The following is a 144,179-nucleotide window of genomic DNA, read 5'->3' as shown; positions in this document are numbered from 1 at the left end:
GGAACGGCCTTGTTTTACAGGAGAAAAAAAAATTAGGAATATGCTGGTACGAGTTAGGAACATATTAGTACAACACTAATTATAAACTGGAATGTGTCAGAATTAAGTGAGTTATGATCTGGCGAGGACCTGCAAACTATAGTCAGATACTTAATAAAGTTTAGACATGCAGCTGTGAATACTTCTGGATCCTTGCCACCTTTTATTAGAGTGGCGCCCAGCAACGCTGCTGTAGTTAAGGGTCTGTCAGCATTTCCATTATAAAACCCCATTTTTTTAGGGCTTTGTAACTTGCCCATTTTAAATCACATCAAGCTGAAACTTGTCATTAAAATTGTCAGGAATAATTTCTTTTAATACACAAATGTTACTTAGAGTTTCAATCTATCTTTGTTTGGGATTCCTATAGGTAAAGAAAATAAAGCAAGTATGTCCTCCTTTATCAGAATTTTTTTTGTCATTCTTCCAAAAAGACATCCCAAACCCTGTCAAAAAACAACAGAACAAGGGCTTGAATTTGAAAAATATAGGTTTTTAGCCCCTTAGGCTAAATTCTGCTTTTTGTTTCCTACTGAGGCATAAGCAGAGAGTACAAAAATGGCATTACATTCTAGTTTCTCAACTTCTGTCTTGAACTGACCTGAAATTCCACACGAATTGTCAAGATGGTTTGAATTAAACACCATCTGATTATAAATTTTGTGCATTGTGGGTTCTTGTGGTTTCTTCTTTTTTTGTGTTATTTATATTTTAGATTTTTCAGTAGACTTTTCATCTCATTTCCTACTTGTCTTCTATCAGGGCATCAAGCATTTCAGCGTGATGTTCATACAGCCCCAGAGCAATGCAGATTTACACTACCTGAAGATCTTCTGCTCAGCTGATTAAAAAAATTCTTTGTCACTCTAATCTTCCTCTTTCTACTTTTGTTCATATAAAGAAAGCAAGGAAAATTACTTGGACAAGTTAGTTTTTCACATCCTTACTTCTCTGTGCAATATAATGCATGCAGCTATGAAAGAGAGGCAATTCTAGCCAAGTTTCCTGCCAGCTGAGGTTGTATCTTGTTTTTGCATTGTGTTTGCTGTGCAGGTGATCAGAATTGGAACTGGCTAGTGAATTTGCTTAGGGATTCTTTACTTTCATTCTCTCCTCTTCTCCTATTCTCCTAATATACATGAAAAAAATTAAATAAGTTACTCAGACTTATCACTGATCACTCAATAGGAAAAAGCCCATGAGTTTTCAGTCTAGATGAGCCTGAAAATCTAGAGCAGAAATTGAGAGAGAAAAATCTAGCAGGGATTTAAATTTAAATTTATTATTATTATTGCTGTTGTTGTTGTTGTTGTTGTTGTATTTGATCAGAGGGACAAAAAGCAACTTTTTTACGCATTTGGAACCTTCTCAATAACTGCAGAAACTACTATTTCCAACATACCATAAGTGACATTTAGCTCTACATATTGCAAGTTATCATCTGGTCTCTCTTTCCAAGTCATGCAGGCAAACTGCAGCCAATGAGACACAATTGAAGCATTGATATATCTACATCTTAAATACTGGAAGTATTTGTGCCTACATCTTAAATATTATAAGTACATCTGTCAGCCCACCTCCAGCCCAACAGTTCTCTATTCTCTCAACATATTCTGGGCAGCCTAGGGTAAGAACAGGAAGCAAGTTCTGTTATTTGATTAACATTCCCTATGGATTTATCCTTATATCTTGCTCCTGTCCCTTTAGAGATGGCTTCTCCTCTCTTTAACTGCAGGTTTAGTTTGCAATTCTAAATTTGTTGCATCCCTTAACTCATCTGTATCACACATTTGATACCCATTCCATGCCCTCAAACTTCTTCTAAGCCTGAGCATGATTGTCAGTATCCTGTCTGACAACCAGACAGACTGATCATAAGGGATTGTATTTGAGTTCTAATGGCAGATTTAAGGCCATGCCAGTGGCCTTAGCAAAATTCAGCTGATGTGCTTAGGTTTAGTTTGTCCTAGATTAACATGAATGAAGGACTGATTACCACAGCTCATCTGATGCGCAATAACTGGTTAATCCACTTGTTACCTGGTAGTACACCGGAGACCTCCCTCTGAAAATCCAGTTGTCAGTAGCCCCACCGCCTCCTCCTCTTCCTCCTCCTCCTCCTCTTCCTCCTCCCCCTGCTCTCCCGCCCTGCCAGCCCCCCCTGCCGCCGGGCCTCCAAATTCCTGGTGTGGTGAGCATGGTCATTAGTTCCTTCAATGATTCATCAGAAACAGATCAATTGTCTGTAAAACACCATGGCTTTCTGACAAGCAAAAATAATGACTTGGACAGTATCAAACCTGAAATACTGCTACACAAGCAGGAGCAGCCGGGATCTATAATGGAGTTGTGGTTTTAATGAATCACCATTCCCAGTAACTCAAATAAATCTAAAGTCTCTCCATCTGGATTTTTAAATTCAGAGAACTCAACCTACCTGAGTGTACCAAGGAGAAGTAAATTAGCAGACTTGAGGTGGAACATGATTTCTGCACTTTGCCATCCTGAGTTTCATTAGCCAGTGTTTCTTGTTCATCTCCTTCATGAGTTACATTCTCATCTTTTAATTTGCCTCCTTTAATAGTGGGTCCATTCCCACCTTGCTCTATTGAAATGGAGCAGGTTATTGGCATTTTTGCTCTAGGTGTGAAATCAAAGTGTGGATTTTCAAGGTACTGAGTGTTGATTTGTTTTTAAAGCAGCCCAGGAATACCCCTGGGGCAGCAATTGAAAATCGGGCAGGCTGTGTAGAAGGGCCTAAACGATGGAGTCACAAAAGTGGGAGGTCTAGCATCGGGATCCTAGCCATGCCTGAGGGAGTGCTCTGACAGCCAAAGATATTGACTCAAACAGCCTTACCATGGTTGTCCCCACTCACTTGATCACCCAGTAGGGAGGGGACTCCTACTGTGCCAAAATCACAGCAAAAGGCACCCCACTTTTCAGACAATTAAAGCCTGAGGAAAGCCTCTCTTTGGCCTATATAGTGTGTACACTCTTTCTCCTTCAGCCAGAGGGGCATTTTCTTGCCAGGTTCAGAAAGGGTGATTAAAAATTTTTTTGGCCTGGAAGAAAATAAGAACTTAGGCTGGCTTAAGTTGTAACAAAAGTGTCTGCATTTTTTCTGTATTCATAATTTTAAAAGTAGCTTAAAGTATTAATATCCAAACACTTCCAGCCTCTGAAAAGCTGTTGATAGAAGAATGCTAGAGCAAACTATTGAAAACAGAGTGTTCTTAAAACTGTAATGCTGATTGACCAGGTCAGCAGGAGCAGTTGTGGTAGAAAAGTGCTGTGTTGTTGCCATGGCAGCTGATTCCTGGCATCCTTCTCTTGGAGCACATCTCCTCACACTCTGCTCAGCACTGGTGTAAAGGACAGGCCTGTGGCTGGCGCAGCCTTGGGCAGAAGCACAGCGTGTCCAAGGGCCATAGGGGCACGCAGGCCCCCAGGGAGCTCTGCCCAGCTCACAGGGGCACAACCACCTGGGAGACGTGGAGCAGAGCCTCTCGTCTCCCTCCAGCTGCTCATCTTCAAATAGCTGTATGAGGCATTCTGCTGTTTTCCTATCCAGAACTGCTGCTCAAACTGACCTCTCACTAGGGCTGTGACAATTCTAGGATTCCCGAAAGTGGGACTCCTTTGTGGCGGTGTGGTGAAATGGAACGCAGGGAAGACCTGCTACAGAGGGAACCAGACCTGGGACAGGCAGTGTCAGGGGACTTGACGGCTATAACCCACATCACTGCATGTAGCAGCAAGATGCAACTACTGGCCAAGTGCCCACTAGTACCATCAGGATCACTCTATATGTTATGCAGTAAGTCAGTAGATGGAACAAAAAAGTCAGCCTCCAGGAAAGATAATAGCACAGCAAAGGCCATATTGAGGCAGTCTAAATTCTGCCCCCTTCCCTAGATATGGCAGAAAAGAAAAAATCACTGATGTTTTGAGGAAGGTCGAAGGCACAGAGTGACAGAGATGTAGCTATTAGGAAATATGAAGTGCAAGGGACTGTTCAGACAGGAACACTGTTCCACATGGAAAATGCAATAAAACAAGAAAAAGAAGCCATGTCTCTGAAGGCGAGTTGTTGCTATCAATAACATGGGGAGCATTTAACTATCATGAATAGCTAATTCTTGTTTAAAATTATCATGATCAGTTTCATCTGCTACATAAAGTCATTGACTTAGCTTTCTAGAACCATAGGGAAGGGTACAAACAACAAGGCTTACCAGTGCTTAATTCACACAATATACAGTTGAAAAAATAACTGCCTGGATCATATCAGTGTCATATCATAGCCTGGGAAATTAATTACATTGGAAGGCTGAGTGAAACAAAGTTAGCAAAATTGAGAATCCTGACACCTTGACTGTGCAAACAGCATGAACCTGCAGAGTGACAAGACACTGAGGTAGGTTCTGGCAATATTTTCTAGCAATCTGCCCTGTATTGATGCTTCCTGGGGAAGGATGAGTGGAGGTGAGGCAGAAGTCAGGAGAACCAATCTGTTATTTATATCTGGATAACCATCAGTTATTCCTGTATTTTAGTCTATCATGGTCAGATGAAGCTTTAATAAGAGACAGCTTTGTCTCTGCTGTGCAAAAACTTCCCAGGGAAGCAAACAAACAGCTCCAGAGAAACTCCATTCATGTTTACATCAGGGTCCACTTAAACAGCCTGATTAATGCAAAGAGAGTTAAATAGAAATGAGTGTCACTAGAGCCCTGTAACTGTTCTCCCATTCTCTTCTGCTGTGTCATGCTGTGTCTGTAACAGTGGAGAACTAGGTGGGAGATGCCAAGGAGTCAGCCTGGCTTCTCCCATTTAAGGACACTGCACTCAGGACTTCGTGCTCAGCTGTGATTCCCACTTGCAGCTCTCTACACCACTCTGGTGGTTTAGAGGGACTTTGCTCTTCAAAGCTGCCTTCAGTGCTGCTAGCATGTCAAAATGCTGCGCTGCACCATTATCCCTGGCTGCCAGAGCTGTGCTGAGCAACCCCGCACTGCTGGCTTCTCCAAATGTCTGAACATCTTCATCCTCTTCTAGAAGGGCTCAGTGTCTCTAAGGAGGAGCACAGTTGAGAGACTGAGCTCCTTGAGTGCTGTTTCTGACTGTCATGTAGGTCTGCAGGAAGAGAAACAACAGTGTCACATTCTCGGATGGATCCCATTTAAGGGAAGAAATCAGACTTGTGAAAACAACCACAGCTTGGACATGTGGCTGATTGAAATGCAGCCATTTTCCATTAGGGGAGGCTGGAACTACAAAAGATGAACATGTTTGGTTTTCATTTCATAGATACTTTATTAGGGCTTTAATTTGACTACATTACATGCTTAGGGCAGGCTGTAGATTTGAAAAAAATTGTTGTTGACTTTTTTAATGTTCACAAATTCAATGAGTGGCTGATTTCTGCCCCGGTTCACTAGTAGCAGAGCAGTAGATCTGATCCTCTTTTTCCAACTCCTCTGACATATCTTGGGGATGGGGATCTGGCTACAACCAGACAAGAGCAACAAGAAAAACATCTCTGTTAGAGAGTTTTGAGAAAACTCACATTTTTAAGAACTGATGTTCAGGATACTGTGCACATCACTGTCTCCCTTTTCCAGCAGTTGCTACCTTCCTTTCCTGGAAGCACAAAAAAGTCTGACCATAGAATCACAGAATCACAAGGTTGGAAGAGACCTTGAAGATCATCAAGTCCAATCCATACCCTGACACCTCAACTAGACCATGGCACTAAGTGCCACATCCAGTCTTTTTTTAAACACATCCAGGGATGGTGACTCTACCACCTCCCTAGGCAGACGATTCCAGTACTTTATCATCCTTACTGTAAAAATATTTTTCCTAATATCCAACCTATATTTCCCTTGGTGCAGCTTAAGACTCTGTCCTCTGGTTCTGTCAGCTGCTGCCTGGAGAAAGAGACCGACCGACCTGACCACAGCCACCTTTCAGGGAGTTGTAGAGAGTGGTAAGGTCACCCTGAGTCTCCTTTTCTCCAGGCTGAACACCCCCAGCTCCTTCAGCCATTCCTCACAGGCCTTGTGTTCCCAGCCCCTCACCAGCCTCGTTGCCTCCTCTGGACACGCTCAAGTGTCTCAAGGTCCTTCCCAAACTGAGGGGCCAGGCCTGGACACAGCACTCGAGGTGTGGCCTCACCAGAGCCAGTACAGGGGCAGAATGACCTCCCTGCTCCTGCTGGCCACTCTATTCCTGACACAGGCCAGGAGCCCTTGGCCTTCTTGGCACCAGGGCACACTGCTGGCTCATGTTCAGTCAGCTGTGGACCAGCACCCCCAGGTCCCTTTCTGCCTGGGCCCTGTCCAGCCACATTGTCCCCAGCCTATAATGCTGCAGGGGGTTATTGTGGCCAAAATGCAGGACTCAGCACTTGGACTTATTAAACTTCATCTTGTTGGACTCTGCCCACCCATCCAACCACTCCAAGTCTCTCTGCAGAGCCTGCCTACCCTCCACAACAGATCAACACATACTCCCAGCTTGGTGTTGTCTGCAAATTTACCATGAAATACTCAATACTCTCATCCATGTCATCAATAAAGATATTAAACAGGACTGGCCCCAGCACAGACCCCTGAGGGACACCCCTGGTGGCTGCCCCCAGCTGGATGCAGCACCATTCCCCATTCTCTGGGCTCGGCCATGCAGCCAGTTCCTAACCCAGCAAGGAGTGCTCCTGTCCAAGCCCTGGGCTGCCAGCTGTCCCAGGAGTGTGCTCTGGGACACAGTGTCAAAGGCCTTGCTGAACACAACAGGTACAACACCCACAGCCTTTCCTGCATCCACCAGGCGAGTCACCTGGTCATAAAAGGAGACCAGGTTGGTCAAACATGACCCCTCCATATTGGCTGGGTCTGATACCCTGGCCATCCTGTAAGGGCTGTGTGATGACACTCAGTATAAGCTGCACCATTACCTTGCCAGGTACTGAGGTCAGGCTGACCAGTCTACATTTACTAGAATCCTCCTTCCCACCCTTTTCGTGAATGGGTGTCACACTGACCAGATTCAGCCATCTGGAACCTCACCAGTGGTGATAAATGATGGAGAGAGGCTTTGCAAGCTCATCTTCCAGCTCCCTCACCACCCTGGGATGGATCTCTTCTGGTCCCATAGATTTATGAACATCCAAGCAGCTCAGCAATTCTCTGACTGCCTCCTCTTGCATAGTGGAGGGGGCATTCTGCTCCCTGGCACCATCAACCAACCCAGGAGGACAGTTGTCCTGTGGACAAGCCATCTTCCCACTAAAGACAAAGGCAAAGAAGGTGTTATGCATTTCTGCCTTCTCCTCGTCTGCAATTACTAAGTTCCCTCCTTCATCCAGTAAAGAACAAAGGTTGGTCTTACCCTTCCTTTTACCATTAATATATTTGTAAAAAATGTGTTATTTTCCTTTACAGAAGTTGCCATTTTAAGTTCAAACAGAGATTTGGCCTCCCTAATTTTTTTTTCCTACATGCTCTAGCAGCCCCCTTAAATACTTCCTTATCAGAGCTATAAGTTCTCGAAAAGGCATTTGAAAGGCACAGTGGGAATAGCCGCATATCCCAACCAGCTCCGCCTGCCTTGGCCAAAGTTTCTTGAAAGTGCAACTGGAACATTTGGAGGCTTAATAAGAATTTTGTCTATTTCTCAAACCATCTAAGGGGTTTGTCTTTCCTTTCACAGCTTGTAAATTTAAGTGGAACATCTAGTAAAAGGACATTATTATCTATACAAATCTCAGAGCAGATATATGGAGAAGCAGAAGGCAGCTATGTGCTCCTCTTGTTGTCTGGTAGTCCTGGTGCACCCGAGCTGCTTCACCATCTCACTTCCTAAATTGTGAATGACTACCATGTTACTGTGATGTCTGTGGTAGTCCTACTGAAACAAACCTTGTTTAAGATTCAAGAAATAAGAAGGTGGTAATGAGAAGTGTAAAGGTCCCTAGATGTATCAGCTGCAACATATACCCCTGGCAGACTGCCTATTTAAGTGGATGGAGGCATTATTCTATAAAATTTGAGAATGTCAGCATCGTTGCCATCTGCAACTTCAGGGACAAGGAAATTGATGCCTTTCCCCCCTCATCTGAACATGGGAATAGATTTTTTTGCTTTTGCTGAATGGATGTGGGCTGTTGCCTTCACAGTTTGCACAGAAATGCATTAAAAGGTGCATTAAAAATGCCTGAAATACAATCTGCTTCTGGACAGTAACGGGCATTAAGTCAAAAAGAACATGTTTGCTTATCTATTGAACTGCTGTTTCTGGAAACAGAGCCAAATACACATTTTCAAGAAGTGACAAAACTATATATTTGCTGTCGTTCTTGAGAGGTCCTATGCCACAGAACAGCCAGCACATGTAAATCATAATATAAAACCTAACACTGCCACCCACAAAATAAAATCCACCTCTAAAATGCAGACAAACACCAGAATGGTGTACATAAGAGCTGTAAAGTACATACTTTCTTTAGTCATCTGAAATAGGTGCACAGGAAAGACTCAGAAAGGGCTGAGTAAAATGTAAAATGAGAAATTAGGGAAAACTCTATAAGAGTTTTTCTGTCAAAGAGGTCTAGAAATCTCTTCCAATTGTGTGAAGTGCAGCTTGATCCAGAAGTCAAAATATGACCTCAGACATGGGGAATAACAAAGAACATTTTCTGTATGTTTAAGTATCTCAGCATCTGTATCTGCAATACGGATAGGCTTCACCAGGAGTTTGTGAGTGCTCAGCAGGTGCTCAGTTTTCAGGCTTTTGCTTTGTGCATCTAATTATAAAAGCAGTGCAAGAGTTTTGTATATAGAAGCAGCAGGTCATTCATATTAGAATAACTTAGGCCTAAAGATGTTTTAGAATAACTGACAGCTAGGACACAATAGCTCTACGTCAAGCAACTGATGTGAATGGGCTTTGTTATTGAACAGCATCCTTATAAGAGTTGGCAGAAAAAGAAGAGAATTAGCTAGCTACAGAATGATGTAAACATTGAAATAAATACAGTGCAAATAATAGGAAATCTGGGATGTCTGCCAGTTTAATGCTGGTCAAATTGGCTAGTAAGAACAGAGTTAATTCTTGGTACACTCTTCAGTGACCAGAATTAGTCTGGACCTATGAAGTCCTGAAATATTCCTTGTTTCTGCTAAAGCTGTCTTATGGAACAATTACCTAGAGTCCCTGTAATCCACTGACACATTCACTTGTTATACGCTTTTATTACACTCCCCTGCAGATGTTGCTGTTTCCAATTAGAGATGTAACTTCTACCACTGGCTGTTAATAACTATTTTGCCTTGAGACATATCTTATTTGCTAACTGAAAAAGGCAGGTTAATGGTGTCTGCACTATAGTATATTATTAGAAGTGAGTTTGTGAAGTAAACTCCCAGTGACTCTAATCTCAGGAATGCTGACTCCTCCTGAGGTCAGTAATTGGGTATTTTGGAATTTGCCATAGCAGCAGGCCTAAGCCTGTCTTCAGCTTTCTTTGAAATTTGGACCCTGAGGTCAGCAAAATAATTGGTTCATTTGAACTGAAAACCAGAAAGTGAAGGAAACCAGAAAGTGAAGGGTCCACTTTTCCCATAGTGTCGAAATTACAATTCATCAAACTTATTTTGAGATATTCTCTCTCCTTTAAGTAGCACAACAAAGTTAGGCACTGTTCAGTAACATTTCCCCTTTACTTTCCCTGTCTGAAGTTTTTGGTTTGTCATGAATCCTAGACAGCAAGTGGAGCAAGTTATGGTTACTCTCTGTATGTATTTTAGAAACACTTTTTCCTTTCCCTACTTGAGCATTATAACAAGACATGATCTAGTTCTGTTTTGGCTTCTTTATTTTCCCCCCAGTTTTATGTATTTAGAAGTTCTTTCTATTTTTCTTAAAGTATAGTTTTGACTGCCTCAAGGGCTTGCTTTTGAGCCACCCAATGGCTTTGATCTCAAGCTCTTTATTTTGGTGGACCTTGGCCACAACTATTAGTCAGTAATCATCCTGTTTACGTAGAGTTTGAAATGAAAGTTCCTTATCCATATTCATGGCCCTATGAGTTTTAGCATGTATTAACTAGTAAATATGTTTAGGGTTTATGATATCAACAAAATAGTAGAACAAGGCCAGGATAAGTGAAGAGATCAGTATATCATAGTATCACAGAATGGTTTTGGTTGGAAGAGACTTTAAAGATCATAGACCCCTCTACCATGGGGGTCTAAGCAGAGACATCTGTCTAAGCAGAGACACCTTCCACTAGACCAGGTTGCTCAGAGTTTCATCCAGCCTTGAACACTTCCATGGCTGGGGCACGCACAAATTTGGGCAATCTGCTCCTGTGCCTCATCACCCTCACTTTTAAAAATTTCTTCCTAACATATAATCTAAGCCTATTCTCTTTTAGTTTGAAGCTATTTCCCCTTGTACTATTACTATCTGCTCTTGTAAAAAGTCTCACTCCATCTTTCTTGGAGGATCCCTTCAGATACTGGAAGGTCCCAGTTAGGTCAACCCGAAACCATCTCTTCTCTAGGCTGAACAATCCCAGTTATTTCCTACCTGATGTGCTCCATCCTTCTAATCATCTTGGTAACCTTTCTCTGGATCACTCCCACAGGTCCATGTCTTTCCTGTGCTGGGAGCCCAGAGCTGGATGCAGGTTCCAGGTGGGCTCTCCCCAGAGCAGAGCAGAGCAGAGCAGAGGGGCAGAATCCCCTCCCTCCCCTGCTGCCCACGCTGCTCTGGATGCAGCCCAGGACACGTTTGGCTCTGTGGGCTGGGAGTGCCCATGGCTGGGTCATGTCCAGTCTCTTTCCCACCAGCACCCCCAAGTCCTTCTGGGCAGGGCTGCTCTGCATCTGCACATCCCCAGCCTGTGCTGGTACTGGGGATTGCCTCAACCCAGGTGCAGCACCTGGAACTTGGTCTTGTTAAATCTCATTAAATTCCCAATGGTGCCAGTTCTTGAGCTTGTCTAGGTCTTTCTGGATGGCATCTCTTCTTTCAGGCGTGTATCCTTCCCTAATGAGAACACTAAACTCTTGAGTTTGCTTTGAACAACACCCTAGGTTGAGCCCTAATAATCCTCTGTCACAAATGGGGAAAAAAAAAAAAAAAGGGCAGGAATAACACTGCAGACTGCAAAACACACAACAGTTTGGCTACTTTTTCTGCAAAACTAAAAATACATGATCTGGCTATCAGTAATTCAGTGCACATGGCTGCAGTTTCAAACATGTAACAACTGACTAAAAAGCACCAAATATGTGTGGTTCTTTCCAAATCTCTTCTAAGGAAGAAAAGTGATACTTTGGCTGTAGGTAGTGTTATGATTCCAGAGTGTTATCTCGGGAGCAGATATGGCAGATGAGATTACCACTTACAGCAAGGCTGTGCTTGAAAAGAGTTGAAAAGCATCAGGAATGACATTTGTGTCCTGGATCCTGAATATCAGCCTTGATGTGGGTTAAATCAGAATGCTAGTTTATGCAGCTTGTTTGGACTAATGTTAGAAATGCAATGACAATAATAATAGCTTATTCTTATAGGGACAAATTTTTAAATGCTGGCATGATTTTTGCCAAGATCTGATTAAAGGAAAAAAAAAAAATATCTCCATTTGTGTTTTGTGCCTTATGTAAAAAATAACACAAGTTATTTTCACTTTTCCCCCCCATCCCCTTTTTATTTTCTTTTTTGCCTTAGGGTGATTTTCATGATTAATGTAAGCTTGGTGCACTATAAATGTTTCTCTGCTGAAAGGAATGAAAAATGGTTTTGCAAGCGGGAATGTCATGAGCAGGGAGAGACACTGGAATTTTTCCCATATTTTTCTCATTTGCCATTGTTTTTTGTTTGCTTATTTGGTTGGTTTTTTCCCTTGTGTTACTTACGATTTGAGATTTCATTTTCCAAGAAGTTCTGGAAGTTTTATTCCTGCCAGATTCTGTTCTGGTCAACAATGGAATCTGAATCAGGACTGAAGATTCTCTGCAGTCTTACCACCCACATTTTTTATGCTTTGTGATGATGACAATGTCTATTTTGAATTGTTAGACACCTCAAATTACACGAAATAAAAACCTAAAGTTATGGAGTCTCTGCATTCTCCTTTATTTTAGGAAGGATATTAAAAACCAGCCTATTCCTAAAGAAATATGTTCTTCTAAGCATAATTTCTCTCAATAAAGAGAGGTATTACAATGCATCTGTAGTACCAATTGCTTTCTCTGTCACTATGATTCCTGGCTCTATATACTCTACTGTGCATTTCTTCTTTGAAGCCTAGTAATTCAGTCGAAAAGAAGGAGCCAGATTGTGGAGCTATGAAGAAGAAAGCAACCCCACAGCAGGTGGGGTTTCACAGGAATGCCTATAAAATCCTCACTACTAAAAGCAACAACAGGATAACCAAATAGCACGGTGCTGCAGATTTGTTATGCCAGCTTTCTGTCAGTACAACAGTAAACTGGCTGTATAATATGAAAAAAAATCCAGAGGATGTTTGTTAGGCACCAAACTTCCAATTTACTGTTTCTACCATAGTAGTAACCTGTGGGTTCTGACTCTGAAGCTGAACTGCATCTGGCACAATTTAGGTGGACTGGAGATAAGGGTATTGTTACCACATACTGCCCCCATGCTGGTACAGAAAACAGGCTGGCTCACGTCACACAAATTAACTGGAGGCTTATCAATTTTATGCTGTCTGACAGTTTTCCACAGGGTTGCTTTGACAGCCTGGGGTTGCTAGGGAAGAATAGAGCCTGAAAACATCCACCACTCTAAGATAAGTTCTCACTGTGGATGACTGGGGGGAGGCTGACACATTGACAGTACTACAGAAGGACAGCATTCTGGGGCCAGAGCTAGTAGTTTTCTTCTGCTTTTTGTGCTTTGGAAGGTGCATAAATCAGCCAAAGGGGAGGCAGGATGTTGTGCCTGATGGGAAGAAAGACCGCTGAAGATGATCTCAAGAAAAGATAACTTTGACACTTCGGGCCTGCTGAAACTCTCCACATAAATAGTGAAAAGTAACAGAAATGTAACCAGACCTGCTGGATGATAGTGGTTATGATCATTCCTGACTCCTGCAGTGTTAATGACACTATTTTTTCTGTCTGGAAATCTTTGTCTTGGCTCCCTTTTGGAAATAAATCCCTCATTCTTAACTCCTCTGTTTCTGTGTTGGTTTGACTAAGACTTCTGTGGGAAAGTTTGAGATTTTCTTCTGTTTCATTGGCAATGTTTCACCTTTTCCCCTGCCCCCTCCTCATTTCTTTGGACAGATTTCATTTCCCAAACAGATGTCTCTTGTCTCTGAAAGCAACATCCACACACACAAGATTTCTTTATTTTACCATATTTTTTCACCCTTTTCTTATAATTTTCTTCTTCCTTGCTTTCTTTCCAATCTAAATCACTGTGTAGATTGCACAACTCAGTTCTGACAAACTATTTCTGAAGTATGATTTTATGGTGGCTTTTCTACCACTGTGCCTGCAGAGGCACACCAGAGGCCCTGAAGGCTGGATTTTCATGTAATAGGATAATAATAGAGCTTCTACATAATTATTTGCGTAGGTAATCAGGGCATGCATGCATACAGATGCCCAGCAACAGGTGCACAGGCCTACTCCTTGTATCCCAAGCCTGACTCTTTGGACTGTTCCGATGAGGGTCTGGCAGGATGCAGGGCCCTGCTGCTGTTTTGAAATCACCCAGTCAAGCTGAGGAACTGTCCCTACATTCCATTGCATTTGGTAGTGTTCAGCCTTCAAGCTGCCGTACATATGCTGGCCTGGCAGAAAAAATTCAGCTTTCTTGCAGGATGTGTAGGTATATCCTATACATTTGGTCTACACACTTAGGACTGAAGTTCTTCAGCCTTAAGTAGGGGCCCATATTTTTACCCCAGAACCAACTAGCACCTGTGCTCATGAGAATGACTGTCTGTAATACACAGCCATGGATGCAAGTACCTGTATTTCAAGACATCAGATTTGTTTTAGAACTATTCTAGGTGAGATTTTCAACATTGAATTTTGAGTATTGATCTCCTCAATACCTAACCCTTTTGTAAACAGGTCTTGGGTTTCTTGAGATGCCCAGGTTCCTAAGTAGCAACAAGAATCTGTGAAATATGAACATAACCAAGACCCTGCATATTTTTCATATGGTCCAGGAGAGCTGAGGCCTGGCCTTCTATGCAGGAGCATAGCTAGCAGAGCCATTTCTGTCCAGGCTTCCTCAAGGGTAAGGAAGTTGCACAAACATGTGCTTGGCTCTGAACCCATTAACCAATTAATGCAACTACCTCTGAATGCTCTTGGGCATTCCAGACTCTGTGAATTTGTCTGGGGTGACAAGGGCATGATCAGAGCTTCTTGAGTGGGAGCTCTGCACCAGGCATGACAAGAACTCCTGTCCACCTCAGAGATTGTAACCTGGACAAATATTTAAGAAAAGCCACCCACACCCTTTCTTCCAACCTGTAGGTACCATTGGCAAACCTGAGGTAGGTCAGGTTGGACCAGATCCTTGAACCTTTTCCTAGCAGGCTTATGAGTATCTGCACAGGGCCACAAAGAAAAAGATATGTTGTGTGCATATGGGATTTTTAGGAATCTGAATGTTTAATGAAAATTCTTCGATTACTTCATGGTCCATTTCTGGTGCCCAACTTAGTTTTGAACTACTGATGTTATCGTGGGTCTAAGGAGAAGAGCCACATGAAAACCTGGTCAGTCATCAATGGAAAAAAAATGGCCTATCACTAGTGAAAACCAGTTCCATATGTCCCATGTATCCCCCTTGTTACGTGCCTGGCTTCCCACAGTCAGTATTGCCTTGGGATGTCAAGCAAACAGGGAAGGAGAAACAGAAATCTGCTTTTATTTAAACCTGATTAAAAGAGGGAATAAATTTAGGTAATCTATTTTGAAGCTGTTGAAATTTGTTCCAAGAGGCTGACTGCATAGCTCATGTAAAAAGCAGCTGCCAACTTTTCTTACTTGTTTCCACCCCATGCCTCAATCAAATCTTTTCATAGTCTTTAGCTAGAGTGCAAGCATGACACCTTGAACTTCTTTCAAGGTCTTCTTGTCCTTTAGATGTTGAAAATAAGCTGCCTCCCTCTGCCTAAGCAGCAGAGTGAATTCTGCCCAGAAAATGTGAAAAGCAAGCAAAGACATCTCTATAGAGCCAAGAGTTGGAATGAGGGTCTATTTCCAGTGCAGAATCATACTCACCTCTGCTTGCTTTTTTAGTCCTGTCAGATTCTCTCTCCTGTGCAATTTAAATGCAAACAACAAAAAATAAAGATACTCTGTGCAGTGTATTATAAAACATTTTGTAAAAGCAAATACAAGAAGCAGTCTCTCCTCTTAGTCCTAATCCTATTGCCTTATCTTTCCCCAGGTAAATTGAAATATCATCACAATCTCAGCAAAATCATGTAACTGAGAGATCCTGCTATGCTGGAATGGGAGGAAAGCAATACGCTGTTTCTTCAGTTTTATGCAGTCTGATAGGCAGTGCCAAGGGGCCTTGGAGAGGGAGAAGAAAACAAACAGGCTTCAGCCCATTGCAGGAGTGGGCCACAACTCACAGTGTAATGGTATGTCGATTGTAAAATATATCACCATATTTTAACCCTTTCTGAGAAAGTTTAGTTTAACTAAGCTCATTCTTGTTGGTATTATTTTGTAAAATCATGATGCAAAACCTTCAACAGATTTTGATCAGCCTCTATAAACACAAAAGGATGAGCAAAATTGCCTTCCATTGATGCTAAAACATTGCAACAGACAGAAGCAAATTTTTCAAATACAAATAAGGCTTTCTTTATGTCATCAGTAGAATGACAACCAGGCTTTCAGAGGCATACGTGTAAGGTGGGAAAAACATGTGCAATTTACTTCAAGTCAGACATCAATACCCAGCTAATCTGTCACCATGGAACTGTGGGATTCAATTGACTCTACAGCTGAGAAGCAAAAACACCAGAGAAAGTTTGGGCTGACATTAATTAATTCTTAAACTTTGCATAACTTCACATGGATGGAATTGACTATGTATGTTGAATTGTAAAAGAGAATGTAATTGGCCAAATATCAGTCAAAATGAAATATTTCAATTCATTGGATTCCTTGGCTTATAGAAAAAATAAAATGTCACTGGAGATTCTTTTATTCTCTGTTGTTCATAACTTGGAAGTGCCTTCTGAAATACTAGGTACAGCCCAATCTGCAGAATTTTCATGGGTCTATGCATGAGTTCACATAATTTCCAAGTTTGTGAGGGACTCATAAATTTTTACATTAGCATTTTTCCAAGTCCTTTACACAAAAAGAATAAATACATGTATTTGTAAGTGCATTCCCTATCTTCTTTTTTAGCAGAAAAGAAATGGAGTTTATGTCAGCTGTGTTTAGGTGGTGCTCACTAAAACAAATTTCTGTTCTGGGAAAAAAAAAAGATGTCTTCATGTTGGATAAGAGTGCCACAACTGGGAAAAAAATCTCTCTCCTCTGAGGAAAAAAAATCAGGATGGGTCCTGAGGGCAGAAATGATGCATGCAATGATGACAACAATGTAAAGAAATTTATTTATGAAAAAAAATTGAAAACAAAAATATAAGACAGGCAGAGTGTCCAATTGGAACAGTACTGTCAGTGGGAACTCTGCTGGTCTAACATATAACAGACTTGTAGGCACGAGACTCAGCCTCTTCATTTTTATTTGGAAAAGAAAAGATGCCTGTTGCCAGGATCATCAAAGAATGTTATTCTTCATTAAATCCATGAGACCTTGGAAAATATTGCCCAGCTCATTTTTTAAAAACAAAAATAAGTAAGTCCTGCAAGTGCCTAAAGGGAGGATAAAGTTACTTATTGTTGCTTAAAAATTCATTTGGTGCCATGTCAAAGCAGCACTGGGTATATTTTAAAGTGATAGGTCTAAAAAATATTGTTCTTATTCTCACCTGCCCCTGAACTCCCTCCACACCAAAAGAAGCATTCTCCATAGTCCCCAATTAGTGAGCTGGAGTATTTAAAATTCAAACAAGGACCTTCGTCTCACTCTCATACTCATTAGCTCACGCAAGCCCTCCTTAGTCAGGGGATTTTCTAAAGAGTCCATTTAGGAGTGCTAATAATAGTAATTAGAGGTCGAGAAACCATCTTGAAATTTGACCCAAATTTTCACCCAAAACTTGAAATGAACACAAACCCTTTCTCAGTTTTGAAGGAACTGGGAACTCCTTCAAAGAAGAAGTTCGTGACTTGGAAATTTCCCTTTTAAAATGTTGTTTCAGTCCTGCATACCAAGTCCTTGAAAAACTATCTAAGCAGAAAGGCTGCTTTTTAGGAACCTTCTAGAAGCATTTGTTGTGCTGTTCTTTTGCGCCTGCTCAAAATGCATGCAGTATTACTGAGCCTATTGTAAACTGTGGGCCTCTTTTCCCCCTCATTCACATTTATTCTGTGCCAATGGAGTGATATTAAATTACCTCCTGCACCTCCCAGGAGTTCAAGCATTCTTTGCGCTACCTTTTTCATGTCACAGATTCCAGGCTGACGCAGTCCCCTGCAGACAGCAGCAGCAGCCCTGTGGCTGCTTTGATACGCAGATTATTCATGCAGCTCTGTTGGTTCCAGTCTGTAGCTCAAAGCAGCTGAAATGACTGTTCCAACTGTTCCTCTTTCTCTGATGACAGGACATCCAGCCTGTACACTGCAAATGCTCAGCTAGGGCGGCTAGTGCCGCCTCCATGCATGGGACAGATGCAAAAAGCCATATTGGGAGCTAAACTCTGTTTTACTGGCTCCAGTGGAAAATTATCTTGGATGCTGGGGCAAATAAAAATGGAGTCAGGTCCAGCACTTCCAGTGATGGCTTTGCATTGCCTCCATCCATCCATTCTTCTCATGCATCTGTCTTGAAGCAAACAGGACATCTGCAGAAAGACAGATTGAGAATCAAGCCTGAACTGGGCAACACGTTGAAAAGTTTAGGCCTTCTATAACTACATTGATATAATAGTTAATTTAAATCTGGAAATACACAGTGACTTTCTACAAATATTAGTAATATTTTTAGCTATTATATAAGCACTGGGCCTTACTATGACCCTGCACTGAATAGTTTGTCTTATAAATCTTATTTTATGGTTGTTACTTAAAGCTACTAGGAATGTACTGTATATTACTGTATATATTATGTACTATATATTTTGCATTCTGGCAGGTTACTCTGAAACAAAAAGATTCTATATTATCTTGCAAAGTACTTTTAAAGTCATTGGCAAGTTTTCCCTTGTAATTTGGATAAAATACGAACAGTTTTTTAGATTCATAACATCTTGAACAAATTTATATGTCTTTCATTATCAGAAGCAGACATGGTCTAAAACTGGAATTTCTTACTGCAGGGATGTTTTAATATTTGGATTTGTCCTGAACTGAAACAAAATGTCAAAGTGGCAAAGCAATGTATAGAATGAAAAGTGGATAAAAGATTGGCTCAGAAAAATCAAAACATTTCCTTTTGAAAATGTCAAAAAAATACTTTGGAAAGGTCTAAATGTTTCAGTTAAGAATTTTTCATCCAGATGGAACGCTTCAGCATTCTTAAACACAAATATTTCATATCTGTCTGGGCTTACCTAGACCTCTTTATCAAAGATCAATTACCAGATACAGTCACTTCTTGCTGGAAAGAAGACTATTGCTTCTAAATGGTGCATGAAGTATGTGCTGTTTTAAAAATGTCCTGATATATTAAGATTACATGAACATATTTTCTTTCAATATCTAGTCACAAAATGTTTCTATTATGTAGATTTTCAGATAAGCTGCACCTCTTAGTAAGAAGAAAGAGGAGGAAAACTGAATGATAAATCATGTCATAACTCAAAAAATGAAGCTGTAACTAGTTAGCTCAAGAAATGCTGGTATTCCAGCATGTCAGAGATTAAAGCTGATGCAAGTTTACAGCTAGAATAGAAGTATTACAGAAACAATCCAGGTTTTATAAAGATTTTGCAAAGATTTTCTAAAAAATCTTATACTTAAAAATATAAAATATATGCTGCCTACCCTCTCAGTTCTCAGTTTCCTTGCTGCTCTAAAGCATTATTTGTGATGGGGCATTATTTGAAAGCATTATTTGTGAAGACAATGCCTTTTTCAGAGAGACCATAATGGGAAATTGACTTGGAGTTCTCTTTTGGATAATGGCCATTGGATTAAAAGTGACTTTTGATTTAAAATGTTAATGGCTATAAAAATTATTTAACCAAGGCAATATTTAATTACTGAGCAAGTTTTAATTTTTCAAATATCTCTTGTCAATATAAATACTGCCTTTCTAAACATCAGAAGGTAGTGCTTTACAAATAAACAACTAAGTTGCTGCAACCCTGATGTTTTTCCTCTAGTTTTTAGAGGAGGGGAAAAAATAGATTTGGTTTGTTGATTTATCTCTCTGTCTGATATAATTGCAAAAAAAGTACTTGAAATCTTCTAACTGCATAATGAATGGCATGACTGTGAAGGGTAAGAAAACTTAGAATCAGTTTCACTTAGTGTACATTTTACCTATAGTTTCAACCTGAAATGAAAAATATCCTGCCTCAATATATTACTTTCTCTCAACCAATAGCAGTGTTGGATTTTGTGAGACCACAGTACCAAAAGTCATGAAAATATTCTGTCTAAAAAAAAAATGGAAACAACAATGACCAAAAAAAAAAAAAAAACCCTCACAAAAAAACCTCCAAAACAGTAAAAAAAAACCAAAAACCCACCAACCCTCCCCTCAGGAATTATTAGTGACATTGATAGTAAATTCATTCTTTCCCTGACATCTTGAATAGTTGTTCTACAAAGGCAGACAGGAAGCCTGGTTAATGCAATTTTTACACAACACTCAAGAAAAGTTCATGTGTTAGAAAGACACCCAAGGTCTCCTGCAGCTGATCTTCCTCTTGTTCACATTGCTGCAAATCATGAGCTGTTCCACTGGACTCAACAGCAGTATAAAATTAGGGTAAGATGGATCAGGCTGTATATAAATGGATCTTTGATGGATGCAAAGCTGGATCTTTACAGTATATAAAGTTTACAGTCTTATAGACTGTTTGTAAGATTGGTTAGACTATGGAGGGTAGGCTGGAAACAAACTAAAATTTGAGCAGAAGACAGTGTGTACATGACCTAATGTAACTGCCCTCAACAGCATCTTTGCTGGTCAGCAGTGTCTGATCAAATCATATGGCCCTAATCGTGTTGGCCAAGAGAGGATGTGGTACTTTTTTTTCTCACCATGAAAGAGTCACATACTGCTTTCTGGATAGAAACTACTCTGTTTTTTAAAGGTTTATGTAAAAGCTTTTATAGCCCCATGTGGTCAGTCCCACATCCCAAATCAAACCCATAATTAGAAGGTATTAAATCTTGAGTTCTTGTTCTTTGTTCAGATTTTTTTTTTATTTGGTTCCTTTATAGCATCTAGTTTAAAGCAGTAGGATGGGAATGAGGACTGAGGATCAGAAGGGTACCTGCCAGTGCCTGCTTCCTACTACCAGTGCTCTGGAGCCCACTGCACACATAAAGGCATAGCTTTCAGTGATGCAGCTACTGTAGTGAGCTGACTCATTAACTTCACTATAGCCAACAGCAGTCAGGACACCTCCTGATGTCACCCATTGAGTTCCCTGGCACAGTGGCTATATTGACTTTAAGCAGCAAATGGTACTTGTGGTTGCCAATAGTGGTTGCCAAATGTGATTCTCGAACCCTGAGACCTTCACACACACAACTCTCCTATGGATTCCTCGACAGAAAGAGCACATGAAGGCTGACTGTGCCTAGAAATCCAACTGTATGTCCAACCTTTGTGGGTGTGATTAACAGTGTGCCAATCGTAGCATTTGTTCCAGCAGCTGAGGCATAGATAATTTGGATCATATGGGAGTGCATTAGCAGAGTACCTCTCAGGCTTATGTTTCCACATTTTCTGAGCTACATACTCTCCTACTCTCCCTACCATGCCTGTCCCAGGCAAAATTATGTGCTTTAAAGATTCATGGCAGCCTGGGTGTAGAACTGACAGCAGAGAGAGGAAACACTAACTGCACAAACTTGAAGCCGGGCAGTTTTGAACATTTTGAATATGTTAAGGCCAGCAGCATCCTCATTAAACTCTGATTAGCAAGTGGACTTCATCCAGGCTAATTCATGTCTGAATGGGGGTTTTCTTCTTTTTTTTTTTTGGTTTTTTTTTTTTTTTGGTTTTTTTTTGGTTTTTTTTGTTTTTTTTTTTGTTTTGCACTGCCAGTTTATCAGAGGTAGGCAATTAAGAGCTCACACACCTCCAAGTCTTGTAGTTTTTTGAAGCAGGGATCTCATACCAACCTTGCAATAAAGCCTTATTGTCCTTGGGACAATATTCTTCACTAATCTCACTTCTGGCAATTTACTTTTTCTTGCTGAGCAGATTTAGAAACAAAAAACCTTGAAAGGGCATGGGAGGAGGAATAATCTAGGGCTATCTAATCCCATCCCCAAAGTGGGAGTTTTCCATTCAGCTTCTCTTTTAATGAGCACTGGAGAAATAAAGTTTTACTGCAACACTACTTTGATTCAAGAGACCTATGAGGACCCAATTATCCATCCAGTGGGAGTGGGGTGGCAATCTGGTTTTCAAAGCAAAAGCAATGTAGCAACACAGACCCCTTGTAATTATGTCTTCCCTACAAATTTATAAACCCAGAGGTGAGCTTTGCTTTGGTTGATTGTTTAAATGCAATTATTACCTTTCTTTCACTTTCAGCTTGTTAATAAAGCTTTCCCAAATGCAGTGCTTGGAGTTATTCTTCCTGAGCACTAGGATTCCAAAGGCTTAACTGGAAACCAATCCTCTACTTCACTGAAAGGAACACAGTCAGGTCCAGTCAAAGATTATCTGAAGAGCCAAAATGTTTGACAGACACACTGAGGGGGCCACATCCTATTTTCCACCTGAGAAAGCGAGAGGGGAGAGTGAGACAGAAGAAAGGAAGCTAAAGGAGACTGGGAGTGACTCAGAGAACAGAAAGGAAGAAACACTATTCAAACAGTAGCCTGATTCAAGGGAAAAATCTTGTTTATGTCATTTGTCTTCCTTTGCAGCTGCCAATATTATATTAATTGCACAAATGTGTGTCTTCTTTGGATGTTTGCAGATTTGCTTATAACCTAACCCTGTTTAAAATGAGGAAGGGAGAAAGCTGTTCTCAACAACACATTTTTCAGTCCTGGTCTCCCATGTTCAGCAGGCCACAAGGAATTCCTGACTCTTCCCACTTCTAGGCCCCACAGGTGGACGGACCAGTGAATCAAGTGTGCCTATGCCATGTAAGCAGAGGCATGGCACATATTGCATCAATTCACTTTTACTACATCTCATATGTGTGCAGCTTGAGGCAGTGACTTCAGGACACCGACTTCAGGTGCCTGTCTTTCAAAGGCATGCCTAAGTTTTTAAGGATACAGGTACACATGGGGGGCTAGGACCAATAATAGAATCAAGTTAATGTATGATATACATAGAGTCTACATGAGATGTAAGTATATCACAGTATGCTTTGCTTGTTCAGCCTGTATGAGAAGATATACTACATACAGAAATAATATGATGTAGTCCATTGCATATAATTCAAGCACATAAGTCTGACATAGGTAAAGCTAAGGTATAAAAATAATTTGCTTTTTGAAAATGCAGTTTGAGAGCATGGCAACCAATCATGAGTTAATCCTTGCGACAATTTGTGGGATTTCCTTATGTATATGCTCCTTCTTTCAATTGCTGTCCATTTGAAAGGAGTTATGGTATTTCTGTCTGTTTTAATGCCTCCCAAGTACCTTGCAGGATATATTTCATTGCTCCTGGAATAGATAGTAGATAGCCATTGGACTAAGAGAAAGGCATGATAAGGAGGAGAGGAAAAGCAATAGCCCTTCATTCTGCACAGAAGAAGTGTTTTGCAAAACGAAAGCCATAAAGCACCAGTTGAGTGAAATTTAGACTGTCTCCCACAGTCAAACAAGGTTGAGGGAAAGGGTTTGCAGTGAAAATGACAAAGCAAGCTGTACAAGACAAATTGTGGATCAGAGTGAATGGCATGAGTTGTACTGGGGACTGCAGTTTGACCCCTTGACAAATACTGGTTTAGAGCAGTAAGGAAACTGAAAAGGCATCGGGAGTTTCTACTGCATATATATATGTGAAAAGTAATGTTTTCAGAAATGCCCTATGTATATGGACTTATACAGCTGTGTGTCTAAGTTTAATTTCTGTCATCAAGTGTTTCTCAAGGGTTAAATGGTATGTAAAATATCTCAGGGGACTTTGGAAAGGGTATAACTCTCTGTCTGAGTTTGAAGATTCAGCATTAGTCTCAGGAAGACAGTAAGATGGACTTTATTCCCGGGAAATTATACTGTGTAATGAACTTCTGTGACCAAGTATATTTATAGAGACACCAGCCAAAAGCTACTCCTGGATTCCTTTCAGACTTCTCGGTTTAAAGCAAATGGTAGCTAGCAGATCTGGAAACTAAGCACAAATGAGGAGTTATCTATAAAAGAGTGACACTTCTACTGTCCTTGCAGCAGAGCAGTTTATGCTGAATTACTTTGATCCTTCAGAAAAAAAAAAAAAAAACAGACAAACAACAACAACAACAAAGAACTCACAAAAAACCAATTGGAAGTGAATATTTAAAATCTCTAAAATATTTCCATCTGGAATTTCACATGGAGACACAGATCAATGCTCTAGTCACAATGTTGTAGAAGGGAAACCCCTCACTTCCTGCCCACAGGAGGTGATCCAGATCTCTTCTTTCTGATTTGCAAACAGTACCTTATTTTCAAGATTAAACTGTAGTCTGTCCTCATACTGTACTGGGTTCCCTAGTGGCAGTAAGGCAGAAGTCCATCTCTACAGACAGGGTCTCTAGACACCAATGTATTGTGCAGTCATTCTTTTTTTCTCTTGCTTAATGGAATAAACAACAACATAAAACCATCGTGATGCTACAATCAGTTTTTTGCCCTTGTCACCTTTACATTAAATAGAGGAATACCAGCCACATATTTTTCAATGGGGTTTTTAGTGTCTATAGTGGAATGCACAGGCATTCTTTCCTGAAACTGAGGCTGGCTTCTAGATGAGTAAGACCCTCTATGTGAATTGTACTCAAGAGGCTCAGAGAGACAATTAAGTGACAGGAAATTTCCATAGAGGTGCTACTGAAAATTCAGGACAGTAAGCCAATTAAGTGTGTGTGTCTAGTTAAACTGTTCAAACATGCTGAACTGTGCCATGGGCAAACATCTCAGAAGGACTTGAGTCCTTTCTGAGGTTTTCTATGTATCATGGTTTAACCACAGGCAGCAACCAAGCCTCACGCAGATGCTCAGTCTCTCTGCCCCCACCCACAGGGAGAGAACTGGAAGGGTAAATGTGAGGAAACTCATGGGCTGAGATAAAGACAGTTTAATAGGGAAAGCAAAAGCCACACAGACAAGCAAAGCAAAACAAGGAATTATTTCACTGCTTCCCGTGGCCAGGCAGGTGTTCAGCCATCTCCAGGAGAGCAGGGCCCCATCATGTGTCATGGTGACTTGGAAGACAACACACCATTACTCCAAACATCACCCCCTTTTTCCCTCTTCCCCTGCTCATGATGCCATCTGTCTGGAATATCCCTTTGGTCAGTCTGGGTCACCTGTCCCACCTGTGTCTCCTCCCAGCCTCTCAAGCACCCCCAACTTGCCAGTGTGGCAGCACATAAAGCAGAACAGTCCTTTCCTCTCTGTAAGCCCTGCTCAGTGACAACAAATACTTCCCTATACTCTCAGCACAAATACAAAACACAGCTCCATACTAGCCACCATGAAGAAACTTAACTCTACCCCAGCCAAGACCAACACAACATGATAGGAAGCTACACAACACCATGGATTATTATAACCTGGAAAAGCCTTAGCTTGAGAGACAGGAAACTATGCATACATTTTTTGTATGACTGGCAATAGTGCCCACCCACATGATCTTGGTTAGCAGTCCACTGACCATCCAAATTTCCTTTGTGAACCCAAAGTAAGCTTTACAGCCCCTCTGCCATGTTAAAAAGAAATATAAAAATCCATCAAGTCCAAGAAGCATTCCTTTAAGATAATGACTAACAGGGATTTGCTAGGTTAGATTTTTGAGTGTAATGTGACAAACTAAGACTGACCAGATGAGAACTGTTTCTCAAATCTTCTCCTGCTATTAAGAGCTCATGAGAATCAGCCATGGGTTTGACAGAGAAGATGGTGCGTCTAGTGGCAGGGGCTGAGCATGATCCAAGTTCCTGACCTCTGGAGCATTCTGTATGTGGACTTGGTCTCTCACTGCTTCCACTTAAGTGTCTCAGTTTCTGATTTTGGTCTGTACCTTACAGCAGTGAAGTTGTCTTCCTGCCCGCTGGATACCTGCAAGTTATCAGGGCTCAGCCCATAGCTCAGCTAAGTTCACTGAGAGAATGATTGGTTTTTTTAATGGCGTCCACATAAATTGCAAATTCATTCCAAATGAATAAATTCCAAATGAATCAAATTATGTTTGCATGCACCCAGATACTAACTTGTTTAAAAAATCAGGAACACATAGGCAAAAGTACCTATAGTTCAGTTAAACACCATATCAGTTAGTATTTCCTTTTTGCACTCAGGGTTCTTCACTTTGTCCCAGACAGACTTCTTGAACCATCATGTAGAAGATCATCATTAGTCAACATCTAGTCTTACAGCGGAGACTCTTTTGACATGAAACTCCAGTGTCAGTAGCCAAGACAAAAGAATGCACAGGCATGAATGTGCAACAATACTATGCATGCTGTTTTCACTCGTTTTATGTGACAGCAGATATGATTAATTATGACCTTTTGATCAGAGAGCTGTCAGAAGGGGAGTAATTAAGCTCAAAAGCAGCTATTACCACTCTAGTCAAAAGTCATTGTCTTTTGCTCCTAGGCTAGCTTACCACTGCCACCTTTATTCCTCCTTCCCCAAGCTGCTAACAGAAGCGCCCCACAGAAACTGCTGAACCATGTCTACACTGAGACCCCAGTGCTCAGAGGTATGGTTTAACCAGCTGTTCAACCAAACTAGGTCATATTATCCAAAAACACTGCAATACTTCACCCCTTCTGTAAAGCATGAAAACCAAAAGCACAAAAGCAAGCAGTTTAAGCCTTTCATGGTACTCTGATGGCACTGCAGCGCACATATATGGGCTTGACAGCCTAGCAGCAAGTTTCCTAAACACAGCCTAATCACATAGAGAATTTCACCCAGATTTAAATAGTTTTTTAAAAGAAAATTATAAATGCAAGTAACTGTGATTTAATTCACTAACTCTTTGTCAAGTCACAGTAGATCAGGGGTATAGCAGGGAAATTTTGAAGTGTGGAAGGTTACACATGCATATTCTGCTTGTAAAATCAAAGACAAAACATACCCAAATTTAGAGTCACACAGAGGGGAAAGGTTGGCTGTTTTATAAACCAGGTTATATAGAAAGTGCATGGAAGTTACTTTTGCTTTCGAAAATACCATGTAGTAGCTAGCTATGTGAAAAAGATTTTGGCCAGGTTAGTGGAAATATCTTTAAATCACTTACTTTTGTACTATCTTTACTAAAGGAAAACTTTCCAAATGCAGTATGCATTCAAGAGTTAGAAGACCTAAAATAACAAATCCTTCAAGAATGACAAATGTGCTCCTTTAGGAAAAAAACCCCAGTAAATGTAACTCTTTCAGATTCCAATAATAGTGGCCGTATGCTGACTTAAATCTTCAGTTTTTGTCCATCAGCCTTTACTCCTGAAATACAAAGATGATGTGCGCCACAATACCAAAGAATAGTTAGACACTTAGTCTGATTTTCAGAAAGAGTGAGGTCTAGTAGTTCCAGTAAAGTCAGAAAGACTGGATAGGTGTTTGGATTTCAGTGACACAGTCAGCCATTCAAAGAGGTATTCACAGTTAGAATTTCACTTAGCTCTAAAAAGAGTGTGGAAAGTACATTTCCTCAAAAAATAACACAAATGTCTTAAATAAATTCAAATGACCCAGCTATTTAGAATCAATGTGTGTATAATGTTTGCCTTTCAGCTGGGACCCAGCCATTTTATAAACCAATTTTAGTTTTGAGTTCAGTAATAAAATGATCAGAAGTAGTGTGCACAACATAGGAAAACCTGGACCCCAGCCTTTTTTATATTTTTTAAAAAATATTTGTTTTAAACAAATTACCTGTTTTTAAGAACCTGTCAATAGTAGTGTTCCCCAGGATCCTATACTAGGTCCAGTGTGCTCAACTTGTTCAGCAGTGACTCAGACAAGACTCAGACAAGGGATAGAGCACAGACTCAGACAGTGACCTCAGCAGGTCACTGCCAGCACAAAGCTGGGAGCAATAGCCAATGCCCCAGAGTGCAACCTTTCAAGGGGACCTCAACAGGTTGGAGAGACAGGCAGAGATAAATCATCTGAAATGCAACAAGGGCAAAAGCAGGGTCCTGCACTGGGGAGGAATAACCCCAGGCACCAGCACAGACTGGGAGCTGATCTGCTGGGAAGCAGCTCTGAGGAGAAGGACCTGAAGGTCCAGGTAGACAGCAAGCTGTCCGTGAGCCAGCAGTGTGTCCTGGTGGCCAGGAAGGGCAATGGTGTCCTGGGGTGCATTGGGAAGAGCAGTGCCAGCAGGGTGAGGGGGGTGATCCTGCCCCTCTACTCAGCCCTGGTGAGGCACATCTGGAGCTGTGTCCAGTTCTGGGCTCCTCAGGACAAGAGAGACATGGAGACCCTGAAGTGGGTCCAGCAAAGGATAATAAAGTTGCTCAGGGGTCTGGAGAATCCCTCTTAGGAGGAAGGGCTGAGGGAGCCAAACTTGTTCAGCCTCAAGATGAGATGACTGAGAGGGGAACTCATTAATATGTATAAACATCTAAAGGGTGGGAGTCAAAAGCACAGATCCAGCCTCTGCTTGGTGGTGCCAAGCAATCGCACAAGGGTCAACAGTGACAACTGATGCTCAGGAAGTTCCACCTGAGTATGAGGAAAAAACTTTTTACTGTGCATGTGACCAGACACTGGAACAGATTGCCCAGAGAGTTTTCAGAGTCTCCCTCATGGGAGATATTCAAAAACCCAGGGATGTGTTCTAGAATGACTGCCTGAGCAGGGTAGTTGAACCAGAACCACCATGGTCTCTTCCAGCCTGATTGATTCTGTAATTCTGTATTTGGAAGGGGAAATGACCAAATTCTGTTACTCTTATATTGTGTTATGTTTTTCCTGAAGCTTTATTTTGGGAAGAGATTTTTCTTCTCTTTGAAATTTCAGTGCAATCTGCTAGATCAAGATCACAGCACCCTTCTCCTGTCTATACTATCTCCCAGCTCTTTTTATGGCCTAGGACATGACATCAACAACAACGAAAAAATAGGTGTGAGAAAAAAAAGAAGCAGTGAGCAAGAGTAACCAGCAAATACTACATCCCAAAGGGCAGCTTGAGGCAAACCAGAACAAATGAAAAAAAAACTGAGTTCCTTTCTGCCATTTGTAGGATGCCTGGTTTTTAACTTGTGTAATCATCCATTAGCTTCACCCTGCATAAAGAGACAGCTGAACAAGCTAGAATCAAAAGAAAAATATGACAAAGAGTTTTGATAACCACAATAAAACAGTTTAAAACCAGCAGAATTTACACAGAGAATTCTTTAAGCTATGTTCATAGAGAGAGTCATGTTCCTTTAACATGGCATTTCTTAGCATGTTCTCCAATATTGCAATTTTCCATCAAGTGAATGCTTCTCACCCTGGATGTAGAGACAGTGCAGTTACTACTCTGAGAGGACATAAATCACAGGGTACAGTGAAAATAACACAACATCGAAAAACGGGAGAAGGCAAGGGATGCCTCTCTAAAATGGAGCCTGGTATGCAGGCAAGAAGAATAAGGTCTTAATCTATATCGTCTATCTGAAATTCAGCAAACTTCACTAGCACATTCTATTTGCATCCCATGACATAGCTTCAATTTGAAATTACCTTTCCAGCGCCAGAAGCTGAAAGGATACTGCCTTGTTTCTAAATCTTCTGGTCCAAATTGTAGCTGGTGTAATAGGCATCCATGGGCTTGAGTGTGCTCAGTGTCCTGTCAACAGTTTTCTTCCTAGAGCTCCCAAGTGGGAGGCAAGGGCAAGCTAAGTGCTAGGGCTACAAGCTACAAACATTAGTGACTAAGTAGAGTGGGAAGGGCAGAAGTCCTTGCACTGGGGCTGCCAGAATGTATTGTGCGTCAATAGTAGGCTGAGACAAAGTTGCAGAGTTCCTGTCTCAAAACAAGATTACTCTAGGAGCCCCACAGATATTTACAGTGGGGCCTCCAAATACAGCCTTTCAAAATGTCAGTAGCACAGCTGAATCCAGCACTGCTGCCTTGTACTGTGAGGTTTGTCTCATCATTGATGGTGTGGGTCAGTTTTTGAGATTTCCATCCGCACTGCAGGCTGACTGGAGGCCAGCTGGCTCCACCTGGGGCCAAATGCCGTGTCTGACAGAGCACCTGGAGCAATGCTTCTCTCTTACTCTAGCAAAAACCATTCAAAGATGACCTGAGATGAGCAGATGCTTGCTCTTTTCTTTCCTCCTCGTGTGGATGCTGTTGTTGAATGTTGTTGGACTCTGCATTCAAAGGTATGTAACCTACCAGTAAGAATGTATTAATTTTTAGGCAGCCTTAATTTAGTTATTATTGGGCAGACTTTAAAATGACATTATATGAAGTCATTGAGACAGAGAGGGGAGGAGAGAGAGAGGGAGGGAGAGAGATTATACATGAATATATCAATAGATTATGTGTATCTATAAAAGTATATCTATCCATATGCATACATACAAACCAGAATCCTAGATGTAACAGTTACTAGAATCTGACAACAGGGCAAGACCAGAATAGCTATCTCCCTGCAATAAACCAGCTCTCAATTTCCTGCTGCTTACAAAATTACTAAACTGGAGGGTGTACATGTGGTTTTATATTTTATTAAAACTGGTGACTTTTTTTTCACCCAAGGAGCTGTCTGATCCTTCTTTTAATCCATTAATACTTTTGGCCCCTGTGACAGTTTTATTTGTTCATTTAAATTCTGCCTGATAATTTAATCAGAAGCCCTTTTTCTCAGCTCAGTCACAAACATGCAGCTTGATTGTGGGCATCACTTATAATCTATGCCTCAATTCCTTGTCTGCAGAGCATGAAAAAAAGCATTCTTTTCAGGATGCTGAAAAGAGTTTCAGTCTTTTGGTACTCAGGCAGTCTCCCACTGAAATCAAATGACTGTAAACACCACTTGTAGCCAGATATATTTAGCATCCCATCTTACCTCATGTTTGCTAAAAGGGACTATAACATCTGTGGGTGTATGTCAGGTAAGAAAGAATGAAGGCAATGAATGGCCTTCAGAAGTGGAGATAAGGAATGCAGCACAAAATTGCAGTTTGAAAGAAAAGGAGGTGGCCATGTTTTACACCAGAGAATGAAGAACTCTTTGCCTATTGTAGGGGCTAGCAGGCAGAGATGGCACAGATGAACCTTTTCATTACTGGGGAGAGTCAAACACATCTGCGTGAGCTCTTCATTTGATATCTCAGTGAGAGGTACACACCAAACCCCAGATGAAGCTTCTGGAAGTCACATTTTAGAGATAGTTGAAGAAAAGGAAGGCTATCCTTAACAACAAAGGGTTCCAAGAAAGCTAGACTCACCTCAAGAAGAAAATCTTACAGGAGCAGGAGCAGGCTGTTCCTAAGTGCCAAAAGGTGAGTCACTGGTGAAGACAACTGCCCTGGCTGGGCAGGGAGCTTTCACACGATCTAAGGATAAAAAAAGGCTCTATGGCCTTTGGAAGAGGGGGCAGACAACTCAGGAAGAGCACAAGGATGCTGTTATGTTATGTATAAAGAAAATTTGGAAGGCAAAACTCAACTAGAACTCAGTCTGGCTACTGTGTAAAAGATAATAAAAAGTGTTTTTTAAATACAAGAACAACAAAAGGAGGGCTAAGGAAAATCTCCACCCTTTATTGGACATTAGGGGGAACAGAGTGATGAAGGATGAGGAAAAAGTTGATGTATTTAATGCCTTTGCCTCAGTCTTTATCCTCAGGGCAGAAAGCCCCCTGAGCAGGTAGACAGGGATGGCGAGCAGAACAGAACCCCTGCAGGAAGTTGTGAGTGACCTGCTGTGGAACTTAGACAATCACAGGTCTGCGGAGTGAGATGGGATCCACCCAAGGGCACTGTAGGAACTGGCAGCAGTGCTCACTAAACTATTCTCCACCGTTTATCATTAGTCTTGGTTAACAGCTTACTGGAGGTTGGTCAATGGGATGCCCCTTGTATTTAAGTTTGTATGGCCAGGTTTTGGTAGCAGGGGTGCCTTCTGTGAGAAGCTGCTGGAAGCTTCCTCCATGCCCTGCAGAACCAATCCCTGGCAGCTCCAAAGATGGATGTGCCACTGGCCAAGGCTGGGCCAGTCAGAAATGGTGGTAACACTGCTGTGATAACAGATTTAAGAAAATTAAAAAAAAAGGCTATTGCACTGATGTCATTGTGGCCAGAGAACAACAGGGTGAGAACATTGAGATGAACAACTCTTTAGACACCAAGGTCAGTGGAGAAAGAGGTGGAAGAGGTGCTCCGGGCACCAGATTCCCCTGCAGTCTGTGGTGCAGCCCATGGTGAAGCAGCAGTGTCCTTAGAGCCCATGGAGGTCCATGGGGATGCAGAGATCCACCTGCAGCCCAAGGAGGAGACCCACACTGGAGCAGGTGGATGCCTGAAGGAGGCTGTGAACACAGAAGAAGCCCTTGCTGGAGCAGGTTCCTGGCAGGAGCCTGCAGAGGAGAGGAGCCCATGCCTGAGCAGGTTTTCTGGTAGCACCTGTGACCCTGAGGGGGAACCACACTGGATCAGCCTGTCCTTGGAGGACAGCACCCTGTGGAAGAGTGACCCATATTGGAGCAGTTCATGGAGAACTGCTCATGGGATGTTGGAGAAGTTCACATATCCACAAGAATGACTGGAAGGAGGATCTGGGGAACTATAAGACTGTCAGTCTGATGCTGGTGCCAGGGAAGGTTACAGAACAGATCACCTTGAGTGCCATCACACAGCACATACAGGACAACCAGGGGATCAGGACCAGACAGCAGGGGTTGAGGAAGGGCAGGTCCTGCCTGACCAGTCTGATCTCTGTCTGTGACCATGTGACCTGCCCAGTAGATGTAGAAAGGCTGTGGATGTTGTCTACCTGGACTTCTGGGAAGCCTTTGACACTGTCTCCCACAGCTTTCTCCTGGAAAAGCTGCTAGTCCGTGGATTGGATGAGTGCACTGTTTGCTGGGTTGAGAACTGGCTAGGATCAGAGAGAGGTGATTAATGGTGCTACATCTGGTTGTTGGCCTGTCACTGAACTCAGTGGGGCTCCCCAGGGATCAGTGTTAGAGCCAGTCCTGTTTAGCACCTTTATTAATTATCTAGATGAGGGAATTGACTGAATCTTCAATAAGTTTTCAGACGGCACCAGATTGGATGTAAGTGTTGATCTCCTGGAGGGTCAGAAGAATCAGCAGAGGGATCTGGACAGGCTGCATTGATGGGCTGAGGCAAGTGGTATGAAGTTTAAATAGCCAGGTGGTAGGTTACACACTTTGGCCACAACAACTCCATGAGACACTGCAGGCTTGGGGCAGAGTGGCTGGCAAGCTGCCTGGTGGGAAAGGGAGTGCTGGTTGACAATGGGCTGAGCATGATCCAGCAGTGTGCCCAGGTGGCCAAGAAGGTAATGGCATCCTGAGCAGTTCCAGCAGTTGTGTGGCCAGGGCAGTGATTGTCCCTCTGAGCTGGCCACTGGTGAGGTCACACCTCCAGTGCTGTGTCCAGTTCTTGGCCTGTCACTCTAGGAAGGACATTAAGGGGCTGAAGTGTGTCCAGAGAAGGGCAACAGAACTGAGGTAGGCCATGGAGCACAAGTCCTGTGAGGAGCAGCTGCAGGAACTGAGGGGGATGTTTACCCTGGAAGAAAGTAGACTCAGGGCTCAGCAGACTCTTTTTGCTCTCTACAAGTGCCTGAAAGGAGGGTTCAGCAAAGTGGGGTTCAGCCACTTCTCCCAGGCAGCAAGTGATAGGACAAGAGGAGAGTGTCTCAAGTTTCACCAGGGGAGGTCCAGGTTGTGCATTAGGAGGAATTTCTTCATGGATATAGTTGTCAAACATTGAAATGGACAGCCCACAGACGTGATAAAGTCACCATCCCTGGTATTCAAGAAACCACTGTACATCACACTGACTGCTATGGTCTAGTTGACACGGTTCTGATCAGTCAGTGGTTGGACTCAATGATCTCAGAAGACTTTTCAAACCCAGTTGATTCTGTGATTCGGTGTTTTGGGGTTTTGTGCAGGTTTTGCATTTGTCTCAGTCTCTCTGCCTCATTTATTCCTGAAGGTGAGACAGAGGCAGATGTGCAGCTGTGTGCTGAAAGCAGAGCAGATCCCCTTTTTCTCCACCCTCAGCTTCCCACTCATCTTTCTCCCGTGCATGCCAAGAAGAGATTTTGTTACAGAGTCCTTAGGCAGCAGAACTGATAACAGATAAGAAAAGTTCTCCAGGAAGCTCCAGCTGTCACCATCATGGTGCCATATGGGGCCAAGGACTCCCTGGCGTTGTGGGGTCCCACAGAAGTCCATCAAGGAAGGGCTTGGCAGTGAGGGTCCATCCACCACCCCAGCCAGGGGCAGGGCAGCTGGGGACCCATGGGCAGCCACAGCTCCAGCACTGGGCAGTGCCCTGGGAGCAGCCCAAAGCCAGGCCAAGCCATGGGCCCATAAGTGACCCACTGGTGGAGCTCAAGGCCAGTCAGGGCAGGGCTGTGAGGAGCTGAAGAACAGCCCAGCTGTGGCACGGCCTAGGCAGAAACTCTCTCCTGCCATCTAACATTTAATAAACTACAGGCTCTGGACACAGATTTTAATTGCTGATGTCCTCTGAATACCAATATTTTCTGTATTTCTGGGTTGTTTAGTTAGCAATCTGTGTACATATGATGTAGCTGCAAATATGTGCAGGCAAAAATATTTGGTGCGGTGGCCGAAGTGCTTCTATGCCAAAGAACAGCAGCTATGAGAAATGCTATGTATGTAACAATTTTAACCTTCATATATTACTTAAATCATTTCCATTCAAAACACGTGTCCTCTAAGGCTTATGGAGTTGACAGAAGAAAGCAAGTCTGCCTTACTGTGGTTTCAGCAGACACAGGCATACGTTAGGATCTTCAGGGAAGGAAAAATTTCCACTCACTTTGAAAGGCTTGGAATTCCAACCTGATAGGGATCCTCACTCACCTAAACTTTTAATAGTGAGCATCCACTTCTTCCTCACTAAAAACATTCTGCCCTTACTCACTGCTCCGTACCATCCACACAGAAGGAAATCTTAACTCACAGAAGGCTCAAATATGGGCCTGAGCAGCACCTGAGGCCAATGTGTCTGGACCCACTCTAAGGCAGGACCTTTTCAGCTTGTGAAAACACAGAGAATTTTAGCTTTGCTGATGGTCTTCATTTAATAAACATATACATTTTTAAAAGTCCTTTCTTTCAGACCAATTTTCAAAAGACCTGCAGCTAAGGGGGCACAGATAGAGCACTCTGACTCCCATAATACTGACTGTAAGAACATCTGTTTTTCTCTTGTTAAAAGATGTATATACAATTTTCCACAGACTTTAAAGACTTTTGACTGTAAGTGTATTGAAAGCACTGATATACGTGTCAGTAATGTAGCTGTAGACAAGGACCAGATCCACCTCCAGAGCGTTTTTTGACAGTTTCCAGGCTTTGCTATTGAAATGCAAGTAGAAGCTGAATGTGGGAAAAGTTAAAGCTATGTTGCTTGGCTCAGAGCCCAGGACTGAAAGACTTGGATTCACTTTTCCAGCTGAAAAATGTACTTCCTCACAGAGCTTCACGGGGTTTCATACTCAGCCAGGGAGAGCCAGGGTGGCTCCACTGAAGTCCATGAAAATGTAGGCATAAGCTGTAGCTCCGTATCTGACATGTATTTTCCCTTAGTAAGCATTATACCCTTTACAGATGGATCAGACACAACAATCACATGAAATTATTTTTATTTTTTAGTCTTTCTTACATTAATCTGTGCCAAGCGAGTATTTAGACTTACGAGCAGCTCCCTCTGTGGACTCTTTTGAGATAACCTTTCTCTTAGTGCACAGAAATTGTATGGAAATTTGGGGAAAGAAACCTGGAACTCTCGAATTATCAGAGTTTCTTTTGCTGTTACTTGCCTTGGGTTTTCTCATAAAATCAATGTGTCAAGTCAACATTTGTCAAAAGTATTATAGATAATTCAATATATTATTCTATTGGAAAAATTAATGGAATTATACTAATAAAGCTTAAACCCCCCCCAACCCAAACTTGTAATATGCAAAGTCACATATGCATACCTCAGTTCAAGTGTTTTATTTCACTGGTAGCTTCAGCCATGCAGAAGATGGTGGTGTTCTGATGGAAAACTTTGGTTAGCAGTTGTGTGTTGCTTTATTTTTTCCTTTCCATTTGCAAGTTTTTTGGAGAAAATTCAGGCCCCATGACCCAAATATGCAGCCCCAGGGCACTGTGTGAAAGGATCTGGTAGTTCAGGTTCTTTCACTAATCCAGGTCAGCATCTGTCCCAGACACAGACTTTATCCTGTAAGTCCCTATGACGGTGTGCAGCAGGAAATGCCGAGTTATTATCCTCCTTTACAACACTGAGTGAAATCTACAAAGGATGCAGTAAAGTTAATTACTAGGCATTGTCTTTCACTTGGAGGTAAAGCTAGGGCTTCTTGGGGCTTGCTTCTTTGCTCAAGGGCTAAAATATAGAAGCATTATCAGACACTAAGTGTAACTCTCAAATAATGTACTGGCACTCATGCAAATGGGAACCTGAATTAAATAGAATCACGGAGTCACAGAATCATTTAGGCTGAAAAGACCCTTAAGATCACTAAGTCCAACCACTAAACTGATAATGCCAATTATGTGGCCTTTTTATCTTTCTCTTCATGACTGCACAGAAGTAACTTGATGAGAAAGTAGAGTGACTTCTGGATCACAGTATCAGAGTCTTCTGAACTTTATGGTCACCTTATGCCTTCATTTATAATGAAATCATAGAATGGTTTGGGTTGAAAGGCACCTTAAATATGAGCTAGTTCTAAACCTCATGCCACCGACAGGGATGCCTTCCATTAGACCAAGCTGTCTGGGGCCCCATCCAATTTGGCCTTGAACACTTCCAGGGAAAGTGTTAGGATGTTACATATAGCACTTTACAGGATCATAAGATAATTCAGGTTGGAAGTTCAATTCTGTGCTCAAATCAGGAATTAGAATGGCTTTTAGGTCCTCTCACAGGAGCCTCTCCTTCTTTCTTTTCCTTTCACCCTCTTCTTGCATTGTCATTAGCTTTGTTGCAAGTCCTCCTGTCACAGACTCTATAGCTGTCATCTTTGACCTAGGCATGGGTCACAGCCATTAGCAGCCTTGGATCAAGAGTGCAAATTCTGTGAAGTCTACAAGGGTCTGGATATTCTCTGGAGTGAGACAGAGCAAAATTAAGAAATTAGGCAGGAGGATTTTCCTCAGTTCTGGCAAAGCTGCTGGTGCCAACCAAGCAACACTTCTGTAATAGCAGCAGCCTTGTCAGGTTGTGTTCCTCTCTTAATGTAGTGTGTTTAAACAAATAGGGAGGAAAGAAAAGACCTTCCCTCTCTCCCCTCATGCCTCAGCAGCCTCAGCAAGTCAGGTAAGTGCAAAACAACTCTCACAGATGTTGTTTTGCAGATATTGTTGATGGAAAGTCGAATTCGTCTCACACTGACCAAGGACAAGAGCCTTCTGAGTGATGCCTATTTATAGCCAGTGCCATAGTCCTGGAGTGTACTGAAGGGAAGGGGGGAGCAGCAACACTCCCATCCTGGTTGGCTCTCTGCTGCCTGCAAGACACAGCCACTCCGTGACTCTCACTTGAGGAGCACCTTGCACAAATGTCTGCACCTGCTGTCACAGAGGAAGGCTTTTTATTACATACTTCATTGGCATTAGACAAAGAATTTATCCTGGTGGACTTTCATTCTTAACAAGGTATTCCCCTTTCACTAATGTGATTTAAGTTGGTGTGAGAAGTATCACATTTAATAACAGATTTATTTACTGCTATGCAATCCATTGAGCAGCCAGACAAAAGACAGGCTGCAGACCCACAATTACCTGCCATTGCTCAAATTGCAAATCATGTGGCTCCTAATAGAAGACTATCTGTATTTTTTCATGTTTATTTTCTTATATATTTTTGCTATATTTTAAGAGACAGCACTTCACATTCCACATGTTAATAGGCCTGAATCAAGGAAGAGGGGTGTTTCCTATTTTTCTTAACAATAACAGTTCATAACATTATGAAAGAGACAAGCTTCTTTGGGGGGAAGTCGTGATGGAAAAAAAAAGAATACACGAGTCCACAAGCCTGACATGGTTGGTATGTGCAGGACACATAAAATAACTTTGATTTTCAAACATAACAACTTCTCTATAACCGTTACTTCATCATGAGGTCATTTACTTAATCAAATAGCAATTTTTGTTAAAAACTACCATAAAGAAATATCCGAAATACATTAATTTCTGTGTGATTTAATTCCTTATCTTTTGAATAGAAAACAAAAACAAGTTTCTGCCTTTATATCTGCCATGTGCACATTCATTTCTTATTCAGCATGATATATGCAAGTATACCATTATTTATTGCTTGGTTGCTACATCATACATAATTTGCAATATTTTCATAAATACAACACAAATCCAGACATTTATGAGAATAATAGCTATTAGTAAAGACATTCAAGTTAAACTTAAGTCAATCTTTCTACAAGGAAATTACTAAAATAAACTGTTTATTTGGCTACCTGAGGTGATAAAAATGTCTGGGAAATTCTAACCCACATCATCACTTCAACTGCTGCACTTGCACAGTTCTTATTGAAATCCTGAAGAGCCATGGATCAAAAAAAATAGATTCTCACAGGTAATTATTAGTTATAAATAATTTGAGATTGGTCTAACAGGTCTGTGTTTGTTCTGGACAGATGCAACACCTCATGAACTCTTCACAGATAACCTGATAATGAGTCACAAACGCTGGGCAGTACGTCAAAATAATAATTCTGATCTAACAAAAAAGACATCCTATACTGATTAGTATCACCTGTCATTTGTCCATACCTTCCCCACTGACTATTTTCCTTCCGTTTTTTTCCTTTTAAAAATCACTTGCTGATAGATGCCTCAATTTTTGAAGCCTTATGAAAAGGGAAGATTTAGCCAGGATATACATGCTTTTCTGATTATGCCTTATCTTTTAACGTGAAGATGTCATGGGCAGCATTTCTTCTGTTTGCATGGCAGATGCTGTTCGCAAGGCCAGCAACAAAAAAACAGAGTATTTCAGAAGCCTAGTCCTATCCACATAAGGTACTAAATTCTTAAAAATGCAGCACTGCAACCTATCTACAAGACAGAACGATCACGCAAGAAAAGAAAATATGCAAGAATGGCAGAGAAACAGAGTGAGCAACTTCATTCAGCTGCTACGGCAGGCGCTGAGAAACCAGATATGGTGAACTGTCCCCATCTCTCCGGCCCCCAGCATGTAATTTAATCCCTCCTCCTACTGCACAGTTGGATAGTTCATCCAGAAGGGGCCCAGGAAGTAGAATGGGTCTGTAGAGCAGCTAGCACAAATGGCCTTGATTTCGCTTTATGATTGTAAAATACGTCTAAATAATGCCTCTACATGAAGAACCATGCTGCATATGTGCATGCCCAGAGCATGATGCAGCTTTTCCTACCAATATATACCCAAAATGAATTTGAGATATCTTTTATAACTTATAAAATTAGCATCATGCTCAAATTTCTACTCAAAATCACAGTATATAACATTTTCTGACATTTGTTCTCTTCTGTTTCCAATTTTCCTCTCTGCATTTCTGCATTTATTTCCTAGAGCTTTACAAGCCCAAAAAATTAAGTCTTCATAGAAAAGTCAAAAAAGGAGTGTTGTTACTGTTTGAAGCTGTTTATTAAAAATATCTCCTCCTCTTCATAACCCTCTTGTTTTTCTGTAAAATTCAAAGCTTATTAGAAGAATGCTGAAGTGGATTTGTCTGTGATTATCATAATCTATGATTATTTTCTGCATAGCACACCAGGCAAATACTACATGAAAAGGATTTAATATGTAGCTTCAGGCTTGTGAAAAGTTGCTGCTCCTTTAAGAAATTGGAATCCAACAACCATGGGATTTGCATAAAGAGTATGAGGTTTAAAGAAAGCAATACATTTTGGTGCTCTGTCACATTTTGTTTTTCCTAGGAAGCACTCAGGTAACATTTTTAATCTTCTACCTGAAATTCTATGGACTAGAAAGCTACACTCAAAGGCATAAAATGTGACCTTCTTGCTTCTTAAAACATCTCTGGGATTTGGATTTTAAGAAACACAGCAGTACAGTACAAGACTTAAGACAAATTCATGAGAGTTTCCAGGTTGTCTGTACTCAGTCTGGTTTGTTTGGGGTTTTTTTTATTTGGGTTTTTTGTTTGGGTTTTTTTTGTGGGTTTTTGTGTGTGTGTGTGTGTGTGTGTGTGTGTGTGTGTGTGTGTGTGGTTTGGGTTTTTTTTTTTTGGTTTTCTTGTTGTTGTTGTTGTTGGGGTTTTTTGTTTTGTTGGGGTTGTTTGTTTTGTTGTTTTTTTTTTTGTAGAAGTCATCTGGCAGAGCAAACATGTCTGAAAGAGCTAAATAAAATAGTGAGAATGCTGAAGGCATAAGGATGGAAACATGGGAATGTGGGGGGTGGGGTGTTTCTGAGTTAAGAACTTGCTAGGAGAGGCTAATGGGAAGTAATGAGAAGCAAAGTGTGGGAGTGGAGCAAAAGTTGTGGAATGAGTGAACTGATTCTTGTTAAGTTTATGGCCAATTAATGTTTGCCATACTTGGTAATCAAAAGTTTAGCAAGGGTTTCTTATATTAAAGGCAGTTCTTTGAACAATAGAGCCCTTTTTCTGCAATTCACAGCTGTCAGAGATCATTTCACTCCCTGTATAATTCAAAAAAGTGATGCCTTTAATTAGCAGCATAAACACTGTTGGGCTAGTGTGTACTGAGCTTGATTTAGATGCTCAGTGTATGGCACAGTTTGCATCTGTCAGGATTTGTAAAGAAAAGCTGCATAAAAAATTTTCTAGTCACATTTGAAGACAGGAGTGGAAAAAACAATACTCCAAAATGTCACATACACAAGCTTGAGACAGGAAAGCTGGAGTTAAAGGTCTGTCTGGAAGACCCTTTCACAATGGTCACTACCCAGGTGAAGTGTCACTACACAGAGCAGTACTAACATAAGATGGAATGGCACATGAACTCTGCATTTTCTGCCCTTTTTTACATTTATCTTACCCTCAATGTTTTAACACAGTCTTAGTTTAATTTACTCCCTGGGTTGACAATTTGTCTGATTATGCTGCTTCTCATAAAACATTTAACAGATAAACAGATAAACTCTGTGTTTTTCCTCCCAAGCTGTTTTGTATCTGTATTTTTTCAGCATTTCAATTAAACCCAGGGGTGTATCTGGACCATTCACTCCATGAGGACTTCACAGCACAGACACAAAAACCAGCGAGTAAAAGCCACAGAGTGGCTGAAAACACTGCATCTGCAAATAGTCTCTACCCCACTGAGGTTTAGTTGATGTCCAGGTACAATCTGGAGATCACCAAAACAGCAAAATTGCCATGAAATCCCTGAAAGAGAAAACTAAGATATACACAAACTGGTTTTTTCATAAAACAAGCTGTATTTCAAATGGAAGGAAATGTTCAAAATTAGCAATGGCATGTAAAGAACAAATGTTTGTTGTTTATTCTTCCTTTTTTGTTGCTGTGGGATCCTACTATAAGCAACTGTTCTTCCTCTGGCACAGATAAACATGACAAAGTAAAAATCCATCTAACTGAGACAGTTTGCCTCACAGGAAAACTGATTCAGTAATCCAATACACTGCAGCTCCCTATGTAAGCTATAAGTCTAATCTATCAGAATCAAAATATGCAACCATTGAACAACTTTCAGCATCATTAAATCTCAAGTTTGATTCTGAAATTGAGTATCTCAGCTGATGGAATCACCTTAGCCTGGTTTGTCTTACTTCTACAAGGCATGATACACTGAATGATATAGGAGGAAATAATTTTTAGCAGAATATCCTCATTTTGGGGGGTGGGGAAGGATCAGAAAAAAGAGTAAAACTGATAAAAAATTAGAAGTGAGAAATCTATGTCTCCTGAAATTGAGTTTCATCCATGGAAATGTATCAGTGTTGACTTTGTTAACACAAACTTGCAGTTCAAGCTGAAACATTCTGTTGGTGTTTTTTGCCTTTTTCCTCCCCTTTCTTCTTTCTCTTTTGTGATTCAAGCTGTTATACTCTTCACTGAAGAAAATTTAGCTCCCACCTCAGGAAGACACAGTTCAGTGATAGAGAGAAATCATCAGTGAGCAGTTAAGGAATGATCTGTACAAATCAATGAAGTCTTCAACTAGCATCAAAGACCTTTAAGAGGCATCAAAATAATGAATGAATGAATGAATGAATGAATGAATGAATGAATGAATGAATGAATGAATGAATGAATGAATGAATGAATGGTGACTTTATCTGAGGAAAGACAAGAACTGGGAAGGTGTTCTGATGCAGAAGAGCCACACAAAAGAAATCATGGAAATATTTTTTTAACATGCCTATGTAACATGGGGAGAGATGGATGAGGCAAGGGAGACAAAAAGGTTTGTTACAGAGAACTGAAAAATATGATATGGTAAAGGATACTGTGAGAGGAAGACAGAAGGACTCAACTTGCATTGCTAGACAAATATGAGCTTATTGGGAACTTTGGAGAAGGAAGGGAAAAGTCAGCTAAATTACACAATTAATTTAGAAACTGGAAAGGGTATGAAGAAAATCATAGGAAAAACCCTCTGTAGAGAGGACAGCATTTCTCAAAATTCCTCATATTTCTGCCTCATAATTCTCTTGGCTCTTGTGACTTGTGTGCACTTCAGCAGGATCCTGCAAAACAGATACACTGTCCACCAAAGTGCTGCTGTATCCCAATCTGCCTTTATATGTAGGCATAGAAAATCCAATTTTCACATTGAGAAAAAGCCCAAATTATTTAAGACTAGAAGTTTCTTCTGAAAGGGCACCAAACAAAGTCAAACATTAATTTGTTTAATGAAACAAAATGTTTGGGGGAAACAATTGCTGCTTAGAAACCTCAATCAGGAAAGGTCTCCTCAATATGGGAAACTTGGAACCATGAAAATGTTTATATGAAAAAATAATTTCAGTATTTAATTTGCATGGTCAGTGTAAATAACAACATTAGTTGGGATTTGGCATTGTAATTTTAAGAACATTCCCAGCTGAAACAGTCATCCAAATACAATCTGAAATGGGGATGTGAGTTAGAAAACATTGCTCCCTTCTTTATTTTCACGCATTTCTCACTCATCTGTAGAAGCCACCACATATTTGCCATCTATATTGGCATGAAAGGCCAGTCAACAAACTGCTGAAGTAAGCCTGGAAATATCAGTTGTATGCACTTTCATGCCCTTTTAAAACAGAACCTGTATGGCAAGGGCAAGAGTAGTGAGGTATTAATTGTTTACAGGAACATTCTTGACATTAGGCCATCGGGCTTTTTTACAGGGAGGAGTTAGGAATGTGCCTGTAACAAACCCATTATGATTATGGATCTCCTCTTTCACTAAAACCAAAACAAAGCCAAATCAAAAACAAAGCAAAACAAAACACCAAACAACAACAACAAACACAAACAAAAAAAAAGCCACAAACCAACCAAACAAAACCAACAAACAAACAAAAATCAACACCCTCCCCTTACACACACACACACAGAAAAAAAACCTTTTTTGTGAAACACTGAAATTTCTGCAGGTCTTCATGCATCTTGAGCCATTTACTATCTGGAGAGGATTGTACCCTTTAAATCAATTGCTATTTCTAAACGGTCACCTAGATGAAGTGCACCAAACACTGGAACCTTTGTTCACCCAGAAGTATGGGGTGCAGTTACCAGGGGTACAGCAGCTTATTAACAGGGATAAGAGATGCACACGGGCCCAGTCTCCCCAAAATGTTAAATACTTTCTGAAAGATGTTCAATAACATTTGCACAATTCAAAAGAGGTGATCAACATCTCACTGGAGCAAGAAGCAGGAATCCAGCCTTGATCCTCAAAAAATGAAAGGGAATGTTCCCTCTGTCTTGAATAGTATCTGAAAGTGTTATAGAAAATAAGGAAGTACTGGTACTAACCCTTCCAAAGAAATCCAGTTAATTTAGCCCTACAAATATGAACTGAATCCAAGCAGAACCTGCATAGTCCTCACAAGAGGGAATTCAGAACAATGCTGCTCTTGCAGCTGATCAAACTTCCTGCATCCCTATCCTGATGTGAAATATAGAGGAAACTTATTATGCCCTACAGGCCCTGCTCTCAATTAAGCTAATGTCAGTTTGCAACAGTCCTATTGTTATCAATTACCTCAGTCTGAATTTGCAAGGGTGAGACTGTGAGCAGAGTGGGACTCACACCTGAGGAAGTCTTATGATCCTACTGGTTTGTACTTTCAAGTGTCAAGAATGACAGAAGAAGATTCCTGGAATGATAGCACGGGTGGTGTTAAATAACCATTGGCAGACTCCGCTCTAGTTTAAAGTGATCACTGGTTCAAAGGAGTGGTTTCAAAAGAAATGTCAAGGATGTAGCATACCTTGTTTGAAAAAGAGGAATGTGATAGGAAAAAATTGAAGTCTTGGTATGTATCTCATTATAGCATGCATAAAAAGAATCAGCTGTACCACTACAGCATGCTTTTGCATCTACAAGCATCCTTAATTTTGTGACCCTAGTTCTCTTTTCCTGATTACTTACCAACAATAAAAATAAAATGTTTAGCTACATTTTTTAAACTCTCTATCAAATAGATCAATTAACTCTCTGGTTCCTGTGCTAAAGGACTACAGAAGAAGTCTCACATTTGCATGGTACTGAAACTTCATCATATGGTAAGTATCACAATGCAATCCTGGACAAAAAAACCTTATGAAAATACCTGACCTCCTAACACACCACAGTCTCTCATTTAGCAGCTCATATTCTCACATCCACTGTATCAAACATGTAGAATCATTCTGAAGAGCAGTTTTACTCTGATGGGCCTAAAGAAACCTTTCTCATAACAATAAAGTTTTCCTAAACAAAAGAGGAAAGGAAATAAGGCCTGGCGCTGATGCTCATAATTTCTGCCAATGGAGAAGAAGAGAGTTGACTTACTACATAAGCTTCTTGCTGCATGTATTTTTCTTAGATATGATTAGGATCATTTAGGCTTTTTTAATTTCAACAATCTCTGAAAGCTGTGTTCACTACCTGTTTACCTAGGAGCTTTCCTCTCTCCTTTTTTCTCCACACACAGTAAAAAATGAAGTACTTGTATGGCTAAGAAGGGCAGCCACAAACATATCTTACATTTGTAAGAAATGTCAGTATAAGTTTGATTATGGAAGGCAATGTGCTGACAACTTTCAGACCAGCATCTGGTACCCTCAGAGAAGGCAAGCAACTCATTAATCCCAAGTCTCATTCTCAGTGGGATCAAAGAACAGTGATGCCATCAGAGCTAACTGAAGGCCTTTTGAATCCTAGAGTATCTCATGTTTTGCTCAGACTTTGCATATTGGAGCTTTATATACTTTTGTCACTGGATAAGATGATTCTTGTTGCAATACTTTGCTTTTACAATGCATTCCTCAATCAGCAGTTTCCTAACGTAGCTTCATTTCACCTATACCCTGTGGCTTCAGGAGGACCTGTTCTGTTGTCAGGAGCCAGACAGGATGAAAATATGAAGCTCTGAAAACCTTCCTTCTTTAGGCTTACAAGTGTTAAAGGTACATAAGCACAGGGAGTAGGTATGTAACTCTGGTAGAGGTTTCGCTGAAAAACAGTGAAATCCCATGTAAGGAAAAGAAGATAAGAGTATACCTTTCCCATAAATCTGGTTATTATTACAGGATGGTTCAGCCTTTCAGCAAGAAAGGATCAGTTCTGTGTCCTTCTTTTCTTCTGTCACCTGGGCTGGGGAATTAAATGTACTACACTTTAGCATATGAAATATTTTTTACAAAACTGTACTATGTTACTCTATGGATCAGAAATAGAATGTGCTTTGAGAGCATGATTCAACACTCATCCTTCTCAATCAACACTGAATTGATATCTCAGCATGGTATTATTTCTGGAAAGAAGAATGTTACAGCTCGGAGCATTTCTCATGCAACTATTTGGGTCTAGGCTATTCATTGCAGTCCAAATGCTACTAAAGTACAATCACAAACTGTTCCCAGTAAATGTCATGCTTGGTAAATATCCTAAAAATTATGTCTGTTCAATATTAAAAGGCATGGGGTGGTTTGGTTTGGTTTGAGATTTGGCTTGGGGTTTTTTGAGGTCTTTTGAAGTTGGTTGGTTGGTTGGGTTCTACAGCAAAAAAAAAATAAAAAAAATAAAAAACACCTGGAAACTTAATAACTATTTTGTACACATAATGACATCCATCAGAGGCATAGTCTCTGCCACTCTTTATTGAACTGAAGTATCTGACCTAAGGCAATCAGCTGGCTGAGGTGACTGGTGATAACAATAAGTTTGGTGATAAAGGTGGTTCTGTCTTATTACTACCTGGTAAGTAGGGAGAAGCTGGGCATAATCACCATCATCAGTCACATGTATGGAGTAAGGTATCAAGAAATTCAAGGACCAGGATGAGTTTGGTTCATGCTGCTTTTTAAGACACCATGGAGTGAAAGATGTGATAGGATAAAGTCCAAGTATTGTAAAGCTCCACTAGCGATGCCTGAGAGCCTGAACAGGGCAGGAGAGTGATGAAGCTCAGGTGCTTCTGCACTTCACCACCAGTGAAGTGGTGCCAGTCAAAGAAGGCAGATTTGGGTATGCTAGGACCAGTCATATTATTTCTTCCCCTGTATACCAGGCTGGGATGGTTTTCCAGTCAGGATAAAAGAGGTTTTCTATTTTCTGATGACTGATACTTGCTGAGAAATAGATGGCTATGGTGTCATTTGATGAAAGAAATCTTTTCTCATTACAGTGTTGCAGTAAGTCAGGCGGCAACTCATTTGTCATATCACAGCAGTCCACATGTAGACACTCTTCTCAGTGCACAGGGATAGGCTGGAATCTCTACATCTGATGAGGGAAAAGATGGTGTCCAATGTGTAGTGAGAAAATGACCAAATATACCACCTTAATACTGTATGTCTCATGAAAGCATGGAAAGAGGTTGTTTTCTCAACAGAAAGTTCAGCTTATATTCCTTGTTGCTGAGAAATTTGTGACCCAGATTTCCAAGAGGCTTGGCATGAGAAGTGTTTTCCTCAATTACTGTCTGTAACAGGCAGCCTCTGTGTGGCCAAGGGTTAGTGGCATAACTTAGGTAATAATTCTTTCTTCTCTGTTTTTACCATTCATGTCCAGAAATTGCTGAAAAGCCTATATCCAGCAATATCAGATGTCTCTTAAGTTTTTTTTATTATTATCATTATGGGGTATAGTCATTCTTACTGAGTATCCTTTTCGATATTCAAATTTGAAGATTTATTCAGGTTTCCTTCAGTCCTATGATCACCCTCATTGCAAGTTTTTGCATTCTGAATTTAATTTGTTTAAAAGGTTAAGTTAAAACATTTTTTTCTGTAATGAGTCATTTTATTTTCCATGCTGCCTTCTGAAATTCAGAGGTCAGTAAGGACAAGGAATCTGTAAATACAAGTAACACCAGTATGAAAGTGAGTCAGACGTTCCCTTTGTTAAAATAATCTAATGATAACAATATGTTCCTTTCTTACCACAAGGCAGAAAACTCCAATTTTATAATGGACTCCTTGGTGGCTATCTAACTTCTGGCAGTGGATGTACTCCTCAGCTAAGAATCAGATCTTTGCAGTAGGGTATGAGAATGTATTCTCAGGGACAAAAGACTTCACAGGATAAGATATGACCCTTCCACCTAGATAAGTAACACAATTTAAGCTTGCCTTTGATGTTGCAGCTTTGGCTTCATCCCTTTAACCACTTCAGAAGATGGTCCAGCTTCCCTTAGATTGCAGTGGAAAAAAGTTTTGGACCTAACATTTGGACACCAAACTTGTATTTAATCTGGAAGATATTAGGCAACACTCTTTATGCAGCACTAAAGGAAGATTGTGTCCAAGAAAACGTTCCTGTAAAGTTCTTCGTAACAGACAAACCATACAGGGAGTTCTGAGAGTGTTCAAATTAATGTACAAATTCAAGCTATTTTTCTGTAGTACCTCTCAAAGGTTTCCCTTTCCTCAGAAATACCCATCTACAGCTAGGCACACTGACTTACAATTCATCTTGTTGTTGTTGATTCACCAGCACTCTTATCTTAGAACTATTATGAATCCTGGACTTTCTTTCCCCAGCAGAGTGAGAGATGGCAATCAACACATTTAAGATGTGATATCTTCTGTCAGAAAGTTCTGGACTTGGTGGAAGCCTTATCAAGATTTGCGCTGCTTTTTGGCTCCTGTTCCAACTGAAGTTTGGATCATCAAGATCATGCGGGATCATATCCAGCTGAAATGTATTTTCAGTGGAATTTTAGTAAATTTGAGAGGAATTTCCATTACATGAAAGCTGTAAAGAAAATAATTTTTAAAAAAACCTGTCAATTCTCAGCTTTTGGACATTTCTAGTTATTTCCCTATAAAGTATTTTAAAGCTGTCCATTTGCTCAAGTAAAATCCCAATTTAGGAAGCAGTTAAAATTTGTGTATTTATGGCTGGATCAACTGATGAACTTCCAGTAATTTCTGTAATGTTATACTGATGTGCTCCACTTGAAATACCAACACAGGCTTTGAAGAGTTCACTGACAAAATTACATATTTAATAGATATAAATCCAAACCATAAAGTTTGATGTCTCCTATTGTTGCAATCTCCTTAAAATATATTGTGTTTGTACTTCGAAACTTGGCCAAAGCCATGATATAACTGTGCTCCAGCAGCCAAACTTACATCTGTACTTCTGCTGCATTCACAAGTTGTAGCTATAGAATTTGGCTCCATCTTTTAATTTTAATGTTTCTGTGTGCTCAGGTTACATGGTGAGCAGCAGTCATATAAAAAAATCTGTGAAAATCCTGATCCATTTGACTGCAACCCCCATGTATTTTAAAGCATTTTGGGAATGATTTTTCTCTCTTTCATCCTAGTTTTACATTGATGCTATTCTCTTTAATCATGTGTAATTCTTTTGGGGTCACATTAGAGTACGTGATTGGAGAAGAAGGCTTTACTTTGCTGCATACCTTCCCAAAGGACAATTTTAAGTTTAAGAACATATCCTTCTTTGTATTTTTTTCCTTTTAATCCTTACCAAAGCTCAAAACATCTGAGAAGGATGAACAGAGAAAGTTTTTGTAATGCATGATCTTTCATAAGATAACTTTTCACCAAGAGAGTGGGAGTTCTTTATTCCTTCCACCCTGTCAGTAGATATTGGCTCCAAGATACAGGAGATTAGCTGAGCTTTACTGACAAAGAAGCACAGACAAAAAATAAATTAAAAGAAAACAAGAGCAGAAAACAGGAGTCTTTAATCAGATCACACTGATGGTAATTTTCTAGTTTCTTCAATTTCGTTACAAAAAAAATCTTTTGAAAGCCCATATTAAAGAGGCTGTTAAGTGAATCTAACCTGTAGTACTGCTGTGCAATGTCTTTGCAATATTTGCTGCCTTCTCATTAGCTTCTCAGAAGCCATTTAAAAACTACCTAGTTTCTTCATAGCTAAAACAAGATGTCAGAGATATGTCGCTCTTTTCCCCTTCCATTTTTTCAAGGGCAATTCCATGAGGTAACTGAACTGCAGCTAGTTGTTTATAGGTTATTTTGTAAAGATTCTTGTGTGTTAAAATTTCCAGTTATTGCTCAATTAATCAGGGCATCACTTCATTACTGTAGTGAGGTAGTGGTTTTGACTACTGTATGATTTAAATAAGGGGAACACCATAAAACAAAGCATCTGGAAATGCATCAGAGCAGAGGCTGGTATGCCTCATTAAATGGCAATTTAACAGAAAAAGTCATAAGGATCCTAACACTCATCCTGGTAGGCAATGATGGCTCTGTATAATTATAGAACTTGAGGTCAAAACCCTTCCAGAAACATTATTTCAAATTAAGAGTAATAATTCACCCTAGATTTTCAATAAGTGCCTTTTTCTTTGATTGTTTCAAATATGCTGCTGAGTTGTTCAGAGGGAATTCTGGTGATGCAAACAATTTCTCTTAGAAATTAGGAAATGCTTGTGGACTCTGATACTTGAGCTGGTAAACACAACTGACTCCATCAATTTAAATAGCATTGTCCAACCATGGAGCAGAGACATATTGTATGACATGATCGCTTCCAAAAAAAACCCCAAAAATGCTGATGAACATATCTTAAATTTTAAGCATTGAAGAATCATTAGCAACAGCTTGTAAATCACAAGAAGACAAAGAAACATCCATAGGACTTACTGGACAAGTATTATGGGAAAATTAATAATTTTAAATACTCAAAATGCTTATGATTGGTTTAAGTGTTCATTAGTCTACTTAGTATTTGATGACTGCTCCTTACACCATACTTCCTGACAAAAAATATGTGTCATCACGCAGGTCAAAAAGGGCTTAGAGGCCAAATGCCCTATACAGCTGAGGATAGCTGTGAAATGGCCTTTCTAGACTGGATACTAGCTTTCCCACACTCCTCATGGAGGCAGGCTTTCCACAGCACGTCTAGCACCCAGGGTTTTGAGACACATTTGCACACCCCAAGGCCAGCTTGCACTCATATTTCAGTCATGATGAAAATGTCCTTTTGTTATTAGTAGAACTGATTCCCTTTTGTGTCTGACAAAACCTAGTTTTGCCTACATAATCCATTTTAGGGGTGACTAATGGGAAGAGTTAACTGCTAAACCTTGAGATGGGCAGCTTCAGTAACACGGAGCAGAAAGGGTTAGTGCCTGTCCTGCTCTCACCAGTGCACATTTGTGCCACTGCACCAATTATCCTTTGAGGTCACGTTCTCCCTGCAAGCCATCTCAAGAGATTGCAACAATACCCATTGAGAGGCAAGAGTCTGAGCAGGGTCACTGGTGAAACCCCAAGGCCAACATGGCTAAACTGCCATCCCAAGAGATGAAAAAACCAGCCCTGTGTGTTGGATAAATGGTCCCCTGAAGGTGCAGCTCAGGGTCTCTTCCAATGGCACCATCCCATTGAGGCCCTCTTGTGACATTTGAAGGACACGGACCTTTGGCCTGAGGCATGGCCAAGAGTCTGCCTTGTGACTGAGGCCACCAAATCTGGCAAGGAATGTTGCAACTAAACTTCTGAACCCAGGGAATGGGTGCTCCAGAGTTGAGATCCAAAATTTTCTTTACAGATGCAGTGACACAGAAGACTCAAAATTTACTGCTGTTTTATTTGCATCTTTTGTATTTTGTATCAAGGGATGCCAGAATCAAAACAATGTAGAAGTATCTTCTGGACCACCTTGGTATATACCTGAAACTATAAAAGCTTTGCTGCCAGAGCCAAGAACTGCCTCACTGTGATCATCAGCAGCTGATAGCAGGAAGGGGACCAGCATGAGAGCCTAGTGTCTCACAGGGACAGCCTGGGATCACTGCTTACAGGAGCCAGCTAGCCCCTCTGAGCTGAGTTCCAGGAAATCAGAAGCATGAAAACACCGCTGCAACCTTAAAGAACACAGGATTTCACTTCACAAGCTCATTTAAGATTTTTCTTCCCCCGTGCCTGCTAATGGATCTCCCAGTCACCAAGGAAGCTTACAAGTCAATTTTGAGTGTAAGAAAGTACTATAATTAGATGCAAAGATCCAAACACTCAATGGATAAAAAACACTGTTCATTCCAGGAACATTTTAGCAACTGTTGACTGGTAGAAAGTAAACAGATTTCAAAAAGTGTCAGGCTGCCATACCACTGCATGCCATTCCAAGATGAACATTGTTCCTAAATACATTTCCTGTGAGAGAAAGAGGAAAACAAATCTAATTTTGAAGAAATAAAACCAAACCAGATGTGCACAAGAATATGTTTAGACTTTTTTTTCCTTAATAAAGGTTTTTTTTCCTTACTTTAAAGGTACCAAGTCAATAAATGTAACCTGAGAGTTGGTATGGCATTGGTTACCACCCTATTTAGCACTCCTGTTATCCTTTAAAGCTGCACCCATTTGCCAGCTTCTCAGAACATGTAAATGAGCATGGGAATGCAGCAAGTACTTAAAACTGATGAAGGCATTTTAGACTTATCAAAACCACTTGTGATTTTATGTTTGTGAAAGGTGTGATGTCAAGCTTTGGCATATTATGAAAAATAGCTGACGGTACATGAAACTAATTAGACTATTGCCAAGAAACATACACTAAATGATCTTTGCAATGAAGGCCCTTTGTCAGTTCATTTCACTGCTAGTAGAGACTGCTGGAGTGTTTTTTCCTGCATTTAAAACTCCTGATTGACAGATCTTCCATTCACAATGGTCAATGTCATTTTACATAGTAATCTACCATATCCAGTACAGAGATATGAGCAACTCCAAGTCAGAAAGTAGTATTGCTGGTGGCTGACTGAAACACAAAGGCTTCTTTTAAACAGGATAAAGCTTTAGCCAAATGTGAATGTTTACTTAAATTCTTTTTTTTTCCCCACAGGTGTGAACAAGCATGTCACTTCTTGAAGGTTGTCCTCTTTCTCACTACTCAGTTCCTTGAGACTGAAACTTTGGGGGTAGGGTACAGTGATGCTGAAGGTTCTCATCCCAGAGGAGATTTTAATTGACTTTCAAATGCCAAAAGCTGATCAAATCAAGCCACATGACATGTAGAGGGAATTTCCAGATGATAGAATAGAAACAGGTATGTCAAGAAATGAAAGGACGCCAAGGGAAAAGGAAATCCAGAGTAATTCCCTTTATGACTCCCTCACAAGAATTATACAATACTTTCCCTTTTTGGATTTTGCCTTCCTTCTCACAAGACAGGTCATGGGAACTGAGACATACATCTCAGTGCATGGATACACGCAGGTACACACACAGGCATGCACGCACACAGACACACAGACAGACACACAGACATACAGACACACACACAGGTACACACACACACACACACACACACACACACACACACAGACACACACACACACACTGTTACCATGACCATTCACCCAGTCTTTGCAATTGCCCATATAAATGACTGTTGGTACTAAAAAGCCAGGTGTGAACTGTAATTTTACACGTTTTTGTAATTACCAACGGATTTTAGAAATGCGTGTTTTTGAAGTTTTTATTCTATGTACATCAATCCAGGTTAGAGATCAGACTCTTGAGAGTGGAATATGGAAATCTCTTTTTAAAATACTACTGTCTGTAGTAATAACTAACAGATAAAGAAAAAATGTTTCAGATGGTGTTATAATTGTGTTCTCATTAATGTTATACCAGAAAGAAAGACAGGGAATTTTTTTCTGTTACAGCATTGAAGCAGACTGAGATGGGAATGCCAGGAAAATGAACTCTGGTAGCACGAGTCTGTAATTTCTTTAAAGTGAGGAAAGTACTCCTTAATAAAACACACAGCAATCACAAAGCTGCTGATACCATATTGCTTTTGTCGTCAGACAAAAGGTCAAGAATCCATTAGCAGCAGGCACTGCTAAAAAAGCTGTAATACCAGTAGCTGAGTGACACAGCAGACCTAGAGAGCCCTGCAGGTGACACAGGACATCTGATAACAATCAGGCTTTGCAAATTCTAGTCCCATATCTCATTATAGGAATACAACCTTGCTATTGATTAATGTTTCCCAGGGCTTGACTCGTGTCAGGTGGCAATGGATCAATAGCTTTCTAGCTTTTAATAAGGCAGCCAAGCTCCTCACTGAGATTTGCACATACAGCCACTAGAAGTAAGTTCCTGTTCCAGTGCTCTTATATTACTCCTTTTGATGGAATCATGTCCTGACCTTCACTGTATCTTCAATTAGAAGTGTCAGGATACAATTCCTTGCTGCTAGGCAGCATACTGCAGCTTTTTTAACGATCACTTTGCCCTGCCCAAGCTGTTCTGTCTGGCACACACTAAGTACCTATACTGAGCTAGAAGCTCATTTCTGTTTTCCCCTTTCTTCTCCTCCCTATGACCAGATCGTGCAGTTCAAAATGAGGTAGCAAGCCTGGTATCTCTGCATGAACAAATACATAAATCTTAATACCACAACTACAGATGATGCGAGGTGCTGGATCCTGGCAATTTACTTCACCGGTCCAGAAAATAAGCAAGTGGAGAAATGTCAACACCTTTCTTAAAAGGAAAACTATACAAAGTGCTAATAAAGAGTTAAGCAAATTTGCATTACTGTACTCATGTGCAAGCCTAGTGTGACTGCAGGCCGCCCCCAAGTTGTGCTTGGGTGGTCCTCTACAAATTTGTATGCAGCAATTTATCAGTGGTATCTAACAGTGATTTATGCAGCTGTCAATCTGCCTTCATCAGTACAAGTGAATTGTGGGCACCATCAGCTAATGTGGACTCCTTCACAGTGTCTAAAGTAAATGAGGGCCAAATTAAAAGAAAAACAGTCCAAGGTACCACCCACTCATCTTCTCAGTTCTTTAATGACAAGTTCCCTCTACAGAAAAACATACAGCTGCTCATATGAGACCACACTTACAGAGACTCCACTGTCTAATCACAGACAGCCTGTGAAAGTCAGCTTTCAGGGCCTTGGTTAGAGCAAGGAGAACAGGAAAGGTTGGCAAGGTTCCATCAAAAATGAAAACAGTATTGATGGCAAATAAAATTGACACAGAACCAAATCACTTATGTTTTAGAATAAATAATGATGCATTATATTTTCAGAGAATAACATGAATCATCCAATGATGGCATAACACATATATGTAGCATGTGCCTGGGTCTTTGTTTTAAATAAAACCAGTGCTGTAGTGGATCTTGCTCCAGCCACAAATTATAGTCTTAGCTGGTCGCTGATCCAGCCCGACAAACTCTGGTGCGCAACCACACTGGTGCTTTGCAAAGGGGCAGAGCAGCATCCCTGAGTCATGTGTGAGTGACAGGTAAGTTATTTTTGACTAATTAATATGAAAATGAGTGAGAACTATTTCTTTATTGAAATACTATCAATCAACAAAGGGATCAGAAAAGCAGGCATACTCATACATGCACTCTCACACTTCTTTGGAAAAGATGCTTATATGTCCCTACAATATGAGAAGCTGTTTCCTGCAAGACCAGAAACCTGACCACTCTGAGGCATAATTAATCATCACTGATTTTGATGTAACAGAAAATACGTTTTTCTGCATAAAATTACATCATCATACATGAACTTTCCAAGAGTTACTTGCATTTTCTTGTGCCAATGGAAAAGAAGGAGCTTGTGAAAATAGGGTACACTTTTTCAGCTTTGTAGAGAACATATTTAATATTGCACTTTTCAAGAAGGTAGAATGAAGAAATCACTTGTGGACGTTAGCAGGGTAAAAAGCCATTGTGCCTAAGCACAATGTGTATTAACAGCCCAATTCTGCACAGAACTATCTAAGCCTAGGCAGTCTGGCTGAAGACTAATGTGCTTACCTAAAAGAGTAATAATCCCAAGTGGTTCCAGCTGGTAACACCTCCCAAACCACAGTCCCTTTAGAAGAAACCATTCACCTAGAATTCAAACAGATGCTGATCTTGCCCTCAATCTTCTTAACAATTTGCTCCCAGGTCTAGACGAGGGTTGATGTGCCATGGTGCTTTGCAGGAACCCTCCTGAAGCAGCTGCCATTCAAGGACCAGCACAGGGCCCTGAAATCAAGAAAGTGGTGCTTCAAACAAAGTCCTGTGGTAGATGGACGGACACCAGTTGACTTTACAATCATTTTGCCAGCACTAAACTACCTGTGGTGTCAAAGGCAGGAAGAGGACTGGGCTTAAGAATTCCTAAATTAAGGACTTAAGAATTCCTTAGTTGTCTTAATAGTCATGCCACGATTACAAGAATATTGTGTCAGCCACATTCAGGCTCTGAGAAGATTTGCCACCAAGGACAAATGTATTTAAAAGTCTTTGCCCCATTCTAATACCATGTTCTTCATTTTCTTTATCTCTGGTACTGAACATGGTATGAACAGCTGCAGGGGCTGTTATAGTGATTGTGGCCAGATGTCTCTTTTTTAATTTCATTTTTTCATTGTGAACACCTCTCTTTTTTTCATTACTGTTTAGTACTAAATTAGTGAGCTTTGTCCTTGCCTGAAAATTGCAAGCATTTCTCTTCTCTCCTTGACAGATCTTGGATGTAACAGCACAAAAGAAATCTTCGAGCCATCCTAATTTTAGAAGGTGGTCAGTCATTTACTGTACAATTCCCCAGTGACAGAAAGCAAAAAGGAGCACTTAGTGGTGTTTTGAAGCCTGCAGAAGCACTGAAGGGTCCTGTCTTTGTGCATTTAGTGTAATGCTAGAGAGGGTGGAGGAGTGAGGCATGTGCAAAGACTATTGATCAAAATACATCAGAATGCATTCCACAATTACCTTGTCCTCATTTCTGAGACTATGTGAAAGATAAACAATGGCAAATGGCATTTTTTGCCATCAAAATTAAGAATAAAAAAATTTCTTCCAGACTCCTTGTTTTGCTTAAGTTATCATCAAATATCTTAATTGTGACACATTAACCGAAAATAGTACTCATCCTACCACCATGAAGATGCTCTCAGGGTTGACCAGATGTTGATAGTTTCAATACCAATATAGAAGTGGGGATATTTGTGAGCTAGGTCTTGCAGAATGGTAAAAACTGCCTCTAGACCGCAATTAAATACTTTGGAGCATAATCCTTTTACTAAGTGGTGCTGACTGATAGTAGGAGAGACTATGACTTATCACTTAGGATGGGTTCTTATTCAAATTGGTGTCTCATACTTTCATCCAGAAATCCAGAAGAAGTGAGACCCTGTAAGAGTGAGTGTCTCTTATAAGCAGAATACTAGAACATATTGGTAACACAGTTATATAAAGAACAAATTAAAACAGTAACACATTCTTTCCCTTTGGCAAAAGTTGATTAACTTCATTCTTGATGCACCAGAGTAAATAGAGAATAACCAAATGTTTTTCTATCACAGCATTTTTACATTCCCCAATCATTACTGCATTTGTAAAAGCTTAGTAAATCAAACTTCAAGAAGAGGAATTTTACTAAAGACAGTCTGACTTGTGACGAACCATTGCAGAAGTCAACACAGAAGCAACAGTGCCTACAGGATCCTACTGCAGCTTGAGGGATATATTCTGGGCAGCACATTTCCACTGCCAGTATTTCCAGCCATTGTCAATAAAAAGAAGGCTCACATTAACACCAACACATGGGTCTTACTGCTGTATCCCGGGGCATCCACAAATGTTTGTTGCTGCAAAGGTGAACGAATGATAGTTATATGGCTCCCACATGTATGTAAGGTATATGGCCCCATGTATGTGATAGAATGTAAAATTTTAGGATTCATTGCTCATATGTATCAGATCTGCAATAAAGCAGATATTTAAGAATGCGCCAAACAATATGTTACACTCCACAGAAGAGGAAGTAATATATTAAATTCTTTTTGTATTAATTGGAGAGTTATATTACTTGTCATTATCATATTTATTCAGGTGTTCATTATTCTCCATTAAAAGAGAAACATTTACCTGCTGTGGATATTGCAAGTGCTATAAATTGCAATTTGGTTAATTTGATACATGTTCTTAGCTATCTTGCCAAGTCAGGATTTTGAAAAACATAGATTCAATTTTTAATGACAGTGTAAATCTCTCTGTGAATGAAGAAAAGTGTAAAACGTGCATCTGCATGTTTTTCTTGGTGTGACAAGGGCTCTGGGAGCTCAGGAGCATGTTACCATTGCACAGAAGAGATCAACACAGAGGTCCCTGTAGTTCCACCAAGGACAACACATTCCAGACCCAGGAATAGAATAGGTGTGCCAGTATGGAGCCATTCTTGTGTGTCCTAGCCTTGTTACAATGTAAGGCTATTTATGGTGGATGTCCAACTGTGCAAATATAGCAGTACTGCCTGCAAAAAAAGAAAAAAAGTACAAAACTCAAGCTCATTTGGAAGAGATTCAGAGATCTGTACTGTGAGTCTACACTGGGTGGTGTGATAGTTTGGGTCAAGCAGATGACATTCAGAGCAGCGTGAATGAGCGTGTCCTAACCAAGAGTGTCCACGTTAGAGCACGGAAAGAAAAGAATAATTAATAGAGATAGACTGAAGACCTGGAACCCCTTGAAATCTCACCTGGAGCATTAAATGGTACCAATGGTGCCAAATCAGGTGCAGTCAGGGATAATGTAGTCACAAAAAGTACATGACCTTAAGCAGGAGCTACACTGCAAAGACCTTAAAGAGATGGAGGTCTCCAAAAGAAAAATACTTCCAAGCACTTTATTGTGCTAAATAAAGGCAAATGATTTAAAGGACAGTAGGAGAAGCCTTTCTCTTGGAAAGAAGAAAATACTTTGGTGGCAAAAGCAAGATATAATGGCTGAAATCTAACTCACCATGTTGAAAAGATCAAACTCAGCAGCAGCAAAAGGAAAAGAGAAATAAAGAGAGCTGAATCCAGCATGGAGTATATTTTCAGGGGACAGAAAAATATGCCTAATGAAAAAAGTAAGGCCAGAAAAGCTTGTCAAAGTTTCCATACCAAACAATTTGTTCAGCCAGCAGAACTGTAAATCAGAGACTATTTTATTTTTGGCATAGACATAAATGAAACCTTCTAGTCAGGAAAATATTTTTCATTGTGTGCTGCGTAACCTTGTATTCACAGAGACTTGTTATAACCTAAAAATGTGTCTAGAATGTTCTCCAAATCAGTATAGCTTTACCCACAATCTCCTTGCAGCTCTATGGGTATCTCAACTTTCACAGCTTCTCTTCCTCATGTTTGTTTTCCACAACATCCTGTTCAAACCAGAGAAGAAGTTCTGGCAGCTTTCCAGCAAATTAGCTCAATAAAAACATATTTTGCACAACTTCAAAATGGTTTGCACTGTCCCACTACAAGCAGACACACAGACAGCTGATTTAATCTTTCAAAGGGGCAGAAATAAAGCTGGATATATAAACCTACATCTGAATACAGAGCACTTTTTCCTAAGAACTAACTGTACCTCAAAAGACAAAATGAGAAGAGACTCCTATGAAACTATTTTATGAGTGGATTCCAAAGCAGCAGCAGGATGAGAATACCAAAAATAGTCAGGACTCCAAGTACTTGTTGTGCAGCATTTTAAGTCTTCAATACATTTATTATTTGCACCATGCCACCCTCTCATTAAAAAAAAACCAGACAAATCCTAATTGAAAACATTTTCTTATTGGAGCAGCTACAGCAGCTCTCATCTGTGTAAATATATGGAGTTATTTTTCTCCATCAGCCCTACTGACTAGAGATGCTATCCTTTTTTGACAAATCAGATTTAGATTCATCTTCACATTTCTCCCTGTAGTCACAATCTTACCATGACTATTCATGAGGGCTTAGTCCTGGACTGTGGCCTGCTATCACACTGAACACAAGGTAGATAGACCCAGCCTCTGCTTCAGACTTCTTTTTAACCCAACACAGGCAATTGCAACACAGACCTTGACCTCACATGTGCTGCCTAGCAGGACCTCAATCCCCTAGCAAGACTCTGCATATGCAGTATCAACACCATTCTCATATGCCAAGGGTCTTATGATCAAACAAATGGGAAAGTTGAAAGGCAGATGCTTATGGGAATGTATTTTCATTTCTGTTTCAGCTCCTTATGGCTCATATCAGGACACATCTCTCACCTTTTTCCCCACAAAGGAGACACCACATCCCTCAGGGTGCTCCTGCGATGCCCTTCAGCTCTCTCACATAGCTCCAGTGGCACGGGACCATTTATTGCCAGAGATCCCAGCAACAGCCTAAAATATACCTTCAGGCAAGCTATATTGCTTTAACTTACCCTAAACAATCAACTTTGCATCAAGACTTGCCCCTCTGTTACTTTACTTTTTCAAGAGTGCAACTACTCCCTCAGCTCTGGGCAGATACCACAGTGCCTGAAAAAATACTGTCAATACTGGTCTAAAATCTCAACCCAAATGTAAAATCAATATGAACATCTTTCAATAAGATAGTTTGTCCCTGCTGGAAGTCAGTTGAAGCAATGAAGGAAAATATCTGCTACTACAATTGCAATGTCTGCCTTGACACATGTGGATGTCTTACCATGCTGGAGAAGACCTCTCAGAAGACTCAGGACATGGAGCAGAAAACTACTTAAGTCTCTTCTCTGGGTGAAAAAATGTATTTTGGTAAATCTGGAGCAACTTAGAGAAGTACTGATCCAAAAAGTCACTCATACCTTTCAATTTGAGGAGATCATTTTAGCCCTTCTGCTGGTTTAGAATACCTGCAAAAGTTATTTTGTCCAAAATACAATGAAGATGTCCAAGGTGCTAGGAGGTACTGCAGTAAAAACAACATTTTATTTTACATGGATATACTTCTCTTTCTAGAGTATATCCTCTCCATCTCCAAGCAGGAGCTACATGATCAGCCTGAACAGTTGCAGGGACAGCCACTAACAGGCCTTCCCTGGCCCCTTGTTATGATCAAAAAAAGAAATTGTTTTCAAAGTTGAACTTTCCATTTCTTCTCAGGTCTTAGACATGAAAACAGAAGTTAAAACAGCCCATATAGGAAAACAAAAAGATTAATTGTGCAACAACACCTGACTGTCACTTAGGGTATGCAAAGCAGGAGAAAGAATCATATTTACAGTTTCTGGCTGGTAGAAGGATGGTTTTAATATTGGTGGTTTACCTTATTTGTCCTTTTGAAATCAACTTCATTATCAAAATCTTGAGACAGAAGCTTTCTACGAAACTTCTAGGGTGAGTAACTATAGGATTATATAGCGAAATATAGTGAAATTTGACACCTGTTGGGAAACAATTGCTTTTCCAGCCAGTCTCCAACTCCATGCTGGGGTGGTGAGATGTTCCTCTGTCCTAGCAGAGGCTAATGTCTCAGCTGAGTGCAGACGGGCAGCTCATCACTTCCAGGTCAGTCTCCCACTCCTGTGGGTAGGAGGTAAAAAGCTCCAGAACAAAAAGGCAAACATGTGGATTGTTTTGTATGAACAAAACAATATTTACTACTAACAATATAAAACCAAGATTTTTTTTATCCCACTGTGGAACCTTCTTTTTCCCAGGCTGAACAGTCCCAACTCTCTCAGCCTCTCCTTGTATCAGACATACTCCAGTTTTTTAACCATCTCCATTGCCCTTTGCTGGACTTGGTCCAGTATCTCCATGTCTCTCTTGTGCTGAGGAGCCCAGAACTGGCCCCAGCACTCCAGGTGAGGCCTTGCCAGGGCTGAGCAGAGGAGAATGATCTCCCCCCTTGACCTGCTGCATACACTTCTCCCAGGAAGCTTTTGTTTGCCGGAAAGATACATTGCTGCCTCAATGTATCCCACCTCCACGTTTGGCATCTACACCTTAGCCCTTTTCTGCAGAACTATTTTCCAGGTAATAGGCTTCTGGTGTGTGTCTGGAGTTGTTCCTCCTCAGGGGAAGGACCTTGCATTTCCCTTTGCTGAACCTCATGAGATCCTTTTGAGATCATTTCTCTAGTCTGTCCAGGTCTCTCTGAATGGCAGCATAGCCTTCCGGTTTGTCAATCACTTCTTCCTATTGTGTTTCATTTACAAACTTGATAAGGGTTCAGTCTGTACCCATAATTTAGCAAAGATCTTAATCAGCTTGGTTCCAGTATTGATGCTTGATGTACATCACTAGGAACTGGCCTACAACTGGACTTCATGCCACCAACCAAAACCTTTTTAGCTCAGGTGTTGAGTCAGATTTCAGTCCATGTCAGCAGTCACTTATCTAAAACATATTTCAGCAACTAGTCTATTAGAATGCAGTTTGGAGAAAGCATCAAAAGCCTCTCTGACACCAAGATAAAAAACAACCACTAGTCTCCACATGTCCATTGACCCAATCATTTCATCACAGAAGGCTATCTAGTTGGTCAGGAATGACTTCCCCTTCCTAAGTCTCTGCTAACTGCTCCCAGTCATCTTTATTTCGTAAATGGTTAGTAGTTAGATATTAGCTGGAAATTAACCAGAAACTTGAAAAATCAATAGTGTCAAATAACTATGTCCTATGCTTCATAATTTTTACTACATTATATGCCAAGTCAATATTATACAGCTATTTCAATTAATTTTCTATAGCTGATCATGCATTTTATTCTTATCTCCATTCTCTGTGCTTCTCACAGCTCTTCTGGCTCAATACATCTAATTGCTTAGCTACAACTAGAAGATTGAAGAGTATTTCTGCAGTATTTCAGCCTGCAGTGGGTAAGAAAAGAAATGTGTCTTTACTAACACATTTTAAAAAACCTCAGGAAGAAAATGGTATTTGATTCAAAGCCTTTTAACTCCTGAAGAAATTATTGAGATAGGCTGTTGTTTAGAAGGTAATGACCATCATCTTTTATCTCCCAATTTAACAGTTGTACAGAACTATTTTAATATAAAATAATGTCTGCCACTCTTGTTCCAAGCTCCATTCTGGAAGGGCAGGTATTTTCTGCAAATGCCTAATTTCATATGCCTTCACATGCCTTTGGTTTAATAGTGTCTGAGTCGTCTTTGCTGTTTAGACCACAATTTTTCTATCACATCTAAAATATCCATGAACATTCACCAATACATGCTGATATGAACTATGAGCATTACAACAGCATCAAGGGCAGAAGATTTCTAGGCATCTATAAGTATGCTGTAGATGGAGGAAGTTTCAGAGTCTTGGGTTTGGAAGCACCTCGGTTGTAATCTAGGCACCAGAATCCATTTGGATATATTGCCACCAGCTTGGAGACACACTGGGATATAAATATGAACATGAATAGGCTGTGCTTCTTCCTTTCATTTACCAAAAGACTTTTTTTCTCACCTGGGGAATGCAGCATCCAAATGACCATTTTAAAAAATAAAGTCACAACACACAAAGCCTTGTTCTTGAAACAAAAGGTAATGAATGCTGCTAGAGGTCCTTCCATGTGTTTCAAACTGTGCTAAAAACAATACTGGTCATGTCTTGTACAAGAAAGTCATCCTGCTCATGCTGCTTGCTCTCTAACTGTAACCAGGACAAGTGAATGCTCTGTTTCTTATCAGAGTGCTGGTATCTGTTCCTCCTTTCGGAGAGTGCATCCAGCTGGTTTATGGCTCTCACAGCTCAGCTAAGAGGGTGGGGGAAGGGGATTAGCCCAACATTTACAGTAAATTACACACATTCATCGGCCCCTTGACTTCTACACTGAAGTTCTTGCCTTTTATGGCAGATGTAGGAAAAATGATATAATGGTATGCCATACAACATGTACATAGAGAGCTGAGGATGTATTTCATATATCTTTGTAAGTCTTGTTTTGCAAACTTTTCTTAGGGAATTTGGAATTTACAGTCTGATAAGCAATTTCACTACAAAGGATAACTGAATCTGTATCAGCAGCTACATGCTCAGTCAGAGCAAAAAAGAACAGAGAGAAAATTAAATGATAGGAAGAAGGAGGGAGGGAGGGAGGGAGGGAGGGAGGGAGGGAGGGAGGGAGGGAGGGAGGGAGGGAGGAAGGAAGGAAGGAAGGAAGGAAGGAAGGAAGGAAGGAAGGAAGGAAGGAAGGAAGGAAGGAAGGAAGGAAGGAAGGAAGGAAGGAAGGAAGGAAGGAAGGAAGGAAGGAAGGAAGGAAGGAAGGAAGGAAGGAAGGAAGGAAGGAAGGAAGGAAGGAAGGAAGGAAGGAAGGAAGGAAGGAAGGAAGGAAGGAAGGAAGGAAGGAAGGAAGGAAGGAAGGAAGGAAGGAAGGAAGGAAGGAAGGAAGGAAGGAAGGAAGGAAGGAAGGAAGGAAGGAAGGAAGGAAGGAAGGAAGGAAGGAAGGAAGGAAGGAAGGAAGGAAGGAAGGAAGGAAGGAAGGAAGGAAGGAAGGAAGGAAGGAAGGAAGGAAGGTTGCATTCATTATGCAAGAGTGCAAGCACAGTCCATTAAATTCTGCTTTTTATGTCAGTAGCAAAATTATCCTTAAAGCTGTGATTTTAGTCTGGGCCTGTGCTAGAAAATGAATTTGCATAGCAGTTATTGTTTCATAGAAGAAAAATGAAAAGTGGGTTTTGAATGAAATGATAGTAAAAAGACACCATAGTCTTTATGTGGAGTGGGCTATTGTGAAAGAAGGTTACTGAATTAAATCCTTAGCAGTGTTTCCAGATTATAATGTGAGTTTTGTGAGGGATGGGAGATTTCTCTTGATACATTCTGAGTATGCTTTTGTGCTATAAAATTCTGATAATCTGACTTTCTCGTAGGACTTCAGTGGAACATCTCCAATATTTGCTAAATATGGAGTTGGCCAAATAAAGTTGCATGGAACAGCAAAATGAGGATTATCACACCTAAGTGTGTGGGCATTTGGGATTTCATCTAAATTAATGCGAAGTTGTACAGTCCTGATTCTCACCTCACACATTTTTTATTACAAAGTTGTTCTGTTATAAAACAGAAATTATTTATTTTCCTGTTAAATATTTTGCATAGATACTAGATACTAGAAACTGAATGCAATAACCACAACCACTTAATGCATCTTCTGTTGAGGGAGCACTAACTCTCAGTACCACACCCTTAAAACAGTTTTTCAGGAAAAGTAGAAGTAATGCAAAGATTATGCATACACTTTGTTGTGCCCTTGATATGTGAGTAGGCTTTAACCCCATAGAGCAGTTTAAGTGGATGAAAAAGAAACATATTTAGGTTGCCTGACTGCTATCAATAAATGCAGAAGTGCCAAGCTATGTAACATAAGACTCTTGAGAAAGTGTTAATGAAGTACAACTGGTAAGTTACCAAAAATTTTCACCATACATGTCACACAAACATGGTATAAGCAACTTTACATTACGAAAATAATTAACAAGAATTTTTAGGTGAAATTACTGATTCTCTCAAGTCTTTCCCACCATCATCTTCATAACCCTTCTCCTTCAAATGATGCTATTCATTATTGGCTGTATCCTTATGTAAGTTGAACCAACCCATCTATACAGATTCTGAATCTTGGCTTGGATTCACAAGAGGATTTGGGTGAGGGGAAGCTACATTTGCTCAAATCCATACATATCTACACTTTAGGACCTGCAAATCCTGCAAATTTTCTGACACAAAGTCAGTGAACCTGCTCTGCATAAAAACAAGGATGTCTCACACAGCTCTGTTACACCACCTTCCTTTTTCAATGTAGTAAATAAAATTTTCTTTATTTCTTCTGCACTCTGAAAGTTGACTGAAAGCACAGATTTGTTTTAGGCTAGCTTTGATCAGAATGCTTATCCCTCAGTAAAACTGCTTAAATTTCTCCACTGATATACTCTAGCCTGAGGACTAGAGTATATCAGTGGAAGGTTGAAAGACTTCTAGAAATGCTAATTGACAAGAATGTCTGAAGGTCATTGAGTCCAGTCTCCACCTTAAAGAAGGATTATTACCAGTGCTAGACGATGTCAACCCCCTCTCTACTTTTCTGTTATTTTTAGAGAGTCAGTATCCCATGGCATCTTGCAGCTATAAGATAACACAGAAGAAGAGAGAAAAACTTACTGGAAAAAATCTAAAGACAGTTTAGATTTACTTTGATCTTGATTTTAAAGGATTTCTTATTTTCTGTCATCCAAGAGTTTCTGTGTACAGTAAAAAGCAAATAGGGAATGGGCATGTCAAGCATGCTTCAGAAGGCTGCAGAGAGAATAGTTGTAAGTGTCCACTCCAGAGTGCAAAAATGAAAAATAAAACTATTTAATGTATGTGAGTTAATGTATGTAATAAGCTACAGTTACTGGGTCAGCAGAAAAACAGGCCTTCTTAAAGATTCATATCCTGCATTAATAATTTACTGTTCTTTTGGAAGAAATTACCTAACCCAGCACAGGACAGCAAGAATGAACAAGCCATTGCCCACAAACCTTGGCAGAAATCTTGGAATGAAAAATAGTAGAAAACACCCCCTTGACCCTTTTTCCTTCAAATAATCAGTTTCATCTGATTAAGGAATGCTGAAGAATGGTGGAAAATGCTCTATTTAGAAATCTGGAATTGTGATGGGTAGGAGCTGAAGGATTGTAGCTTCCTTGTGAAAACTTTCCTTGGAGATCGTTGGCACTGCAGTGCAGGTTGGTATGTGCTGGTCAGACACATGTCACACTTCAGCAGGACCAGCAACAACCTAAAGGAGAAAAAAATACACAGCACTCTGAAGGGTCAAAAAAGCAAAGCAAACTTGCAGCTTTGGTGGCAAAAATGTCAATCTTTCCAGAGAAGGCAACAGAATGATGATCAGCAGAGCTGCACTGAACTACGTTGGACTCCAGCAGTTGTCTCCTGCGTCTTCACCCTAAGATATTCTGCTCCAGGTAGCCTTTGTGTGACCTCTGACTAGTCCAAATCATCTATCTCCCCATCATTCCAGACAGGAAGCAGGATTGACTTGAATGAAGCCAATCCTCTCCTACCAGAAAAAAAAGCAGGGTTGCGAGGGGCTGCTGGGTACAGCTATGGTGGCTGGTGAAAAGGACAAGGCATTGCCAAGGTCACCTTCAGGTGGTAACTAACTCCCTGCAGAATTAGTTTGATCTGAATCATTCACAGGTAGCTTTGTGGATGTTTTAGTGATAAAGGATTGCTGTAGATTACCAGATAAAGCAAAATGGAAGAAAAAATTATGGATTTGCAGAGAACTCCAAATTGGCAATGAAATCAGAGCTTTGAATCCACAAGTATATAACTTCTATCTTATTGTTCCATGTATTTGTGGATATTTGTGGGTCATTCTAGAGATTGTTAATCATGCTTGTGTTCAGATGGTTTTTGAATATCTGCAGTGAAGAAGCCTCCACTGCTTCTCTGGGAAATCTGTTCCAGCACTCACACTCAAAATAAAGAAGTTATTTTCATATTCAGACATGTCCCAGTTTCACAAATCCTGCACCAAACTTGGTGCAAGACATGCATCAGTAAAAGGCATTACCAGACAAGTGGAAAGGACAATTTTTTAGGGCTTGGATGAGTAAACTGCATATTTTGAGTTAGAAGGGTGTCAGAGTGGCATAATAAATTACCATGCACAGACACCCAGGGTTGTTGTGAAGGAAACACAAAGGGTAAGTGAAGGAGAGCTGGACTGAGTAGAGGAGGGATAGATTACAAGAGATGACTCTGAGCAGTTATGAGTATACTGCTCTTTATCCACAACCACTCCATTAAGAGCCAGTCTGGATGGACACTGAGATGTACAGAAACACCTAATGAATACATACATCAGTACGTAGCCTTGAAGAGTATATTCTTGTCTGTACCCTAAAGTGCTCAGAGCACTCTATATGTGCATTTAGCTTCTCAAGATTAGCAGTGAGTTATGTTGAGCTGTCTTGAATTCCAGAATGTTAGAGATGGTTGGGGGCTCCTGTGAGTCAAGGATGTTAAAGTTCATAAGCTCATGCATGAAGCATGTGAATCCTCCCCAGTTTAGTTTGAGGGCAGCAACAGGACAAAGGGCTTGTCATACATGCTGAGTCATTGGAAACACAACCACATGAGAGTAGAGTAGCCTATGTAACTGATGTTAGGGTCATATCTTGTTTCTGATGTGTTTCAGCTGGTCCTGATGTGTAAATATAGAGCAGCTGCTTTTCCAAGCTTCATAGAATGCTGTATAGCCAACACAGATGGAATTCTAGAATAACTTTACCTAGAAGGTCCTTTAAGCATAACAATTCACCAATTCAAAGATAACAATTCTTTACCTATGTTACTTCCACATTCACATGGCCAGCACAAAGAGCCAGGCATCCAAACAGAGCATTACAGTCATATAGGATTGCCTTCTACAAGCTAGGAAAACCTTGCTCAATAACTTCTACACCAAGATTATAGTTTCTGTTTGAGCTTTATGCATATCTTTTAGAATGACTCTCCAGTTATGACTCTTAACATGCAGGTATATGAAAAAATATCACTTCTCCAAATCACTCCAAAGCTTAGGCAATTTATCTTTTAAAGATTTCTGTTTCTTTTTTCATCTGCTTTCATCTGTCTCATCCAGGTTTTCAGACACTTGATCTCAATGTGATTTTTTTCTATTAAATCAGATCTGTCACACTCTGAAGCATTTTTCCATGTAAGCATTTATAGTCTGGATTCTAATTTTTTTCTTGGATAAATAAAATAGACTTATTTTCTTAAGTCCTAATGTGTCAGGTATGTTTTATAGACTCTGGTGAGCTTATAAACTTATGAACTTTTTCCTATTTTTTTTCCAGTTTCTTAGTGTCATTTTTGAAGTGAGGACACAAGGTTTCTACTTTGGTTATGCTCTAATTCATGTTGGAGACAGAGATAATAGCCCTTTCCTATTTTGATTGCTTCTTGCTTCTGCAATAAAGGATGGCATTCACAAACTTAATTGCTTTGTTGTCATAAGACCACATGCTTCATCAGCTGCCCAATATGATATTTATGTGTTTTTCAGATTGATCCACAGGGTAAATTTCCTTATTTTATAAGGAGATTGCATCCTTACTGTTTTGCTAGCATTATGAACAATGATGTATTGCTCTATGTACTAGCTGACTCCTATCAGTACATATGGAAGATATAACCAACCCAGTTATTTACAAATTCCTCTTCTAGTATTCTTCCCTACTTTCACCTAGCACTGTTCTTGTAAGTTCTTCACATACAAAAGACATGGAGCATTGTTTGGTCAAAATTAGAACTCTGAGTAGCATACTGGGAATAATCTTCTAGCATACTGGATTCACTTTTTCAATTCTTTTCAAACAGCTTTCAATAAATACCAATTATAATCTCTGTTTTTAATATAGTCCTAAGGCTGGAATGTGTTTCTTTTATCTGCACACCAAATCAGACCCACTCAATACTCTGTTGTTTCTCTTTACTATCCATGCAACCATAAAAATTAAAAGCTCATTCAGATTCTGCAGCATCCTAAGTGTGCTTATTGTCTACAGGACACAAATGTACCAGATCCAGCTTCACAGGACTTTGGCCAGTCTGCTGAGAGCTACTGTTTTCTGCACTAAAAATAGTAGATCTTAAACTGGCTGATGTGCTGCTAAACTGTTTAAATGGCTATTGCCAGTTACCACACATTTTATTTATGGATGTCATGGTAGCACAAAACAAACCCTAGGGCTGTTTTGGGCAACGCTGGTGAAAAATTATCATGATAATGATGATGATAAGCTAGCAGCACTCTTACCTCTCACAAAGATCAAGTTTCATCAGAAGAGTAAGATTAGGTTATGAGGCCTGTTATCAAAATTATCATTAATTATTTGCCATAATAACCCTTCTTCATCTTCCCTCAACACCTACACACATGTACCCATTTATACATATACTGTCATTATCCTGTTTAAATTTAAAAATATTAGCATCAAATCAAAATTTTCAGTCCTCTACTACTCTCTCAGCATTGGTTTATAAGAAAATCAGCAGTAGAAGAGCTTCTTACAGCTAGAGAGTGTTGTATTAATTTCTTCCACTTTGTAAGTCTTATGTGATCATTTCACTGTGCAAATTTTTTAGAATTCCTCTCTTTACCCAACCACATCCATCAGAAATTTTTTTAACCAATACTTTCAGCAAGGTTTGGTATGTCACCTCCTGTCTGTCACAGAGCTCCTGCATCAGAGAGAGTGGGGGCCTTGGCACAGGGCTGTGGGTGTAGCGTGTCACTCACTCGCTCACTCACTCACTCACTCACTCACTCACTCACTCACTCACTCACTCACTCACTCACTCACTCACTCACATCTCTTCCTGCAAAATCCAGTGGCATCAGCTGCTCTGATCTCTTACCTGTCATAATCTAACCTTCCGGGCATCCCTTGATTTTGGTAAACACGCTGTGATCCAGGTGCTTACCTAACCCAGTTCACATGAAACTGTACCCCTGCACTGCGCTGAAGGCATAATGGACCACAGATGCATACACTCTCTAGCTCTGTGAGAACAGCCATCAAAAAGAGATGCCAAACCTGCTGTTCCTGGGACTGGGTAGAAAATGTAAGTACATAAGTACACTTCCTATGTGGTATAAATTAATTCTGTACAAGTCATGTTGCTTATTTCTACCTGTTTATATTCTTTTAGTGTTTTGCTTAATCCCATTGAGAATTAAGTACAAGCTATGCTTTTAAACCATAGCTTCAGTTGATTCCTATGAGTCATTGTCCTGAATAACCTTTGAATGGAAACATAAGGGCCACATAACATACCTGATGTGCAGTTCTAGTGAACCATATTGGAAAAGTGAACAATTTTATGAGTCAATACGCTGATTCTTTAGCCAGAGACACTGTCAAATCCCATCTAAGATGGATGGTAGATCAAAGAGATTGAAGGCTCAGCAAAGTGAAGGTTAACCACACCTCTAAAATGCTTTGATAGTACATTAGTTGCTTTGTTTAGTTTTTCTAGCAGAGATTATCTTACATAAACTCAATTAAAAACACAAAGATAAATTATTGTGAGGATAGTATAAATATTTGAGAAGTTATAAAATAGTTTTTTGTCATTAGGCTATGCATATTACACTAATAATTCAGAGCGATGTTTAAGAATATTTTTTTCAACTAGAGGAATCAGATTAATTTTAAGATGTAAAATAACAAAGAGCTCACTGTTTCAACTGTAAGGTACACTTGGTTAAAATCACACATATGTGATCACACCTCTTCTACAAATGACATTTCTTGATGAGAATGCATTAAGTTTTGTATAGAATGTGATTTCTTAAGGCTTATGAATACATCTTTTCCATCTCAAGCTAATACCCTGGGATGGTTCAGGTACAGAGTATGAGTTCATGATAACTCTCTGTGCACAGTACCCTGGGTCATGACATAAAAATCATGTTTTCACATATGATGCACTTTGGAAGAAGAATGTGCTCTGAAGGATGAGTAACTTGCCAGATTAAAGGAAGACATTTTGTAAGAATCTAGGAGAATAAAGCAAAATAATTGGTTGCCGTTTTATTAAACAGAATAAGCTGCCTTATTTTTAAAACAACAACTTCCCCTTTTTTTTCCCAAATACCGACCTGATTACAGGATTTTGCAAACTTTGAACAGAACTAAGAATCTGAAGTTTCTGTTGGGAAAGCTTACATGAAAAATTTTAGTGTGTTGAACCAGGGAAAAAACCTTTCATTTGGAAGCAGTTCGACAGCACACTGTGGCCAAACTCTGTGGCTTTCAGAAAACTGTGTTTTAGTTATATCTGTTTTAGTTATATGACCCATCTACTCCCACACAACAACTGTATATCTGTGCTACAATACCTATCACACACACTAATCTGACTGGTCCCTCATGGCATATCACAGAGGGATTGTATCCATTATGCATCCCACCAAAAGGTCCTGGCAGATGGGAGAGGATATGTGGCAGCTGAACCACAGTTTCCATGAAGCATCATAGCAATGCAGAAAGTTTTTAATGTTGGATGGAGCAATAAGGTTATGTTTCCCATAGGGAATGTAGAAAAAATTCCTTTTGATTAAAAGTGTTTTGATACTTCCAAATTGAAAGAACTGAGCCAGACTTCATCCCAACCTCCCAGGCTCAAATTTTCACTTTTGGAACAAAATATTTGCTGAAAGTTAACTCTTGACATATTTTAAATAACTTCATCAAATACCAGCTTCTTTATTAAAAATGTTTCAAAGGTTGAAAATCCTAGTTCTAGGTTAGAACTCACCTTTCAAGATTTAACCTACATTTTTTTAAGAAATTAAGTTGAAATGTGTTAATATAGTTTACTGGTCAGTGTGGGCTAATGTTTTGGGCCCATTAATGCTGGCCAGTTCAGCCACTTCGAAACTGCTTTATTCTGAATTAGTGCTAAATCACAGTACATTTGAACAACCTCAGAATATAGGGTTTGGCCCAGTAAGGATATTGGTTAATAGTTTTGTGGTGATGTAAAAGCCCAAAGCTATGTTCAATATATATACCAGTGGATTGCTAACATTAAAAATGCACAATCTCTCCCTTTAATGTAAGAAAACTATGAAAAAGCCACCATTTTCCTAAACCTCATGAAGATGTGAGAATCACTGAAACTGTTTATAAGTACCACAGTAGCCACACTAGATTTTGTTGCAAGGCATCCACGTGGGGCTTTTTTAGAACTGCTGGGAAAGGAAAAGGAGTTCTTCTTCCAGACCAGGTCTCAATCAGGGTCTGCATCAAAGGGTACTTGTCCAAAGCCATGTCCATAGCCTGATGATATGAATCTCCCCAGGGATGGAGGAGCAGCCCTCGCCTTCAGCCTGCTAAAATGTCTCTCCTTAACCAAAGAACCTCAGTCTAGAGATGGGACACATTTAGGCCCTGAATGATCTCCACTCACAAGGCACCTTCACTGGTCAAGAGAGGGCTCCTCCAATTTTTGGCAGTATGGTTACACAGCGCATAGCTGAGATGGGGAGAGAGCAACTTGAATTCTGGGTACTTTATTTCATGTCTCACTATAGCATGCAACTGTGTAAATTCCTGCAGGGAATACATGGTAGGCTGACTTGGTCGATACAGCTGCATTTCAGTTTGCTGAGCCTGACCTGGTGCTGTTCACTGGCTTGAAATGTAACAAGAATGATTATGCACAGAGCCAGCCTGCCAGAAGCAGAACCTGAAGATGCTTTGCCAAAAAGGCAAAATATCAATTCTATGAAGAAGCTCAGAACAGTAGAGAAATACACTGCAAAATTAAGTCTATCAATAAAATGCATGAGGCAGAGAGGGAAACTATCTGCTGTAGCAATCATTGAGAACTAAATGCTTTACAGTCTAGGGTGCTGGATTGGGCTTGCTCCTTCTATCTCACAACTCCTCTCTAGGAGTTTTCTACATCAGGATCTCAGCTGATTGCATCTAGAGTCAGCAGAGAACTTCCAACTGGCTTTAACATGAGCTGAATCAGAGCAAAGAGGAACACTGCAGCACTGTCAGGAGCCACATGATCATGATCTATACAGAACTGCACCAACCATCATCGTCCTTTTTTTTCAAAGTAAAAATGAGATATTTCAGAAGTGATTATCTTGCACCATGTAAATCAGCCATCAAGAGGGCATTAATACTGCACAGGTACATCCTGTTTATATCTGTCTCAACACAGTCAAGCAGAGCTGATATCTATCCTCTCAACCTATAGATCCACTCAGATTTAGACATGAACATCCACATCATTCTGCACCAAAATTAGGATCAAGGCAGAATCATCAGCTAGGCATTCAAAAACTTCAGTCAGCTGTTTTTTCCATTCCCTTCAGTACATAAAGATTTTTTATGCTAAATTGGCTTCTCCAAATATGTAAATGAGAAATGTGAGATATTTTAGCCTACTTTAAGATTTTTAAAACAACAAGAATTTCTTATTGACAAGAAAGGAGGCTGCAGAGGCTTGTAATTTCCTTGTAAAGGGACATTATTTTTACTCATGTAAAAGCAGAAAAAAAATACAGAGCTGGACTTCTCTCTGTTAAAGTAAACAGGCCTAAGTTTATAAAAAAGGAGATCAACAAGGGCTTTGATCTTCCCCCCAAACAATGTCACTTCTTTTAGTGTGAAAAGAAGCTATAAAGCTATAAGGCAATGAAACGTCTGCTGTGGGAGCATGGACACTTTATGCAAGACCCCATTTCTCCTTCTTGCATAGGTGCACCTTCCTTCCAGAAACCTGGGGTAAATCTAGAGTGTTGCAGAGTGCATGTGTGTCTCTGAGCGTGTGTGTGCACGTCCTGCGTCAGACATGCATGTGTCTGCCCTGACGCATGGCCCATCCTGCAGGGCATGCCACACTGTGTACTGCTGATTTCCATTCGTGTCTGTCTTTGCAACAAGGAACCGACAGATAAATAAATCAATCTAACATTTCTATTTAAATGACAGTACAGTGCCAATAGGATCTATTCCAACACTCCTTCACTACTGCAAAGTGCTTTTTTGGAACAAAATATATACAAAGGATTGATGGAGAATATGAAGTGTATTGTGTTAATGAACAATACATTGTTGTGTTAATAAACAAAATGTTCCTAAAATGGCTGGTTGTTAAATTATCACTTTTAAAATAAGACACTGTGATAGAAGCTGGTCTGAGGCAAAGTTCTGCGTGACAGTCAAGACCATTTGAAACAGTGCTGCAAGTGTTTCATGCTTAGTGATGAGTACAGAGGAAAGCAGAGAGACACCTCTGTGACAGATGGACACACAAGTCATTGCTCAAGCTCTTCTACTAGACAGAGTTCACAGGAGTTTTATGCCCTGAGCCATTTTTAATGCAAGAACAGCAGATGTACTAGCAGCATTTTGGTGATTCCAAAATTTAGACTTTAAATTTTACTCCAGTTTTAATTTTATTTAATGACAACAAAATTTTTAAAAGAAGGGTTGAATGAAGCACCTCATTCCACAAACAAATCATATCTATTTTTTCACCTACCCAGCTTCATGACAATCTTCAGAGTTGGCAGAGAATATTTTTTCTGTTTTTACTGCTGCATGTTAGTCACAATCATGGAATGGGTAAGGCTGGGATGGACCACAGGATGTCACATAGTACAACCTCTCTGTGCAGTCAGGATCATTCTAGAGATTGTTAATCATGCTTGTGTTCAGATGGTTTTTGAATATCTGCAGTGAAGAAGCCTCCACTGCTTCTCTGGGAAATCTGTTCCAGCACTCACACTCAAAATAAAGAAGTTATTTTCATATTCAGACATGTCCCAGTTTCACAAATCCTGCACCAAACTTGGTGCAAGACATGCATCAGTAAAAGGCATTACTAGACAAGTGGAAAGGACAATTTTTTAGGGCTTGGATGAGTAAACTGCATATTTTGAGTTAGAAGGGTGTCAGAGTGGCATAATAAATTACCATGCACAGACACCCAGGATTGTTGTGAAGGAAACACAAAGGAGAGCTGGACTGAGTAGAGGAGGGATAGATTACAAGAGATGACTCTGAGCAGTTATGACTATGCTGCTCTTAATCCACAAACCACTTCATTAAGAGCCAGTCTGGATGGACACTGAGATGTACAGAAACCCATGGTGACATGAGGAGAAGATTCTATGGTGATTCAGGGGATGTCAGCAAAGACACTTAAGGATAGATTTTAGGTGATGAGAGTGGCAGGAAAGGAGGAGAGATGTAGCATGTCCAGAAGCCTATCCCTAGGCATCTGTGCCGGTGTGGGGACATAAGGAGGCAGCAAGCAGCACAGCAGGTGCCAGGGAAGGCCCTGACAACTCTTTGCCAGAGAAGAGAATAAAGAGAAAGGTGCCTCTTCTGGTGAAGGAAGATTCAGGGGCTGAGGTACAGTCCCAGGGGTTACAAGTCAAGACAAAAGTAAGACAAAAAGCAGAAGAGAAGATGGAACCAAGATATTCCTCAATTCACAAACTGCTGTGGCAAAGAAATGGTGGTGACATCATTAATGGCAGAGCAGAGAGGAAAAGCAATAGCATGAGGTCTCTGCGCAGATGGTATGACCCATCACTGTACTTTGTCCAGTGACAGGGAAACTACTCCACCCTGACAGTCAAAGGCCATAGGAAACATAAACTCTTCACAGTAATCAGGGCAGGAACGTGCATGCAGTCCTCTCCTAATAGCTGCCTATCAGTTAATCCTGCAATTTAGTATGGGGCCCACAAAACTGAGAAGATGTTAGCTATATGGGTATAAAAAATGATCTTTATGTGAGAAAATCCTCACCCTAAAAATACATCCATTTCCATTCCACTTTTTATTCTAATACAATAGTAATACTTTCATGAGATTTAACTTCCTGTAAATGAAGATAAAATTAGTCTTAGTATTTGCAGCCCATCACTAAGGCAGTAAGAAAACAGACACACAGCCTTGCCAGAACTGTTGGGTGTCTGGCTATCCTGGGCAGGCCTAGAAATCCATATGCAAGTGGGTAATGCTCAGACATGTGTGTTACCCCAGTAACAAGTTACACAGAATTATTATGAAGTCCTGGAGACTTGCCATCTTGAATATGTAAAAACTGAAAAGGCATATTTTCTCAAAGTTTGCATTTGCGTATTTTCAAACTCAGGTAAAAGTATGCCAGCGAGTATGTGTATGGGTTTGAGATCATTGTCCACAGTAAGATTGAAAGTTTGCTAGGTTGGAAAATACATGTTTCTTTGTCTTCCTTCCAGCTTTTCACATCATTCTTCTTCTAATAGTCTCCTTCCACCAAAATTCCAACAGAAAATTTTCCAAATATTTCAGTCCAAAATATCTTCAGAGCAGTATTTTGCATAGCTCTAGCCAAAATGCACATTTCCCAAGGAAATTCTACATCTTTAAGTTCCTTTGCCAGTCATCTAAACATGAAGGAGTTAACTCTAGACCCATTTCTGTGTCTTAATTCAATTTCAGAGAAAATGCTAATCCTTTAATTATATAGCATGTTCAACTGACAAAATTACTTTCCTGTTGAAAATCTCCCTGTTATACTGAAGGCTTTTGATAAAAATTGGCAATGGGAAAAAATATAGATTTTATATTGACATGAATTTTATATAGAAATTTAAAGAAACATGCAATATTTTAAGGGGATTATTATGTAGCCACAGTGGTTTCCCACTATGTATAGCTAACTTCCTCCCTTCCCAGAACCACAAACCTCATGGTAAGCAAGCTCTGCTATCAGAGTTAGGGATTTTCAATCATGAAATGGGGAATTTTCAACTAAATTGAAGGAATTTAGCCTTTTGTCTTTAGTCCACCTCTTTGAAAATTGTGTCCTTTATCATGATGGTAAGGTTATAAGGGGCTTTCAACAGAAGAATAGGTCCCTCTGAGGACAGATGCCTGGGAAGCACATGGAAGAAACCATTCCATTCAATTTGCTGAAATTGTGCTCTAGGGCTTCAGAAAGAGTTCACTGAGAGCTTGGTTTTTTGGGGGATTGTTTTTGTTTTGGTTTTGGTTGTTGTTTGGTGTTTGGGTTTTGTTTCTTTTGGGGAGAGAGAGTGGGGGGGGGTTGTTGGTTTTTGGGGGTTTTTTGGGGGTTTTTCTTTGGTTTGGCCATTGTTAGTTTTGGGTTGTTTTGGTTGGTGGATTTTGTTTGAATTTTTTTAGGGGGTTTCTGGGAATTTTTTTTGTTCATTACAATGAGATACAGATAAGAAGAACTGGCAACATGGAACACTGTCTCCAACAAAAACTGAAGTTACCTGCCCATCATTTCTTAATCCTGTATGCAAGGTAATCAGATCAAACCTCTCAGATCTCAGGACTTTACTGAGTCTTGTTCACTTATGTTGTCCAACCTTTGACACCCATTTATCCTCTTAAATTAAAGAGCCTATATCTGGGTGGAGCAGCAAAAAATGCAATGCACAAGAAATAATTATTTGCAACTGGTTGCTTTTGTGAAAAATAAAAGTGAGTTTCCTACTGTTCACAAACATGTAATCAGTTTCCAGTCTACTAGCTCGTATCCCATTTTCTAAATGAGGGAAAATTTGTTAAAAAATAGCACTGGCTTAAGCTCCTACTGTCTAATCTTATTACATAGGGCTGATTGTGTTTCACACTAATAAGCTAAGAGGTTAGGACATTAATGTACTGTAAACTAAATGCTCCAATGAAATGTGAGAGAAGAGACGGTAAAGAGCTTGCTGTGCAGCTGACTTGTATTGCACATTGTGCTTTTTAGTGAAGACAAAGTTACAGATCATGTTATCTGTGCCTTAAAACTGTTGTTCAAGCTCTTGGGGTTTTCCTTCAAAATGTAGGGACTTATCCCTGAGAATACTAACAATTTCATTAAAAAATAACTTGCAACATCTTTTTGTTATTTACAAACTCATGATCTATCAGAGGGACATCTTGATCAATGACAGAGACAGACAAAAAATAAAAGCAAAAAGACAGAGCAAGCTGCATGTGGTTTGGGGCATTGATTCTTGCAGTATGAATGTTTGATTGCTATTGAGCTATTTATCAAACCTGAGTCTGCATTAGGTCCGAATTCACAAGTTACACACTGATGTGCATTGTGCAAACACAAGCATTATTTTCCCCTCTGACTCAAAACCAGCACCTTTTATTTTAGGCTCTTTGAGATGAATAGGTGATTTCCTTATGGGTCAAGAGTGCAGGTAAACTGAGCAGGATCATTAGCATTCAGTTCTTTGTAGACTTGAGAACAACTTAAAAACTGGGATTAGCTAATTTAGATGTTGCTTGGTACAATGGTGCCAAAGTAATGCTGGGAAAAGCACTTTGAGCTCTTTTTATTGATGATCACTGCTGGTGCATAATATTACCATTGATCATCTGAAATTATTTTAATAACTACAAATCTCTATGATATCACTTTGAAGAATAATCATAGTGTTTAAATGGAAGTGCTAGGAAAGTGGTAATTTTCTAGCTAAGCAGAACAAGTAGTATTTATTGTCCTTAAGTTTCTGTGATGTTTAACTCATTAGGAAGATATTTTCTTATCAATACATAACTCAACAAAGCAACCTGTGTCACCAGTAAAAAAAAACCAATCCCTCCTTCCTTAGAAATGATGCAGCAAGAGGTATGCTGGACATGATTCAAATTGAATGAGATCACAGAAAAACTTGAAATTAGAATAGTACTTCTTGTTCTTAAAAACAAAAATTCCCCATGTGGATGTTAACTATGGTCCCAAGAAATGAGCCAAAAATTAATCTCCGGATGTCACAGCAGTACATTGCATAACTTGGTCCACACCAAATATCCAGAGCCAGGGCCACAGCCCTTCTGAGGTCCCCTTCACCGTGCTGCAGAGAGATTTAAGCTGATGTTCAAGGGGACCTTTCCTGCACAAAAATAAAGCAGATAAAGCAGATTTCCTCAGCAGTGCATACTTTTCCATCACCTGCTTGTCGTAAAGGAGTTTTTGGGGGACCTCAGGCTGAGACCAGATGCAGAGCAGCCAGGGATGAGACATATCCTGGGAAAGACATTCTTCTAGTGGACACAGAACAGAGAGGACAGGAAAAGACCCTGTGAGAGCAAAGGATTTGTGTAAACTCCTGTCCAGGTGATTGGTTAGTGAAGGTATAAGTGCAACCTTGCCTTCCCCTCTGGCCTTAGTAGAAGGCAGAACCAGATCATGCTGGTATATACTCAGTACAGTTACTTATGTACTTCAACATTCTCCAAACTAATGCTCAGGCTGTTTGAAGGACATATTCTGGTGTTTGTCAGTAACATGAACTGAGATAAGGAAAAATAAAGAATGCACAGCCAGGGGAAAGATCCAATAATAACTTATGACTTAAAAATCAAATCCACCCAAGCTCATACCAACATCGTTTTAGCATGTCAGTGGAGCAGGCACAGAGATTTCAGTGGTTATATGTGGTACTCATCATATCTGCCTGCTACTGCCTCATTTTATTACTTCAAAGGCATGTAAACCTCTTCTTGCTACATAGATAAGCAAACCCTGGATGGCATTACCCAGAGTGATGGGAAAGGAATGACTTAGTGGCTAACCTTACCACAAAACCAAAAGCCTGTGGTACAGAGCAAACAGTTTCTGAAGTTAGGGCCAGTCAGTCAGATAGCTGGTGAACAAGCAACTCTTAAGATGCAATCCCAACCTCAGAGTAACCCTCACCTACACCCTTTAAAGTTCATAAACTCCTGCAGCCAGAGAGCTGCAGTAAGCAATGCCTCAGTAGCAGGTGTGTGCCTCCTGCCACCTAGAGGAATCCCAGAAGGCTCCTGACGGCTGGAAAATTCACGGCGCTGGAATTTCTTCCCCCCAAAGGGCACCTCAGCAGCTGGTAAAAAGAGCGGCCACTTCTGCCACTGCCAGCCTCAGACTCCCAGGGGACTGTGGACTGCTGAGCAGAAGCTTTCCAGGCACAAAAGAATTTCTGTGACCTCAACAGCAGTGCCAGGAAATAGACTCTAATCCCTGGCAATTAAGTTTACAAGAAATACACAACCCATGGGGAGATGTTTAAGTGCGGCCAGCAAGTTTTGTGTGCAGACTGGTTATTGCTCCACCCTGCCCCAGTTCCCCAGAGATTTACAATGCAAAAAGAGCTATATACCTTCTAAATCTGGACACCAGTTTGAATGTACCTGCCATTTTTCTGTGCCCCACAAGACTAAGCTGGCTGTTCACAAAATATAAGAAAAGCAGAATTGTTTTCACAAGGAACCTAGGCAGGTTTCTGGGAAGAAACCCCAGCTCATGGTTCATGTTTGGCAGGAGTAATACAAAAAGCTAGGTAGAGGAGCTGGGGTGTAGATTTCCCATTAGTTAATAGAGCTATTAGCTTGAGGGCCTCTGCAGTATTTTTCTGACATGCACCCAGACGTGCATGTAAATCTGCCGTGGTGGAAGACATGTCAGGGCCTCCTCCCTCCTAGTTAGATGGTGATGACAAAAGGATTTAAAACCATCTATCACTGCTTGCAGAAAGCAGAACTTCCACAGAAAGGGTGTGCTCATCTGCAATTACAATGGCCAGCTGTAATTCATTGCTGCATGTAGTTAAAATGTCAGCTGAGACTTGGCATGTCAAGTTCAGGGGTGTTTCAAATGGGACAACCAGGTGCACCTGGCAGTGATGCTGCAAGCCAGAGTGGGAAATGAGTGGTGTTCAGCTGTGTGGGGTGTGACAGGACACAACCACAGGCCTGAAACAGTGAGGGAACTCAGTAAGGCAATGGGGGTCTGGAGCTAGAGCTATGCAGGCATGGAGACTGGGCACGAGGATTTAGGAAAGCCAGTGATCTAGTGGGGTGGGGGCTGGGCCAGGATTGAGATAAAACAGAGGGCAATGGAAGAAGACTCAGGAAAACTCAGCAAAAAATTAACTCATAGATGTGGGAAAAGCCCTTGCTCATCCCACTGGCCACTCCAGCTCCAGAAGACTGGGGAATTGCAGCTTCTGCTGCTGAACTTCCTTTGCTGGCAAACCTGCTGGAGAGAGGGTGAGCAGTGTGAAGCCAGGGGGAAACTCACAGCTGTGAGAGGGAGGGCATGCTTTCTTCAAACACCAAATTCCCCATATCTTCTCATCCTGTCATTTCTCGTCTCTCTGCTAGATTCATCTTACTTCAGTATGGGCTCCACAAGGGAGAAAAATCTGCAACTGCCATCAGTTAGTAATTGAAAAAACTGGCAGCAGTTTTCAAGCACTTAGAGACATAAGCTTTTTACCTAGAAAAAGCTTTTCAGTTTCATTACTGAGTGCCATGTTATAAATGCCCCAAAAGTCTGCAAAGGAGAGCATCTGAGTTCTCAACACCCAAAGTACAATTCAAGTTCTGAAGCAGAAGGTGCAGCTAATTCTGAATTAGTCTTAAATAACATAGAGAAACTATTTCACCAAGATAAGGACTCAGGCCACACCAAGCAGCAGGCTGTTACATTTAGGTTCTACACCCAGGAAAGGAATTGGAAAGAAGTAATATTTGATAATGAGGAGACTTCACTAAAACTCAAGGCTAGTTACAAAAGACGGATAACTTACAGGGAGTAAAACCCTGAAAAGTAGTTTAGATGTGAAAGATGACTACTGAGACTCAGAAAATGTATGTACAACCAGGAAAGGAAACCAGACAGGAAAAGGTCTTCCAGCATAATGAAAGCAGTAGGGCTCTTTGAAGAGAAGAGAAAGTCTTCATTATTTAAAAATTTGACACAGATGAAGTCAACAAACAAGAATATAAATTAGAGGAGGAACTATGAAAGAAAATGGCAAATAGCATAAAGCCTTAAAAGAAACACTAGCAGATCAATTAGGTGTACCAGACTCAGCAAACCCATGAAAGAAATGAGCGATGTCTGATACCTATTCATGAGATGTGCAACTTCTTGCAATAATCTTTACTGCTTCGATAATGTCAATAAAATATCTGCTAAGTCGGAGGTGTCAGAATGAAAAATGGAATGAAATTTGCCATCTGAACAGTCCTAGATGACATACATCAGAGGTTTATGACAGCAATCAGGAATAAAGGTAATGAAAAAAGTAAGACAAGATAACAAAAACAGCAGTTACAGTCCTGGAGGTTGAAGACTATATAATATATCTGTATTTAGGCCATAAATAATAAAATATGCTTATCCTAGCCTTAACCACTTGCATTATATCACTGCTAACACAGCTAGAAATAGTTTGCTTCTTTTTGTAGGCATTTAGAAGTCTGAATCTAGATTCCTTCTCAATGTAAGGATGATCTTGATTTATGAGAATGATGTGATGACTTTACAGAGGTAAGAAGAACCTTCCTCAGGTTGAATTTTCCTAGAGCCCATCATCCTCTTTGAGACACTGATGGAGACCCAACTTTTGAGTTCCCTTTTCTTTCTACTGAAAGGAAATGCATTCTACCTTTAAATTGCCAGAGAGAGAAAACTTGTAAAAAAGTGTCTTCTATAGATTAGGATTCCATTACTTCTGTATTAAGTTTTTTTCTCTCCTCTCACCATTCATTTTTTCTTTAACTCTTAGTTTTTTATTACTTACTTGGTGATTTATTGTCAATTTTTTTTTTAATTTTTTTTACCATATTGTCTCCACTTCCCTCTTTTGCCTTTCTTTCTCTCCCCTGACAGCCTCTTTCCATAACTAAGAAATATCTTTCCTTGCAAAGTCTGGTACAGTACTGAATAGACAATTGATGAGACATCCCACTCTTACTGTTTGTCCCTGGACTCTTGAGGTGCTCCAGCATGACCATCACTTGGGTAGTAATCTGTGGCATCATACTCCACCCTTCCTTGCTCTCTGCTGCACGATGCTTCCCAGGACAACATTCCAAGCAGAGTTCTCAGACTTCCAATCCCCACATCTCACCCAGATTGCTGGCATGTTTTCTTCTCAGCTAAACTATTACATGTCCATCTAGCATTGCAATCTCCCTATTGACTCCATCTCTCAAGTCTTCCATGAAGCCACATGTGTAGCCTAATTCTGCTGTCAGTTGGGCTCATTCAAAACTAACCCCCTTGGACTCCTAACTGATTTGGAGCCAACTTTTGTTTATGCTACAGCTCAGTGTAAGCCAGAAGCAGTATGATTTTGTGCAAACAGTAATGCAGTTGTGCAGATACAAGCTGTGCTAATGTGCTTATCTGTGTGGGCCTCGCACATCCCGTGGGAAACTCAGCTGGGCAGCAGCCAGCAATGGCAGCAGGAACTGGATGCAGGCAGGGACGCAGCAGTGGGAGGGGGCTGATGTGCTTCTCCCTCTGCCTTGACTTTCAATGCAACCAGCTAGGGGACCCTAGGCACAATTTAATCCTTCCAGTACACACCAGGGCTTGCTCTCTGTTTTCCTGCAGTCAGGTTTCTGAGGAGTTATCCTTCTCTGGTAGCAGGCATTGAAACCCGCGACTTGGTTCTGCAGGCTTTAGGGGAATATGTCATCACACCCACATAAAATCCCAAAATGTCAGAGGAACAAAAGGACACAAACAGCAAGAGCATTCTCATGCCTCCATTCCAAGCATGCAGTTCTCATTCACAGCTTTGGATCTGAAAGCTCCCTGGCAAGCATCCTTTTTACATTTTACACCCACAGATTATGGGTGTGGGCGTGTGTGTGTGTGTCTTACTGAAAATACCCAGTGAGAGCCCATTTTTTTGTATGAGAGAAGCCTTCTGAACTAATATTTTGGAAGCCATCATGTGATGTTAGCCAAACGCTAACATTATTCTATTTCGCCCACATACTGCTGGAAGCCAGAAAATGAGGCAGCTGCCAGCTGCTGCTGTAAGTTTGCCAGGTTGGCACTACAGAACTTGCAGCCTGCCATCAGCTCCAACCAGCTCACAGGTAGCAACAGGCACATAATTCACATTTATGTCTCAAGAACAAATTGAGCTCAGCAGTTGTAAGGCTTTCAGCAAAATTCCCATACAGTCTTTTGTTTCTTTGCTGAACTAGAAAAACACTTGTAGAAAGAGCATCAATTTAGGATGAAATGTGTACGCATTTCAGGATGAAAGGCTCTTATTAAAGCTGAAAAATCACTAAGTGGGATGACCTCCCTTTTTACCAAATAAAATTTATATGTATGTTTCTCTTCTGCTTTTAGTCTAGCCAGGTGTTTTGGGCTGTCAATATTACATGGGATTTAGTACCCTTGAGACAGCCATATTTCCAAATTGAGTAATTTACTTGGAGCACCTAGAGATTCCAGCTTTTTTTTTTTTTTATTATTCTTACCAAAAAAATGTTTGAATAACAAATAAACAAAGCCATTTCCCCACTATTGCTGATGCACGTGGCTCACCTGGTATTTGCATTTCTGACATGATTCTATTGTTGTGCCTCTTCTGGGCAGGATATTTTCAAAAATTAGACAACAAGAAGCAATCTAGCGAGGTTTTTCCCCAGATCTCAAAGACTGGAACACAGCTTTTTAATGACTTTGAAACGAGAATTTCTAGATATCAATCATGCTGACAGTTCTTTCTGACAGAGAGTTTTAATAGTCCATAAGGTTCCAATTTGTCTTTTTTTTTTTTATCCTTCTTTAAAAAACAAACTTAGTCATTTTGGAAATAGTTGTGGGTAGTACTGAAAAACATTTCCAAGAGAACATCTTACCTAAGAAAACCAACCAAAAATGTGAACAGAAGGAGAAATCATTTCAGTCTTTAGTTCCTTAATAGCACATTTTGGAAAGCAAAAGAGCATAAGCCCCAAACTGCTGTCACTACCGAAAGGGGTAAGAAACAGCTGAACAGCATATTTTGAGACTGAATTTTCTGCACATTTTTACAGCCATGGGCCAAGCTCTGAGCAGACACAGTCAACCAGAGCCTTCATTCCTATAAATCAGCCCAGCTGCAGACAAATCACCAGAACTGTCCCATGGCACACAAGAAGAGGTCTGGAGCCTCAGTATTTCATAAACATGTATTTCAAGTGTGAGATTATTGTGTGCTCTGAAATCTGAAGGACAGGGAGGAGTATTTGGGGGAATGACAGAAGGAAGGAGTGATTGTAAAATAGAATAGCAACATCTTCCAAATTCTCAGATTCAACTGTCTTTCATTCAGATTAGACTTCCACCTCTTGAAGGTGTCCCATGCAACTGCAGTGAAGGTTAACTCTTGATGCTCCTTCCTTAGAAACCTTCTGGGGCCACCTGACTACCTCTGCATGATGAATTACAGCTAGCTGTTCCCTACAGCACTGTAGTAACAGCAACATAAATCTGCTGACTTTCAAAGAGCCACTTCAGCTTTACACAGCCCTATGGTAGTAGGGAGAGAGAGATTCAATGAGTGATTTATTTTATTTAAATTCACCCTTTTCTGCACTGAGACAGTGCTCCACGATAAAGCATCTTCAAACATCATCAAGTTTTTCTTCATGCATCTCTTCTGTTCATGAAGAGATGCACAGGACATGGAGGTTGGAAGCAGGGAGGAAACAAAAGAAACATCCTCCAAAAGGAAATATCCCCAGACACGTGCACACAGACCTAAACTTGAGGACTGTGCTTCTCTCCTGCACACTGCAGCCAGCAGCTGAAGAAGCACAGTGGCCTTCCAGATTTGCTCCCAGCAATTTAAAAATAAAGGTGAAACCTAGCAACTTTATTTATTCTTTTAAGTGCCGAAAACTTTCTTCCTTTAGCAAAATCAGTTCTTAAGCCATTTTTACATTTTCATTTAGATATTGATCTATCCTATTCTCAAGACCTTGGAAAGATTTCTTTTGGCTTGACTAAGGGTTAGATCATGCCTTTAAAAATGCATCAGTGAGAAAAAATTCAGGGGAAAAGAAAGCAGAGACAGACAGGAAGTAATTTCACATTTTGTTGAGTTTTGAATTTAAGAAAAAAAAATTATCTTCAAGAGCAGACAGCTTTCCAGCAGATTCCCTTTTCAAACAGGGCTTGGCACAAGCTTGGAGAAGGGAGCACAGGGGGAGGGCAATCACAATATTGATGCCAAAGGCCCTACATAAGGTGGTGCTGTATTTCCAAATCCTTCTCCAGATGATAGGACACCAAAGAACACTCCTGTATTCCTTGTTTGGGCAGCTATTGGTAAAAACAGCATGGACAGGATATTGTGACTGGACAGTCATTCACAGAGTTATGGAATCACAGAACCATCTAGACTGGAAAATACCCTTAAAATCATTGAGTCCAACTGTAAACCTAACACTGCCAAGTCCGCACTAAACCATATCCCCAAGTGCCATATCTACAGGTTTTAAATACCTGCAGAGATGGCGACTCAATCAGTTCCCTGTTCCAATGCTCAATCACCCTTTCGGTGAAGAAATTTTCCCTAATATCTGATATAAACCTCCATTGGCACAACTTGAAGCTGTGAATATAGATATATATATAATTTCAATTCTCAGTGACAACTAAAAACTGGTGATGATAAAGGGCTGGAAGATGGTGTTCATCTGTCTACACTATTCCTACACCACTCATCCTTAGTAGGGCACATTCTCCATTGATAACAAATCATCAGAAGTTTGAGGACGACTTGCTTTCTTTTCCACTACAAGCAAAACATATGACTTTGTGTGCCTTTAATCCCACACCTTAGAGCAATGGGATACTCTGGAGCAAGTTAGCTGCTTGAGCTTCTCATTTTCTGGACAGTGGTGTAAATACAGCATGAGCTTTTAGATGGATGTGAATACCACATGCAGCCTTGACAAAAGAAACATGACAAGCAGTCATATGGACACCAGACTCAGAGAAGCTATAGTAATTCATAGTTTACAAAGCTATTTCCATTTATAGGATGAACAAAAGGCCTGAGTGTCTTTGTGTGATTTACTGGTTAAATAATACCTGTTAAGTACCTGTTTGCTAGAGTAAGTAGCCAGTGTGATCCTCAAAAACCAGAAGTGCCCTAGTTCTAAAAATCTGAAAACTAACCACATTTACACTATTTTTAGTACAAGAAATTCCATTGTGTCTAAATCCACTTAACTACCTAAGTAATATTCTTGAACTTGAAAATCTAATTCATTTTACAATTAAATAGGTAGATGCAGTGAAAAATTCAGATATAGAAGCAGACATGGCATTTGTAGCTAATTAAGGAAAACTGGATTGAGCCCAGATGTGGATTATGCAAAGTGATTACTGGTGTTCTTTAGAAGCTGATAATTTTGAAAGCATTTCCTTGTGTTTGTTCACTTTTTCCAGTAAACCAAGATAAAAAAGATCCTGAAGGAAGGAAAATAGGTTTCTACAAAGTAAAACTGTCAGTGGCAATTATTTCCATCATTTCAAATTGACATGTATGGTAGTTAACGATTGGGTCACAGCCATTCTTTCAATCAAAACTTGTTGTTTAGCTGTAATCCAAAGTAAGAACTGCATATAGCTTTCAAAAATGGAGTGACATTAAATGTGGAAGTCCACACAATAATTACCACTGGAAATGTCTGTGAATTAGTAATATTTCTTTTGTGTTGGGAAAAAACAGGCAAGATAATAAGCACTAATTGTTAATGCTTAGAATGTACTATGTTTAATTCCAAAAGGTGTTGAGTGAAGATGTTTGTCAAGTAAGAAGCCAGTCAACCTGAGGAAAAGAGACAGAAACAGAATTCCTAAAAGAAAGAGTGCCAGTGCTGTGCCAGGACCTTTGATACAGCATTAAGAAATACAAAAAATGTGTTGCACAAATAAGCAGCAAAATACTTGTAAATCTCCTTTTGAAAGAGAATTTATTATAATATTTTCTCATGGCTCATCAAATTTCCATAAGAATATTGGGGTGGAAACTGCAAAAAAAATGTAAATAATTTGGAAATCAATTCATGCTGATTTTTCCCATGTGCTTCATTTTACAAAGCTGAGAAGTGGTTTGGCAGTATCCATAGTAGCTTCTGCTTTCTTTCTTTTTCTCCCTGTTTTTAAGGTCTACTGATCTTATTGTTAAATACTAGCAATTTGGCATAAATGAGCCTTAGAATTGAGTAAGAAAGTTTCCAAAGATAAAAACTGCCATTCTGCAATGCAATCATTACAAATTAACATGATTTTTAAAACATTCTCGGTTTTTGCAATCATTGGTTGAATTACTATCCTCTATTTGTTGTAGTTATGTTGACAAATATTGCGGCATAAGTATGAAATATATTTTGATTACAAAATAGATGGAATTTTCCATTTCCATTCTGCCATGGTGAACTAAATTGGACTCTCTTATATTTTCTGCTTCTGTTCCTAAAGACATGTAAGATGATTACTGTCCTATAAACAGAAGAAGTTCTAACGCTGCTCAATTTTCTCAGGCTACTGTCCCTAGTAGCAGAAAATAATTTGCAATTCTCATTCCCACCAGTCACCTCCATCCTGTTAAAGCCCCAGGACACCCGTGCAGCACTTTGCTCACATTGTATCTGAGACTCTGATAAAGGATGGCATAACCAGATGTGCACCTGTTTCATGCCATGTATAGCACCAACCCCATGGGCCTGGGCAGCGTGAAGACAAGCAAGACAAGGGAGCAGACTTCCATGAGCCAGTAGATGCTCCTTCACTTCCCACTGCAGTGGGAAAAGCAGCCTCTGAGTTTGCAGCCAAGCAAACAGGTTAGAAGCAGATGCAGACAGTCTGTGAGTGCAGTGCAGCAAAAACTCACTAGAAGTCTCAATATCCCAAAGCTCAACTGCTGTCTTCTTCTTGGAGGAACTACAGGAAAAGATGGCTTTAAAGAAAACAAGTCTGTTTGGGGAGTGTTTCCCACAAGTTCTTTCTGAACAAGAGAAGAGCATCATGACAAAAACCACAAAGGCACTTGTTGGCCCCTTAGGGAAGTGATGAAAACCCAGTCATCTGGGGGATTTTCAGCTAGTTCTGGACAAGAAGAATGTAAGGGCAACTGGGTCTTGGGGAAGCAGGTTGGTGGATGACAGTGCCTACTTCCTTTGGTATTCTTATTAAGAGCAACAACCACAGGCATGAATTATGAAAAAACTGCACACTGTGGACATTTGTTAAGATTCAGAGCAGAACTATAGTGTATTAAAAGACTTGTTAGGGAAAGGGACCTTATCATGTTATATAAAGCCAAAACACAGACATCTGGGGAAAAAAAAAAGTAGTAGTGACAGAGTCATAAATAATTATCTCACACAGGATTGACCTGTGCTTAATCAAAGTGAGTGTGGATGGAAGAACTGGAGCTTTAACGAGCCATATTTCATTTGTGAGCATAACTATTGTCCTCACAGTGCTGGATTCACAGAACTGCACATATAAATTACCATTAGGGAAAACAGGAAAACTATACTCTATACTCATTAGTCTGATATAGAGCTCTTTCCTAATTCACAGACATATGCTGTTTTTCCATGTACTCAGAAACCATCTGCTCTGTTCTTTGCTTACATTTTGGCTTCAGCACTAAACAGCTTTTATTTTCACAGTTAAATATTCCCATACAGAGCAATATATGTGGGAGAATGGTAGCTGTGTACGATATCTGTTTATGAGATCAAGAAAAAAACTTGTCTGTATAGATAATATTGCATTTTAATCATATTATTAAAACATTGACTATAACTTTCCTAGCCTATTTTCACTTCTCTCAGGGACAGAAACTTTTAAAGTGATAGCAGGAGAGAAAGCTAAAGGTAAGGTTTTAACATTATTTAACATGATTTAAAAGTCTTACAGTTTCAATAATTTACAGTAGTATTAGTATCAGATAAAGACATTTCTAGGAATGCACAAGAAAAAATTCTGCCCTGATATCTATCCTTGCAATACCAGAATTTAGTTCATAACTTTTACCTTGATAACATCTTAGAGACTGAGGCTGCAGCATCAACTACTGACTCATTCCTATACAGAGCTCTTTAAAAAGTGCACAGTTTCATCATAGGTGCCAAGTATTTCTTCACAGTCTTTCATTTGCTTAGTCAGAGAGATTTCTGTAACTAAAATAAAGATGTGTTTTTGATGTGGATGCAGTGATATCCACATAAATCCTACAAAATGCAGTGTAGTGATGAACACAGTCTCAAAGTATTCAGGGTCCCTTAATCTTTATTCTGGGAGTACATGAGAAGGCACAGCAAAGTGTCCTTTGAGGGGTGTGCATGATATCTCCAGGATCTCCTGCCCTAGATGTGAGCCATGTGACTTTCTCACAACCATTCCTGACTACAGTTCACTACCTCAGGAGACCCACCTATACTGTGTTTGTTTCCTCAGCCCCAAAGCCCCTGACAGTGCCCTTGCCCCACTCCCCCAGCTGAGACCTCACGTCCCCTCCACTTATGTCCCATCCACAGCAAGTTTCCCTTGAAGCATCACTGAGATCAGGCCTCAAGACTTCTACCGAGAACTTGCCAAATGCCAAACTTCAGATGGTTTCAACTCAAAACCAGGAATCTGACCAGATTTTCTTGAAAACGGGCTCAGTTTCATTTAAAACGTGTTACAGACTTCAACAAACAGAGTCTGGGCTTTGACTTTCTTGTGAAACTTGAAACCACATGTGTTCTGCATGGTTTAGGTTTTTGTTGTGAATATCTTACACAGCTCTATGGGAATAGCCTTTTCTTGTGGGCTTTTAGCATTTCCTATCCCAGCCAGAACCATAAAAAGCAAAGGCTGGAAAATATGAAAACTTCAATTATGTGGAAAAAAGGGGACTTAACTTTTTAAACCTCAGAGAGTGTTTGTGTTCATTTAGAGTGGAGAGTGAAGTTTTGAATTAATTCATGTTTTATTTTAGCTGTTAGCCTTAATTAGGTACATTCAGGGGAAATCACTTCCCCTCTAATATAAAATCATGGAGCCTGTGACACATGGAAATTATAAACACTTTGAGTGACTTGGGAGATGGGTGTTGGTTTTGCAGCAGCCAAAGAGCAAATATTTACAGTACATTATGCTTCACTTCCAAATTATTATCCTCCCCTTTGGAATAATCAATTTGCCAAAGACAGATTTCTACTAATGTTAGTGCCCTCTTCATCCATTTTGTTGCAGACAATTATTTTTCCCACATTTATATATTGAAATTTCTTGCCCTATTTCTCTGCAGAGTAAAATGAAAACTGAGGAAATTCTTAATTTGTCATCTCTTTTGTCCCTGATTCACACCATGGCTTCTGACAAGCTCTTCCACTTCTGTGAGTCTGTCTTTCTTTTTTCACAATAAAAACACAAATACTTAATTTCTCAACAGAGATAATAATTAATTCATCTCCATAATAGGATCTTAAAATAAAAATTTATATGTAATGTTAATTAGTGGTATCATAATTACTTATTCCAAAAGCCCAAAGAAGCTGTTACTTTACAGATTACCTAAATTAATGCTAAAATATCCCCATCTTTGGTCTCACAGGGTTCACTTATGGGAAGTTGTATACAAGAAAAGTAATACTATGACATAAAGGAGAAGAAATAATTACATATGCCATTTTTATTCCCCTGATATAACTTCTGCAGAGCATGATGTGCTATTAGGCTTTGCAATAAAAGTGCAGCAACCTGGCTTGGCGCTTACAATAGCTAAAACCATCTGCGTACGTGTAAAACCTTTGCTGGCAGGTTTCCATGTGCGGTTCATGCATTCCTTCGCCTATGCAATTTGAAGCTGTCAAAAACTAATTAAATAATTATGTGGTTGTTACTGCAGCTGTGTGTATTCTTCATTACGTTATAAGGCTGTGGTTTGAGGCACTCTCCTGCTCTAGGTTTCAAAATATTAGTAATGGAAGGTGTGTTGTCACTGCATGTTCAGCTGCTGCCAGAAAAAGCAGAGAGGGAAGGGAACAGCCTTTCATGTCAGTCTATCATTACACTTCATACTGTATGTTCCCTTCATACAGCACAGAGGTGAAAATACAAATTGACTTCTTGCAGCCCCTTCTTGTTGGTCAGAATTTGGCATGGCCTGTCCTGAGCAGAGGACAGAGAAAAGCCTTTGCAGTTCTACCACAGGGGGTGGGTGCATATCTGTAGCCTGTAGGTTGTTCTGTAGTGCCCCTCAGCCTAGCAAGGTGATCTGGAGGCTGACAGCAGAAGGAGAAGAGAGAGGTTGTGGAGAAGAGCACTTCATCGCCTCCTTGGCCAAGACGGACACTGCTGTCAGTCATGCTCTTGACTCACTCCCGGACCCCAAGGAAAACATTCCATTGGCCCAACTGCCCTAACAGTAAATCATGGATAACTTTGTATTACCTCCTCCAAGAACACAGCAGAGCTTGTTAATGACAGTGATTCAGCTTGATCTAAGACTGAGGGTGCTACCTAGATGCAACATGGTATAACAATATTCTGCCATTGTCAATGATGCTAGATTACCACATCACCACTCAATAGCACTAAATTTTTAGTTGAAGAATAAAGAGCTGTCACTGCAATAAAATAATCACCAGTCATTTCCCCACCTTCTGTCGGAAATTATTCTTGTACACATGGCTACTATTTACATTGAAAAGAATAGGGTGTATGAGTACTGAGAGCCAGCCCTGCCTCATGTCTCCTGCCCACAGGGAGAAAGAGGAGGGTAGCAGTCCCAGTGAAGAAGGGATCAAATCTCTTCACAGAGGAAGACATTTCTCAAGACTGCTTGATGAGTCCACTGAGGCACCTAAATCCAGGGAACACTGCTCTTTCCAGACAAAACCAGCCCATATCAAAGATGTTTTCCACTGCTACAAAAGATATGCCCTGTTTGCACATGCACTGTATAATTTACATTCATCTTTTGGAGGAACAGTGGGTTACTGCAGGAGCAAAGCTGCAGCAGTAAAATATGATAAATTGGAGACATTCTGCAGCAAAGCAGGATGCCTCAAATTTATCATATTTTTGGAGCTACTTTACTTTTGGTAAGTTTTTCCTCTAATTTATGGAAAGGTCTCATCATCTGCAGTTGTTTGCTTGGCTTAATGTTCAAAATACTAATAATGTTCAAAATACTAATAAAGGGAAAATCCAGATGCTAATTTTCTTAGTATTATACCTGCAGTATAATACATGAGTGAAGATCCCTTCCTTCTAACGTCTTCAGATAATTTATTACTATCAGTGCAGATGCTACATTGCCTTCCCAGTGCACTTGGCAGCCATGACAAGGTGGCTTAAAATCATCTGTTATCTCTAGCAGCCTTTTTTCTAGAGCTTTCTCATACTTTCCTTCAGAAAGCTTATAGGTGAGTCATAGTAAAATTCCTGAAAGCTAAAATTAAAAGAAAATAAGCTACTTTTTTCTGAAAACCAAGCTGGAAGCTAATGACCCTTCCAGTTTTCAAGGGATACCAGGCGGCAATGCATGTCTTTGGGTCCCTCTTGTGGTCTGGCAGCAACTAGCTGCCATCATCAGCATGATGCCAAACACACAGACACACAGAGACAGCATGATCCCAAACACACAGCACACATGCTCCCAGAAACATGGCCAGATCCAGCACAGATAAAGAAAGAGAAAAGGTGCCAGTAATCTGTGATCCATGTCCGTTCATTATCATTACCAAAACTATTGAAATTCCAGGGAAATATATGTACTACAGAGCTACTCCCTTTTTTGTTGAAGACTTCTTGATTAATAAATAATAATTATTATTTATGAAACTATTGTAGATTACAAAACAACGTGTATAAAGGGTATCAGGATATGACTGTGTTTCAGATAACTTCCAGATGTACATCCAAGATAGTATATTTGAGATTTTGCATAGATGTACACTCCAGATTTTGTGCACTCAAGACCTGTACATGGTATATTTCTATACTCAAGATTTTGTAGGCACTCTTCATCTGAAGCATAGCCTTTGGGATTACTACAAAGAAAAGTCTGTTTGGGGCAATATAAATTTAGTTTTGGGGACATCTTTTCAATTATTAAAACATGAAAAATAAACTTACCCACTTTTCGGAGCTCCAGTATGTTGGTAGGATAACAACCTCAAAATCAGCTTCAACATCTAGGCTATAGCTTGAAATCACAAACTTGGGAAAGACAAGAGAAAGATGGAGTGAGAAAATTTTCTTTAAAATGGGTTGCCCTGGCCAAAGCAGCAACCCCATTTTGGTACCTGGCTCTATCCAAGCACTAAGAGGCAACCAAGCACCAATAAAGCCAAATAACATCAAGTCCTGGGGATAAGATGCTCCAAAGGAGCTTCAGTAGCGTTGGCTCCTCCCTTCACTGCTCTTGCTACTACTGCAGTTACTCAGAAGGCATAAAAGGGTCACAGAGACATAAAGCAGCATCTGGGCAAAGAAACCAGTGCAACATCTGAAGTCATAAAGCACAGCAAAATGTACGATCAAAGGAAAGTGTGCTTATGAAGGAGGCTAATCCCAGACAAAAGGCTGCTTGTTGCACCCTTGTTTTCTCCATCATCCAGCTGCCTGCTCTGGCCATACCAATGTTCAACCTTGCTAACTAATGGGAAATGTGACAACTTCACATCCTTTTTACTGCCCAAATCCCCATCACCTCAGGGCCTCAGAGGTCTCCCACACCCCCCAGATATAAGTGCGCAGTTTTGCCCATATTCCTAAAAAAAATATAAATATATGATATGCCACTCTTCCCTCCTTGCCTCTGAACAGCTCCCCAGAACTGCCAGACACTCCTCTGAGCCTCCTTCTCCTAACTCCCACTGACCCCTCCCAAATTTCTTCACCTACCTGCACCATCATACCCACCATCAGGTCTAACACTACCACAAAACCGCACTTGTCTGCCCACAAAGAGTTATCTTGCTTTCATCCCCAGGGAAGTAAAATTCAATTTTGCCTATGTCACACAGAAGCCTTTAACTACTCAGCGTTTATTTGTAATGTTGGCTCACTGTTACTTGCTGCAAAGGAAACTTTAAAGAAAAAAACTATTTTCTCCAGACTAAGGGCAAATGTACTAGTACCTATATCAAACATCCATCAGTGTAGTGTGGAACAACTTGCATCTCCAATTTTGCCAACCAAACTCCCTACACACTTTCTTGGGAACTATAAACAGCAATATACATCAATATGTTCAGACAAAACCTCATTGTTTCTTTGCCAATAATCCTTTAATCCACACATCTAGTGACCCAACATTAGAAAGACAATCTTAAAGCTTTTGGCTTAAGACTGTCCACTTTCCTAGATTCCCCATTTCAGAAATATTTACATCTTCTTACATTCCTCATGTACTCAAGGGGCTTTTTAACCTTGCCTAAATACAAATAACCTGATGCATGTCTGTAACATTGGACAATGCATATTTTGAAAGGAATAAAAACAAAAAAGCAGAATTAGTCTTTTATGCATTATTGTTGTCCTGCTTCCTTTTAGGGGAAAGGCAGACCTTTCTCACATAATGTGCCTCCACTGGTTGGAAAACCACACCATAATAATGCTAACAATTCCTTAAATGCCAGAATTATGTAGTCAAGGCTGACTGGAACTAAACCTGAATTTCCTTATGTCCACTGCCCTCTTAAGAATATGCTTGGAAGAGGGAACTGGTCCAAAAATGTTACCTTATTTCTCTTTATTCCTTGACATACTGCTTGTCAAGAGAGTGGATCTCATAAGTGAAGTGAAGACTGGCAAACACCTTGGCCACAGACACCACAAAGTGATTGAGTTTAAAATCTCTGTTGACAGGACGAAGAGTGCCAGCAAACCCTCAGCTCTGGACATGAGGAGAACAGACTTCAGGCTGCTCAGGCAATTAGTAATCAGGTCCCAGGGGAAAATGTTTTTGAAGTGTTGACATCCATCAATACTGGCCACTTAAACATTGCCTCTTTTAAGAGCCATTCCCAACAGTCACTGGTCAAGCTGGAGAGGCAGAAAACCAGCTTGGCTAAACAAGAACATTCTCTTGGAAATAAGGTAAAAAAGGAAGGTGTATGCCCAGTGGAAGCAAGGTCAAGTGACATAGGAAGAACAGAGAGGTGCTGCTTGCCACTGCAGGGAGAAAATTCATGTGGCCAAAACTCAGCTGGAGTTGCAGCTGCCAAAACTGTAGGGAACAGTAGAAAGAGTTTTTTTCAAACACATTAGTGGCAATAGGCAGTATAAAATAGCATTAGCCCATTGCAGGATGAGGATGGTCACCTCACAAACAGGGGCATGGACAATGCAGGGGTATGTAATGCATTCTTTGCCTCCTGTCTTCAACACAGATGGACTGTTCTGGCTAAAGTTTCTCAGGGAATTTCTTCCCATTTGTTGCCAGAGAAATGGTGACACACTACTGAAATGATTCTGTGGAGGGAAGGAATGGGGGTTTGGCAGTTCTCTGCTGGGGGTAGGCAGTCTTTGCCAGCTTGGTGAGGAGACGGTTGTGGTTCTGGCTGCTCGACTGCTCCTGCTCAGGGGCTCGGTGCTGCTGCAGCATTCTCCTTGCTGCCCGTTCGTGAGCCCGCTGCTTACAGGAGCTGCTGGCTGACTGGGACCTGCCATTCCTAGGAGGCACTCACCATCTGGGTGAGTGTTTCAGGGGAAGATTGGGCCCTCCCCTTCCTCTCTCTGTCCAAAGAGAGGGTCCCTGCTGTTGGTTGACTGGAATGTCAGCAGCTGCCTTTGCTAGGATACTCACACTGTACACGTGGAAATTACTCTTACTGCTTTGTTGTTGTTGCTTGCTCTGTCTTCTTACATACATATATATTTTCTAGTAAAGAACTATTGTTCCTTTTCCCATATTTTTATCTCAAAGCTCCATAATTTTGAAATTATAATAATAATTTGGAGGGAGGGGATCATCTTTCCATTCGAAGAAGGTTCCTGCCTTCCTTGGCAGACACCTGTCTTTTAAATCAAGACATAGACAAGGAGGGTCTCGGTGCCCTGAGATGGAGGACCATAACTGCAGGAATGATGAACTCCCAGTCAACCCTGAAATTGTGCAGGATGTCCTGCTCCAGTTGTATCCCTACAAATCTATGGGGCCTGTTGAAATTCATTCAAGAGTCCTCAAAGAGCTGGCTCATGCAATTACAAAATCACTCTGGATGATTTTTGAGTGGTCTTGGGAAACCAGAGAATGGGAAACCAGAGATCCCAAATGATCGCAAGCTGGAGAACACTGACATGATTTTCAGGAAGGGCAAAGAGGACCCAAGAAACAAGGGGCCTGTCAGTCTCACTCCAGTGCCTGGTAAAGTTATGGAGAAGCTTATTCTGGGGCTACTGAAAAACACCTGAAAGACAACGCAGTTATCAGTCACAGCCAGCACAGCTCATGAGAGGGAAGTCCTGCTTATCAACCTGGTTTCCTTTCATGACTGGGTAACCCACCCAGCTGACCAAGGGAAGCCAGTGAAGTTTTTGATACTGTTTCTCACAGGATCCTTCTGGACCTACTGTGCAGCCTCAGCTGGATAAACACATCATGGGGTGGGTGAGCAGCTGGGTCACGGGTCAGGCACAAGGGTGACAGTGAATGGGGTGACATCAGACTGGGGACCTGTCACTACTGGGGTTCCACAGGGCCCCATCCTCAGCCCTCTGCTCTTCAACATCTTCATAAATGACCTGGACATGGAACTGGAAGGGATACTGAGCACGTTTGCAGATGATACAGAAATGGGAGGAGCTGTTGACTCCCTCCAGGGCAGGGAGAGGCCCTGCAGAGAGATCTCCACAAACTGGGGGTCTGGGCAATCACCAGCCATAAGAAGCTCAGCAGGGGAAAGTGCTGGATTCTGCATCTGGGATGGGGCAGCCCTGGATGCATGGACAGACTGGGAATGAGGTGCTGTAAGCAGGGCCATGGAAAGGGACCTGGGGGTCCTGGCAAGTTGAACATGGGTCAGCAGTGCCCTGGCAGCCAGGAGGGCCAACCCTGTCCTGGGGTGCATCAGGCACAGCATCACAGCTGGGCAAGGGAGGGGATTGTCCTGCTCTGCTGTGAGCTGAGGCAGCCTCACCTCCAGTTCTGGGAAGAGTTCTGGGCAACAGCAAACTATTAGAGAGTATCCAAACATGGTGAAAGGCCTTGAAAGGTAGCCAAGGCCACTTGATCTGTTCAGCCTGGAGGAGACTGAGGACAGACCTCACTGCAGTTACAACTTCCTCAGGAAGGAAGGAGGAGGGGCAGGATCTGATCTCTCCTCTGTGTTGATCAGTGACAGGACCAATGAGAGTGGCCTGAAACTGTATCTGGGGAGGTTTAGGTTGGATATTAGAAAAAAAAGTTCTTCACCCAGAATGAAGGGTGGTTGGGTGCTGGAACAGGATCCCCAGGGAAGTGGTCAGAGCACTAGCCTGATGGAGTTCAAGAAGCATTCAGAAAATGTAATCAGGCACATGGTGTGACTTGGGGATGGTGCTGTGCAGGGCCAGTAGCTGGACTTGATGATTCTTGTGGGACTCTTCCAATTCAGCTTATTCTGTAATTCTGTGGACTTGTGACCTCCAAAACAAGCTTTCTTCAATTTTCTTAGCTATGTCCTCTTGCCCAATCTGAAATCTTTTTGGGGAAGAGTTTGGGGGACTTTGCATATTAACATTAGATTTTCAGGCATCCAACAGCCTCAGCAGAAAGCAGTGCTGGTTCACACCAGACACTACTGAAAATCCTCCACGTTCAGGCACAAGAACAGCATCCATCCTCCAAGAGGTCTGCAGCAAAAATCCCATCTTTCCTTGTTTATCCAGATTGGCCAGAGACAGAAGCTACAGCTGTAGGGGCACAGGGAGTGTGCTGTCCCACCACAGAGGCTGAGTGCAACGGGACAAAGCACAGGTCTTCTGTGATCCCACAGGCACCACTTCCAACACAGCTCTGTTCATATGTACCTGCACTGTGCAGCTACACAACATACTAAAGATACTGTCCCAGAACCAAGTAATTTTCTGGGTCTTGTCCTACTGTGTAACTGTTATTGTCAGTGCTCCAAAAGAGACTTTTGGAGGTAAAACATGGGAAACTTTTCCCCAGAAAGAACAATATTACAAAGTCATATTTTCTCTCATCTGCATGTAGCTTTTCACTTTTAACAACTCATATTTAAAAATCACAACTATAACTAGTTTACCTTAAAACTTAAGCAAACATTTTCAGTTTAAATACATAAAGACAACACATGGTTCTAAAGATAACACATAGGCAGCCTGATTTTAGAGAAACTAAAGACCATCACTGAATCCCAGAAGTATTGAATTGAAGGAAGATCAATATTTCTGAGTACACAGAGTGCACAACTTCACAACTTAGAGTTTTACTGCCCAGTTGTTACAGGCAAGCAACTTGAGAAAATCTTGGTGTAAAAGGGACTTTGGCCCATGCTGTTTGCCTAATTATGGCTGTTTTCTATTTTTAAAGTCAATAGAAACATATCTGTTCTAAAGAACTGAGTATCTGACTCCTCATGTTTACACATTCATATATATACACATATATGTAAGTACACGTACTTAGGCTATATTTACTGAAAGCATTTAATTCTTTTTACAAAGCAATGCTTCCTATAAACAGTAAATTAGAGAAACCAATACTATCTATACAACAAGAAATTTGCACAATAAGCAATTTGTCATGTTCTGTACCTAAAATTTATTATAATATCCAAAAAATCCACTAACCTGGGAACTAAAAAACATGTGGGGGTCGTAAAACTATCCACTTAATAAAAGACTTACAATGTTTTTAGCTAACTGAGGAACTGGGATTTTGGTTAATGGAAAGGATTATTGCTTAATATTTTCCGTAACGTCAGCAACCTTGTCAAAATCCCCTGGTTGCTCTGAGAGTAAGAGACATCTGTTTTACAGGGTGAGCACATATCCTGGAATGTCTGCCAGCAGGCAGCATCACAAACAGGATTCATTACACCTTCACATGTTGAGCATGGTTTACACTTCACAGTGGCATGGAAAAATCCCATAGTCAGCTTATTCCAGTAGAAGCTTTGTTGTAGACACAGTCTTACAAAGTCCCCCTGCCAGCATCCTTTAACTTATATGGTGAAAAATTGCAGGCTGTATCAGCATGCAAACCATTTTGCCTTTTTCACTGCACCCCAGGTTTGACATGTAACTTCCATCAGGAGGATTTGCCTATGTAGCTGTCTCTCTTGCTCTAGCTTGAAGGTTGTGATCAGTGGTGCAGTCCAGTTGAAGGTTATTTTCTGGTGGCGAGCCCCATGGTTTCATACTGGAGCCCCTACTGTTTGATATTGTCATGAATGGTACACAGTGTGCCCTCACCAAGTCTGCAGACAGTACAAAACTGTGAGGAAAGGCCAATATGCCAGAAGGTCCTGGACAGCCCTGGAGAAAGTGGGTCACAGAAACCTCATGAAGTTCAACAAACAAAGTGCAAAGTCTTAACCCTGGGGAGAAACAACATCAGGGGCAGGTAAATGCTGGGTTCTGAACTGGCTGAAAACCAGCTCTGCAGAGAAGGGACTGGTGGTCTTATGCACACCAAATTTACTACGAACCAAACATTTGAAGAAAAACATGTCAGAAGCTTCTGGAAAGGACATTACAGGCAGGCTGAGGGATGTGATCCTTTCCCTCTACTCAGGCTTCATGAGTTAAATAGACATTTGGCCCAGTTCTGGGCTCCTCAAATCAAAAAGAAGCATGGTCAGATTGAAGCCAGTCCTACAGAGGGACATAGAGATGATGAAGGGACTTCGGCATCTTTCATACAGGAAGAGGGTGAGAGAGCTGGCCTCTTCATCTGTGGAAGACTCAAGGGTATTTCATCAGTGTACACATGTACACAATGTGATAGTGCAGAGATAACAGAGCCAGGCTCTACTCAGTGATGTCCCTGAGAGGACAAGGACATGAGGACAAATCAAAATACTGATTTCCATCTGAAAGTATTTTTTACTGTGAAGACCATTAAAGTCTGACAGGACTGCCCAGAGAGGCCACAGCATCTCAATTCTTTGAGATACTCAGAATCCAAGTGGATGTGTTCCTCTGTAACTTGTTCCAGGTTACTCTGCTTGACAGAGATTTATAGACTAGGGAATCTCAAGATGTCCCCTCCAAATTCAGCCCTTCTGCAATTCTGCAACAGTAGTATTGACAAGCCTTTGGAACTACACTGAAGTTTACACATCCATGTTACTGGACAGACATGTATTCTAACTCTATCTATATGAACAGAAGGTATTACCCTTTCAATTTATGAGATTTTTTCATCAGGACTTTTATTTCTCAAATTCTTAATTTTATAACAGATATAGGCATGTTTTCTTTCTGAGGGAAGTGACTCACTTCTGAAGAAAAATCAGATATAGAGGACTTCTAGAGCTTTTTAAGAACATGATAGTTAGCTAAATATGTTTCATCTGCCTCTCATACAGTCTCTGTACTTCAGAGTAAAGAAATTATTCAGGTGAAATCATTAGAATAAGAAACTCTTTCACAGAATGGTAAACTATTCTAATATATTCTGTTAAATGCTACTGACACAGAGATCTTAGAAGTGGTACATGCTAGCTGTAATCTAGTGATCCAGAGGAATGGCAGAAATCTCAGCCTGGGAGGGCAGGCAAAGCAGAGATTGCACAGAAATTGTGGCAAAAGGCTCTACTTACTGGACCAGTCTGAAGCTTGTGCTCCCATTTCCCCCTGACCATGCACTGTCCTTATCCAGACCAGCTAAGTTTGTAACTATGTTTTATTATATTAACCATGTTTTATTGTACTTTTATTTCACTGCAAAAGCATGTCTTTACATCACATATTCATGGGTGGTTTGAGCTGTAATTTTTCAGCAATGTTTTTGAATCTGCTGCCATCTAGTGAGCAAATAATCAATTTGAAATGTGTGGGCTTTGCGGACAGTAGTGGTTTTAACTTCAAGAACATGCAGGATTTTGTTCTGCTCTCCCTTCATATTAAGGTGCAGCTTGACCAATCTCATCTCCTTCTATGAAGAGGTGATGCACTTAGGATGAGGGAAGAGCTGTGGCTATCTGTGCACCTTACTAAAGACTTTAACACCATTTCCCAAGGCATTCTAGCTGATGTCTTCGGTAAGTGTACTGCTCACTGCATTAAAAACTGGCTGGGCCCATAGGGTGTTTGTGAGTAGAGTTATATCCAGCTGGCATCCTGTCACTACTGGGCTCCCAAAGCTCAGGGTCAGGGTCAGTCCTATTTAATGTCTTTGTCAATTATTTGGATGAGGAGATTAGGTGCACCCTCAGTCATTTCCCAGATGACACCAAGCTGGGAAGGACAGCTGACCTGCTGAAGGGCTGGAAGGCTCTACAGAAGGATGTGGACAGGCTGGATCATGGGCTGAGGTAAACTGTATGAGGTTCAAATAATGTAAACTACCAGGTCCTGCCCTTGGGTCACAACAACCCTATTCACTGCTACAGGCTTGGGGCAGAAAGGCTGGAAAGCTGCCTGGTGGAAAAGAATCTGGGGCTCCTGGTCAACAGCTGGCTAAAACACAGGCCAGCCCACACCCAGGTGGCCAAGAAGGCCAATGGCAACACGGCTTGCATCAGAAATGTTGTGGCCAACAAGGCCAAGGCAGTGATTGTCCCTCTGTACTGACACTGGTGGTGCTCCACCTCGAGTACTGTGTTCGCTTTTGGGCCCCTCACTGCAAGAAAGATATTGAGGTGCTGGAACTTGTCCAGAGAAGGTCAAAGGAGCTGGTGAAGGGTCCTAGCACAAGTCCTATGAGGACTTGAGCAGCTGAGGGAACTGGAGGTCTTTAGCCTGGAGAAAAGGAGGGTCAGAGTAGATCTTATGGCTCTCTACAGCTGTCTGAAAGGAGTTGGTCTCCTTTCCCAGGTAACAATGGGATAAGACAACAGGAAATGGACTCAAGTTGCACCAGGAGAGGTTTAGATTGGATAGCAGGAAAAATTGCTTCACTGAAAGGGCAGTCAAGCATTGGAATGGGCTGCCCAGGGAAGTGGTGGAGCGACCATCCCCAGAAGTATCTGAAACACATGTAGATGGGACATTATTTAGTCATGAGCACGGTGGTATGGGTTAACAATTAGACTTGATGATCTGAAAGGTCTTTTCCAAATACAAGGATTCTAAGACTCGTTTCTCATTAAAGGGAGAAGGTACCAGTCTACTCACACCACCACACACAGTGTGCAACCCTGTAGTTCTTCCTGCATGATAAAGAGAGAGAACATGTGGAAGTGGGACACTAAACCTACTTGGAGACTAGGGGTACTGGAAGGAAAAGCAACAGCCAGAAAGCATTCACCCAGAACAATTACTGTATCTCTGTCTGTTGAGCCAAGTAGAAGGGTTGATTGTATTTTTGACCGTGATTAAGGGGCTTCCATTTTGCAGTTCCAAAAATCAAGCAATAAAGACCCCAACCAGGAATAGAGGGGCCTTGTCTTCAGCCAGGCAGAGGACTGGTTTTACTGGACTGTATGCATTCGATGGCCTGTAACATCAGCCCCACAGGAGTCTAAAGATCTGTTGGACACTGGTGCACAGTATACACCAAAACCACCAGTTACAAAGAGGCAGAATCTGTCTCTGCATCTGAAGTAACGCAAGTATCGTGAGAGCTGTCCATGTTGGAGGCTGAGGTAACCCTATCTTACAAGCAGCAATTGCGACCAGCCCAGAGATCCATGCGTCCTTGCCATAGAATACCTCAGGAGAGAGTATTTCAAGGACCCAAAAAGGTACCAGTGAGCTTTTGGTATAGCTGCCATGAGTACAGAGAGGATTAAACAGCTGTCTAGTTTGCCTGGTCATTCAGATGATCTGTCCATTGTGGGGTTGCTGTAGGTAAGAGAACAGCAAGTGTTAGGACAATGCATCAGCTGCATACTGAACCAACAGAGACTCTGCAGTTCCCATACATAACCCAATCCAGTGACTGGAGAGTCAAGGAATCATCAGTAACTCATTCACCTTTTAATAAATCCCTCTAAGTCAGAGCAAAAATGTAACAGAAAGTAGAGGCTAACAGTGGACTGCCACGTCTTGAATGATGCCACACTGCCACTGTATCAGACATACTAGAATTCCAATGGGAACTGGGGGCAAAGGCAGCCAAATGATATGCGAACACTGATATCACTAATCCCTTTTTCTTGATCCTTTTGACAGCAGAGTGCAGGCCATAGTTTGTTTTCACATGGAGGGTTATCCAATACATTTGGAATCAACTGCTCCAAGGGTAGATACACAGGCCTACCAGTTGACGCAGAGAGATCCAGCCTGGACTCAAACAAAGTGAGACTCCTGAAGACTTGCAATATATTGGTGACATTATTATGTGGCGCAACACAGACAAGGAAAAGTATGAGAAGGGGAGAACATTATTGCCAATTCTCTTGAAAGTGGGTTTTGCCATGAAACAAGGTACGGTCAATGTACTTGCACAGAAAATCCAGTTTGCAGGAATGAAATGGCAAGATAGGCATAATCATGTCTCAGTGGATGTGATCAATAAAATAACAGCTATGTTTTCACCAACTAACAAAAAAGAAACACAAGCTCATAGGTGGTGGAGGTTTCTGGAGAATGCATATTCCAGGTTACAGTCTGATTGCAAGCCCTCTCTATCACAGGACCCATAAGAAAAACAACTTTGAATGGGGTCCTGAGCAGCAGTAAGCCTTTGAACAAATCCAGTAGGAGACAGTTCATGCATTAGCACTTGGGCCAGTCTGAAGAGGACAAGATGTTAAAAATGTGCTTTATACTTCAGCCATGGTTAATGGCCGTACGTGGAGGCTCTGGCAAAAAACTCTCAGAGGGACTCAAAGTTGACCCCTAGGGTTTTGAAGCCAGGGATATAGAGGATGTGAAAGCCATTGCACTCCAGCTGAAAAAGAAATACTAGCAATCTGTAAAGCAATTTGAGCCACCAGTTGCTAATGAAGCACAGTTCCTTCTGGTGCAATTTTGATTGCCCATGCTCTTCTGAATGTTCAAAAGGAGACTTTCCTCTACATGCAACTAGTGGGTCACACTGATAATCCAATGAGTTCACATGGGAAGCCTTAACCAGCCAGGAATCCTGGAAGTGATCATGGAGTGCACAGAAGGACAAAATTTTGGAGAGTCACTAGAGGAGGTGGCCCATGCTTAAGAGACCCCACTGTGTAAGAAGTTATCAGAAAATGAACCAATATGCCTTGTTTACAGACAGATGCTGTCATATTATAGAAAAATATTAAAGGTAGAAAGCTGCTGTGCTATATATTAAGTTGAAGAAACTGCTGATGGACAAGGTAAACTGAGTCAGTCTGCAGAAGAGAAAGCACTGCAGCTGGCTTTAGACACTGCTGAAAGAGAAAAATGACCAGTATTTTATCTCTGGATTGTGGCAAATGCCCCAGGGGTGGCTATAGCAATGAAAGCAGAGCAGGTGGCAGAGCAGAATTAAACCCATCTGGGCTGTTGAATTTCAGTGAGTTATTGCTGCTCATGTGGTGAACCTGGTTGTAAAAGCACATCACATAAGGGTTTACGTAGCAAAGAGTCTGCCATTGAAGAATATCAAAACAATGAGCAGGCGGACCAAGCTGCTAAAATGAAAGTGACTCAGATGTATCTGGACTGCGAATGTAAGGGTGAACTATGACATATATCTGATATGATATATCAAAACATGTACAAAGAGAAGAAACATACAAATGGGCCAGGATCAAGGCATGGATTTGATCACAGATGCCATTGCAGAGGCTACCCATGAATGCAAAGAATGTGCCACAATTAAACATGCCAGGAGCTAAACCTGTTTGATATTGAAGATGATGGCTGAAATACCAATACAGGGACAACTATCAGACTACCATGAACTAGCCATGGAAAGCACCATCTGCTTACAGTGATGGAAGTGACTATTGAATGGTTAGAAACATGCCACTGCCGGGATTATTGTTTTGGGCCTTAAAGAGCAACTTTGGTGGTAACTGAAATAATTCAATCAGAAAACAGGACTCATTCCAGAAGCAAACTTGTAGCCTGGTCAAGGGGCATGACATCAACCAGGTGATCACACTCCCACTTATGCACCAGCCTCCAGGAAAACTGAATGGCTGTTAAAAACTACAGTGAGAGTAACACGTGCTGGGACATTGGGCTGGTATGAAAGTAAACCAGTGGGAGAAATTAAGACCACCCAATTACCTTAACAGACATTTCAGGTTAAGGTTACAATTTCATAGAAAGATTACAATAATGCAATAATACACATTAGAACTGGCTTAGATCCATAAAGTCAGACTACAGCCCGGAATCCTGTTGGCCTGTGGTCACAGTCCTATCAAGTGGTGATTGCAGTCCTGTTGAAGTGATGGTTGCAATCAAAAGTGGTGGTCTTCCTCTGGATCTACCCAGGGGTCGTGGGGGTCCCCAAACACCAGAATTACACATAGTCAGGTTCAGATGGGTATGCTCTGTACCTCCCCCAGGGCAGGCAGTTTCACAATGGAATGATGTAATACTTTGAGTCATTGCAGCTGCCTGTTCTGCTAGTGCCATTGAGTCCATTATGGGCCATTGGCAGACATGACCCCTTCTGGATCGGTGGGACTGTGCTGGTGTTTCCCCAGAAGGAGTTAGTACTGCAGAGTCGTTTGTGAAGAAAAAGAAACACTCCCCTCCTCAGAGGGTTTGGCTCTTCTCCCTTATCTCATTTAACACCCAGCTTGTAGCCTGAGGTGTCAGCTGGGCAACTGCTGGCCATCTACTGCAAACCCATCATTACCAGTTTGTCAGAAATGGTGTAGAGGGCACACCCCAGTGCTAAACTGGAATTCTTCTCCAGTAATCAGGACATACATTCAAGCATTGTGAAATACTTTTAGCAGAAGCCACTTGGCTAGCTAACATTAGAGCATCTGCCACTTGACCGGCTGAATCAAGGTCTCTGTGCACTGTAGAAGAAGAAAGATCCAACCAGTACGTATGAGAAACTGACTAAAAGAAACAGTTATTCCTTCTTCAGGAAAGGGTAAATCTATTCATGGGATGGTTTTGGTTGGACTTGGTAAACGCAGTAAGATGGGCAAGTGCAATGTGCACCTCAAGGTGATTTAATCCTGAGTGAAAATAATTCACTATTTGAGTTGTAAGATGGCAGTGTTACTCAACACTGTATACCACCACTGCTATGGCTGCAACCTATTGAAGGTATTATAGCAAAAACCTCTTGCTGCTAGCAAAGCTAGAGACAAGAGCAGGAATTCATTGTCTTGTTAAAATTCACAGCCTAGTCCAAAGGGATCTGGAGAATGGATGGATGTACTTTTAAATGATTGTAAAACGTGACTTGAGCTGGTTGTTACAGAAAGCCCTACAGCAGAAACTACTCCAAGGATGATGAAAGAATGAATACAATGAAGGATGAACATCATAAGAAGCAGTTGACAGGAAAAGATGTGTGGTAATGTCTTTGCAAACAATTTGATGGCTGAGGATATGGTTGTTATGTCTTTGAAATGGGTCTCAATGTTTCTACCAACCTCAAGCAGTGGGTTTGTTACATAACCTAGACAGATTGACTCTTGAATTTTAGGATAATAGATAAATGGGTCCACACCAAGTGTGCTGCAGAACCTAGAAAACTTAAGATTTTGAATTTCGGAGGAAAAAAAATTTTGAATTTCAGAGGAATATCACAGGTTCGAGGGGGGAATATGTGGTAAGTGGTTCAGGAAACCTGTGCCTTCGTAGTTCTTCAGCCAATGGGGATAGAAAGAGGGCAACATGCAGTTGGGAATCTAGGACAAAAGGAGGCTTCATCCTCTAAATCCTCTAGAGAGAAACCTGACGGGGGTATGCCCCAGTGTGCCCTTTCCCTTTATAAAATAAAGTTGCAGGACTCTTCTCTCTCCTTTGCGGACACTGGCTTTCCATGGTGTGATTTTCCACACACAGTGTGAGTGCAGCAGTGACCTGACCAGAGCTGCCTTCAGTGCCAAATGACTCCAGGCAACACACTACTTCTCCCATCCTGAGTGACCACCATAACAGATGGAGCACAAAGTCAAACAACAAATAAACACAGTGAGCATTTTGCTGATAATTATGGACATTTCACAAACATTTTAAGGGGAAGCTGGTATTTGATAAGGTGGGATCTTAACATGACATGAATTATATGGAATAACTAGTGGAGAATGTTCTAGTTTGGGCTGGGGTAGAGCTAGATTTCTTCATGGTAGCTGGTATGTGAACAATGTTTTGGATGCATGTTGGGAAAAGTTTTGGTAATACAGAGTTTTAGTTACTTTTAGTTACTGCTGAGTAACACTTAGCATCAAGGCCTTTTCTGCTTCTCATACTACTCCACCAGCAAGTAATCTGGAGATGCACAAGAAAAAGGACACTGTATTTGGCCAAGTTCTTTTGGGGTGTAAATGGCTATATCCACTGTCTTCCAGAAAAATCTCATCATAAAGTATCAGACAGGTTTTCTGATTTATCTGCACGTGACACAGTCTATCACCGATGAAGACAAAAAACAACATTGTCTTCATCAGTCTATCACTGATAAAGACAAAGAGCAACACTTCCAACATTCCTTCTAGCAGGTTAGTAGCTTTTTAACATGGAGAGTGTTCCAACACCAAAATGCTGAGGTGACAAGGCAAGTATGGGGCGAGGCTCCAAGAGCTGTCTGAGTCACAGTCAAAACAGGAGTCTACCTCTGCTTCCTACCAACTCTGTGCCTGGGCAATCCCATCCACATTAGCACAAGTATGGCAAAAGTGTAATCCCAAACTGGCCCAGTTTGTCTCACAGAGTCACATAAAAATGCAATCCTTTATTCCTTGGTGAACAAGCTTTCATAAAGGAAAACAGTATCTTTTCCATAACAGCAAAATGAAACAAAACCTATTTAAAGGATATATAAAATATTTGCTTTCTCAAATTGTAGAACAAAATGTCTGCAGCAGATTCAAGACCAGTACTCAAAAAATTCCAGAGACTACATTTCTTAAAAAAAATAAAATTGTGATGCCCAATTCTGTGTTTGTTCTTTAAGCTCAGTCTTATAATTTATATGCATCTGGCTAGTCTTACTTTATTTAGTGAGTTGTACTCTTTTACTATTTCTTTATTTCTCTCTCTTATTTAATTACTGATTAATTCAGAAAGATACGCTAGTTATCTTTCTTGTTTCAGTATATTTGTATTCCACATGCTAAGTTTACTTTTTTAAACAAAAACTGACTAATTGCATCTTCATGATACCTATTTAGGAAAAAAATCTCAGTGGATCAAAATTTAGGCTTTCCAAAAAAGCAGCATATGTGTTTAGGACACATGACACTTTTAGCCCATTACATCTTATTTTTGTCTGACCATAGAAAATGCTAGTATTTGAGTATACAATAATCCATCTAATTGAAATTTAAACGCTAATCACTGACTTTTATAAAAATCATAGGTGTTTTAGCTTCATAAAAATCACAGAAACTTTAGACAGTATTGCATGGCTGCATTAGGCAAAAGCTTTCATCAGACCAAAGATTGTTTGACCCACCATAGCCACTATGACATAAGCTGAGCCTGACATATGCTGAACTATGAAACAGGCTGAGCCTGCAGCCACTCAACAATTTTATGGAAGAAGGAGGCAAGACAGGGTTCAGAAACATTTTCATGTCGTGTTTTGGTATCCCAGCCACACCTGCTTACAGCAATTGTTTTGGTAAGATATGCTATCCTTCCATGCCAGGCCCTTTCCAGAAATACGAATGCACAAGCATGGTAGAAGAAGATCCTTCTCAACAAGCCAGTAAATTAGGCAGTAAATTAAACTTGTTTTCTGGGAGATAATTGCAATGTACATTATTCACCTCTTCAATGACCAAGAAGATCAATGGCTTCCTAGCCTCTATCAGCAATGGTGTGGCCAGCAGGACCAGGGCAGTGATCGTCCCCCTGTACTCCACACTGGTGAGGCCGCTCCTCAAATCTTGTGCTCATATTTGAGCTCCTCACTGCAAGAGCATTGCAGTGCTGGAGCCTGTCCAGAGAAGGGCCATGTAGCTGTGCAGGCCTGAGGCAGCAGCTCTGGAGTCCTTCACCACTCCAGGCTGAGAGAGCCTGGTGTTTAGCCTGGAGCAGGCTCAGGGGAGACCTCTTTGCAGTCTACAGCTGCCTGAAGGGAGGGTGCAGCCAGGTGGGGGTCGGCCTCTTTTCACATCATAAGGGGCCAGGACAAGAGGGCAGAGCCTCGAGTTGAGGTAGGGGAGGCTCAAGCTGTACACCAGGAGTAATTTCTTCACAGAAAGGGTGATTACAGCGGCAACGGCCTGCGCAGGGAGCTGGTGGAGTCACCTTGACAGAGGTTTAAGGAAACACGCAACACGTCGGCGCTGGGCCACGCACGTCCGGCAGGCCCGCCGGGCCGGCTCCACCGCCGCGCCCGGCCCTGTCCCCCCCGCCCCGCGGAGGGCGGGCCCGCGCTGCCGGAAGCCTCGCGCGAATCGGGCGCGCCGGGGGACCAGCGCTGCTTCCGTCGCGCCACAATGGCGAGCTCTGGGCGGCGGGCGGCCCGGCGGTAGCGGGCGGTGAGTGCCCTTCTCTTGGCGGCTGGCGGCGGGCCGAGGCCTTTCCCGGCGGCGGCCTGTGCCCCTCGCTCGCCCCTTTTCCTCCCTCTCTCCCTCCCTACATCTCTGTGTCCCCTCGTGCCTGGCCCTGCCGCCGCCCTTCTGCTCGCGGGCTGTGTCCGGCCGAGGCGGCACGTTTGGGTTATGCTGCGCCGCAGTCCCTCCACCGGCGTCGGGGCTAGACAGGAGGGGGCTGGGGACCCTCGTTAACCTGTGGGAGGCGGAGGAGGAGCGAGCCGGGAGCTGCAGCGTGGCGGCAAGGGAGCCCTGGCCCGCCTGCCCTAGTGGGTTCCCTGCGCCGGTATCCCAACACCTGCGCCCGGGTCCCGCCGGCAGCCTGGGCGGCGCTGCCCGGTGCTGCAGGCCCCGCTGGCAGCCGTGTCCTGCCCGTCTGCGACGCCGCTGGCCCCCAGGGCAGCCCCCTGCCCACACCAGGCTCGCACCTCCAGTCGTGGTCGGGAGCTGGAGGCGAACGTAAACTTTGACTTTTCTGTTTCCTTCCCGTGCAGGGACCTGTCGCCATCCAGCCTAGCGGCAGGGTGTGGGCGTTGCTGCTGGGGATGACTCTAAAACAGGCTGGGTTTAGGTCACTCAGGTTTGAAATTCAGGTTTGACAGCGTTTCTTGCCTGAAATGGGAAGCAAGTGCACTTCGTGCGTTTGAAACTTTTCTTTCCGCTCTTAGCTGGAACAGCTGCATTTCCAGAGATGGACATAACTGGGTAAAATACTGTTCTTTAGGACAGGAATCCTGTTCGTTTTGTTGCTTGTGTGGGACCAAAAAACTACCTTCATTTTAAGAGGGTCATAAACACTAAAAGCCTCAGATCTGTAAAATGCAGACACGGAGATTCTTAAGAGTGCCTTTGTGGCATGTAGAACTTTAAAAAAATTAAAATGTGAAAAATCATGTACCTTACTCCCATATTAATGGCAACAGAAGGACATTTTGTGATATTTAGGTTCTTGCAAATGCTCTTTACTGTTTTATCTGCATCCTTGAGAATATATGTGTGTTTTGAGAAAGAGAAAATCTGGTTTTTTTTGGTTGTATGTGTCTATATTTAAATCATAAAATACTCAGTGTTGAGAAGACCACTGCCCCTTAACATGTTTTACACAGTCTCTTCCTGTAGTTCCCATTTCACAGTCCACATGGTTTATTTGACAGCATTGGAGTTAGAGCTCTGGGGGAGTGTTTTGCATTAAGAAAATGGAGGTAACCAAATGTCCTGGTTTAGGGCAAATTTGTTAAAGAATCTGCAAAGGAGGGCCCCCTCCAGAAAGCAAAACCCACACGGCCCCTCCCCCCAACCGGTTCAGGAAAAAATTCCTTGGAGAAAAGTGGAAAGAACCTGTTTATTTGACAGGCACAGCACCCCCCAGCACACAAAATGAACAATACCCGATGACACCGCTCTGAGAAAGATGGCAAAATCAGAAAGTCTCTTTCGGGGGTGGTTGCTCTGTTCTCAGTCCCTCCGGCACTGGGGCAGCTGCTGCAGCCACACGGTGCAAACTCTCGATGTTCCCAGGTCCCAGTCCGGAGCAAGTTGAGATGGTCACAGAAACAGGAGAGGAGAAACAGTCCAGGAAGGAATTTGGACTGTTTAGCTAAACTAGCTAATAAGCAGAATCAAAAGCGAGAGCAAGCAAAGCAGCAAGCTGAAAGCAAGAAGCCAAAACAGCCCTATGTACTGCTCGTCTCTGTGTCCCTGATAAGAGAAACCCAAACAAAACTTCCACTCTTCAGAGCCGGTCCTAAAGGCACAGAACAGATGAATGGGGATACAAGCATCATAATGTCACCCCAGGACACCAGATAAAGGGGGATGGATGTGCAAGCAGTTCAGTGGTCTAGATGTTTTAGACAATGCTAAAATAATATGAAATAGGAGTGCTTAATACTGAGTGATGGTCTGCCTAAAATGTGCAGGAGAGCACAGTGTTTCTAAGTCACTGTATCGTACTTGCCTCATAGCTAGATTGCAACTTAACTTCGCATCTCTCTGTCCTCTGATGATCACAGTTTTCATTCTTAACAAAGTGAACAGTGTCTACTGTAGGCAAAGAGGAATATTCTGATACGTAGAATGGCCTTGGGGACATTCTTCCCTCCTTTTTTGCCTCCTTCAGCCATTCTTCCAAAGCTTTCCTGTGTTAAGCTGAGGCTGATGTAGACTCTTAAAATTTTCTATCTGTCCTAAAGACCCTAGGTCCTGGAAAAGTTATAGGCCGTCTCTGCATTTTACAAGCCACCCAAAGGTGTTAAGACATACTGAGAGAAGAGACCTAGCTGAGTTTTGGAGTGCCTTTTCTTGCATTGGTTTAATCCAGGGCTTAGATTGTTGAGATTTCCATAGCAGTTAATACACAGTGTTCATTCATTGATTGATTTTAAAATACAGCTTTTAACTTTTTGATTTCTAGGTCGGAATCAATGAATTGAACAGCAATAACCATGGGAGATGCTGCAAAACCTTGCTTTGCCAAACAAAATAAGGAACAGGAAATTTTGCATCCAGAAGAATTAAAAGAAAGTCCCTTACAGATAGACTACCAAGTTATGGATGAATATGGAAGTGGCTGTAGCAATAAAATAGATACCAGCCTGCAAAAGAAAAAGGGAACTCCAGGTCATTATGGAAGCAGTCCCAGGCGAGGGCCACGAAGTGTTTTGAGTAGCCCAAATTCGCTTAAAAACACAGCTTACTGTCAAGGGTCAAAGTTAAATGATATCCAAAGAGACCACATGAAGAAGTGGGGATCTGATGATCACCATGGTACTTCTGACACCTGGAGAGAGTACTGTTCTATTGCCAGGATTCCTGGGCATGGCAGGACAAGAAAGGACTCTTTTCACGAGGTTGAAGGTTCTGGACACAGAAATGTAAGACGACAACTTCAGGAAGATTTAATGAGCAAAGATGTGCCAGACATGCAGAAAGGAAGTTCTGGTAATCACGTTTCTTTGTTTTGCATAGCTATCCAGTAAAGTAGCTTACTACATGTGTTACTGAAAAGTAAACTTTCAAGATTCACTATTAAAGCAAAAAAGTAGTTTTCTTCTGTCATGTATTGCAAACTATTGACTGCTCTGTACTTCTAGCACTTCAGACAAATTATTACAGCAAATAATATAGAACTTGTTTTATAGATTGTGTTGTCTTAGTAGTTTAGCCTGTGAGTGATAGGAGTAAGTAGATTGCAGCATCTGTGTAATGTCCCTGTTTATTGTTTTTCCCATACAATCTGATGGATCTGTCAAGGCTGGTGAGAGATCTTTCAATTAAGCTGATAACAGGGTCAGATTTTTGGAGCTACCGATGAGGTCTTTAACAATGTGTTGAAGATTGAAAGTAATGCCGTGTCAGTATTGTGAGAACTCAGTACAGCAATAACATGAGTCTAGTTCTTCATGTATATTTAACTTCCCTGTGAGCAGTTGGTACTAATACTCAGAGTACAAACCCAAAGCATTGAAATGTCAGGAACGACAGCCTAAGGGAGGGTGAAGTGATTGATACAATAGTATTTTCATTGATTGCAAGTAAAGCAGAAAAAGGAAGCTTAAAAGAATATAGAGAATATAACTTGTCTGTGGTGCTGCTAGCATGGAATGCCAGTTGACAAGAAACCTGTCTTATTTTATTTAAGAGTGGGAGCCAAAGACAATAGTGATCAGACCCTCTGCTGAAAAGAAGAGCTCTGGTTGGTTGACACTAGGAAGTCCAGCAATTAAATGTCCTTTCCTGTGATACTAGCTGTCACTAAAAAGAAACTGCGAACAGGTGTGCCCAGTGTCTCATTGTTAGAAGTAAGCTTCACACAGCTCAACCTCACTTTTCTCATGAGGAGAGAGCAGGATGTTTTCACAAATTTCTTCTTCTGTTAAAGTTTTCTTTAGTTTCTTCTTTTACTGGATGTAATGGGCTTTTTTCTGTGAAACTTCAGTAACTCACTGAAATAGATTTTTGGAACCACTGGCAATTATACTTGAAAACTTAAGAGAAGTAAGCTACTGATTACAGGAATGGGCATGTGTCTCTTAAAAGAGGAATTAAAATAATAGGTGTGCAGTTTAAATCTTGGGGGGTCAGTTTTGGAACAAATAATATACTGTAAGCATTTGAAAGGTAACAAAGATAAGAAGTAGTAAGTATGCATTTTTTATTAGAGGTATGCCAAGCCCTAATTTATTTATTTAAAATAAACATCAGTCCCCTGTGGACATGGGAAAGGCAGTTGGTAGGTATTGCTTGTACTAGTACTGTACTACTTTGGATACTCTTATGTGACCGTTCTGTAAGTAAACTAGTGGAAAATTATCTGGATTAAATTAATGTAAGAGACTTGCAGAGCTAATTAGGTAACTATACCCAGAAAATACTAAAGATTTTGTCAGTTAAAGAAAGTAGTGAATGAACATCTAGTGAGTGAGGATTCTATTCCATTCAGTGTTTGTTATACTACTGCAATGATGAATGAAGACAGAGACCTATTAATTGTGTGCTCTGAAAATTGAATATGCTGTGGAGCTGGTAGGAATGGAATGCAGGACAGCAGGAAGGTCAATTAAAATAACTTTGCACAGTTGGAGAAATGACCTACATACAGGATGAAATACAAAGGATATGTAAATGCCATTGTTTACCGAGGAATATTAGCTGTGCAAATAAAGGAGGAAAAGTTACCATAAAGTAATATTTTTTTTTGGACAAGGATCTGAAATGATAGTGAATTAGAAGATGATAATGAGTAGTCATTATCATGGGGTTGTGAGGCATGGAAAAAGGCTCACAGTCTGAAGTACCCCTTTTTCTGAGTAGTCCTCCATCTAGTTTTGGCACCCCACTTGTATGAATAAAATGGAAGCTGTGCAAAGAAAAGCAAGAAGGTTGTCAAGATATGTAGGAAACAGAAGCTATTCAAACTGTAAAGAATGCCCAATATTTCTCAAAATGAAGAGGGTAAGGAGGCATAGTAGCAATCGTCTGTGTAGGAAGCTGTAAAAAGCTGATTAGTAAACTATATTGTTTCTTTCCAGTAGATGGGGCACAAAGCAATGAGCCTAAAATTGAGCAAGAAAGATGCAGATAAGGAATAAAGGTCAAGTTTCTGAAGGTAAAGCTAGGGAGGTTCTGGAGAGGTTGTCTGGACAGCTCATGGAAAAGATACTTGAAGGCCTTTAAGAACAGGTTAGCTGAGCGTTGCTCAGATTTGACAGAGTTTGTTTCATCCTGCTGTGAAGCACAGGCATAGCATAGCTCGCCTCTTGAGGTCCCTTCAGAAGTTCTATGTCAAGTAGCAAAATTACTAAAAATGTTTCTTCTAGCATTTACTTGAAATATTCTGTGCAGTTTTCCTTTTCATTGCCTTCATGTCTTTTTTTATTGTAGCTCATAAGGAAGTTTACGAAATCTCTGAGACACTGGTCTTTAGTACTTTATTTAATCATTAGCCTGTAATTAGATTGTCACTGTTGTACCTACCAAATATTAGAAGTATTTATTTAGTTTGTAAATTTTTTAAAGTAATTTGTTGGCTAGTGAAATAATTGATAAGTAGGTAGTTGTCACGGGCTTTTCTGTGAAAACATTGATATACCTCCAAGTTCTATCCACACTGATTAGTTACAAAATGCAGTGAAACAGATGTGGCACATCTTAGGAATTTGAGCAGAAATGTTGATGCAGAAATGTAGGATGTGGGGAAGATTCAGAAGTTCAGACTTCTATTTCTGCTCCCTGGAGATTCCTTCTGCACCCTATTAGGCCTAAATTCTCTTTATTGCTGCTTAGCTTGTGCTGCAGCTGAAAGAAAGAAATTATATTACCATCTTTGCCCTGATGCTGTTTACACCACTAATACATTCATGCTGCATAGTGAACTGAATCAAATAACTGGTCACAAATACACAACTCTGTTGCTACCCTTTTGCCAATCAGAGACAAAAGTTGTGGTCATGAGAAAGAAATTTTTTAAGGTATTTCTTACCTTAAGGAAGAGGAATTTATCTGTTTGGGTTTTTTTTTCTTTTTTTAATTACTACAAATTAAACCCTCATGCTATGATAAAAGTTTGGGAAAAAGGGAGCTTTAGAAATCCCAGGCTTTGGGACGTCCTGTATAGCTGTAGAAGTGAAAGGCAAGGTGTGAAAATCTGATGTGTATATTTATTCCTGAGATGATTTTTACAGGGGTCAATAGCAGCTTCTACTTCAAAAATTTGCTTAAAAGTAGAAGTGGTATTTAGCTTAATTTGTTCCAGACCTTTTGCTGTAAACACAACAAGCTTTTAAGCTTTATTATTATGATAATGATGACAGTTTTGCATCTTTCTTAAAGCAATGTGCACATACTTAGCAAGTCCATTCTTTAGTCTCTTTAGCCAGCAGTGGTGCTGACTTTTTTCCACTTGTTCATTTAATATTGTGAAGGTAGTACTGATCCATATACTGGTTTAGCTGAAAGGCAAATTACATTATCAGTGGTAATATTTCTTTGTTAATAAATTGTCATATATGAGCTAAACCACAACAGTGCCATACCAGAGTGCTGCTAGGTCTTACAAATCATTCAGATTGGACTACACTTTTTAATTCTGTCATACTTGTAGTCTAGCTTATTTGGCTACCAAAGCCTAGCCAGGCATCCCAAAATCTTTGGACATACTCTGTATTTTCCATGTAATGACATACAGGTGTATCTATTGCATTTAGTTCTATTCCCTTTTTTTGCCAGTTTTAGCAGAGGTGTCTAAATGAGGGAATTTTCTTCAGTGGAACAAATAAATTAATTTATTTGTCGTTTGGGACAAAGGTCCTATAGATTGTGATACTAATATACACTTATCATTATCCAACTTGCACAGGACAAATTGTGAAACCAAACCAGGTAGGTGAATTGTGCTTTCTTTGACTCTCAAGTTAGGAATTAAGAAAAAAAAAATTAAATGCTCTGTGGCAGTTTGCAGTTATTTGACGTGTTTGCTCTCATAATTCTCTATAAGAAATGAAGAAGCTTAGAAAACCAAGAAGACTGAGAAGAACTAGAAAAGATGAGTGCGATCACGATGAAATGGAAGATCGAGTCATAGATGAATCTGTGCTGTCAGCAAAAGAACTTCTGGGACTGCAGCAAGCTGAAGAACGCTTGAAGCGAGACTACATTTATAGACTGAAGAAGGTGCTGCTCTCTTTACTTGGACAGATAGACCTGTCCTATTTTTTTGTACTTTTGTGTATTCTAGATGGTACACTTTGAGCAATATCTGTGGTTGTAGCTAGAAAGTTTAGCTACAGAATTTAAGTAACGATATTGCTGTTAATGAATGGTTGAAAGAGGGGGGTTTTTCTTTTGGGTTTTTTTGCTAAAACATTAATAACAGTTCAAGCTCAAAAAAATGGCTGCTCCTTTAATTCTTGAAATGACATCAGATCTTTATTTAATTGCTGGAGTAGTTGTTTCTTCAATTAATATATTCTTCCATGGGCATTGAGTATTTTCTCCTGTAAAAGATAAGATGTTGGGTGTGATTGACATGATATCATTCTTCTGACATTATATTTGATGTGCAAACTTTTTGATGGCAAATAACAAGTGAAGAAAGCTAAAGTGAGTGAGTATACGTTTCAGAGTTAATCCATTGAACTTAGCAAGAATACTGAATGAAGTGAAAATAATACTTTTATATATATTTTAAGGGTGGTTTTGTACTGTCTTTATTTTAGCAACCTCGAAGCTACCCATCAGCAAAATATACCTGCAAGTTGTGTGATGTTCTGATTGAGTCAGTGGCTTTTGCTCATAAGCATATTAAAGAAAAAAGACACAAGAAAAGCTTAAAGGTGAGTTTAGAACAAGAAAAAAGTATAAACTATAGTTTAATGAAACCTTCCTTGCGCCATTAAAAATTGTGAAACTGCACTACTTTTAAAACCATTCCACATTCAGTTTTTACCTTGTTTCAATCTTTTTAAAATCTATTGTATAGTGATACTAATGAAAACAATAAGCTTGGGACCTGGACTTTGCAATGAGCAGCAGGAATAAGCAAATATAGTTGGTATGGAAGAATTAGAAGTTATAACCTATATGTGAGAATTAATATTTCAGTTCAGAAATACTGCAATAATGAAGCACCTGTGGAATATTACAGATTTATTTATATGTAAAGGAAAAAGGTTTGTTTTGAGCATAAGCTTCAAAATAACTTCCAGCATAACATCAATTTTACCTTTTAACATCTTCTACTTTTTCTGCTTGAAGTGGACAAAAATATGTCTTATGCAGATTTTCTGTTTCTTCCTCTTGAGCTCCTGCCTTTTCACACTTCATAGGTGATGAAAGAATTGGTGATTTTTTTTTTAAATGTGCTAAGTACATGTATATATATCTCTGAATGTTACTGAAGTCTCCTGGAGTATCAGATTATTTATTGCTTCCAATTATCTACATTACCTGGAAAATTTGTGGTGGTAGTATTACATGGGATGAGTTGTTGGCATTCATTTTAGTATGTAAAGCAACTCATGAAACTCATTGAAACATTGGTCTTATCTTGAAAGGAAAAGCAAGAAGAAGAACTGTTGACTGCTCTTCCTCCTCCAACGCCTTCCCAGATACAAGCTATCGGTGTTGCTATTGAAAATGTTGTGCAGGAGTTTGGCTTAAGTAATGAAGATCTAGAAGAAAGGCTTAACATTAAAACAATGATGGAAAACTTGCTGCGTCAAAAATTGCCAGGTATTATTTGCAATATGCCAACTTATTAAAAACAAAATAACAACAAAAACTGAACAGAAGGGAAATCGACCAAAAAAAAAAATCCCCAACAGCTTATGAAATGAAAACTGAATTAAAAACCTTGGCTCTCTAAATTCTAAAACAGCATGTGTAGTTACTAGTCAGTTGAACAATTGATGTAGCAATACAAATCTGTTCCAGAATTAAATTACAATGGTCTTCATGGCCCAAACAGGCCTGTAGTAAAAAGTGAAGACAAAAAGGATGTGGGAAGGATTTGACCTTCATGATAAGCCTTTACCAACAGCAGCACTGGAGGCAGGATTTAGTAACAGTTCAGGGCTGCTGAAGACCTTTTTTCTTTGCTTACCAAAACCAGGCGTAGGTTTAAGATCTATTAGCAGTGCTGTAAGTAGCTACAGACTTAGAGTTAGGCATAGTGTAAATGAAGTATAATTCTTTTTGTTGCAGAGTGTTCATTAAGATTGTATGGGTCCTCCTATAGCAGATTTGGCTTCAAAACTTCAGACTTAAACATAGATACCCAGTTTCCTGCCAATGTAAGTAAGGCCATTTTATTAAGTATGTGTTAGTGGTTTTGAATGTGTTTTTTTGGTGTTTTGCATCTTCATGTAGACTATATTGTAAATATATTTTTATAGTGTGGTTGTAACACTTTTTATAAAAGCCCCTTGGGTAAGATAGAGGCAGTCTGGTCTTAAAATAATATTCTTCATAGAGCAGTAGTCACCAGGCAGTGTAATACATCTTTATGTTTTGTTGAAACTTCTTCTGAAAACACCTAAAACATCTGTACTCTAGCAGTCCTCTGAGACAGATGATTATTTGTATTCTCTAACAGCTGGAAAAAATAACATTTCTGTGATCTTGTTTCAGTACTGATCCTGGTTTTGTATTGATATATTCACATATGCACATTTTGACTGCTAGATCATATCTGAGCCATGAAACCTCACAGTTATTTTTATGTGGAGTAATTTAATGTTTTTATTTGTCATGTTAATTTTTTTTATGTGTCTTTGTGCTTGAACATTGAAAAGGAATTAAGGACATGATTCCATACTTAACCTTACTCCTTCTGTAGTTGATTTGGCAGTCACATTGTTAGAATTTAACATTTCCTTTAGGAAACCAAGAATGACCTAAGTTCATAAAGTGCATAGAATTCTAAAAAGCCGTAATTCCAGTCTTTAACATGATGTAAGTCCACTGTGTCAGAATTCAGTCATATTTAAGCACACTGAAACAATAATTCTGTTGGTAGGGGTTTTCTTACTATAACCAAATCTTTGATAGAGGTAAAAATAACTTCAGGAACAATTTCCTTCAAAGTAAGCAGAACTCCTGTTCCTTTTGATACAACTTAATAATAGTGAAGTACACATAGAGGTGGTTTTAAATTTGAGCTGTAGAAAATCACTTTCTTGACAGGTGGTTGATACAAAACCAGCTTTATTCCTTTTATTGACAGATGACTCAACCAGATGTTCTCTTACTTGTGCAAGAAAGTCTCCAGAACAGTGGTAAGAAAAAATTGCTGCCTTCTCAATTTCATTAAACTATTCCTGTTTAGTAGTGTTGAATTTCACCTTGCTGAACAGGTATATCACATGCTATTTGTTTTTTAGAAAGATATGAGACTGAATAATACTGCAGAAAAGAATACATTATGAAAACTACTTTTGGTTTGACATTCAGTATTACAAGGGCTGAAGTCCTCTTATTTTTGATGATGTGAGACATTTCTAGGGAGGCTTTCTTCTACATTATGAGTGAAGATGTCATTGCACATGAGGTAGACTCTGCTGCCCACGTGCTCTATTAGCCATGCCTAGTACAGAAAGCAGCCAAAGTTCTTTAACATACGTAACAGAAACCCAGTAATGTACTTTCACATTGTGGTCTCTTTTCCTGTAATTACCTGCACGTGTCTGTCAGTGCACATGATGGCCTTGATGACATACGGGCACATGGTGTTTTTTCAGATAGCTTTGCACATTAATACAAGGAAGTAAAGTTTAAGATCCTTTAAGAAACTGCACTAACTCAAACCAATTCAAGCATATCCAGACAAGAAAAAAAATGAAATATTGGGCAGGGGGAAAGAAAACTCTATTCTTTTTAAATGCAGATTGCAAAAAGTAGCTTCACTGTTTTCTTGCCTTGCTTTAGGCCCACAGCTGGGGAACCACACCATATGATTCAAAATATATCTCTTTACTGATCCAGATTTTTGCAGTGGCATCCCCATCATCATTGTATGTGCATTTTATTATCTGGACCATTAAGGTCTTTGACAATGGAGTTATTTTAAAATTTCATTAGAGGAAGACCCAGATCTCATAAGAAATTAGGATCACCGTTGTATCACAAAAGCAACTAATATTTGCATTAACATGTTGTGCAGAGTCTTCTTTCTGAGTGAGAAGATACAAGAATAGAGTATTAAGTGTTTGACGTACCTCAGTTGCAAAAGCAAGATAATTTTCAGTGAAATTAGGTGTCCAGTTGGCTAGGTAATACCACAAAAATATTGTCATTTCAGAATTTTTGAGTAAAGTATCTAAAATTGTTTGACAGTTTCCTCCCCTCCTGGCCCAGTGAAACCGTAGTTTATCAAAAAATAAGTCTAGTTTGGATCAAATCAGCATCACTAAGAGAAGGGACTAGGGGGGCTGACAGCTGAATGATATAAAGAATAAGGAAAACAAGAGAAAAAGCATAGCAAAAGGATATCATGTAGGAAAGCCCATTCTATATTTACATAAAAGATTGTCAGATAACCAGGGGAAAAAGTTACTTTCCATATAGAAGTGATGTAACACTAGGGTTTTTTTCATTTTTCACACTAATATTATTCCATAGTTGTTGCAGGTCTCTCTGCATGCCTCAATTACTGAAGCCACCGCTTAACCAAAATATACCTCCTTAATTTTACCTACTGTATATATATATGAATTTTGAAAAGTATTTTCCTAACAGTCTTTCACATATAGACCATATTCTTCTTATCCCATGTACTTTATTTTTCTCAACATTAGTCATTATATTAGAAGCTGAAATTCTGCCTGTACTCCTCTAGTTGCATCCAGTTCAACGTATTTTTTATCACATCATATTTAATGTGGCTTCTTCTTTTTCTTTTTCCCATTTAGAATCTTTTACGGAAGTTGATGCAGATTTCCATGCTAGAGTACCAGTGGTGGTGTGCAGAGAAAAGCAAAGGTCTCGGTTGTCACTTTGTGTGTTCTAATAGTATATAGGAATGTAAATTATATTACCACCTGATAAATGACGTTTCTGTACTAAATTATTACAGTTCCATGGATCTTGAAACACAAACTAACACTCATGGGCAAGTCATTCCTAGCCTAGAATAAGAGGGTAAGGGTTGTTCTGTCCTCAGCTGTGTATTTCCCAACCCCTTCAACCATTATGGCTTCCAGCATGTACCCTTACCCTTCCATTTGGGATTATTGCTTAAGCAGAAACTTTCCTTTCTTATAGGTAGAGTAGATACCATATTAAATTATAGATTTCTGTAAGGATAGGAACAGTTTGCTTAGCTTCGCTTGTATTTTGAGAAAAGTGAAAAATATTTTATTTTGCCCATTTGATGAATGTCAATTAAGATTCATGAAACATTCTATAAACAGCTACTAATAAAAATATTACCAGTTATTTGGTGCTACCTTGATTTTTCAGTGTTTAAAAATATTTTATGTTGTGTGAAAACAGCATAGAAACTGTTTGATGGTGGGAGTGGTGTGGGAAGACATTTTTGTTTCATGAAGGAAATGAATACTGTAACTTTTTCAATTCAGTAAATTAATATTAGAAAAATACATAAATTTGAATTGTATCTTAAAACACTTGTACAGAAAATTATAATAATATATTCTCAACCTAATTATAAATCTAATTAGTATTGCATGCTGCTTTTCATGCAGAGATGCTGTCTTTGAGAGGCTGTCAAGTCTTTCCCTACAGCCTTCTGCTACACTGTTCTGTGAGGTGTTTTCTGACCTATGGGTGTTACAAAACCTTAAAGATCTTTCATTTCTTTTTGGATTTTAGTGGCCTTATTTGTAAAGTGAGTGCAGGGAATGAGAATGCTTGTCTGACAACAAACCATTTGGCTACACTTGGAAAGCTGGAACCTACTATCGTACCTTTAGTGATTGCCTTCAGGTACTGGGCAAAGGTGAGAGTCATTTGTACTCCCTTATCTGTGAATAAATATTGAATTAACTTTGATATTGTGCCTGTAGTTATGGTTTAGAAAATGATTGTTGAAACAGCCCTTGGAAAACAGTTAAAATAAGGACATAAGTTTTTATAAATCAATAATAGTATAATTTATAAAATCTACATTTTTGTGTGATAATGTTCCAGTAAATTTCAAAAATGGAATTTTAAGCTTCATTCAGTGGAATGCACACTGTAAGTATCCTGCTCCATTACCAGACTTGTCAGAGGAATGTATATGAGATGGAATTGCTAGTTTCTCATAATCTTAATCCATCATGAAAAAAAAGAAAAACTGTTTGTCTCTATTGTGGATGAAAACAACTTTGAGAATTAACATAACTTTTGAAATTTATGTGTCTGCAATTAAAATATCAAAAATTGAAATACTACTGTATCTATGCAGAAGGAGCTATCATTTTTTGCAAATGTGGTCTATGTTGTCTGTTTTGCCAGTCTGTGTCCTATGGCTCTTACACCGAAAATGTTATGGTAGCATGGTGTACCATAACTGCAGTAAATATGCAGGCCTTGAGAAAAAATTGCATTGGTAAGAGCTCAAAGATATCTGAGTTTCTGTAGTATTCAATTTGACTTCTGAACAGTAATTAAAACAATATTTTTCATAGTATCACTTGAAGCTTTAATGTCTGTACAATTTGTTTTTACAGTTATGCTGTATTGATCATCCTGAAGAGGGAGGCTTGTCACCTTATGTGTTCGCTTTAATGGTTATTTTCTTTCTACAACAGAGGAAAGAGCCCTTTCTGCCAGTCTATTTGGGATCATGGGTATGTGTATAGATACACTGAATAGTATAAATGGGAGGATCAGTTCCCTGTGGTGGTATATTATCTGTCAGTTTTATGCTCCTCTGAGCAAGCCATAAGCAAGCCATTTCTGCAGGTTTTCAGAGTGTGAATTCATCCTCTTTCAATGACTACACTTAACTTTATTATGCCTGACTGTAAGTTTGCATTTCACAATCCTAGTCACTGGATTAAGTGCTCTGTTGCCCCTTCTGTGAATAAGGGGAGGTGGGCAGTGAAGAAGGGGAGGTGGGCATTGAATAATGCATTTTACAACAATTTACTTCCTTGTTTTTTTCAGCCTTTCCTCCAGACTGTTGAGAACTCAATCCACATAGCTACATCCCAAAACAACACCTTGGAATTTGCCATCTAATTCTCCAAAAATTAGACCATGGTTGGGGAACACACTGGTGCACTGATACCATCAGAAGGGATCACATTAGGAGTTTACAGCATGTATTTCTTTGGTTTAGAAACCAAAATGCATCTTGATGTCAGGAGTTGTATTATAATGAATAATAATGAATCCAATTCTGGATTATGGATTGACATCCGTAATACAACTCCAATAATTCAATTCTAATAATTGAATTCCAATTCAATTATATTCATTGCACCCATTTTTATACTTACAGTCTCTTGTTATGTTCAGCACACATGTTCCATTTCCTGTAACTAATTACAAGAACCTTTCAGTTGGCAATTATATCTACTACATTCCTGACTCATTCAAAAGCACGTGCACTTTCTGAACTGGATGAGAAACATGTCCTGTTGTATATGGCCATATAATTATACATAAAGATACATATTTATGCTTGTCTAATGTGCGAAGAAATGGTTACATGACACAGAATTTTCTGGCCAATCAGTTCCAGTGTTTGGTCACCCACACAGTACATGGACACAAGTTCTTCCTCATACTCAGGTGGAACATCTTGCATCAGTTTCTGCCCCTGCCTCTTGTCCTCCTCAGCGCCACCTGGAACCATCTTCTTGACACCCTTCCTTCCCTCAGACATTGATGAGGTTCTCTCTCAGTTACCTCTTCTCAAGGCTGAACAAACCCAGTTTCCTCAGCCTTTCCTAAGTGAGGGGCTCCAGTCGTTTAATTATCTTTGTAGCCCTTTGTTGGACCCACTCCAGGAGCTCCATGTCTCTCTTGTCCTGAGGAGCCCAGAACTGGACACAGATGTGCCTCACCAGGGCTGAGTAGAGGGGCAGGATCACCCCCCTCACCCTGCTGGCACTGCTCTTCCCAATGCACCCCAGGACACCATTGCCCTTCCTGGCCACCAGGACACACTGCTGGCTCACGGACAGCTTGCTGTCTACCTGGACCTTCAGGTCCTTCTCCACGGAGCTGCTTTCCAGTAATTCAGCTCCCAGCCTGTGCTGGTTCCTGGGGTTATTCCTCCCAAGGTGCAGGACCCTGCTTTTGCTTTGGTTGGATTTCAGACAGTTCTTTGCCCATCTCTCCACCCTGTCAAGGCTGCACTCTGGGGTATTGGCCGCTGCTCCCAGCTTTGTGTGATCATGACCTGCTGAGGAGGCCTCTGTCTCTTTGTTTCAGTCACTGCTGAACAAATTAAACAACACTGAGCCCAGTGTTGACCTTTGTAGGACGCCCCTAATGACAAGCCCATGTTTAGACCCCATGCCACTGATTACTACCCTCTGGGATCTGCCATTCATCCAATTTTCAGTCCGCCTCACTGTCTGTATTTCCTGAGTTGTGGACACCAGCACACTCTTCCAAGCATACTGAGCTCTTCGGAGGTTTTTGTAGAGAAGTATTAGGACAAGAGAGGAAAAGGTTGGGGCATATTCTAGATGTGGAGCAGCTGTTTTTAAACTTTGGTCTACGGCAGTGTGGGGACTAAAATTTAAAGTTCACATGATGTTTAGCTCTGTGTTTCTTTTTTTGTTTCCTCTAGATTGGAGGATTCTCATTAAACAAATTAACTAATTTTCATCTGAGAGAAGTCAAGAATGATGCTGTGGTTTGGGAGCATAACCCCACTGATGAATCTGATTTGCCACAAGAAACTTCCCCTAGAAAGGGCAAGGTCTGAACTTCTAAATTTGTTTCTGTAGTAGTCTAGCAGACACCGCTGTTCTCAGAAAAGAACAACCCTCTATTTCAGTTTTGTGCTTATGTTTCAAAACCATGAGCTGAATTAAGAGATTGAGTATCTGCTTGCTTCAAGGTCTGTTGTGCTGAGCTCTTGGTGCTAAGGAGCTGGCAGGAAAATAGATATAATTTCAAACTCTTTGATAAGACCTTGAATTTTAATCTATTTGGGAGAATCTAGTTTACAGAGTTGGAGCAGTTTTATCTTGGAATTAGATTAAGCATATGAAAAATATTTTGTCTTTGCTTTGAACTGTTCTTACAAATTATTCCTCTTATAATAACTTTGTAAGAAACAGTATCACAATGTGATTGCATGTTGTGAGAGTTAAAAATTCAGCCTAGACTTGGCTGAAAAATAGGCTGTATAATCCATTCTGTCCTGTGACATGAGATATGCTTCTTTCTTTGAAATCTATGAATTATGGCATAAACACTTAAAGATGCAATTTTTATTAATCGCTGATGCTACTCTTTACCATTGCTGCACTCTTCCATTTTGAAGCTTTATACTGTGTCTTCCAATTCTTTAATTGCAGTTTTTATTGCAATTGCAGGAGTCAAGAACCAATGATAAATTCTGCCACAGTAGATTGCAGATGACATAAAGGAAGCGTAGCAGTGAAACAGTTAAACACCTGTGTACTAAATATTATTTAAAGTTTTCTTCTGTAATTAACAGGTTCCCTTAGTGTTTGATGTAGGTCAGCAGTGTTCAGCATCTATTGGTCAGCTGTGGCTTGAACTGCTTCGTTTCTATGCTTTGGAGTTCAATATGGCTGATTTGGTTATTAGCATTCGACTCAAGGAACCAGTGTCTCGTGAATTAAAGGACTGGCCTAAAAAGCGCATTGCTGTGGAAGGTATGTAAATATCTCTCAACAAACTTCAAAGAACTGTAACTTTAATTTTTATAAGGTGCTGACTTGGCTGTTAATGTTGAGTGTTACAACTTAGAAATTTTTAATATTGGACTGGTTAGAATATTTTTTTTAAAACATCTATTTGATATTTCTATTGAGTATTATTTTAAACATTATCAGAAATAATTAAGTGAACTAAAAGATTGTTTTCAGCACAATTTGTAGATCTTGTGTCTCTACACAATGTTTAAGAGTTACTAGCAATTCAGTCTGTGTAAGGATGTAAGTGTATTCTTCTTTTAAGAAATTAACTCTTTCACTGGTGGCTTGCTTCTTCTTTTTACTAGACCCATATTCAGTCAAAAGGAATGTGGCAAGAACTTTGAACAGCCAACTAGTGTATGCGTATGTTCTTCACTGTCTGAGAGCAACTTACAAGTATTTTGCCTTGCCTCACAAAAAAAGTGCAAAATGGAGCAAAATACCCTCTTCAAATGCAGATGAAGAGAAATCTCAAATGCTGGACTATGGAAAAGATGCTATAAAGCATGAAGATTCTGACTTGCAAAACTTGGTTGGTAGAACAAACACAACCACAATAGAAGATAGCATAACAGAGGATACACCTATTTCCAGGGAACATAAAATTGGTCCTTCAAAACTGTGTGATGGCTCAGAAAGTTTCACAGAAGAAGAATTGGCTGATGATATAAGTAATCTGGGAATTACCCATGAAGACTCAGACTGCATAATTGAGGAAGTTATTTCTGGAGATAATGAGGATTTTAAACCTAGTTGTGAAGAGACAGAGAGTGAAAATGAAGATGAAGAAGAGGAGGAAGAGGAAGAACATGAACAACAAAAAAGACAATGGCGTACTATTTTGGCTGCTGAGCAGAGAATTGATGAAGACAGTGACAGTGGAGAACTCCCTGTTATGTTGAATGAGCATGAAGTAGATACATGTAGGATTTCAGACTTAGAAGGTTTTCAACACACTGCACTTACAGAGAGTGATGAATTTGGCTTGGAGTGCAGTGGTATAACAGATGATAAGATCGACATTGATGAGTATAGTAGCACTGAAGGTACTGATGAGTTGGATGAATCCCCACAAAAATTCCTATGTTCAGCACAGAGTCAGATATCCCAAATTATTAACTCAGATGATGAAGAGGAAGAAGAGGAAGCACAAACTCTTCTAAACCAGAGAGAATGCAGTGTTACCATTATAGCTGGAGCTGAACTAGATAACACATATACTGGAGATGATGATGCAGTGTCAGAAGATGATTTTTCCATCCCCAGTAAATATGAAAAAAAACAATTCAAAGAAAGTGTAGGTGGACCTCTGAGGAACAATTTGAGTCAAGAATATCATACTGAGAAGGGAAGCCATTCTGAAGAGACCACAGCAGTAGAGCAGTGCTTAGAATCTGAACTTTTTTACGAATTCAGTAAACAAGCATTTACAAAGGGCAAGGTAAGCAAGCTGTATCAGAGCATAAACATATTGCTTGTGTTCTGTTAGAAGATATATGAAAGTGTTGCTCCAATTTATTAAAGTACCATAGTTTTTAAAACTAATCTTTCTTCTTGTTCATGCAGTCTCCTACAGTAGTATGTAGCTTGTGCAAACGGGAAGGTCATTTAAAGAATGATTGTCCAGAGGACTTCAAGAAAATTGAGCTTGACCCACTGCCACCACTGCCACCCAAGTTTTCAGTTATTCTAGATGAAGTTTGTGTCCAGTGTTACTGTAAGTTTTTTCCTTTGAATATTGTGCCATAGAAAAAGAATCTGAAAAAAAAAACGTAATGCCCACAGACTAGTAGTGTTATAAGCTGACAGTTTATTTTCTACATTGCCTCCAACTCTTAGATACAATTCTACAATTTGGCTTAATGGTAATGGCTCTTAAAGAGCTGCTGAGTAGTTTTTATCTAGAGAACTAGAAAGTGTTTAGATTTTTCTTCCAACTGGTTGGTAGATTACTCATACAGGAAAATACATTTTCTGAGAATTTGATTTTGGGTGGAGTTTTTGACTGATGCTTTTGTATTTGTCTGATTTGAATTATGTTGACTGTTCCTTAACTTGTAGTTTTCATAAAAAAACACTTCAGTATTCTAGAAAAAATTGTGAAAAAATACAGTTTTGTAACATTTCTCCACTTTTGTTCTTTTCAGAGTGACCCAACTTTCCTCCTTTCTCTCTCGCCATTTCTGACCAGACAAAATGCATTATTTGTCTAATTAATGTTTTTCTTTGAGCAGGTATTTCTCTTCTACTTCATCCTTGCTTTCTTTCCTTCACATGTGAATTTTCTCTTTCCCTTCCCCTGCCCCACTGTAAACCCCTCTCTATTTTCACTTGAATCTTTGCTGTTCGTGAAAAGTAGTTGCCTAAATTGTTGTCTTTTTTTTGTTCTTCTTTTTTTAAAGATGATTTTGCTCCAAATATAGTAGAAGATCATGCTCGAGAGCATATAAGACAAAGCTTGGAAATGTTCATTAGACAGGATTTCCCAGGTAATTAGGCCATTTTATCTTTGTATTTATATTTTTGATTGTTCATACTTGAGTGTTTTCCAAGAAAACATAATTTCAATACAACAAACATTTTAGTTTTGAATATTTAACCCATATTGTTGCTTAGCATTGGAATGCTTCATTACATTAATTTTTGTTCTAAGTCTTTTCAGGCTTTTTTAAATTTGAATTTTTTCCATTTATTCATATATAGCACACATTACTAGGAAGAAACAACAGCAAGTTAAGGAAGAAACAATCAAAGCAGAAATGGAATAGTTTTACATTTGTTATTTTAACTATTAATAAAACTTATTTTTGTAACTGCTCTTACAAATAACAAGGTTATTTTAGTACTTCCTACTGAAACTTACTGGCCTTGGAATATTTTAAAATATAGCCACAAGATCTGGCCTGTTCACAGAACCGAGGCATTTGATTTGTTATTCCTTTGTTTTTTTCTGGAGTTCTTACCTGTAACACCTGAACTTCAGTTCATGGTCTTTTAAAATAAAAAAAAATTTTTTTTTGGCTGGAGCCAGGTATATCCCATTCCCTGAGAATCTCTGTACAAAACATTTTTCAGTCAGATGTCAGAACCTACATGCTGATGATTTAATTACTGGAAAGCCTAACTTGTTTCTGGATTTGTCAGACTGCTTATTTGAATCAATAATAGTAGATATTCTTTTCTCATAAGCAATGTTAATCAGAAAGTTTTCATGTACTACAGAAATACAATGTTTTCTTGCCTGTATTAGAATACATGCAGTGGTTTGCAGCTACATACAATTTGAGATTCTGTGTTATATATAATTTGATAATTTTTGTTGATATATGGCTGTAATACAACCCATGCCTTACAGGAACCAAGCTGGATTTGTTTGGCTCCTCAAAAAATGGCTTTGGCTTCAAACAAAGTGATCTTGATATCTGTATGACAATAGATGGTCTGGAAACTGCTGAGGTAGGTTCAGATTTTGGTTTGTGGTTAAATAAATGCAGAATTTTCTTATATTGTGTATTTAGCATAACCAATTCATTATTTTATAGAAGGTTTTAATATTAGAAGGAAATACTGAGGTACCACTGAGGCAGATTATTTTGGGGGTGTTTACTGTTGCCCTAGGGAGGAGTATAAGAATGAAGTAGCTAGTTTTCTCCCACATTCTGCATTTCTAGCTTTATTTGTGCAGATAAGTAACATTCTTGATTGCATGAACTACTGGAATGCAAAACAATGGAAGAGCATATCAGTCTCCTATCATGCCGAATATCAGCTTTTGAAAAGTTTCCATTATTACATTATCAGCTGTTGATTTTACATATGCCATTTTGAAACGATTTCTTGTATTCGCATAATTCTGTATAACATGAAACATTTGATTATACAGCTTTAAGCTTAAGGGCACATAATAAAAGGTTGCCTGAAATACTTGCAGCAGATACAGCTTTCAGCTTTTTTTCTTAATGTCTTAGGGACTCGATTGCATCAGAATCATTGAAGATTTAGCAAAAGTTCTCAAGAAGCAGTCAGGTAATTTTCTGGAAAATTAAAATAAGTTATTATGGTTTCGTTACTTCATTTGCTGTAGTGGCAGGATTCTGGGGCACTGTGGGTGAAAATCATTAAGATACAAATAACATAAAAGAGTTAGTTAGTAAGAGTGAGGTTGAATATTGTGAACATTTGGATTTACTTTTGTTTGTGTATATAGGTATTCAAGGTTATTTTGTTATTGGACCACATCTGATCTGGACAGATAGTATGTTTATAACTTACACGCATAAAAATAATGATTTAAGACTTGAGGCTTCAGTTTAATAATTATGTACTTGTCTGTGAAGTTGATAGTAAAAGATATTCTGATACAAGTCTGCAGTGTGAATCTTGTTTTTTTCTACAAGAAATCATGAATTTTATAGTGCTTGTTTTGGTGTATCTCCAATGAGTTGAAATGAACTGTCATTTATGTCTTAAGCTTATTTTTCTATAAACAAATTCTACACTCTTATTTAGACTGCTATTTATTTTTTGAGGGGGCTAAACATAAATTTATACAAACTATGTTTATCAGATTGATGATATTTGATAAATTTCTGAAATCAGTGTTAAAATGTAACTGAAATACAAATTTGGTGTCAACTAAGATTTTCTTTTGTAGCCTTTTGGCTACAGTTGGAAGTTAAGTGATACTGTGTAAGACTGTATTGTAGCCATTCAGTAATAAAACATTTCATCCTAGGTTTAAGAAATGTCTTGCCTATAACAACTGCTAAAGTCCCAATTGTCAAATTTTTCCATGTCAGAAGTGGTCTTGAAGTAGACATCAGTTTATATAATACTCTGGTAAGGTTACCTCCTTTTTTATTTTATGTTGTGTAACAAAAAACTGAGAATCTGTTTCTTGAGACTGAAGTGATTATTTGATTGAGTTTCAAAAAGCAGCTGTTTCCAATTACCTGTTGCAGTTTGATGTTTCAAAGAAACATTTTTGGTTTTGTTTGTTTGACTATGAGTGAGTCAGCTGCACAGTTGTCATTTCAGAGTTGTCCTTCCTGAGAAAATCTATTAGTAATAGTAAGAAACAGTGGTTTAAGTATTTTAAGTCTTTCTCAAATGAGAGTCAAAATAAACTAACTTAAGATTTTTTAGACTCTTCTTAGCATCATAGCTCTTGCTTAGCCTTGAGAACTGAAAGAGTAATTTGAACCCAGCTTGCCTGAACTGTAACATATTAGAAAGTTAAAAAAAAAAAAAAACAAAACCAAACCACAAACAAAACCAATCCATGTGTTCTTGGCCAAACTTTTTAAAAACAGATTTAGTTTATTTCAATGTCTCTAATTTTCAAAACCCTGTTCCTTGAAACAGCAAAGGAAAGTTAAGCCGTAGAGACAAATTTTAGCCTTTCTGACAGTTTTTTTATGAGCTCAGAGGGAGTCTTGAGGAGGACAACCACTAAGTGTGAAAGTGTTCTCCTTGAAGTTATGCTTTCATATGTGTCTGTTGGTAGCTCTCACACATCTGGACTGAAATCTCTGGGTTCAAGTAGTTACCTTCTACCAAATATTTTGAAACTGTAGTAGGAGATTAATGCTTCTTGTTTTGAAGTCTTATTCTGTGAATGCTACTTTGTACCACTTCCGTACAGATCAAGGAAGTTGATAGGCTTTTAAAAGACCGGGTGATAACCTCATTGTTGAGTGCTTCCTTTCTCAATATATATTCCTACACAGGGCTTCACATATGTATTAGTTGATGATGCACCTTAGAGTTTTTCTTTTTCATGTTTTCAGCTTATTTTCTTCATAACTTCAGAGCTTCTTTATTTTCTACATGACTTGCTTATTTTTGTAGGCCTTGCATAACACCAGACTTCTGTCATCATACGCAGCTATTGATCCTAGAGTAAAATACCTGTGTTACACAATGAAAGTCTTTACAAAGGTAAGTATGTTTCAGGCATTCTGGAAGCAGTAGTTCCTTCAGCAAGGGATGATCACTATGAAAGATACAAATCACGATTCTTTTTCTAGATATGTGACATTGGAGATGCATCTCGAGGTAGCCTGTCATCTTACGCATATACTCTTATGGTGCTTTATTTCCTTCAACAGAGAAATCCACCAGTCATCCCTGTTCTTCAAGAGGTACAGTATATTGTAAAGAAATTAGTAACTGGACATGGTATTGATCAGAAGAATGTCAGTGCTGAATGTGAAAGGCTCTTCTAATGAGTTTTAATACTACTCTTTCAGATCTACAAAGAACCAAAAAAGCCTGAAATTTTGGTTGATGGCTGGAATGTATATTTCTTTGATAAGCTAGAGGAGTTGGTGAGTAAATCAGGCCAATTGGAAATGTTGTCTGTAGCTTGGCAAATGAATAGAAATTCCTTTTAAAGACAGTCTTCCCTAATATAGAGTTTGAATATTGTGGTTTAACCCCAGCTGGCAATTAAGCACCACACAGCCACTCTCCCATTCCCCCAGACCCCTCCCTGGTGGGAAAGCTAATTAAAAGAGAAAAAAAGTAAAATTTGTGGGTTGAAATAAAGACACGTTATTAATTGAAACAAAATAAAATAATAGTCCTCATACTCTTAATTGTTAAAATGATGTTAATAATAACAGTAGTAGTAGTAATAATGGTAGTAATTAAAAGAGAGGGAGTGGACTAAAACCCAAGAGAAATCAGAGATCCCCAACACAAGTGCTCAGCAGCTGCTGACTGATGCCCAGCCCATCCCTCAGCAGCAGTAAGTACCTCCTGGCTACTCCCCCTGAGTTCCTGTACATGGCATGGAACATCCCTTTGGCCACTTTGGGTCAGCTGCCCTGGTGGTGCTTCCTCCTGGCTTCTTGTGCTCCTGCTGGCTGGCAGAGCATGGGAAACAGGAAAGTCCATGACATTAGGGTAGGTACTACTGAGCTGCAAATAAATATTAGTGTGTTATCAGTGTTATCAGCATTATTCTTATGCTAAATACACAACACAGACTATACCAGCTACTGAGAAAAAAATCAATTCTATCCAGAACAAATGCAGGAATGGAAGTGGAGTAGCTCCTGTTTTGAAAATCCTATTCCTGTGTCGTAAAGCTTTAGGAGTATGGTCGGTCGTAATTCATCTCTGAAAAAAAAACCTCCAAAATCTGAAAAAATAGATCACAAAATTATTTTAAGCTCTTAAGGATCATTAATTGTTCTTTGTTTCTTTGGATGAAGATAACTGCTACCACCTGTATATCTGGTCATATCTGGTTAATTCCCTTGAATAATTTTGTTTTATACAGACTCATAAAGTGAATTGATAAATTCTTTTCTTAAGAGGCAAAGCCTAGCACCAAAAGTTCTGTTAATTGTCCACTTTGGTTACTAATAGACTAAAAAATATTCTGTTTAAAATCAATATTGGATTATGAATAAAAGTCATGAAAAGAAGTATTCTAGTGTAACTCCATTGTGTTTCTGTATAAAATAAATGTTGAAAATTCATAATGAAAATCATGAAAATGCTTAATGTAAGTACTGAATGTAACAATATTTTTGTCATTTTTAGTCAGTTGTTTGGCCAGACTATGGGAAAAACACTGAATCTGCTGGGCAACTGTGGCTGGGACTTCTCCGATTCTACACAGAAGAATTTGATTTCAAAGAGCATGTCATCTGCATCAGGAGAAAAAATCTGCTTACAACTTTCAAGAAGCAGTGGACCTCCAAATATATTGTAATTGAAGGTAAAACCATATAAAATACAGGAATATACAGAACTTCTTTAACGTGAAAATTCTGCTTTTTTCACAAGGCTTATTTATTTTTCTATTATTAGATTATAAATTTTTTAATGCCCATGTTTTGAAAGCATCTCAGAATTGCCACTGAGTTTCAGTAGTGCTAAGCATTATTCTTAAGGGGTTTTTGGCTACTGAAAAGAAGTTGCAAACAAGCTTCACAGTTTTCATTATTAAGTAAATGGCAGAAAAATAGATTCAACAAAATCCTTTGGCCAAGAAACTAGGTGTAATTCAATTGAGATGTTCTCAAAAATACTAGGTTTAGCTGAGCCCATATTAAATGATTCAACTCTGTATGATTACTGTTTATTATCGCTGCTTATTATCACTATGCTCTCTGACAGAGAAAATGCAGTTAGATATTTTAGAAATAATCTGTAACCTGTTTTCTGGCCCATTTCATTTTCATGCAAAGATTTCTACTCTTTTGTCTGCACATTGAGGAATGCCTATCATGTTATTTTCTACAGATCCCTTTGATTTGAACCACAATCTTGGAGCTGGATTGTCAAGAAAAAGTATGTCCTCTGTTAACAATTTCAATTACAAAGTGAAGATCTTGTCTTCAATATTATTTTACATTCTAGTTTGATATTTAAATGATTATTTTGGTTTGGGTTTTTTTTCTTCCACAGTGACAAATTTTATAATGAAGGCTTTTATCAATGGCAGAAGGGTATTTGGTACCCCTATAAAAATATTTCCTAAAGAATACCCATCAAAAATGGTGAGTTACTTCTAAGAGGAGTATGTGTGAGCTCTTTGGCATATAACTTAGCGTTTGCAGGACTATGGCTACATCACTGTAAACTCTTTCTCTTAAATTTCCACACTACTCTAAATATCATGGGAGTTACCACTGAGTACTGTTTTGATGTTACTTGCATGTAAAATATTTTGGTATGCAGAATACTAGTCAAGTCAGAGTTTCATTGTACAGATTTACGTATTTTAATCCAAATGAAAACCACCTTAGCATTTCTTAAAACTGCGGTTTTATAATAGTGTGCAGACCTGGTGGTGAGTAGGCTGCCTGTCAAAGAGATCAGTGGCCAGTTAATTCATTAGATCTTTCAGGGTTCAACTACAGACCCCAAGAGTATTCCTTTCTTTAACTCTTACTGCTGTTTTAACACTTTTGTATCCGTCTTGGTTTCCTGGTGTTTGGATTTTCATTTTAAATATATGATTTCTTCTACAGGAGTACTTTTTTGATCCTGAGGTTCTAACAGAAGGAGAATTGGCACCAAATGATAGATGCTGCAGAACTTGTGGTAAAATTGGCCATTTCATGAAAGATTGTCCCCTGAGACGACAGTGAGTATAGCATTGGCATCTGTGTGTAACTTTTTTCCTTAGGTTTGTTTAGGAAAGATTAGGATAGTAATGCTAAACAAAACGTGTACCTGTTGCAGATTATTTCATAACCTGAATATCTCAGTATCTCTTTTGGCAGTAGTGGATAGTGTTGCTGCAGAACTGTTAAAGTATCAATACCGACTCTCCATTTTGTTATATAGGAAAGGAGCAGTCACAGAGAATCTAAATATTCTGTAGAGCTGAGTAACTGTCTGCTGTAAAAAGTACACATGGATATATTCTGTATTTTTATTTATTTAATAGCTTCTACTACCTGAATTTTGCTGCTCCTAGCAAGGCATGAGTTTGTCAAATTCACAGAATCATGCAATTCCTATCAAAAGCAAGGCAAGAATGTCACAGCATTACTTTTCATAAGCACACGTGTATAAGAACAATGTCCTGTTTTGCATCCAAGAGAATACTTCCTGTCCCTGAGTAGCCAAGTCCAATATTCAACTTCTGGCAACAGATGAATGGCTACGTTGCTTTTGCAGTTCTTCCTCTTATGAAATGCCTAAACCTAAAACTCATCCTTTAATTTTTTAGTTTATTTTATTTATTTATTTTATTTTATTTTAGTTACTAGAAAGCTCTTTAAATACTTCATGTCTAAAAAACAGTGAAATCTTAAAAACCTTTATGCTCACTTTTAAGGTGGATGGAAAAATCTAACCATTGTTTAGAATCTATTTATGTTAAATGCTGTCATTAGAAATCATTTACACTTTCCTGTAACTAAGTTTAAAAAAAAAGCTACTAACATCATGTTGGTTGAAGCGGCTGTTCCACCACACATTAGAGACTTGTGAATTACTTGTGAAAAACTGCTGTTTTGGATCTATGGATTTTTAATCTTGCATTCTGAAGTGAAACACCAGTTCATTGCACATACTCAGCTACATTCTATACAACATTTGAGGAAAAGTAAATGGGATTGTGCATCTAAGAACAGAAATGCCCTGTGAGCTAAAACCACTGATACATTTGAATCCTCAGTTCAGCCATTTATTGCAAAAGGGAGTGCTGTCTATGAAAGGAAAACTAGTTGTTTTCTGTAGTCTCTTCTGATGCATTCCCTCAGCATCTGGAGTTGCTGTATAAGAGATGTTAGAGCACATACCTGCCCTGCTCTGCTAATGCTCAATTGTGGATTGGACTTGTTTATGATTTTGTCCTTTTAGTTTTGGTTGGGTTTTTTTTCCTGAGCCTGATTGTCTTGGTGTCCTTAGCAGTCTTCTATGGCAACTAGTTCTCTAAGTGCTCTGACTGATCTGTAAAACAGTGCTTTTCTGTATCTGTTTAAAGCTAATCTTAATAATCCAAGAACTTGCTGAGTGTGCATTTAAATCCATTTGCCTGTGTCCCTAACAAAGATGTTAAATAATATTGGTCACAATACAGACCCCTGAAGAGCACCAGTCATCACTAGTGTTGACACAGACATCAAGAGATTGACCACAATGCTTGAAGTGAAACTGTCCAGCCAATTACATATCCACTGAGTCGTCCACCTATCAAATCCATCTTTCCATTTTATAGACAAGGATTTTGTGTAAGACAGTGTCAAATGCTTTGCAGAAGTCCAGGTACATGTTATCAGTCACTTTCTTTACCCACCATGTCTGTAACCCTTATTTATAGAAAGCCACCAGATTTGTGAAGGCATAATTTGCTCTTAGCAAAAGCATGTTGGCTGTCACCAATTGTGTCTCTGTTTTCCCCGTGCCCTAGCATAGTTTACAGGAGGATCTGCTCCATGATCCTACCAGGCAGAGGTGAGAATGACCAACCTATAGCTCCCCAGGCCTTCCTTTTATGCCTTTTTTTAAGAAAAAAGATGCGCACCTTGAAGCTCGTGCCATTCTTTTGCCTTTTGTTCAGTTTTGTGAAGTATTTGCCAAGTTTCTGGCCATTAGCAATACATCCAGCTTGCCAAAGGAGCCTGGTATCACCCTGAGATTTGGAGATTTCACTCCTGTCTCCTTTTCTAGTCATGTATGACCTTGTTAGATGAAACAAGTCTGATAGCGGTAGTGTTTCCTCACTACTAGACCTTCAGGTCACATAGAATCTTAGAAGCTTCTCTCAACTGAAGAGACATTTAGAGTAAGTATGCAGTTTCAGAAGGAAAGAACTGAGTTCTGGTTGAGTCATACAAATAGAAAAAACCCAGAACTGTAGCCCTATGTTTTTGTACTTCTTTAGCATTTTGCTTGGTGTTTCTTCTCTTCCATTGTATGCAACTGGAGCAGACAGATTTTCAGTTGTTTTTATATTTTTTGAGTTACCATTATTAGTATTTAGAACTGTATTATCATCTAATTGTAAATTTAAATTATTAAATACATGTAACATCATGAGTGATGAAGAGCAGCACTGTTTGGTGGAAGAGTCAAAGTATGGCAATTCACTTTATTGGTCCCACTGAAGAATTATTTTGTCTAAGGACAGCACATGCGTTTTCTGTTTGTTTTTTTTAATTGAGTCTGTGTGTGAATGTAAGAAATCTGAATTTTGCAGAATTTTCTGCTCCTGCAGACTAAGACGGCGTCGTGATTATGAAGGTACGCAAAGATATGGAGAAATCAAGGAGAAAGAAAGCAAAGAGGACAAAGAAATGCAGAATAAACCAACAGAAAAGGAGAACTTAATCAAGGAGGGAAAGTTGCACCTATGTACACCTCAGAAGAGAAAACGAGCAAGGGTAATAGTGGAAACTGGGAGAGAGAAGACTCCCAGGCAATCAGCAGAGAAATGGAAGCGCCCAGAAGACAGAGACATAAGAGAAAAACGTTGTTTTATCTGTGGAAGAGAGGGTCATATTAAAAAGGAATGCCCACAGTATAAAGGAGTTGCAGGTATGAAACTGATAAAGCTGAGTAGTTTAAATAGCACTTAAGGGGTTTTTTTGTATTTTTAACATGGTTGACTAACTGGTAAGGTTTTTGCATCATGTAAATGGGGGGGTTTTTTTAATGTAGTCACATTTAACTATTTTTCCTTCATCCTCACCTTCCTTTCAGAAATGTGCTGTATCCTGGGAGATTTGGCGTGGTCTCTCTTAGCAGATAAGATAGTTGTAATAAAAAGGGTATGACTATCAAATATATTGAAATTGCTTTCATTGTTATCACAATATATGAGTATGCCAACATTTCAAATTACTGGAAGCTTCTCTTCCAGTTCACCGTAATTGCAACAGAAGCTAGTGTTACAGCTCTTCACATTACCTAAACCAGAATGATTCTATACAACCCTGAAGTCAATATGAAAAGTGTACAGATTTGCTCAGATTGAGTTTTGCGAATAAAATAAAATAATGTTTTTGATTCAGCAGTTGAAGGGATACAGAAATTCGTCTTATAGATCCTGACTGACAGACCTGAATGAAACACTGCTAAGCAAAAGTATATAATCATCTAAGTCATCTTTCAAATATGATTGATCACTCATCATTTGTGTTGTGAAGGAATACCTTTCTAAGATAAAACTGAGACTTAAGACAGTAGATGGTATTTGTATTAGCTTCTAAAGAAGCAGAGTATCACTGTTTCCCTGTAGGTAAACCTGGGTGCACTTAAGTTCAGGCTGGAAAAAAATTGTTTTATAAATTAGTCATAACTTGACCTCTTAAAGGAACAGATTGGAGTCTTTTATATAAACATATTTTTCAAACCAGCTTTTCTCTACTTCCAGAAATATCTTGTCTGCCTTAGATCAGGAAACTCTTCATAGTCAGATGCATTTAGTGGAAAAGAGCATAGGATTGTGTTAAAATACTGGAAGAGGGAGGAAAATGGTCCAAGTATATTTAAAATTGTCAATATATTAAGAAGTATGCTTACTTTGATAGACTACTAGAAGTACTGGAGGGACAGAAGAGCTGATTAAAAATTGAAACCATGCTTCATTCAGCTTCTGACCTTTTGAAGGTTTATGTCAAGTCTAAATTTAACTTTTGAGTTTGTTCATCTTTGACCTTGTCTCACTAAACTTCTCTTTCAGCCATTCTGTTTGCTGTGATACTGAGTCTCTTAAGGTGGAGGGGAATATGCCTGACTGTTTCATAGTCAATCATATTTAGCATTCATCACAGGAGAAATATTATTAGGCTGTACAGTATATATGTCTAAAATAGTACATTCTGCAATAGGTGTTTTTATCTATGATTTGTATTTTGGGAATCAATATGTTTCAATTTGAAAGAATTGCTGTAGGTTGGGCTTTGTCTTTTATTGCTTGCTTAGTGCTTCAAGAATTCTTCCTAGTTGAATAAAGTACTACAAACAAATGGATTCACTCTTTGCATTGCTGCATTTTGTGAGACTATGGACACTTCGCTTACCACCTTACCTTCACTCATTCTAAGTTCCCCATCTTCTGCTGATTCTGGAGGAGGATACGAAGATTAATTTATTGTAGGTTCCTAGCTTAAATGTATGTCTCCACATTATGTGAGTTTTCCATGTTATAAAGTTGAGGAAAATAACAATGTCCCACAGTCTACATTTTCTGATTCTAGATAGAAAATATTTTGGTGGTTTTCTGTTTTATGATAAGTGTAATGGAAACTAGTTTCCAATTAGCAACTCCTTCTTATGATTTTTTCAGATGGCTCAAAGTCAGAAGTGTTGTGCGGGTCCCCTTCTTTACCCACTGCTGTCAAACATGCTGGTAGATTAAATCAGGTAAACACCAAGTGCCACTTTGGTTTCATCTTTTACGTTTTATATGTTTTAAAGCCTATATAAAGTAATTAAGAGAAGCTTTACCTAAGCTTTCAAGGAGAAACTTCTATGTTGTGAAATCAAATACTTCAGTTTTGTTGGTTTATTGATACGTGTATGTTTTTATAGGGAGTGCTTATGCATGAAGAAAAAAAGAAACAAAAAGGAAAAGTATTTTTGAGTCCCCAGTCAGGTTTGTATATCTTCATTTCAATTCAGAACCTATGTGTAAAGGCCTGGCCAGCAGAGTATGGGAGGGGATTCTGCCGCTCTGCTCTGCTGAGAGCCCACCTGGAACCTGCATCCAGCTCTGGGGTCCTAGCACAGGAAGGATATGGACCTGTTGGAGCCAGTTCAGAAGAGAGTCACCAAGATGATTAGAGGGATGGAGCACTTCTATGGAGAGGCTGAGAGGGTTGAGGTTGTTCAGCCTAGAGAAAAGAAGGCTTCAAGGAAAGGCTATTGTGGCCTTTCAGTTATAAAAAGGGGCCTTTAAGAAAGGTGGGAAGAAACTTTTTAGCAGGGGATAGTAAGGGGTAATGTTTTAAAACAGAAAGAGGGTCAATTTACTTTAGACTAAAGAAAAAAGTTTTTTACAAGGATGGTGAAACACAGGAACAGATTGCTGAGAGAGGTGGTGAATGCTTCACCCCTGAAAACATCCAAGGTCAGGTTGCATGGGGCTCTGAGCAACTTGATGTAGTTGAAGACATCCCTGCCCACAGCGGGAGAGTTGGACTAAATGACCTTGAACCCAAATCGTTCTGTAATTGTATGATTCTTCATCAGTCGTCATAGAAACTCGAGCTAATTTGCTGAACACAGTGGCAGCTTGAACAGGCTGAAGCCACCTAATTTTTTAATCTGGAGAAGTGTACAAATTTTGAGTTTTGTATTTGAAGCAAAACTTGGGCATAACAATTCTGTGCCTTTATATCACTGACTCTGGTGGATTTATTTTGCAGCAGAGTATGGTGGAGTTGTATCAATCTCTCCTGTTTCAGCTTACATGGGGTAGATTCTCTGATGTTTCAGAGACAAAACTTGGAATGCTTTCCTGTGAGGATTTCTTGCAGTAATTGTCTAGAATTATACATGATAAACTAACTTAGAGATTATCAAACCACATCCTTGTTTGCTAAAATGCAAACAAGTAAAAAGTTACATTTAGAAGTAGCAGTGAGATTGTATTATAAAGGCCTTTATGTACTCTTTCTGAATCAGAAATCTTTTGCTTTAAATGCGTGATTAACAACTTCCTCACTGCAATTTCACATACTAATTAGCAAGTACAATGAAGATTTTAAGAACGGCTGCTTTTGTTTTAATTACAATTTCTACTACAACTCTGCAAACCTTCAGCACCATGTGTATGTATTATATACACTAATTTCTCTGCAGTTGGAGGGGGACCTAATTAGTTTTCTGAAGTTTGTGAAGACTTGACTGCAATTAAGTATCTCAAATTAAATTATCAATTTTGTTGGGAAGACACATTTTTTTGTCTTTGCTGGAAGGCGTTTTCAAATTTAGTTTGGGGATTTTGTAACCCAAAGTGGTTTGTCATTAGGTGTTTAGTTCAAGAAAATGCTAGTTATCAATTTTGTATCTGATTGTTTCCTACTGTCCTTTATCGGGTAATAATATTAAGTTGAACTGTGTTTCCTTTCATTGTAGTTTGACTTGACAGTAATTTTCTCCTGTCTTTTTGTTTCAGTTCATTTATGTCTTTCTGGGTTTTTTGGGGTTTTTTTGTTTGTTTTGTTTTTGTTTGGTTTTGTTTTTTAAAAACCAACAAATAATACCTTTAAAGCATTGTGCTTTTTTCCTCCCAATTTAGGCAGCCTTTCCAATAAATACATGACTCAGGGAAAAGCCTCACAGAAGAGGACCCAGCAAGAATCATGAGGGAATTAAGCACTGATAAATTGCAACACAGGCCCATCATTCACTTAAAAGAAATGTCTTTGGCTAAAGCCTCTGAATTCACAGGACAGCAGCATAGACAACCTTCAGCTTAAGTTCAATGAAATATGGGTGTTTTCTTTTAGATTGCTAGTACAAGCAACTGTGGATTTTAATACAGACCCCTACTCTTTATAATAGATTGTTTGAGCATTTTAATAGAAAGCCATGATGTTTTGTATTTGTTTACTAGGTAATGCATTTAGAAAAGGGCAAGTACTAAAAATGAACTATTTTCAGGGTTTTATTGTTCCACCTGACCATTTAAACTGCACTAAAACTATGTGCTAGCCAAATAAATTATATTTTCTTCAAAAATGAATCTTTTGAAGGAGCAAACGATATTTATTAATGTTGATTGTTTACTGAATCCTTGTGTAAGTGTTTGAGATGTTTGTAGACTGCTATATTCTTGTTTATTTCTCCAGAGAACTAAAAAGATAGACACTAGTCATCATATGTTAAACAATCTCTGGACAAGCAGTGCCACTGAGATTTTGTAAGGTTGTTTTCTGTTCTGTGATTTTATGGGAGTGTATTTGCTGCTGTGCTCGTGTTCAAGAAAGAAAGATTAGGTTACAGGTCAGTCCTGTTTTGTTGCTGCTAAGAATCTTTTTCAAGGCCTTGGGGATACAGACAAAAATGCTTTAAGAAATATAGGTATTATATTTGGCAACTGAGGAAAAATACGTGTCCATTTTCATAGAATATGAAGAGGATCCTTGTACCAGTCAAGAATTTACATTCATTAGTAGTACGAACTTGAGTTTTACTTGAAATCCTTCCATAGGTGGTAACGCACCATCTTACCTTGCTCAGAAGAGAAATAGTTATGTGTTAAAATTGAAACCACTGTTAATTTATGAATCTGAAATAAATTTAAAACTAAAGTGAATAAAGTGAAAATCAGACTTAAGTTTCTCTTTTTTTTCCACAGGTTGTAGTTTTCGATATTCCTGACATGTAGAAATGTAGAATTAATGTTATTTACTATAATTATCAGGATTTAGAACCATCATGTTCAATTTTTTTCCCTACCTATTTTTATGGAAGCTGAAAGCTAGAATTGCCAAAGGGCTCTTAGGGGACTACTATCCTAAGTCTTGTTCTGGTTTTCACCCATCTGAAGCCAGCTCTCCATGAACTTCAGATGTGTTG

The 144,179-nt window shown here is 39.9% G+C and overlaps 1 protein-coding gene and 1 long non-coding RNA gene across 5 annotated transcripts; one reads left to right on the top strand and one right to left on the bottom strand.

Annotated features, from left to right (window-relative positions):
- Positions 1-54,164: 54,164 nt before the first annotated feature.
- LOC134432452 (uncharacterized) lies at positions 54,165-58,258 on the bottom strand. Its single transcript, XR_010031336.1, has 3 exons — positions 58,177-58,258; positions 57,513-57,688; positions 54,165-55,416 (listed from the first exon to the last, which is right to left on the bottom strand). It is a non-coding gene; the product is annotated as an uncharacterized LOC134432452 (long non-coding RNA).
- An 11,461-nt stretch (positions 58,259-69,719) lies between these two features.
- On the top strand, positions 69,720-143,927 carry TUT7 (terminal uridylyl transferase 7). Of its 4 annotated transcripts, none has more exons than XM_063181220.1 (29): positions 69,720-69,817; positions 112,742-113,268; positions 117,323-117,498; positions 118,044-118,160; positions 118,881-119,058; positions 119,530-119,618; positions 120,551-120,602; positions 122,235-122,304; positions 123,157-123,283; positions 123,999-124,118; positions 126,077-126,208; positions 126,956-127,136; positions 127,484-128,619; positions 128,745-128,895; positions 129,581-129,667; positions 130,534-130,634; positions 131,147-131,204; positions 131,914-132,017; positions 133,029-133,118; positions 133,208-133,321; positions 133,430-133,507; positions 134,733-134,910; positions 135,438-135,485; positions 135,603-135,694; positions 136,169-136,284; positions 138,850-139,187; positions 140,941-141,017; positions 141,186-141,249; positions 142,897-143,927. In XM_063181220.1, the coding sequence occupies exons 2-29, from the start codon at positions 112,773-112,775 to the stop codon at positions 142,962-142,964; spliced, it is 4,638 nt and encodes a 1,545-aa protein (XP_063037290.1). In that variant the 5' UTR covers positions 69,720-69,817; positions 112,742-112,772; the 3' UTR covers positions 142,965-143,927. The 4 variants fall into 4 exon arrangements, with proteins under 4 accessions (XP_063037290.1, XP_063037289.1, XP_063037288.1 ...); XM_063181219.1 differs by lacking the exon at positions 69,720-69,817 and adding an exon at positions 110,196-110,274; XM_063181218.1 differs by lacking the exon at positions 69,720-69,817 and adding an exon at positions 110,892-111,033.
- Positions 143,928-144,179: the final 252 nt, after the last annotated feature.

Source organism: Melospiza melodia, chromosome Z (assembly GCF_035770615.1).
Source record: "Melospiza melodia melodia isolate bMelMel2 chromosome Z, bMelMel2.pri, whole genome shotgun sequence".
Classification (NCBI taxonomy): Eukaryota; Metazoa; Chordata; class Aves; order Passeriformes; family Passerellidae; genus Melospiza; species Melospiza melodia.
The sequence above is the reverse complement of the archived record's forward strand: the minus strand, read 5'-3'. Positions and strand labels throughout refer to the sequence as shown.

Coding starts and splice junctions, on each gene's coding strand:
- TUT7 (XM_063181220.1), top strand. CDS start 112,773: ATGGGAGATGCTGCAAAACCTTGCTTTGCCAAACAAAATAAGGAACAG. Junction 122,305..123,156: donor GTGTGCAGAGAAAAGCAAAG/GTCTCGGTTGTC, acceptor TTTGGATTTTAG/TGGCCTTATTTGTAAAGTGA. Junction 127,137..127,483: donor AAAGCGCATTGCTGTGGAAG/GTATGTAAATAT, acceptor TCTTTTTACTAG/ACCCATATTCAGTCAAAAGG.